Genomic DNA, 124,901 nt, shown 5'->3' with positions numbered 1-124,901 from the left:
TCGTGACTGCTGGTCGGCCCACACATTTCTTGTCCTCTGACAAAGCAGCCTCCCGCTGATAACACACCAGAAAATAATTAATCTCTCCCGAGATTAATATCCTTTTGTCCTTTGCAACTAATTGAAATCTTTCAAACGAATACATTAATACTTAATCTGTTTCTCCCGATATGAGGCTGCTTCTAGTCTTTGACCTTCGGAGCTCATTTCTTGACATTCTTATAGCTCATTACAGCCTAAGCAAAAGTTTAACGCTGCAGTGTAACTTATATTTAAAAAGAAAAGTTACATATTTGTTAAAAGTGCCACTATGTCGTGATAGTATAGTATGAGTCAGACAATCTGTGAAAAAAATCTAGCTCCCCGGCCTTACCCCCAGTTCTCCTCACTCTCTGCTATGCTACAGTGTCTTCCCAATGGCTAGCCCATCATGAATGCTAAGCTTGTTAGCGCAGCCACCCATGATTTTGATGAACGGTTTTCCTGTAACAGTAATTTTTTTTCCCCCTCCATTAGCACATTGAGCAGAGTATAAGAGAATGATTGACAGCGCTAAGACCCGCCTCCGGGCTCTGATTGGTTGTTTTTGGTCGGGAGCTGTGCGTTTCTTCAGATGGTAACAGCAGCTCAGAATAAAGGTGAAGATGACATTTTTCATCACAGATTATCTGTCACAACATAGTGGCAGTTTTAACAAATATGTGAAAAACATATTTTGCATAAAAGCTACGTGCTTCAGCTTTAAGTGTGAAGTAGAAGCGTCTAATTCAGAAGACAAAATGAGTCAGTCACCTGCAGTCATCAGCCAGTCACTCGGTTAGATAATCAGTCAGTGCAGATTTGATTTTCTTCACAGCCTGGTTGATATTCTTGGCTCCTTCTTTCTGTTTTTATCGCCTTTGTCACAGCTCGCTAGCAGAGTCACATGGGGTCTCCCTCTCCCCCTCCCCAACAATCTGCTTCCTCTGCTGCTGAATTATGGATACGGCCCACCTTCATTACCTCTCCGAGGGAGGTGATTCATGATTTTTTTTTAAAAATGCTTGTCGCCTCATCCAGCTGAAGGAGCTCAAATATTCATTTCTGCTGCAAATATTCATCACTGAGTTTTCTTTCATGTCACTTGCGGCATTTGAATGGGGCATGTGGAGTTGAAGCTTCCTTCAGATTACGAAGGTAACAGATGGATTTTAGTGCCGCTGAACACCTTACCTCACTGCTGTAAAACCTGCTGTAAAGCTGCTGTTATAACTATGGAAACAACTTCAGTGAGACACTTCTTACAGCCATATCATTAATCTCATTAATCTCAGAATTTCATTAATCTGGGCTTTGACTCACCCAGTCCTCAGCCCATCTCTGTTGGACTTCCTGGTATGTTTTGGAATATTCTTAGTGAGGGGTACCAGAGTAAAAGGGCCTGAATACCATAAAATGTTTTGTCATAAGACAATAATCACATTGTCTACCTTTGTTATTTTCATTTTCTTTTTGCTTAAAGTGATTATTGCACAAAAAAAAAAAAAAAAAACACCAAGTCTTTTTTTTTTTTTTTTTGCAAAAGACGATTTACGGAGGACGGGGGAGGGAAGGAATCACTTTTGGCAAAAAAAAAAACAAAAAAAACATAAGACTAAGTTTTAGTCCCGCTTTTGAAAGTTCGCGTTGATGGCACGCGAGCCGTAATAAGCCGTATTCTCTAAATATAAGCCATACCCTTCATAGAAGGTTTACACCAGTACTGGGGGACCTGCAAACACCTTCCAAATCGTTCAGTTTGTGCAGAAGGTGGGACGTGCGATCCGCGTCACGTTACAACAATTTTCACCACCGGGCGATAGCTGACTGCGCGCGGCGCATGCGCGCGGGGGCGAGGGCGGGGACGGCGCGTTTGGCGTCGTCCAAAAATGCTTTAGCTTAATCAGTGGCGCAAAAATTGGGTATGCAGGGTATGCAACGCATAGGGGCGCAGCACCAGAGGGGACGCCAAAACATGAGAACACAGTAAATGAGTCTGGTGGAACTGGTTTGTGAAGGAAAACTTCAAAAACTGGAATGGCCACATGTCATCCCAGAAGATCTACGGTGGTTATTGTGTGCTTGGGTTTCCGAAGTCTTTCGAGTTCCAACAATGTCCTGTTGTGATCTACAAAACTGCTTAATTACTCGCCATTACTGCTGAAAAAGATAATCAGGCAGCAAGATTTCTCCTGAGCCCAGCTCGACCCATTAGCCAGACCCTGGCTGCACCTTCACAGCAGCCTGTTTCATTAGCAACGCTGTAGAGAGGAAGTAAGAGAAATAGCATTTCCTTCTGGAGCTGAACAGACAAAAAAATTGAGTAAGTCTAAATATATTTAATTGAATTTGCATTAACTGTCAGGGTTCTGGTATGTCACATTGCCACACCAGGGTTTGTTTTTTGTTTTTGTTTTGTGTTACTCCAGAGTTGATCAGTGATAGAAAACGTCTTGCCGCATTTAGTTATTGTTGGGTTTTGCTGTGTTGCTTCACTCTGTTGTGTTTAGTTTCTTAGTTTATTCCGGCATTCAGTTCTGGGTACGTTTGGATTTATTTTTCTTAAATCGGTGTTAATTTCCTCCACTTGGTGTCAGGATGGGTGCATTGATCTAAATATTGATGCTACCGATACCACGTTGAGTATTGGTATTGGATTAATACTAGAGTGATAAGATCGATACTTTTTTAAAAAAAGCGTTTCTCTTGAAGAAAATCCAGGTAATCTCCGTCAAGAAATCAGCAAGTTACAATGACCAAGGTGTGAGGTAGCAAATAGACGATCTTTTCAAAATCCTGCCTGGACAAAACGGTTTTGATTTTGGTCATTTGTAGACTGAATTATGTATCAAATTATGTATTGAATTAAATTGATTTTCATCCTCAGACCGTAAGCACTGAGTTAAAGAGTCACGATTCATATGGTGGGTGTCACAAGAGCCACTTGAGTAGAAAAATATTTCCTCCTTTTTTAATTATTATTATTGAACCTCAAGAAATTCAGGACCTTCCACACTTTTATTCCACTTAGGCATTTCAACAAAGGATAAACATAGTGGGCATTGTGTTTATTGAAAGCATAGCAGTGAAATTAAATACCAAATGTCCTGAAAATGAAATCAAAGGACAGGAGATATAGAGAAAAGAAAGGGTCTTAGTATTCCGCCCTGAGGCTCCCAACAGCCACAAGACACTGCAGACTACAAAAACTCGCTCATGTGGACGTAAAAATTGTCAGTCAGGTGAAACCGAGTCCAATCCAAGGCTGTACCTTTAACACCATCGCAACTCTCACAACAAGGAACTGAAATGTTGTGATTCACTGAGCTAAAGGTTTAAAAGCAACATAATTACCAGTATCAGTTGGTAGTTATATATCATTAAAAGAGCAGATTCCCATTTGTGAAGCTTTTTACAACCAGAGTAACACCTCAGAATACCAGAGGTTTTTTCCTCTATAAATTAATTTAATCGTAAAAAATTACCTTTTCCCCTGTATTACTGAATGGATGTAAAGTTTAGAGATTGTTATAAAATAGTAATAATAATAATAAAAATTGGATCAAGGATTGTTTCTTAATCAAAGGCAGCACAACAACATGCTTTAAAGCTCCAGGGACTAAACCTGTGGTGATACTGCTTTTAAGAACAATCAGGAGGTCCTTTAGTTTTAAAAATATCTTTAAAAAGGGGAATAGTGGGGCGGGGGAATCGTATCGCCTGGCAAATTTAAAGGTTTTGTTTGATCGATAAGCTCCTTCAGAACTGTGATAGACACAGCAGGCTGAAAGCGGTTCAAAGCAGCAGAGCAAGAGGCTCAAACAGAGCGTTTGTATGAAGCAGGTGAAATGAGTGATGTGCTAAAGGAAACTTGTTCATCAAAGAAAATTCTTACAGATTTCAGATGAAGGTTCAATCTGACAAGCTTTGGGCCATTAATGACGGAGTTTATAGTGTTGAGGACAGCACATGGCTTTTTACAAATAATATTTGAAAAACATTATTGTTGTTGATGAATTATAATATCTGTCTTTCAACAAGTCAAACCACACCTGAGGCTTGTCCCTCTTTCACCTGGGCTCAGTTCTCCTGCAGGCCCGTCTGGCAGAACAAGTGATGTTGATCAATCATGGCCGATGTGTAAGTTTGGGATAATTGGGGTTTTAATGGTGACAAGGCACAAAGGCATAAACGCTCACCTCAACTCTTCGGTATCTCTTGAGAAAGCGAAAGAGATACTGAAAACGAAACAGAATACAACACACTTACTTTGTCTCATCCTTTTGTATTACTTCCGTAATATTCCCCCCCACAAAAATTTAAATAATAATAATAATAACAAATCTGTGGTCATAATAAGCCACAAAATTCAGACCAGTGCATTCTAAATTTCGGGAAGGATACTAGTATTAAATATTTTTGTGAAATCTTGTGCGGAAAATTTTTATTACATTGCTATATTTTTATTGCCGACTAGTAGAAAATAGAACACTGGCTAGTAGGATTCACTAAAAGCTGCATGTCATTGCCTGGCGAAAAATAAAGAACTGGTGCATTTAAAACACCTTTTCCTCGTTCCTTCTTAAATACATGTAAGAAGGATTTTTTTCTTTATAACAACAATATATTCTACTTATCTCAAAGAACTACATTTTTAAAAATATCTTATTACAAGTTTGGGGACGACGGAAAAAGAGAAACACCGCACGAGAGCTTCGCTTGTAAAGGGGGGCGGGGTTTGATTACGTTGACCTTTACGTTGAGTGACAGGGTTTTAACCAATCAGAACTACGCCTGGCTGTAACGGGCGGGGTTTCCTTCTTGCTCCTGTACCATGTTTGAGATGTCTCCTTAACAACCGATGCGAGAGTCAAACAGGAGAAGTTTTCTTCGGAAAAACGTTTGGTACGTAAACCTTTTCAGTCACACATTACGTTAACACCCTATGTAAAACATGAGCTAAGTCCTTATGCTGCAGCCCGTTTGTTTAAACTTGACGAGTTAGAGGCAGAAAATACCCCCCTCCATCAGCTGTTTGCTCTAAATACAAGCTAAGCTAATTAGCTAGCTAGTGAAACCTTCTTCAGTTACTGTTATTGACATGTTACGGTCAGTCCAGATTTACAAATGATCAGTTGTATTGGCATTGTTAAAGCCAGAGACCGTAAACAAATGCGTAATGTTTATTGTTACTGGCTTGTTGAGGCTCAGTATTACAAGCTAACCTGTCGGCTCATGTTTTAGCATCGTTAGCTTCTAAATTCTCTCTGACTTCTGTGTTGCCCAGTGAGTCCATATTCCTTATTTTATTAGGATTTCTGTAATAAGACAGAACACCTGTTATTTCAGGAGTCGGAATGGCTGGGACTGGTGAGGGAAAGAAGGAAGAGGCCGACTACAAGAGACTGCACAGCTTCCCTCTCATCAGAGTAAGACAGCACTACAAACTTCTGCTCATTTTTGCCTAAACACGGTCAGAAATAACATTCGATGCATGTTTACTTATCTTAATAAGGTATTGCAAAGCTGTATGAACGAGCTCCAAAAGAGCCACGTCTTTTGGTTTAAAACTGACTTTATTTAGGAGCAATAATAATAATAAAAAAAACATCTCCCTATTCTTTGTTTATATATACATTTTAGAAAAAGAAACAAAAATATTATTGAGTTTGATCAAACCCTTTGGGCCAACACCAGCAGATGACACTAACTGTGAAGACCTCAATCTGGGCTGCGAAGCAACCTGGACACAGATCCATTCAATAAATTAGACATTAGAATTTATTATAATATAAATGTATATCAGGAACATTACATATAGGTTAATTACACACATATGAATGTTTGAAAGCCTTTATTTCTGTAAATTATGGCAATTATTCCACTTAAAGGTAATGAAAACATGACTTTAAACATTAGAATATTACATCAGACCAATAAAAAATTAAACATTAATACAGAAATGCATTATCTTTGACATGGTTGTACATAATTGCGAAACAGCAAATTGAAACATATTTAAGTGCAAAACGTCACTTTATTTTGGAAAAAGGAAGGGTTTTATTTTGAAGAACACTCAACAGGATCTGGTTTAGCCTCTGGTCGCCATCTTCCCACCTGTTGTTTTCAATTGCTTGGATACGAACAGCTGTCGCCGTTGTTTCTTCAATAAAAACTGACCATGAAATGTTCAGCAAAGACATCTGAGCCTCCGTTACGATCGCAGAAGCTTTCACTATCTAATATTTCCCGTTTTATGTGAACCTTTTTTTTTTTTGCCACACTTTTTCCTTCCACCAAACTATCAGTGAAGATGCTAAAGTATGCACATGGTGAAAAAATGTTTCAATAATAAAAAAAGAAAAAAAAAAGAATTACCCCCTTTTTTATGTTGTTGGTGTCATTCAACATTTTAATTGACATTGAAACTAAATGAGGGTTTGCCATCTTTCCTGCACCAGCCTGTAAAACTCTGTAACGTTGTGTTTCTCTCCAGCACACAGACATGCCAGAGGAAATGAGGGTTGAGACCATGGAGTTGTGTGTAACAGCCTGTGAGAAATTTGCTACCAATAACGAAGTGAGTGCATTCTCCTGTTGTTCTTTGATCTTCCAATGTTGACCAGCAGTTACAGTTTTTATGTTTTTGATATTGGTATTAGCCATTCAAATCACACAAACCCAATACTTACACAGTTAAGATTAATGAAACTTCATGAATTGATGGAGCACAATATTATAATATTTATGTACAAATGGGCGTGTCACAATAACAGAATTTTCTGGATGGCAAATTGTCCCAGAAGTTATTGCAATAAACGATAATATTGTTATTTTGAGACCCTTGTCAATGATGATGGCGTATTAATGCAAGAACACATCCTCAAAGATTAATAAACTATAAATTCTAACGAACATCTGGAAGACATTTTAAATATCCTAAAATAAATAAACAAAACGACAAATAAAATGAATTATTAAGTCTCTGTGGACACAATTATTCTTTAAAAAAAAGGGCTAGTTGAGACAAAAGCACCAGAGCTCAGTTTATGGTAGAAAGAGGGAAAGGAGAAAAACAATAACTAATTCAAATAGAAACGACTGAGTTCATTTTAATTCCTCATGCAATTTACTGATTTGTTGCTTGAAGCGACGGGCCTACATATGAAGCACATAAATTTTTTTTTTTAGCAAAACAATATTCAAAACGGATCTGTACTAAGGCAGAAAATTCAACTTAAAGCAAAATGAGATTTTCAAAAAACAACTAGATACAGAACGGCGATGACGGAAAGATGCATTTCAATTAAAGGTGTTTATGGAGCAATCTGAATCTTTTTCTGCACTCAAAAGAAATTTGAAAAGCATTACAATGAAGCAATTATGACATTGAATAAGCTGCTTCGTTGGGGGTATTTTTTGTGTAATTATCTTCTGAGCCAAATAGCTAATTTTTTGTGAAAAGGGAGAACATATTGTAAAGTTTATGCTTCTTTCTGCTCCCTTTAATTTACGATTTATTTTTTGTTACACAAGCTATTCATATTTGTTATTGAGTGAATGAAATAAAGAAAACTGTAACAAAACAGAAAACATGTAATTATTTTTTTTCCCTTCTAGAGCGCAGCTAAGATGATAAAGGAGTCCATGGATAAGAAGTTTGGAAGCTCGTGGCACGTGGTGATTGGCGAGGGCTTCGGCTTCGAGGTCACACACGAAGTGAAGAACCTGCTTTACATGTTTTTCGGTGGGAGCCTGGCTGTCTGCGTGTGGAAGTGCTCTTAGCGCCTCTCCCCTCCGTGCCCTCTGCCCCGCCGGCGTGCTCACCACGCTGGGAATCGACGCCGGCTCCGTTTCACCCGCGGCAGATCAGTTCGTCCGAGCTACCAGCCACTGTGGCAGAGAAAGGAAGTACTTGTTCATAAATAAAATACCGTTATTTCACCTTTCAGACTTTGCCTGCCACTTTGGTCTGGTAGAGGTAAAAAAAAAAAAAGCTTCATTCCTTTTTTCTTTTTGCTACTGATCATTTTTAATTTTTTTTACCCTTCATTTAAGCCATCTTCTGTTCTTGAACGTCACTTTGAATGCTTGCAAGCTTGCATGTTCAAGTAATTAAAAAAAAAAAACAACACACAGCCAGCCAGGGTCTCCAAAGTCCTTTTTCCTTCTTTTTTCTTCAGGGGAGTGCATGTGTGTGTCAATGACTGATTTCCATGATGGTGTGTGCTGGACACACATTTTTTCCGCCCCTTAAGGACCTTATATTGCCACTTTCCTCCTTAGTTTCGTGCGGCATTTATTTGAACGTTTTTCCCGTCCACGTCGTCCAAAATGTTTCACACGTGTCTTTCTCTCTACAACAGCACTACTTTCAATAAATTTTGTAAGATTTTTTTATGTGTACATATTTTAATGCAACTTGAGAGGCATCTTTTTAAAGACCGCTGTTGGTTTTCTTACGACTAAGGGCTCAGAGTCTCCTGAGCCAAACACTAAACCTGATTCACTTTTTCTCCTTGCTGAGGTGTGTGTATGCGTGTGTGTGTGTGTGTGTATGTGTGTGTGTGAATAGCCTGATTAATATCACCCGTCTGAGTGACAATAGCATTGTGATTGTCTCATGTTGATGCCAGTTATGATGATCCAGTGCAATGGACCATTATTTGTGAACCTACTTGATTGTACAATAAACTGAAACTTATAGAAATTAGAAGTCAGAGTATTTTTTTTTCCTTGGAGTGTTTATTTTAAAGGTATAATTGTATGGTTTTTTTGGTGCACCGATCTGACCTGACGATTCCACTCTTTGCCGATACCGATTCTTTTTTTGTCGTCTCTGAAAAGTTGCTAAATACAACTTTAGCAACTTTAGTTGTTTGTCCTCCTTGGTGGGTAATTTCACAGTTTTAAATGGGGATACACGATATATCATCACTGACATCGGTATCGCCCGATGTAAGTGACGATATATCGGTATTGTCTGATAAATAAAACCAGGTAGATATTAATAACATTTATTTCCATCTTGTTGCTATTTGTTTCTGGAGGCGTGACGGTGGTCATGTGGTTTTTGTTTGGTCACTTGACAGTAACAGCAATGCAGCACAGGATTGTGGGAAGTTTGAATGAATTATAAATGCAGTGGTAAAGTCAACAGAATAGTTAGGTTTTTTTCCCTTCGAAGGTGTCGAAAGGCAGGTTTAAAAGAAATTTATAAAAATGTCAGCCACAACAGCAACATAAAATATCGGCTATTGATATCTGCCCAAATTCTCACATCGGTGCGTTCCTAGTTTTAAAGCGATCCTCATTTGGTTTTATAGTGCTTTATGTGCAATTTGCCGCACCCACTAAACTTTTTCACATTTTGTTTGGCCGCAGCCACAACGTTCAGTGTATTTTATTAGCATTTTCTCCTGTAATTATGAATTATTTGGAAAAAAGACAGGAAATGTTAGAGCGTAACCTTCAGATATTACCCAAGTATTACACAGAATCCACCTGAGTGTTGTTCAGAATCAGTTTAGCTAAATCTGTTCTGTGAAGCAGCCATGTTGACTTTGGAGGAGCTGCATAGATAGGCCTAGAAAAGTGGGTGGGGTTTACAGCAGGTCAGCAAACCGCCAACAGAAAGCAGAGTCACAGATTAGAACGGTCAAGTTAAAGTCCAGACCGTAATCCAAATGAGAATCTGGGGAATGACCGGATCACAAATGTTTTTGATTTAATCTGACAGAAGTATTTAAGTTGCACACCCTTCAGAAATCGAACCACACCAGTATGTGAAATGGCTTTTTAAAAAAAAGAAGCAAACACAAATGACTATTTAAAAAATTAATTATAAATGTTTACAGTACAAGCAGGAAAACTGCGTGAAAGACGTGCCAGTGAATGAAGCGAGATTGATTTTAAACTTGTTTCAAGAAGCTGCTGAATTTCAGAACATATCATTTCAGTTCAGCTTTTATTGACCTTGTAAATAGAGAGAGAGAAAAATAAGCACAAACACCTGCAGTTTAGATGAGGACGGCTTGAGTTCAGCAAATCTATGTTTCTTTATTCCTGCTTGTGAAAAACGTGCATTCCTACACAAAACCAACCCACCTGCAGCACAATCGAAAAAATAGCGTCCCTTAACCCCCGGCAACCCATAAATGATGAAATGTGATTTTATTTGATTGTGGGGTTTTTATTCTTCTCAAAGACAGGAGGGCTTTGCGACCCAGCAGTAAAGCTGCCGAGGCCATCAGTGTTGACATATCAGCAGAATTTGCCAACGTCTGTGTCATCACCATAAACTCAGGTCAGGTCAGGTTAGGTCAGGTCAGGTCATCCTGCTCTCTGCGCTCACTATCTCTTACCCTTTTTTCTGCAAGTCGCATAAAATGTGATCACAAATATCCTGAACACGTCGGGTGGTTTTATTGCCACCTATGAGGCCAATAACATGCCATATTATCCGGATTTCTTCTTCTCTTCTTAATTTAGAACATTTAAAAGTCCTCATTGTTTCTCTGTTTCTAGCAGCTTTATACATTTAGAGCATTTTGTAGTTTTTGTTTTCTGTTTGTTGTTGCAAAATTCAGTCAGACTGAATGACAGGTGACTTTAGACATTAGTTTTCATGTTTATACAATCAGATCCAGGTCTGACTTTGAATAGGCCATTCTAAAGCATGAATATGCTGCGGTCTAAATAAGTCTGTTGTAACTCTGTCTGTATTTTTGTAGGTAATCGTCAACTGAAAGGTGAACCTTTAGTTCAATCTCAGCTGTTTTGAAGCTTAAATAGTTTTTTTTTTCTCCCAGAGCGTTTAATAGGACGACAGAAAAAGTTGATCCACTGGCTTTTTTGTAATGTTTTGGATCGGTTAATCCAGTCAGTTTGAATTACAATCGATCAAAAACAGATCCTTACTTCTCCATATTGCTTCCGATAAAATGTATGTCTATGGCTCACAGCGTTACCGTAAATGGAGGACAAACATATTATCAGTCTTGGTGATATTTGAAGAATGCCGTCTCCTGCTTCAGCTTTCTGTGCTGTGGGATTGACATTTGATCTGTACGTGCTGATGGAAGTAGTTAAAATGGAAATCATAAGCTTCTTGTCCTTTTGACCTGCAAAATGCGCCTGTAGCTCTGGGAGACCGAACAACCACAGCTGACACCCACACAAGGCACGAAGAGGCAGAAATGGTCAGCAGTTTGTTCTTGTGATTTACTTGCTCTACAAAGTTTATTGTGAGCTTATTTGCATCGACAAAACTTTGTGGGGAAACTTAGACTATTTTTATTTGTTAATTGTGAACAAATAAAGATTACTCTGCAGTAGTGATAAACAATGAGTGTCAGAAAGAGCAGGAGCTCCTTAAAGAGACAGACGCCAATTTCGAGACGTCAAATTGTTAAGTCAAGTTTCTTTTAAGTTATGTTTCATATGTGCAGCATTTCTATAGCAGCTGAAGGCAACATAGTTTCTTGATTGATTAAACATGTAGGGTGAATATCCAAGGCTGTTGAACTCCACTGTTCGGTACAGTTCCGCTCAAAACAAGTTCGTTCACCAGATTTTGGATGTTGACAAACAGCCCCAGTTTTCCAATCGCTGACCCAGTTCTGCATACAAACACCCGAGCGTAATGACTGAGCGTGTTTGACAGGGATACCGTGGGATTGATGGGATTGATGCCAGCATAATACACTGATAGCTTTCACCTGGATTTACCTAGTTGACCTATTTCATGGGGAGAGGCCATTACATTCTGCAATTACTGTAACAGCGCCGAGACTAATCCGGCGAACAGTGTGTCAGTGAACATGCCTCCATCACAGGCGCGGCCTCATCCATTATTAACCTCGGAGACTTTTTACGTAAAGCCCCACCTCTTCCTTGTGTCTCCTCCACGCGCTTAAATATTTATGCAGAGAGCCACAAAGTCGCACAAAACACTCTAGTTTGTTTGGTCTGAAAATCTCCCCAGTGTGAGTGCAGAGAACGACAAATCTTTCTGAAAGATGCTCTTTGGGGCTTTCATTGAAGTAATAGTCACATTTCTGTGTAGGGGAGATGCTGAAAGGTGTCCACACTGCTCTGCATGGTTCTATTTCTGCTGCTGATCTTATCTTCCTCTTTGCTGTTTTTTCCCCAAGTTCTGTTTCACAAATATTAATTTTTCTGATTTGACTAAAATATGCTAAGCAAACCTTTGTCTCTCAATAGGTAGTCAGATAAATAGAAAGATGGAGCACTACAACAATAGCTAGCTTAATATTTAGGTAAGTTGCTACATAGATGATAAGCTAGGTGTTCAGTGGGATAATTAAAGATATTACCTCATTGAAAAATCCATCATGTACCATTATCTACATTCCCTGGATGTTTCACCTGTTGTTTGAAAGTGTATTTGCCACTATGTTCTGTGGGTGAGTAACTTTGCGCTATTGGCGTGAGAAATAGCAGCCCTGTTTCCTTTGTGCTACCTGAAGTTAGCATAACTGTAATTTAAGCTGACAGGCAGAAAAAAATATCTATTATTTTCTTAGTAGAGATGCTGACAAACATGTTAGCTATATAACTGCTGTAGAGGAGGACAGATGTCAAAAATAACATGTAGTTAACCCAGGTGTTGCTTATTGTTCCAGCTTACAAGCTACCGCCAACACTACAGGAAGTTAGAATGGGTGAGTACAGGCTTAACCAGAGGAGCCTAAAAAAGACTCAGTTTGGAATCATAACTTGCTTCAAGACATGTTCATTATTTATTTGCAGAGTATATTGTTATTGTTTAAAACTGTCGATTTAGCCACCACAATTAATGTGCCTGGGTAATTGGTTACATGATATTTCTTATTCTCCATCCTTATTAGATGACCTTGATTCCCAGTTTCCAGTGGGCAATCTCAATGAATGTCAGATGTTATTTTTAGCATATTGGATTTCCATGCAAAGTTTTATATCAGTATATTTGAGGGAGTTTGGGATGCAATGTATGGAAGATTACGGATGGAAGGCAAGCTTCGTGAGATGCTGCTGAATCAGAAAACACAGCAAGCTGACCGAGCAAGAAGATACAGAATGAGGTGTGCAGTGAGGCCGTTAGCCAGACAAATGTTTGGATTGATCTGCACGTCTTAACTGCACCAACGTCTTTCCTAATTTGTCCTCTGTAAAACTGGTTGGAACATACAGAGACAAGTACACCTGCAAGAAAGGGGCTTCCGTGTTTGTGTTTTGATCCGCTCTATTGCTGGATTCAGATAATTACCTGGATTATCTGAATCCAGATAAATGTGCACTGGCACTATCAGCTCACCAAAGTGACTGAAAGCAAGTTGGTAGACAGACATTGCTGACTAAGGAGTTTCACTGTTTGTTGTTTTTTGGGCAAGACCTCCTGCTGCTCACGTTTGAAAAGATGAGGCAGCCTCTCCCCTCCCAAATGCAGTCTGATCTGGCACACCTGAAGGAGGTTAAGATTTCATCAACAACATCAAGACAGCCATTGTTTTATACAGTTTTAATATAAAACCATAGACATGAGAAATGAATGTTTCTCATCGATTATTCAAATTTTGGGTTGAGACTAATCCCAGGCGTGGTTGTTTTGAAGAGTTGTGATTGGCTGACATTGGTTTTAGCTTTGCCTCACATTGCCCCCTGTAGGTTTGACAATGTTTAAAGCAATACTCGGTAGTGTGGATGAACACTTTAGTTGGGCCGATTGGGTGAGAACGAACATCTCCGCTACGTTGCCGTAAAAAGATCACGTGTGGACAAGGCCTCGAAAAGCAAAATGCAGATTCAAATATCCGCAGTGGTATCAAAGTTAGTCTTCTACTCGTTGGTAGTTTTGCTTCGGTGTCCTTATTGAAAGCATGCCTTCGAGCAAGAAAAGCCTAGTGTTGTATCTTAGCAACCGCCTGACCACCTGTGATGACAAGTGGAGGTGTGGAGCTTTCAAGAGTGTGAGTGCAAGTGTGTTGTTGCAGCACAAATGGGGGAATGAAAGAAGATGAATGCATCAAGGCAGACCAACTCCTACAAGTCAGCGGAGCGATTAAAGGGGTGGTGATTTCCAGAATATTCTGATTTTAGGGGTTGTTGGAAGATGAAGAGATTTTGAGGGTAGATGGCTAAGAGAAGATTGTTTGAAGGCAGCCAAGAAATTGGAGACTCGAGGCATCAGAGGGGCAGAAATGAGAGGAAGGGATGAATCTTTCATCTGGATCCACCACTGGGATTCTTTTTTTAAACCGAGAAATACAAAACACAATCCATTATTAATGTGCATGTTTCTTTCTCTGCGAGGGTGCATAAGGCAATTGCTATTTTTAATTTGAGTAGCTGTACCTGTGGAAATTGTTGGCTACAATGACTACTGAGAAAAAAGGGGGCACAGAAAGCTTTGGGGAAATTGAGGGGGAAAAAAAGAACAAGAAAAGGCAGATGGAAGGAATAAAAGATGAATAATTTCTATGGATCAAACTTAGCATAGCTTGTTTATAATACATCAGTGGTGTACAGAGACAGAGAGTGCAGCAGACAAAATCTAGTTATCAGTAAGTAGACTCCAGAGAGACTCATGGGTTTTTTCATGTAAGAATTATAAAATATTGGAAAGAAAGACATTGAGTTGGCAGCTTTGATTCTGCCTGAATCTTATAATTGATCCCGCCCCCCCCCACCCTCATGTCTGTGATAACTTTTTTTCTCTAAACATATCAAATTGAAAAAAGTAAAGTTAAAAAAAGTATAGAACAGTCTATTGCACTTGAAATGTGCTTTGGGCTATGATGAAACATGGTGCGCTTTTAACATTATGCTGCTGCTTTAACCTTGAAAATTATGTAAAACATAAATCATTCGGGAATTTACTGAAACACAAACAAAAAAATAAAACTCTTACTTCACCAGCAATCATAAGAATGACACAACTCATAGCCCCACTGTCAGATCGAGAAATTAACAAAAAGCTTACAGCTCTAGTGAATGTTTGATCAGTGTAGTCAAATTATTTTAAGAATCATGTATAAATATGAGGGGCTAAAAAATAAGCTTTGGTGTCAGAAGGCGGCCATTCCTCTTGCCATACAAAGGCTCTTAGGTTCAGATGTCAACCCAGGCCTTGAAGCTGCATGTTTTCCTCTCACAGTCAATAAAATACCTGTTATGATTACTGTCAGAACCACATTGGCTGTATGAGGATTTGAGCTACGTCTCAAAATAAACCTCAAACCATAATACAACCAGTATGCATACTGCTATTGCCTGTCGATGCATATTCAACACATACCAAGGATCTCAATGGAATGATGTGTAATCTTGTTAAATTATATGTGCTACATGTACATGACTGATCAGTCTTTAATAATTATTTGACAGCAAAAACATTAAAAATAAAAATTAAATAACTGTAGGCAGTAATTGGTTACCGTCAAATAGATGCTTAGAACAGATAAATGAGTGGATGTGCCGTAACGTTCTTCAGCTGAACAGAAACAAAATGTTAGTTTTTATCTTTTGACCCAAAGAGAAACGATCTGGAGTCGGTGTACGCCTTTGGTTATTACAAATCAGGCCCGAAATCTAGGAGTAGTGATGAACTCTGACCTGAACCTTCAGTCACGTAAAGGCAGTTACAAAGTCGGCCTTCAGTCACCTGAAGAACATTTCTTGGATTAAAGGTCTAATGTTGCTGCAAGACCTAGAGAAACTCATTCAGGTGTTCCTCTTTAGTCGCATTGATTACTGCAACAGTGACTTCACAGGTGAGCCTAGAACAGGGGTGTCAAACTCCAGTCCTCCAGGACCACTGTCCTGCAGTTTTTAGGTAGAAAACACTGGAGTCAAATGGCTTAATTGCCTCCTTATTGTGTAGAGACGTTCTCCAGAGTTCTGCTAATGACCTAATTATTCTATCCAGGTGTGCTGCAGCAGAGGCACATCTAAAAGTTGCAGTGGCCCTCCAGGACTGGAGTTTGACGCCTCTGGCCTAGAAGAAAAGTCAGACACTGCAGCTGATTCAAAACGCTGCTGCTGGTGTTCTCACTAAAACTAGGAAAGTAGAGCAGATCACCTCAGTTCTAAAGTCCTTAAACTTTCTCAGACAACAGACATTGTATTATTATTTTACCCTACTAATCTAGAACAAACTTCCAGAAAACTGCATAACAGACAAAACACTGAATCCCTTTAAATAAAAAGCTAAAATTTCACCTGTTTTGTGTTAATTAATGACAACTGGAACAATGATCAATATTTGATGTATATTAGCTTGATAATTTTGATGATGGCATTGGACTAAATGCAATGTTTATTGCTTGTTTCATAACTCTTATGTTTTTATGGTGTAAAGCACTTTGAACTGCTTTTGTTTGTTTGTTTGTTTGCTGAAATGTGCAATACAAGTAAACTCCACTTGATTTAATACCTAAGGCATCCTTCACTTTATCAGCTTGCATAGTTGCTGCTGGCCACCCACAGGCGTCTCCTTTGCTGCCATGGCAATGACCATCAGGTCACATGTCCTAAACATGAGCAAGCCATATGGTATTACAGAATAAAGAGTTTTCAATGGCTGCTTTTTCATTTGTACTAACTCAAATAAAGGCACTTCTAGAAGCTCAAGAAGTGCCTGTGTAAATTGCAATGCTCATATTTGGTTATCCTACACAGAAACCCAGTGCAGAACTCTTAAGCCCATAGATTTCTCTTCTTGATATCGACTTGTTTTTCTTTTTTTTTTTTTGCAAACACTGAGATAATTACCAACCGAGTTCTCACTGTTTTCACAGTCCCACGAGGTGAGGAGGTGTTTGTGAGTCCTTCAATTTTGTTGGTTTTATGTTTTTTTTTTTTAATGGAATATTTATTCAAATCTCCTGTGGTTTCTATTAGTTTGCATTCATAACATGTTGTTACCCAACATCATTTATGATGTTTCTTTACAAATGTTGGTGACTAATGAATGAATGTGACCAACTGTGAGGAAAAAAACCAAGTCCAGTGCTTTGAGCTGATATTAAATGAGTCACACGCTGTGATTTTTCATCAATTTATTCTCAAGAGTGTCACATGGCTACGACACACAGCACGTGGAGCGGGCTGAGCGAGCACGCGTGCAGTTATAAAAAACACACGCACACACACACGCACACACACGCACACACACACTTTAAAGAGCCCGACTTCACAGGAGCGCCGAATCTTTAGGGATCCTCGATGAGGCCTGGCGAGCCTGATGAAGTCTCAGCACAGAACATGAAACCTCTGTCTCCCAGCTCTTCTGGTTGACAGCTGCTTTGCGTACATGCTATTTCTTAAGTATATAATAATAATATAATTTTTTTAACTGTTTCCTTTCTTTTGCTGGTTTTATGGTTTTCTCTGCAGCTGCTTTGAGAGCTGCAGGTTCATTGTAGTTGCTCAGCAAAGAGGAAAAACCAAAGTTTTTGTTTGCGCGTGGTTCGTGAATGGAGTCGATTTAAATCCCTGTACGCATGCGAGACTGACCATGAGTGGTAAAATATTCCTCGTTTTGTCAATGGTTGCTGCGGAAGCCTAAATAGATTAAATCGACTAGATTTGTATTCAAATGTAAATAATGTCTCTTTTAAGAAGGAAAAAATCTTCTTCTGGCATTACATGTTGGGTTTAAAACATGAAATAAGTTGTGTGTTCAATAATTCATATGTGTCAGGCATTAAAAAACAAACAAAACAGAGAAAAGTTACATTACATAAGACAAACAGTTTTAAAGAGTAATGAGCAAACACATTGATCTGTGCCCAGATCACTCTAACCTGGCAGCCCTCCCAACATGCAGTTCTGTGAAGTTAGAGAAACAAATAGAGAAAAACGTGATGAATGGAACCCGGGTACAACACAGCGTCTGGTCGTACCTCTGGAAAAGACGCCGACACGAGCAGACAAGTTGCAAAACAAAGAAACATGTGAGTATGTCTCCTGCAGCATGCCTTGCCCTTTTACTCTAAAAGATTATTTAGAAGGATAAAAAAAAATCTTAAAGACCTTGTTAAAATTCTGATTACAATTTTGGTTTAGAAGTTTGTTTTTCAAAGTGTTTACACCATGTTTGCTCTTTCTCTCTTTGTCCAAACATTAGGCGGTTTGCTAACACATCCAGAGAACATGAACATTTACAAAACTTTCCAAATCGCAACCACAATGCAGCGTATGGGTATTTTACATGATAAATCAACACAAAACAGTGCATGTTTCTTACATTGATGGAACATATAATGTGTGAAAAAGGAGGCATTCATTTTGGAGAACTTACTGCAAATATTAATGAAGTGTTTTTGGTTACTGTGTGCCTACAGCTTTGCTTTTTTCTGCCTATTTTATTATTATTTTTGCATAATAAATTAAAGTCAGTCAGATTATCTAGGTCATATGTGAGAACAACTTTCAAGTGTTTCCACGGAATTTCAATCTAATTTAGATGTGGACTTTGACTGGACCGTTCTAAGATGTGAATACATTTTAACAAAATCATTCTATCGAAGCTCCGGTTGCATGTTTATGATTGTTTTTCTGTTTTGTTTTAACTGCTGCTGAACTCTATTTACTTGTGTCTGTTGAAGAAATGGACATCCACAGCATGACGCTGCCACCACCATGTGTCTGACCAGAGTAACTCCTAGCATTCATTGCTATTTGTTTGCTAATTTTCTCCAACAAATCTCTGAGGTCTTGACAGAACAACTTTATTTGTTTTCTGAGGTAAATTGCATACAGACGACTTCTTAAGGCAGTTGGTTGCAGTCAGTTTTATTTAGGACAGGGGTGTCCAAACTTTGTTACGCGGGGAAAAATCGGCAAATCAAAACGTTCTCGCAGGCAACGAAAAAATTAAAAGAAAAAAAGAAAAATCAAGCAAATGTAGTTGATTTTTTCCCCCTTTTTTTGTAGGTAAAGGATGTTATTCATCGTAAATCCGAAACCTGAAAGGATTTGGCACATTTGCTGTTTTAGCAGAAAGACATCTGGTTTTCCAAGTAGTTTTTGACTCAATTGAGCAAATTATAAAAACAGGATTTGTTTCACTTTCTTTCAAAATGCTTGTCGTTCTCATTGTTAAAAAGAAAATAGGTTTTCAGTAAAAGTCTCTGGATAGACTTGGTTCAACTCCTTATCAAAGCTTGGTTATAAAACCGGGGATACTTTGTGTTGTACTTAACATTCTCTATTTTCTGTTTAACCCCCAGTGTTTCCCCCAGAAAACTTGCTAAGTCCGTTGCTTGGGGCTCTAGGGCATTCATGCAGCGGATCGATGCGTTTTTGGGTTAATTTAAAAAAAAAAAGTTGACAGGAAATTTGAAAATATCACTTCATAATTATGTGTTATTGGAAGATTGGAAGATTAATACCTAAATTCCAACTATAAAGTCTTAAAAAAGGCAATTGTAAAAAAAAAAATAAAATAAAATAAATAAACAATACTAAGCCTGGTGGGGGCACAAGTAAAGCCTGGTGGCCTGCCAGTTTTAGACTGCCTGAAACCCTGACCCCGATTAAAAATAAAAAGTCTCCATTTGCATTAATCACCTGTGCCTGTACATGGATGAGCCAAACTGCAGCTGGAAGCCACAAAAAGTAATCTGAGGGGCCACAGATGGCCCCTGGGCTGCACTTTGGACACCCCAGATTTAGGGTAATTGGAACATAAAGTAATGTTAACACACTTTGAAAACCACATATTGTTTTCTTCCCCTCCACAAGTATTCCAACGTCTTTGTGTTGTTCTGCCACATAAAATCCAATAAGGTTTTGTAATTCCGAAATGTGAGAGGTTAAAGAGGTATGACTGCTTTTGCTGTTTATTTTTACTCATTCAGACATTATTGTTTGTGTATCTTTTAGTGTCTGAGCTATTTCTCATCCTTTTGACCCTCTTGTCTGTCTTTTCAGGAGGATGACCTGGTGCATGTGGCGTCGCTCCAGGACAATCTGTCTTTCCTTGGCTTTCGTGACCGTTTTCCTCCACCTCCTCCTGGCGCTCGTCACATTTTCCATCCCTCACCTGCCTTGTGACGCCCCGCTGCCACCCGAGATGCACTTCAGGGTTTTGGCGCGCAACGCCAACGCCTCGGCGAGGGTCGGAGGTCACGCGGAGCCACCAACAGACATCCTTCAGAGGGATTCTTCCAATCAAGACGGGAGAAGGGAAGTAAAAGTAAACGTTCAAAGGCTTCCTTACAAACGCTTGACATGGAAAGGAGACAAACAAGCGACGGAGAACAACACAGAGAGAAATGCCAACCAAACGGAACGCTGGGAGTCTGACATGTTGAAGCTGAAGGCGCTGTTCGACCATCCGCTCTACAACACGCCCAGGCCGGCTGTTCCCGAGGACGACTGGCTTATGAAAGTGAAACCAAAGATCAAACCGAGTCAGAGGAGCTCCCAGATGTGGTCAGTATTATAGTGTTAAAAGAGAGAAAATAACCTGAGAATTTCAAGAGAGAGAGAAAGATGAGGCAAATGAAACCTCAAACACATCTACTATGTTCCTACACAATATGTAATTTTGCTAACACTTTTCTTAGTTTCCTAGCTTATTCATAGCATGTACAGTGGGAGAATCTACCAGATGGGTCAGACTGCAGGGAGCAGACACAGTTCTCTGCTCCATGATGGAGCAGTACACATTGCACTGTGAAGTAGCTTATACAGCCAAAGCTCAAAAAAGCCAATATTATACGACACTGTTCCTTTAAACAAACCATAATCCTACGCTGTATCACTATCACTGTCACATGACCAAACAAATACCAAATGGTCACATTTCTCTCCCCCATCTGAAACACAAATGGCAACAAGATGGAAGCCAACATCGGTTTTTAATATCGGTCCAGTTTTACTCATCTGAATGATACTGATACTTTAAAAATTGGAAGCATAGGAGAATACCGACGTTGATACCGATATATTGTGTAATCCTAGTTCAGATATGTAGTAAATATATATATGTATATAAAACACTACAGAAGGAGTTGCATGTGTTTTTTTTGTTATTGGTTTGTTGCAAAAAAAGAACAAAAATCCTATCTGTTTACATATTTTAAGTAAACATTTCCAAATGACTAACTAGTCATATAAATATACAGGGAGGGATCCTAAAATCAGGTCACCGAGCAGGAAAGAGAGGAGTTTCTCAGCAAAATCCTATATAAACTATTTATGTGTGCTTCTGGCAATTTGTATCTCATTCAATCTTTCCCACTCATATGTGCAACCTCCATTTGAACATGTTGTTTTAGTGTTGAAAGCCTAAAATGTAGAGTTTGTCTGCTATTAGCATGTTTTGCTAACATCCTGGTCATTGAGTTAAACATTTGCTAAATCCAGCTGGCAAGCAGAACAAATCTTGGTTGGGTGTGATGTTAGTCCTTCATCTAAGCCAATGTGTCAAAGATAAATAGTCGACAGCATAAGTATCCACCAGCAGATGTTTTCACTTCACATTCTGGAAGATTCTTGGAGTATTTTCCTCTAAAGCTAAAGCTAGCCAAGTTTCACCAGTGGTAGCCATATCACAATTTGACAAACACAGGCCTAAAGTATTGTAGAAGTCTGCACAGCATGACAGCTCTGAAACTGTTTGCTAGGGGTATGTCTTTTTATTTTTGTAGGGAAAGCGAAACTCAGGACATATATGACAACGTCCAGTGGAACAGCAGCGTTAGCAGCCAGCCTCCATGGTTACGCTTTCATCTGGGCATCACACGCTGGGAGCTCTACCCACACCATGACCCCAACATGGAGCCTTTAACCCAGCAGCTCGCCACGCATCGCATCGTCAGCGCAGGTAGGGGCATGTGCAGTGCTGGCTTTCCATATTTATGCAGTGTTCTTTTTCTCTCTTGCTGAATAATTAAAGCAGAGGGGCTGAAGCTGTTTTATACACCCAATCAGGCGTCTTGGCTGAATTTTTAAGTGAAGAACAAAAATGTACTGATTTTAATTCAGATGGATAGACCTTTGAATCAGACCCCGTTGTGATTTTAAACGGAAACATCATTGGTATTCTTAGCCAAATGTGTGGTGGCAAACTAGGGGCCACAGAGAGTGAAGAGTCAGGATGGAAAGGAGGGTTCTGGTATTCCTGCAACACCTGAGGTTTGGGGCTAGACTTTCAAACAGAGGACGACTTTGAAGTTCTTCTCAAATGAGAGAGACTGAAGCTTTGGGGAGACCTTTGAGGTTCAACGCAGATGGAAGAGTGTTCAGCAGATGATCGCCAGGGATACATGAGCTGCTGGCTTTGCAGCAAACTTCTCCATGTCAATCATGTGAGTTTCTTCACTGCTTAAGTTTTTTATTGTTATTATTTGGCTGAACCCTTTCGAGGTTAACCACGAAATCCACATCTGGACTAGAGTGTTTCTTAAAAAGATAGCTGAAACTATCCTCTGCATAAGCACTGCTATAGTAGAAAAAAGCTTTGACAATCTTAATGGAATGGCTTTTGCAAAACCAAAATTCTTTGAACACCATGCAAAATGTGTGGATAGAAAAAAAAAAAGACCTGCATGATGCATCATGCTGTGTGGATGCGAGTGATGGGAAGACAGGTGGAAATGAATACAGTCAGAACCATAGAATGGTTTACATAAAGATACATTCATGTGTTGAAGGCAACGTGTATGAAATGGTGTCCTTAGTGCACATGTTGAATTGCTAGACTAGAACAGACTGCTACTTCTGTAAAGTTTTACTTAAACACATTTATCCGCTTATGAGAAATGGCGTAGTGTGTCATGAAAAACATAAAAATAAATTATTTACACAACTACATTGCATTTAATATTTCCGATGTAAATATTTTAACCCCCGACAATCTTAAGAGACTTTGCCTTGTGCGCAGCCTGGCGGGGTCACACTCTTTTATGAGGTTTTCTTTATGTGTGGTTTCTGGAACTGACGGTCTGATGGGACATTCGCCCTCCCTCCTCACTTCCCTGCTGTCTGACCGTGACATCTGCCACGTTCCTCCTGAGCGTCATGCTAAGTCTGTGGGAAGGTTCCGAACATTAGCTTAGTATCATCCTAAGCTTGATTTCACACCACAGTATCCAGTCTGGAGAGAAAACAAGTCCGAAGGCAATATGTTTTGTTTGTTTTTGTTTTTTTCCTATGTCCTTAAATAACAAAATAATAGGTCATATATCTGTTGTTATTTCTCTTTCTCAAAAATGTATCTTACTTTGTACATTTTTGAAGTATTTTCCCACCAGAGATGGTGTTTCAATGCACCCATAGAGGAGGAATTACCAAAGCAGCACGGAAAAGCCACTACAGGAGCTGAAATGCTGATGTGTATTGCTCATTTCATAATATATAACAAACATGTGACGTAAAGATGTGTGTATATTTTGACAGGCATCTTTACATCCCCAGTCTGCCTTGCCCTTTAAAATGGCCCAGTCAAAGTCCCGACTTGAGTTGAATTTGGAACGTCAGTCAAACCTTGAACATTGCTGCTCACAGACATTTTCTCTTTTCTATCAAATCCGACTGAACTTCAACTGTTTCTCAAAGATGAATGAACAAAAACACGTTGGTCTGTCACAGTACAAAGCCTGTAGTGTCACTCTTCAAAATATTCCAGAACATTATTATTAATATTAAAAAATAATAATGTCCCGATTATGGATAGACACTGCACTGCAAACCTGCGGATACCTAAAGACGTTCCTGTTTAAGTTTATGTAGAAACATGGGAACATCCTAAGCCTTCAAACTGAGACCAAAAGCAAACCATCTGTAACAATTATATAACGATCGTGAATTAATGTGTTTGGGAAACTCAGGAGGAATCTGGCAAGAAAGACTCAATGAAAGCAGCAGAAAACCTGTGTGTGTGTGCATATGTGTGTGCGTATGTGTGTGTGTGTTGCGATGGTAACGCTCTCTGTGCTTGTTTTTCAGTGCAGAAGTCTGGGGGGACGCAACTGAAGCTGGTAATGTCGTTTCCCAACTACGGACAAGCTCTGTTCAAACCCAAGAAGTGAGTTGGAGAATAAAAAAACAAAACAAACACAATGACCGTTTAGCAAAGCCTGCACTAAATGGAATCTTCTTGAAATGGCTCCAGTAAATAAACACCAGATTTAAGAAAGAGCATTGTTGGAAGGAAATCCAATTTCATGTATTATTCATTCCCTAAAGGGAGACTATAGCTGCAGCATGCTGCATTACAAAGACAGAATAAGCAAAGAAAGAATAAAAAAAAACTGAATGGTAATAATAATAATAATAACACAAAAAGCAGTTGGAAAACTGCTGGACAGAGGAAGTATCATGGAAAATGCCCCCTTCACACATATTGGCACTCCTAGAAAGTAAATGTACCTATACAAGTATTTCTAGTGACATTTCAGGAAAAAAAAATAAAATCGGTATTGGCAGGTAGGAAAACTGCAATGGTGCACCCCTAAAATATATGGCAATAAAATATATTTCAAAATGTAAGCTCTCCTGGCACAAACTCAACAGAAAATCTTTAAAGATACAAAGCGAGACAAAAATTGTGCTGCAGTCTAAGGCCACCGACTGTGACTGCACAGGCCCCGCTTTTATCAAATGGCATAGTGTTACCTGTTTTAAGGGGTTGTATACAAATTGTTGGATTAGACACATTCTGTCAAACAGAACCAGAAGAACCGAGTCGAACTTACTAGAACCTGCATGACTGAGTTCTTCTTTTCCCGAACAGACAGGAGAGAGACGAAGAGACCAACTACAACCTTTACTACTTCTCCGACTTTGAGCGACACAACGCGGAAATTGCCGCCTTTCATCTGGACAGGTAGAGAATCGCTTTATTAAAGCCCATAAATCCGCCCCGCTGCCACAGTGAGCGTCGTCAATTAAACAGCGACGTGATGTATTGACTTAATGAACGCGTGTTGCGTAACGCGCTGTGTCTCAGATCTTTCTCCTCTTTTCTTCACCCCCTTTCCTTCCCCGCTTTCCTTTCTGTACTCGTCTTTCTTCCCGTCTCCCCCTTCATCTCTCTGCAGGATCCTGGACTACCGGAGAGTCCCTCCTGCAGTCGGGAGGCTGGTGGACGTGGTGAAGGAGATCAAAGATGTCACAACTGACCGCAAATTGGCTAAAACCTTCTTTAATTCCCCCGGTACACACACTCCTAAATTATTCATGCAGCCCGCTTGCAAGGCCTTTGAAATTCTGAATATAAACAAGTGGATTTTAACCATGCGAGTCCTCTCTTTCTTTTTTTTTTTTTCTCGCTTTGACATTGGTGTCTCTTTTTCATCACCGACCTCTATTTATTTATTTTTTGTCTGTGCGCCTCTTTCTCCCTCTAGTGGGCAATGTGTGCTTCTATGGCCAGTGTTCCTACTACTGCTCCACGGAGCACGCGGTGTGTGGAACCCCACAGGACCTGGAGGCCTCGCTGGCCGTGATGCTGCCAGACCTGTCCCTGGCCAAACGCAGGAGCTGGAGGTCTCCATGGAGACGCTCATACAGCCGCAGCAAGCTGGCGCAGTAAGTAGACCCGGAAACGTCGAGCCGTGTACAATGAGGAACTTCAAATCATGCCAAATGTATTGCGATTTCAGTCAGCGAGGATTTGTTTTTGAAGATGATCAATTTACAAGGAGTACATTTCCGACAAAAATCTCAGAAATTTTGAGATTATTGTCAGAAATGTTCTTGGAAAAAATAAGGACATTTCTGAGTTTTAAATAATAAAAAAAAATCCATCGAACACAAGAAAACGTTCTGCTTGTGAAAAGTCGAAGATTTGCTAGAAAAAAACCCGAAGATTTGAGATTAATCTCAGAAATTTTCTAGAAAAAACTTGGTTGTATAGAGTAAAAAATGTTTCGACATTTTGGAAATTTTCCAAGATTCAAAAGTCTGACATTTTTCAGAAATGTCCCAAGTTTTTCTACAACATTTTTTAAAGATTTATCTAAAAATTTCATTTGGGATTAAACTCACAGTTTTTTTACATTTTATTTATTTAGTTTTTTGCAGAATTGTCCTACAATTGCAATAATGCTAAGGAAGTATTGGTTTTTGGAAAATATGACTTTCCGTCTGTTTCAGATGGGAAACAGATCCTAATTACTGCGTGAACGTGAAGAAGACCCCTCCGTATGACAAAGGCACAAGACTGGTGGACTTCATAGATTTGGTCGTGTTGGATTTCTTGATGAGTATGTTTGTTCAAGACGGAGCTGCTTTACACTACAGTTTAATTCGGTTTGTTCATATCACATCCAGTCACAACCAAACTCATCAGAACATATCAGAAAACTTTAATTCAATTACTTGCTTTCTAGTTCTAGATACCTAGTATTTTTACTATAGATAGAAAGCAGTTAAATCACGTTTTAATGTCAGTTGGAAAATGTTATATGCCCAGTCTGCGGCATTGGGTCATTGGCTTTGCAGCAACCCTCAACAAGTATGAGGAGAGTGTGGAGAGGAATAACACAACCCGAACTCAACTCAGGATAAGCCAACGTGGAGATTCTGGGATTTAGCATCATCGCCTCATAGCTTAAAAAAGAGCTGGAAGTTTTATGGGTCGTTTTTCTCCAGGTATTCTTTAAATAGTCCAACAACATTCATTGTAGGTGGGTGACTCTTAAGTACCCTTGATATTAGTCAGCTTTTTAAGCAAAATGTAATCAAGAGGTAAAATTTGTGTATTCTATTTTAAAAACACAGCAATAACTTTCAATAATGTTATTAATAATAAGTATACTTTATTAGCATACTTCATTAACGTAACAGCAAAACATTACACTTTTCTCTTATTTACCCAAAGCAAATTAGATTGTGTTAAACATTTTTTTTTTGTTTTACTTTTTGCTAGCACCACGACACAGAATAACTGCTGCATTTTTACTAAATGTGGAAGGTCAGCCTGACTAATGCCTGATTCCCTGATACCCTCAGACTGAAAACGACTTTTTACTGTCACTGTAATAAAAAAGAAAGACTCAAGGTGACAAACAGACTTGATCTGAATGCTGTCTAGACGGATGACATCAAAACATTTAAAGCTTTTTATACGAATCCATTTGGTTTTCGTGAACTTCATGGAGTGGTGGAGCAGTAATGAAAAGCTGTGTGTACATTTCAACTTTATAAGCAACAGTGCAGAACTAAATGAATATAACAATATGGGAAAAAAAGCATTCAATTTCTGAAGAGTTTAGATAGAGTCTGTTCTTAGCAACTTTTCATTATATTAATTAATAGAGTAGGATATACTTTACTGATCCCCGAGGGGAAATTACTCACTTGTTGACTACTCCATCGAAGGTGTTAAATATTAATAATACAAATGTAACCATAAGAAATAAAATATACCTATATACAAAAATATAATATAGAAAATAAATATATGACATGTCCTAATCTGAAAAAAAACCCAACCCTCATCCTTTATGTATTTTTTTAAACGTAAAATATCATGTAAAATCAACTTTTTATTTTCTTCTCACACTTTTCTTCTAATAAAAGGATTAGAATAATGAGTGGGACTTGTTTTCAAAAGATTGTCTAATTTTTTTTCTTAAAACTTTATTGATTAGCGTCTTCCAAACATTGGCTGGATGAAGTAAAACGTAAATCACTATACATAGAAAACGGTTTCTGAAAACAAATATACTCCAACTGTATGAGCAAATGTATTAAAATTTCAACAAGAGCATAAGGAACTTCTCGAACAAGGGATGAAATTAGGTTTTGTTTAAAAAAAAAAAAAAGAAGGCTACAGGTCTGTTTTCACTCAATCTACCACGCCTGACAACCTCCCGTCAACAGAATTCACTGCACGTTACCATAACAACGAGCTTGTCCCCATGGTTCCCTCACAACTTTTTCCTGCGCAGGTAAGAAAGAAAGTTGCTAAAGTGTTTTCTTCATTTATTCATTTGTAATTTGTTAGTGAGAGTGCGTTATGTTTTAAGTAGCCGTTCAAGTTTATAATTGACACTTTATTTTATTTTTATTTGTAAACACTGATAATTTAGGAAGCTTTTTTGTTATTATTTTTCTCTGCGAGTTGTCGTCTGTCGTCGAAATGCTAGCATAGTTAGCAAACAAAAGCGGAGTGAAAACTCATATTTAGCTTATCATGGTAAATTTTGTCACGCAGTAGTGATGGCTAACAGACAAAACTACTGTGAACTACTGAAAGAAACAGTTCTATTTAGTGGAAGAAACTTAATATAGTGGTAATACAGGTGTTGTGCGGTGAGGTAGGTAAGGCTTGTCAATAATTTAACTCCGTCATCCGTTGTATTACATTCATTGTTATCTTGCTTAGTTGACTGTATATTTAATTTAAATCTTTAAAGTTACAGTGCCAACAAAATTCTCACAATCTGAACTTTTTCAGACTTGGCCACAAACTTTCATGTATTTTTCTGTGATATTATGTGGTGCACTAACATGAAGTGGAGAAAGGCAAAGCATACGTGCTTTTTACCTTTTCTTCCAAACAACAATCTGGAAAGTGTGGTGTGGAAATGGTTCAGTATCTTTTAAGATTTTTGGGATATATACCTTACTACCTCTGAAGGTAGTATTATCAACTGCCTTCAGAGGTCAACTAATGAATAAACAGAGTCCATTTGTTGTAGAACAAAACTTTATATTGGATGAAAAAATATCCCAAGCTTTTAAAAACACACAGGTGTATGAGGGTGTAGGTTCACCTCCTGACAGAATAGACATCTTAAACATAAAGCTAGAGCATTAAAGGTGTGTTAGAATGACGCAAGACTTTCCATTCAATCTGATTAAGCTTGGGTTTTTTTGAAGCATAAATTGACAGGGATTTTTAGTGTAAAATAATACCCCAAAACACCTGCAGCTGAAAATGGCAATAATACAAAGTATTGATTCAGGGCAACCAAGTATAAACTTTTCAGATTTGTATTTGCTAAAACCATTGAAAATCATGTGTGCTTTTCTTTCAACTTCATCTGCGACTCTGTGTGTGACTACTGCATGATAAAGCATGGCTGTAACCTTATCTCATTTCTTTATTTCCCTACAGAAACTCACTGTTGCAATGCAAGGTCAATTTTGCTATTCTTACACCAGCTAGTGGTGTACACAAACAAATCAGCAGCATGTTTGCTGGCTCTTCTTCGATGTGTCATAGAGACAAATCAAAGTCTGGACCCATAATTAGGAAAAAGGCCCACTCCCCTGAAAGAACTTTACTGCCTCTGTTCTCTGAGAAATGCTTCCCGACATCCTCCGGGTCAAAGGACCTTTTCAATTTCACGTCTTTCACCGAAAACCTTCCATCTAACAAACCCGAGTCGTTGTGGAAACCACCTCATTTCGTCGGTGATGCTGGTTCACAGAGAGCCTTAGCTGAGGCAAAATGGGCTGAAGGACTTCGACCAGTGACCCCTGCCTTAAGAGCTGACACCCCCACTGCAATGGCTCAGCTGAAAGCAGAGAGGTAATATTGTTTGGTAGTTAAAAAAAACTGAAAAAAATGAAATAACGTTTTTGTGTCTAAATGCTGAACTTCAATGGAGTAATGCTGAACAGAAGGTTATATTTCTAACTGAAATCCTTTCATGAAAAACTGACCAATCTCAAAGGGTCAAGAATTTCCCCTTCGAGTCCTGAAGAAGTTTCTCTTTTGCTGATTCTTCTTTGTTGCTTCAGTCTTGCAGCGGATGATGAATCGATATATGTGTCAGTGGGCAAGGGCAGAAGAAAAATGAAAACTGCAAAAGGAAGTAAACAAAATCCATATCCTCTGACCGGCATAGAGGTTTTTCAGTTGTTTGCAGAGAAGAAATACCTGGAGGAACTGTTTTACCTGAAGGAAGTGCATAAGGATACATACAGGTAGAACTGACACCCGACTCCTTTTGTTGCTTGATTGCTGAATGTTAAAATGTAAATGAGTGTGTAAGTGTAATTTTGATTTGTAGGCCTTATGATCTGCAAGTGGTCCATTCCACAGATGCTGGAACGGACCATTACGTCTTCTGCCCTAATTCTGTGGTTCACGTGACGACGACAGGATTTGGTGGAGCTGTCAGTCTTGCAGAGTGGTACAGAGAGTACGTGCTATGGACGCTTTTGCAGAGAATCAGTTTTTTCAGAAACTTCAGAATGAGCAAAATCTTTTTCAGGTAAAGTGCTTCAACTATAATTTGCCTGTCTTACTGGGGGCGCATCGTAGCTTTCTGGCCAATCACCGACTGCCGATCTTTAAAAACCCCCATTTCTCACTGCTGGGCTATCATATGCAACGTTATTTATATGTATTTTTTTTCATCTTCTCTTGGCTGCGCGTGGCAGCTGGCGTAAGACGGTACGCAGGATACATTTTCGACGCAAGTGCGAAGAGCTTCAGGATCTGCTACTTTTAGCTGTACCTCAGTTCAGAACTGCTCTACATCTGTTATCTGGGTAAGTTAGGAGGAACTTCAGTTTGAATAGTGATAAATAATACTGGAACATTTGTGTTGAAGGCAAACAGTCTTAAACGCTTAGGTGAAGCAAACAAAATTGGACTTTTAAGCCACTTTTGTACTCCCTGTGCCTACAGAGTAATTGAGGAGCTACAAGGAATAAACTGGATGCCTTTGGATGACTCTAAAAGCCTTTCATTGCTAGAATTCAACAAAGTACTGATGACGAAAAACAATGAGTGTTTTCTGACTCTACAGAAGTTATCCAAATATCAAGCCGCGCTTCTGAATTCGGTATGTCTTTGTTTCACAAAGACATCTAAAAAGAAAATGTAATTTTTGGCTCAGCATGACTATTGTTTTTGCTTTATTAATTGAAAAACGTCTAATTCTCTTTGATGAAACTTTTTTTTTATCTTCAGGTAAAAGAAGAGACTTATGAAAATAACAAGCAGCTCCAGATGCAACTAAAACTTTCCAGAGAGAACAGGAATTCTTTTGAACCCATTCATCGGCTCTTGGCCTGCCGAGAAAGCATAAAGAAACAGCTGGCCGAGTCAGAAAGCATTTTGAAGAAACTGGGAAACTTTGCGTTGCTGGTCCATCACATCATTATACAGAATCTTGTTACTGTCTTTCAGCAAGATGCCAGTTCTTTTCTCAAATTCTTTAAGGTATTAAGAGAATGTAATACAAAGTGCACTGCAAAAGTATTCATGTAGCGCAAATGTTTTGTGAAGTTAAAAGCACAAACTTTAACGTAAAAAGAGTATGCAAATTTATTCAGTCAGCAATTTGAGAAAGTTAATTAACTAACAGCATTATGATATGAATGCCAATGAACAGCAATGGTAAAGTTGTGGAGCAGTTTAAAGTTAGGTCAGGCTATGAAATGGTATTCCTTTTGAATATCTCAAAGAATACTGTTTAATCCATCAAATTATCAGGTGTTTGTTCTCTAAAAAGTCTTAAAAGTCTTAAGTTCATGTACATAAAAATAAGGTCTTAAAATATCTTAGATTCATTTAAAAAATATATGTGTGCCTTAAATACATTAATACAGGTTCTAAATTTTAAAGTCAAGATAGTTTAAACTAATGGTTACTACCTGCTAATATGTGTTTGCTAGATAGCTTTTTTTTTTTTTTTTTTTAAATGGCTAAGTGCAGACCTATTGCCGTTTGGCCGGATGACAATTTTTCCTCCATTAGCTCACTTTTGCCTACCATTATGATACTTGGTGTGCTCTGGGGAAAAAATAGCTTGGCGCTGTCTGTGTTAAGGTTATAGAGAGCCATGTGTAGTGTGAGAAGCACAAAGCCACTGCCAAGAGCTTCAAACAGAGCCCAGAAATTTCATAGCTTTTCTATGGATGATGGTAATAGAGAGGGATCCCTCTAATATTCCATATATTTATGTTTTTTTTTCAGTCTTAAATTTCATTCGTGGTGGCATAAAAATGGTTTTAAGTTTGACTTTCTGAAACCTGCAGATACTCTTGTTTATAGAGTTTGGCACAAACAGTTGCAGAGATCCACTGCGTAGGTGGGATAACATGTTAGTAGGACAGGTTTTTGCAGTGCACTACCCAAATCTGGCCTTTGTGGAAAGCAGAATTACACATCAGTTTCATTTGGAATTAACACTTGGCAAAAACCAGTCACCAGTCACTTTCACGTTGTCTCCTCTAAATGTTACTTTCAGAACTAAGACGCACTTTTCTCCCGTTAACATAAACGGAGAAAAGATGAGTTATTATGAAGCTCATCTTTTAGGAGTTGGTACGCTGATGTTTATTGTGTTATGTGTTTCTCAGAGAGTTTCATCTAAGCGTCGCAGTGTCTTCCACACTGAATTGCGTTTCACTACCAATAGTCAGTTAAGCACTGACCCACCAATCTCTGAGTTTCACAAAGCACTGGCCAATTCCTTCCTGAGGGCTGACACCATTGTTCAGGTAGCTAAGCATTTATTTTAATACAAATTTTATGATATTTAAATTAGAATATGTACTGTATGAACATCAACTCTTTTCATCCCTGACAGATATGTGACGATTTAGGATTCTTCTTGGAGACCAGCAGCAAACCTTGTGACTCGGATCAGGATTTAACCTCTGCTGAATGTTCTACTGTGACAGGTATGGTCATTTTTTTTTGTTTCTATTAATGTTGTGTTGTAGTAACATCGTGTTGCTTTGTACGGAAGCCAGCAGCAGACATGCTCTACATATACTTATTTTCCCTTGGTTTTCTTGAGATGACTTAATTTCCCGATGGTTTTCTCAAGTAAAGCTATCACCATTGGCATGGATTTAAAGGATGGATTCAGGTTTAACACACACCTTGATTAACTCGTTAATTCGAGAAAACCATCGTGAAATTATCTCACTACCTCAATAAAAACATTGTGAAATTAACCAGTTATCTCAATAAAAACATTGTGGAATTAACTAGTTACCTTGAGAGAACCATTGTGAAAAATACTCATCTCAAGAAAACCATCGGGATAACTTGTTATCCAAAAAACATTAATCGGAAAAATTAACTCATCTTGAAAAACACTTTTGTGAAATTAACTTATTTCAATAAAAACATTGTGAAATTAACTCGTTATCTTGAGAAAACCATTGACAAATTAATTTATCTCCAGAAAACTATCTGCAAAAAGTATGTGCAAAAGATGTCCGCTCTCAGCTTCCGTAGCTTTGAGTTGCAATTTTGTAAAAAAGACAAGTTTTTATTGTTCTCCAGAAGCAAACGCAGTTGCAGTGATTGATTGATCAACCTCTCTCATTCAGCTTCTTTGACAGTGGAAGGTAAAATGGTGGATGGCTGCTACTATCCTCTTTCCAAAGCCCAGCTAGAGTGGTACGTCAACATCAATGATGTTACAAAGCAAGTTGACACTGAGCATGCCGAGATCATCAAGGTAAAAGTATCTGTTTTTATGACCACTAGAAGCTGATCTTAAATATTAGTAGTCTGCTCATATCTTCTCGTGTCTCTTTGGACAGGTCTCCGGACTAGAAATAGAGCAGTTCTATACGTATTACTCATGGCTGAAGAACATCCATTTGTTTGTCAGTCAGTGGAGCTCAGCCTTACTGGAAACCATTAAGGATCAGCCTGCGTCTGTGTATGAGGAGCTCATTAAGCAGCTGCGCTGCTGGGCTCAGAGAGTCCAGACAGTGACCCCATCAAGCCGCACATCCAACAAGCTGATCATCATCCATGCTACCAGCACAAAGCAAACTCTAAGTACGTGTTCACTGTGCGAAAACAAAAGCTTCCTTTTCATGAAACCTCAAAGTGCAACTTTTGGTTTCATAAACTGAAAGTCAGATATTAATATTCTGGGGTTTTGGAAACCTTTAAAATGTTAAATAATGTAAAGCACTGAAAACTGTAAAAAAAAAAAAAAAAAAAAAAAAAAGAACAGGGAATACATTTAAACACCTTTCTAAATTGAGTTGATTTTGCAAATTTGTGTGCGGTATCTGTGTCAAATAATACATTAAACTAGATTTGTCGCAAAAATTGCACAATTTTAACGTACAAACCACCAAGCTGCTCTTTAAGCCTCATGAAAGGTCTGCTAATGTCTATATGGTTTGAGAAATGTACTTTGTGTCTCATGATAAATCCTCTTCCTCTCTTTCCTGTTGTTTCATCAGTGGAGGTGCTTAGCATCATTAAGGAGGAAGTGCAAAGCCTACTTGTCGACCAGATGAAGAGGCAGTCAGAAACCCTCATGGAGGAGCTAGAGAGGATGACTGCTGAACTCAAAACAGAACCGGACGATGTGAATGACTTCTCTCAATTCGTCTTTACGGTAAAGAAACTTTTTCAAAATAAGATGCTTACACAAAAGAGGACAACATTTGAAAGTAAGGGTTGTATGCCTTATAACAACTTGAAATACAGTTAAAATCTGATACTTGCGTACACTGAATACAGATTTTTTTTCTCTCACTGTCGGACGTTAAATCAGACCAAACTTCTTTTGTTCTGGGTGACTTAGAATGACCAAAAATATTTATATTTGCTAAATGCCACAGTCGTTATCTTATTACCTCTTTTTTCATCCACATTACTGTGTGTTCTGGCAAGATAAAATAATTACATATCCTTGTACAATCCTGCTGGTTGTTGCTATGGAAATAGAAAGGTGTGGGCTATTAATTAGACATTTTTGATAATCTTAAAAAGTAAAAAAAAAAGTGCTACTTTTATATTGACTTGATTGTTAGAAGTACCAACAGCAACTCTGGTAATTTGATTAAAAACAATAATTTCTTCACCATGAATAAGCGTATTCAAATTAGGTTGGATCTTTGCCAGGATGGCCTACAAATCTGCTTATGTCTCTAAATTAAAGACAATTTTGTTTGTTTTACACTTAAAAGAAAGGTTTATGAATAATAATGTCATTTTAGGCCTTCTTTTTTACACTTTCAACCCAAGTGAATAATTTATTCAAAATGTGTCTTTATCTTACTGTGGCAGATGCTCCTTTATGCACTGCTTTTTCATATTGAAAAACAAAGCAATGTGTCTATACAGTACATCTTTGTTCTCTTTTTAAAAGTTCTCCATTTCAAGGATTTGATGTTTGTGCCACATTTATTTCAACATCCTTCTGTCAACCGACATCTCAACTATAGGGAAGTGGTAGAGGGAGGAGGGTATTTTAATCACAGTTAATGAAGTTGTGATCATTTAAAATCTGTTTGATAAACAGGTTGTTTGTTGCCCCTGTGCAGGTCAGGGAGTTGGAGAAAATACTGGCTGACATGCAGAGGCGTTTGGAATACATTCTCTCTCTCCGTGACACAATTTGCATGATCTATAGGAAGATGACTGAGGAGGAGCTGGCTTTAGAAGAGAAGGTTAGCTGACAGAGATGTGAAAATTATGCCATAAATAAGGCACTTCTTAGACGTGCTCTCTGTTTATGTGCATAAACTTGAAAACTTGCAACTTTTTTGGTCAGATCTCGAAATATGACTTTTTCATTTGCATCCGTTTGTGTTCTTATATTTAGATGATGAGGATGTGGGATAATTTTATTGCCCACCTGAAACAGGCTCATGCTCTTGTGTCCCAAGACCTTCCCACTGTGATCAATGCACTGGGCACAATGTTTTCATATTTGTCATATGACCTTAGACATATAGTCCTTAAGGCCACCTCTGGGCCTTTCCTTGACCCGAACCAGAATGCCAACGAGATGGTGTGTAAACTAAAATACATGGGGACACGTGTGCAAACACTCAGGACCAAACTGGAGGAGCTTAGTAATTGCAGTCAAACTATGCAAGGTGAGTCCAGATAAAAATATTTTATATGAGAAAAAAAAAAGAATAGGCATCTTTAATAGTTATGCAACTAATTGAGAAATACCGTATTTTCCGCACTGTAAGGCGCACCTAAAAACCTTCAATTTCCTCAAAAGCCGACAGGGCGCCTTATAATTCGGTGCGCCTTATTTATGGACCAATATTGAGCCACAACAGGTCTAGCAGCCGCCGACTTCATTTTCGCCCGTAGAAAAAGCACGTGGTGCATGCTGGGATAGTTGTCAGAATGCTGGTTTGTTAATAAAGTTGGACTGACCTATCTGCCTGCCGACAGTCTAGAACAGTGGTGTCGAACTCATTTTCATTTTGGGCCGTATCGAAAATCTGAATGTTCTCAAAGGGCCGGTTGTTCTAGAATATATTGATAAAAACCATTAAACTGTTAAAATATTAATTAATAGATGTTTCAGCATCCAATAAGTGTTTCTTAAAGTGAAATTTCACACTGATCAGCCGAACTTTGTGATTGTTTTTGTGTTTTTTTGCAATCAAAATCATAGATTTTGTAGTGATAATATAGGAATATTTGTCAGAAATGTTTACGATATTTGCGCTAATATATGATGTTAAATGTGACTTTTTATTAATTGCTGTATCAGTCACATATATAACTTGACATCAAGTGAGGTTAAATTAATGTTTTTGGCCAGTTTTGAGAAAAAATGTCAGTAAAATCAGAATAAATGTGGGGATCTGTTGATTTTGTGTGAATTTTGTGTATTTGTGAAAAACTGGAAGGACTTATTGATGTAATCTGGAGTCTGGAGGGCCACATAAATAGCTACAGCGGGCCAGATTTGGCCCCCGGGCCTTGAGTTTGACACATGTGGTCTAGAATCAGGTCGTCTGCAGGTCATTTAGCACCACGTTCTCCACAAACATGCTGTGCGCGAATGGAGAAGGGTGACCATCGTCCGGCCACACCCCAGGCCAGTCAGAAGGCTCTCCTCGCCGACCGGAGTCAGACTGTTTTGTTGACATTCACTTTAGTGCAGCTCCATCTAGTAGATGCATAACGTAACTCCAGCCTCTACTGTAGAGTCTATTCTATGCGCCTTATAATGCGGTGCGCCATATATATGAAAAAAGTTTTAAAATAGACCGTTCATTGAAGGTGCGCCTTATAATCCGGTGCGCCTTATAGTGCGGAAAATACGGTAGATGTTATCAAGTTACTAAACCTCTGACTCTTTGTGCGTCCCATTAGAGCAGCAACTGGATCTAGCTAGTCTGGCAGTAGATGTCAAGAAAATTCTCGCCCGTGGAGAGTTGTGGCAACTTAAAGCTGAGTGCACTGCATGGATGGAAGAGTGGAATCTACTGCAACTCAGTGATGTAACCTGTGAAGTCATTCATTTTTATCTTACCAGAGAAAATGAAATAGCTACAATATAATTTTTTTTTATTTGAGCTACTCCTTAAGTCAATTTTAATGTCCTTCAGCCTTAAGTGAATTTGTGATACTTTTCTGGCATCTGTTCATTTCTTTGGAGCTTAAATAACTTGTATAAACCTACGCCATATAACATTTGTGAATGCAATTTATGCCTGTTGTAAATGATTATTTTAGTAATTGAGAAATTTTTCCTATGAGAGTATCAATAGGTACTGAGAAATTAGAAAATGTGATTAAATGCAGCTACCATGCGCAGTTTAATGATACAAATCAAAGTTCTATACGTGCCTGGTATCCTAAAGAAGTGTATTATAAATGGGTATGTTTCTTAAGAGCAGCATTTGTTGTTGTGGGGCTGTGACTGCTGTGCCATGTAGTCACAGCCTTACAGTTACCTAAAAAAAAGTAATAAATAGTTCTTATGGCCAGTTTTATTATTATCACTATAGTACTACAAAATATTAAACTTGTAAGTCTAGAAATCCTTATTATTCTATGATGCTTCATTTATCTCCTGATTTGTTTTCATTGTTAGGTTTCAGTGCCACAAGCTATGGAGAAAATTATCCTTTGGAAAAACCAAGCACTGTCTTTGACCAGTATCATCCCTGCTGATGACGCAGTGCTGGAAGAAACTTCAAGAATCCTGAAAAAGCTAAGCTACCAGGCTGAGGTCTTGGCAAATCTGAAGAAGTCCATGCTTAAGGAGAAACACTGGAAAATTATTCTCCACGGTTAGTGACTTTATGTATGTATGTTTTACCACATGAACCACATCTTATACAGTGCTTTGCAAAAATAATCATTTCATGTGAATTTTTTCACTGCTCACTGTTGTTTTTTCCTACTAAGATAATTTATTTGTTTATTTTTATTTTTTTTTTGGGGGGGAGGGGGATTTAATATAACAGAATAACACCAAGTTGTGCATAATTGTGAAGTGGAACAACAAGGATATGTAGTTTTCAGCATTCTTTGCTTATTGAAATTGAGAAAAATGTTCCATGGATTCATATTAAACACCCTTAGTCAATACTTTGTAGAACCACCAGCATTTGCCCTTCTGACTTTTCAAGCTAGCTATATTAAATGAACAGCCTCTCTAGGGCAAGTTTGAAGAATTGTCTCACATCCTCTGGATTTACATAAAATCTTTGACTTTTCCATTCCAACACAAAATATGCTTTGATCTATACTACTCCATTGTATTTTGAATGTGTGTTTAGATTCATTTTCCTGCTGAAAGAATTGTTCTACATTGAGTCTATTTTGACTTCTGCAAGGCTTGTGTCAATCCATCAGTAGGACTCTTTTGTTTCTTTATTTTAACAACACTTTCTTTTTGCTGTTTGTTTTCGAATATTATTGTTTACTAATTTCTATGATTTTATTTTAAGGTTGCATTGACTTTTACGCAAGGTTATTTGAGTCATGGTAATAAACACCTTATCTCCAAGGTTTTTATTTGTAAATTTAGAAAACTCTATATAATTTTTCCCCACTTTACAGTTAAGTGCTACTTTGTGTTGATCTGTATCACATAACCACTGTAAAATACACAAGAATTTGTATTTGGCAAAATGTGGAATTGTTTAAGGGATGTAAATACTTTTACAAGGTATATATGATTCCAAGAGTCATATGAAACATTAATAAAAATGTTGTGTCACACAGACATGGGCCTCCTTGATGTTCAAGAGAACAACCTGACTGTTGGTACATTCATGTCTTTCTTTGTCTCTGAAACCCACCATACACTTTTGGAAAAGGCGAGTAAACATTTCAGATTATATACAGTCTGGTACAGTAGTGAATGAATGGCAACAAAAGGCAAGATAACATGTTTTGGAAATCAGGCTTAATAATTACTTAATGTAAAAACCACCCTTTTTTCAATTTTTACTATTTTCAGACATGCAGGGACGCACAAATAGAGAGGGACTTGGAGAAGGATCTCCATATACTTTCTTCAGAATGGAAACAGAGACTCTTTCAGCTACATGAGTTGGTTCTCCCTGCTTGCTGTCATTGTACGACTACAAGTAGCTTCTACAGAGAAGAGATTTTCATAGGATCCATCCGGTTAACTGCTAAAACCACCAGCCAATGCTTCTGTAATGGTACCAGATACACCATTGTTGGTATGGCCAAATAAATTTGACCATTTCGGTATTTCACTTGAAGACTTTGATTTCACTGCTTCTATACCTCAGGAGTTTATGCTATAGCAATATTCTCCTACTTTCTCTCTCAGGTCTAGAAACACACTTTGTTGAGATCCAGAAGGACTTGATAACACTTTCCACTATGATGAAGTCCCCACACAGTGTTGAGATCAGGCTAAAGCTGAGAAAATTGGCTGAGTCTCTAAAAGTTCTTGGTGAAGTAGTGATTAAGAAAGTATGTTAAAAGATTTTCTCTTTGTCTTCTGCTCTTTAAAATAAACTGCCTTTTTCCTCTTCATTTATAGATAAGCTGCTTGATTTATTTGATAGATTTCAGCAAATTTGGGTCTTCCTGACAAAAGCATTCATAGAAACATCAAATTGTGACCAAGAAAATCTGGTAAGTTCTAATGTGTACACAAGTTGAACATGTCTCATTTTAAAAGCTTTGAAACTAAGTATTTTCATATGGATGTTTTTTCAGCTGAAGCATTTTCAACCAGTTGATGATGCTTTTAAAAAAATTATGCAATCAATCTCAACGGACCCTCACATGTGGACCTTCGTGTGCTCTGAACTAAATCGCAAACATGACAGTGAAAGCCTTTGCAAGACTCTCATTGACGGTTTGTTCACAATGGAAGATATTTCCAACCAGATGGAGAATCTTTTTCAGAACTTTTGTGAGCAGTTTCCAAGATTGTCCTTTTTGAGCGAGAGTGAGATAATACAGCTACTCTCTTTTCACCCATTGGTACTGAAACAGCAATTCTTTTTGCGCAAATGCTTCAAAGGTGTACATTTGCTTGAAGTGGATCTTAAAAGATTATCACATACAAGCACTTTAGAGAGCTCTGGGCCTTCATCTGAAAATCCCAAACAGATAGAAGTTCTGGGTGTTTTTGGCAGCCTTCGGGAACACATTGCTTTTCAGCCTCCTCTGAAGTCGAACCCTGACATCTTGATTTGGCTATGTGAATTTGAAAAACACTTGAAATTGTCAATGATAAAACTCATAAAACAGTGCACAGTGCTGAGAAGACAGCTTGAGCCGGTTGGTCAAGAGCTAATGTACATCTGTAATGTGGATGACTCTGAGTCGGGCAATGCAGACGAGACGAAAGATGCACACCCATTATTAGATTTGTTTCTGGATTTTCCACTTCAATGTCTGCTTGTGGTAGAGGAGGCATTCTGCTGCAGATGTGTTCTCAAGGCTTTCCGGGAAGGAAGTCCACAAGCGTTGAACGAGCTCAAAACAAACAACAATTTAAAACTGACAATCCTTTGCAATGTTATCAGGAATAGAGTCCTGGGCTCTGAAAATAAATGTTTGATTTCCAAATATGCAATGATGTGTTTGCGGGCCTTGGTGCAACTTGCAATGAATCATGGACAGCAGCTGTCTCGACTCATGGACCTACCAGGGGTACCCGAGTCATCTTTTGAGTGGCTAAGCATGATGAAGTATCATATCAACACAGAAGATGAGATTCTGGATTGCAGCGATAATCCGTCATGTTATGTGGATATTTTGGATCACCATTTCCAGTACGGCTTTGAGTATTATGGACCACATGACTGGTTGTTGGTGCATACTCCCACCACAGACAAGGCAACACTGGGACTTGTTCTTGCTTTGATAAGGTACAGGTCTGGGTTCATGGGTGGACTTTCCATGTCTGGGAGAACAAACACTGTAATCCAGCTAGGAAAAGCACTTGGACAGCTGGTTGTGGTTAAAGAGTGCTCTCCAAGCATGGCATCTGCTGTTGTTAAACGAATGTTGGTGGGTGCCATTCAGGCAGGAGTGTGGCTTCTATTGGAATCTGTGGACTTACTATCACAAGGTGTCCTGACAGTGCTACAACAACTTCTCAGTGACATTCCCCACTACTATGTGAATGTACAGAAAAAAAGGAATCAAAAGCTGATAGAGGAGTCAGAGTGTGAAATTGCACCCGGAGACACAGGTTTCATTGAGATTTTAGATCCAGAACGCCATTCTGAGCTTTTAGGGAAAATAACATTTTTCAACACAAGCTTTGGATGTGTTCTTACCTCATCTAATCAATATGCAGCAGAGATTCCAGATTGCCTGCGATTTGCTGCCAGACCTGTTTCATTAGCACACCCTGATTACAGAATTGTTGCTGAAGTGACGCTGGCTTCCATGGGATTCTTAGATGCATTGTCTTTGAGCCATCGTCTGTTGTGCCTGATCACCCTGATTAAAGATACTGAATGCCTCCCTGATTTATTCAATGACAATCAAAGCTGTTTTCTTGTTGTCTTGCAAAAGCTCATCTCTGCCTCAGAAATATACTTACACCATGCTATAAGTCAGCGAGAAATTTCCATTCGGGATCAAGTAAGTGCTGCTAAAGAGAGTGATCCTTTGTCAGTGGAAATACCGCCTGACAAACATTTTGTGAAAGACAAAAAAGAAACTACAAAGTTTCCAAAGTTACGCAAAGCTCTGCTGTGCACTCTACAGGCTTTGATGGAGGAAACAGCGATTGTCAAAGCTATTCTTTCTGTTTTGACACCGGAGCACAGGAAAGCCTCCCAGTTCTACACTATTCTCAAGGACACATTCCCTTTAGCAGTTCAGTTTCCAGATTTTCAAAAATTTGTTCAAGAAAGCGAGAAAAGACAACTTCAGAATGCTATTGTTGAAGAACTGCAAGAAGTACATCTCTGTTGTCACAAGGAAATAATAAAGCAAACCTTTACTGTGTACCAGACCATGAAGTTCTCTCAAACGGTCATTCTTATTGGCCCATCAGGTAGTGGAAAAACTACTTGTTACAGCATTCTGGCTGGGGCACTAAGTAGACTGGCAAGCACAAGTATAAACAACAAAGGTACCTCACATGGAGAAGCAGAGATCATTTCATTGAAATGGTGCTATGTTGACACTGTGGTCCTGTTTCCTAATGCCATGTCCCACAGTGAGCTATTTGGATGTTTCTGCAAAAAAAGAGGATGGAAAGATGGAGCTGTCGCAAAAGTTCTTAAAGATTCAGAACGATACGATCGAGCATGCCTTGAAATCTTTACAGATGACGTAGACAGTGAAGAGACATCACTTGCAAAGTGGTTGGTGTTGGACGGAGAGCCTGTAGGTCAGCCTTGCTGGTTAGATTACTTAACCACACTGTGCAGTTCCCAGGATCCACATCTGTGTATGTCAACAGGTGAAACAATCTTATGTCCATCACAATTCAGTTTGCTGCTGGAGATGACCGACCTATGTGATGCAAGTCCCTCTGTTGTGACCCGGTGTGGCCTTGTTTATTTCACACACACTGATCTATGGAAGTCCATATGGAGCAGTGAAATGGATGCTATCTCGAAAGAGTACAAACTGGATGAAGGAGTACAGAAAATGTGGAAACGACTGGCTCAAGATCTTTTCTCCAAAACGTTGAGTTTACTTGGACAACATGGTTTAACTTCTGTCAATAATTTTGAAAGTGGATCATGTGAAAATTATGGCCTTCAAGAAATCACATCTTGTGTTAGGATCCTGCGAGCTCTTGTGCAACATTTTGTAAGGCACCCCCCAAAAGACAAAGAAGGTGTGTTAATCACAAAAGATGTGCTGATACACTTGTGATAGTCATGCTAGTTTCCATTGTCCATTTTGTGTGACTTACCTGTCTATCTCATGTGACTTTAGATGAAACCGATGACCCAAAAAGTGAGCAAGAACTGCTCTTCAGAAACTTTTTCTTGGTGGCTTATGTTTGGGCATTTGGTGGACATCTGCACTTTAGGTACACAGATCTTAATGGAGCCTTTCAAATGTAGTTCTTTGTGTGTTGACCAGTTTTACATTGCTGAGTATCTCTTCTAATATTTGTAACTACTTTTTTTAACCTGTATTTTTTTTTTTTAAGGCATTGGCCAAAATTCGACTTGCTAACCCGCAAAGTGCTGTTTGCTTCTCGGTACAAAATTCAAGTTCCAGAGCGAGAAAGTTTATTTGAACACTTTTTCAGTAAAGACAGTAAAATGGATCCCAGTGATATGCTGTCTACAAATAGCATTACTCCAAAGGTTTGTTCGTTTGTTCATTATATTGAACCAACAATTGTGAAAATTAATAGAACATCCAGGTTATCATCTTCTGGTCTTTGAATCTGTCTATTCTTATTTCCAATTTATTACAACAGTTTTGGACATACTGGCATCTGGTGGACACATTGTTGGAGGCAAACCAGCCAGTGTTGATTGCAGGAGAGCCGGGTTCTGGGAGAACTACTCTGAGTCACAGCTTGTCAAGTTTTGACCTGCCACACATTAACATTGCAGCAAGTCCACTCTTGACCTACAAAGACCTGCGCCTCATACTTAGAAATATCTGCAGGCAGAAATATGGAAAAGATAATGTGTATTCAACCGCAAAACCTCCAAGTCTCCTTTTGTTTGTGGAGGATTTGCATGAAGCCCCATGTGGTAAGTAAAAATAATGACTGTTACATTTCATAGATAAAAAGCTTTTGAAATTAATATATTTTATTTTTGTTGAAAGATGTCTTTGGGAGAGTATCAACGGCCTTGGAGGCACTACGTCAATGTATGTCAAAAGGAGAGATTGTGACACTTGACTCCTACTTTCTTGAGTGTCTGAACTCTGAAACTGTCAGCTTTTTGACTACGTCCAATATCTCCAGACTGGCTGATCATGATCGTGAGAGTGGTGGAATATCTTTGCGACTCTCAAGACTCTTCTCCATTGTTGTGCTGCCTAGCCTTTCTGAAGATGCTATTTTGTCTTTCCATTCTGCATTTCTAAAAAGGTGGCTTAGAGAAATGCCACTAGATTGCTGTGTCGAGAAAATGTCAACCTGTATAGTCACTGCAACTATAAGTCTTTACAATGCCGTATGTGATCATTTTCATCCCACTGGACAGAGGCCCTTCTTTATATTCTCTTACCATGACATTCAGAAGGTGTTTTCAGGGATGTACTTGTGGCAGCATAACATTTTAAACACAGAAAACCAGAAAGAAGGAAAAAAACATTCAGGTTTCCTGCCATTCGCACCAACTACTTCAGTACCTATTCTTAGCATAGTACATCTCTGGATACACGAGTGCATACGCACCTTCGGTGACAGGTTCTGCTCAGAGAAGGAAATGAATACTTTTCTGACACTTGTTGCCAAGACAACATTAATTCACTATGGACGTGAGTTTATGGAAGGAACCCATATAGACAATTTGGAAGCTGACGATATCCAACAATTACTTGCAGTAGGTCAGAATGTTGATTCGACACAATTTCATCAGAGGAGGAGTACAGTTTTACAGTCAGCTCTTCAGAATGTCCTGGCAGAATCTAGAGCTTTTTCCACAGAGGAGACGAGCCTTGAAAGTTACACTGTTGAACCAGAGTTGTTGAAGCTCATTGTGGAAGAAACAACCAGGCTTGTGTGTGCTCCTGAGTTCTATCCTGCAGAGGAAGCTGTGAAGCATCACTCAAAGATTAAACCCAGCTCGTATCAGCAGCATGACTTTGATGTACTACAGCAAAAGGTGCATGCGCTCATTGATAGAGAAGTCGATGACATCTATAGCATAACAAACAGATACATTTTGCACACACAGGGAATGATGCAGCTACTACACATCCTCAGGGCTTTGCTTCTACCTGGAGGCCATGGAGTGCTGATCGGCTCAGACAGGCAAACAGGACGTAAAACTGCTGTACGTCTAGCTGCGTACATTACAGGTTATGAGTTAATAGAGTTAGATTCTAGCAATGAGACCCAGTTCCATGACATTCTAAAAGAAGCAAGGCACAGAACCAATCAGAATGACATTAATTCCATCATACTGGTCCATGAAAACATCAGTCCGGCTGTGAGAGAAGAAATACTGATGCTTATGGCACAGAAGGCCTCCCCTGTGGATTACAAAGATGAAAAACTGAGTGCTCATGTTTTCAGAGTGACTTCTCTGAAATACTTAAGTCGATACCGCATGGAAAGTTGGATAAATGAAAAGTAAGTGGAAGATAAAGTTTATCACTTAGTCACTGTACAAAACGTAGTACTTGTTCAAAGAATAAAGTCCAGCAACACACCAAACCTACCCATCTTTGACTAAAATAGATTGTGATGCACTGTTTCCTGAGACTTTTTTGTCACCGCCAGCCCAAATTCTTTTAGCAATTTAAGCTAAAGTAACTCTTTTTTGGCATGAAGGACAGCTTTTCCAAAGCTTTCCAGGGATGCTTTGTATCAGTTGTCTAGTCCTCACAAATGAACCCCTTTTAAACTTGAGGGAAACTTGCTAGCATGCTTTTTTTCCTGCTCCAATTGAAGCTGCAGTATGTAACTTTTACACAAATGTCCTTTTCTATATTCATTTAAACTGTTGCATGTGACAGCAAGGTATGAGACAGATAATCTTTGAAAAAAAATCAAGGTCCTCCACCTCTTCCCAGTGCTGCTATTGCCGTCTAAAGAAATGCTCCGCTCCCGGTCAAAAAGAACCAATCAGATTCTGGAGGAGCGTCTTAGCGCTGTCAGTCACCATCGTGTACCATCAAAAAATGTGCTATTGGTGGAGAAACAACTTCCCGTTAAAGTAAAACCATTTATCCACCATTTGTGGCCATGCCTTAGGACTTGTGGCAGGTTATGTTTTGGCTGTAGCGTAGCAGGAAGCAAGAGGGAATGGGTGAGGACAAGAGTGGATGACTCACTCAAACCCTCATCCTGGCTCTGGTTGTTTCTTACTTGATTTTTTTTCATAGATTATCTGTCTCATACTGTTAGGGGATAATGAAAATTTTAAGAACTAAGTAATTTTTAAATAAAAGCTAGATACTGTAACTTTAAGAGGAAAAATATTCACTTTCTGCCTAGGATTTTGTAACATTTAACATATAGAATGATGTACAAATATTTAGTTGGATGTAATGTCATAGTGCCTGATAAACGTACCTCTTGAACTGAGTTTCTATTTTGTTTTAATTTAATTTAAAAAAAAAATCTTATAGCATTGTGAATATATATAAGTATATACATATACGTGGCATGGAATTGTTCAAAGCTCACTGGTTTTTGTGTGTGAACTCTCAACTTTGTGTTATGTCTTTCTCTGTGATCCAAAGGTCTTTTGGTAAAGATTACAAAAATATCCACGTGTTCCTGTTGATGTCTTTCACGAAAGTCAATGATTTACCTGAAAACAAAGAAACACAACGCTGGAGTGTAAGTGCTGAAATATTGAGTGTGTCAAGTAAACTTTGTATTGACTGTAATAATTTTTTTTTTAACGTATATTCACTTTTATAGATAAACAATCCAAAATACATACCTTATTTTAAAACATTGTAACAGTAACTTTATTGTCCAGGTTAAATATGTCAGATCTATTGTATTTACTGTGCATGCAATCATTAGGAAGATAAAACCAACATCCCAGGTAAAAATATGGAATGTTCTGTTTAACAATATTTTGCTTCATGCATATTTTTACATTCTAGGCACAATTGACCAAGGCCCTGAAGCTCAGCTGCTGTGTGGAAGTCTACCAGGCATGGTCCTCTCAGTCTTTGACAGAACTAGCTATCCAGAGCCTCAAAATGTGTCCTTTTAATAGTGAGTCCTGTCAATAGAACTCATCTAAACCTAACCGTGTTTTTTTTTTTTTTTTTGTCCTTTTTTTTGCTCCCTCTGAAAAATTAACTCTTTGGTTTTATGTGGTTGTGTTTTTTCCTTTTTTCTTTTTTAAAGCACCCATAGAGTTCTCAGTGGATAGCTTGTCTGTGGCCATGGCAGGAATCCACCAGTCTTCATTTAAGCATTCTTCTATCTTTGTTAAATCTTTTCCGTTGACCCCTACGATTTATCTGGAGTTCGTCACCTGCTTTGCCCACGTTTACAACAAACTGTACAGCAAATGGCAAAGCAAACATGACAGGTAGCTGTTCTGCAGTATCGTTGCAGCTTTTTGTCATTTTAAGGTCAAACCTGAATTGACAAAAATATGACATTAACACACTCAGCTACATAAAACATAGTAATGTGTATAGCTTTTCCAGAAAAAAAGATGTGCTATAAAAACATTCAAACATACTGACAATTCTGATAGCTCTGACTGCAAATATGCTTAAGTCTTTTAAAATGTAGTAACTTAAAGTACAGTACATTTGTTTTTCACTTGAGTAAAGCAGAGTCAAAATATTTTGGACAGTTTTAGATATTGTGATAATTAATTGTAAACAATAATATTACACTTTGCTTTCCTTTTTTGCTTATTGAGAACAAAAAATAATATCAAACAAAATACATTGTTATGCATCAAACCAGACATATGGTAGCTGTAATGAGGGTAAAATATTTAAAATCAAACATTTCTCTCTAATTTTTATGCCATTTCCTTAGTTGCCATAACATTTGTAATTATGTGTATGTTGAGAATTCTAACATTCAAGTCAGGTTCTGCTTTTTCCTTAATGGAGATAAATACAATATATCACACGTGGTTTTTCTGGACTGAAATATGATTCAGTTCTATATATTTCTTCCAGATTTGCTAATGCTCTGACACGCTTGGATGCTGTGAATAAAACATCTGAAGTGTGTAAGCAACTTTTTGTGCGACTGCAAGAACACATGACTAACTCACGGAAGGTAATTCAAAGCAATTTACTGCACTTCTAATATGCTAATGCTATTAGAATATTTTTGAAAGTTTCTTTTAAACAGTTGTTTACCTTTGGAGTTTTTCTAGCAATGAGTAGAACAAAACATTTGCAGAATTCGCTAGAAGTTTCTTTTTTTATTCTGTTTCTCTATTCAAAAGCTTGAGTTGGAGCTCTTGGATCATCAACAACAGTTGAAGTATGACTATGAAGAAGCTGTGGAGAGACGCATTGATGGAGAGGAAAAACTGGGTCACTTAGAGAAGATGATTTTACAGTTTGAAGATCTGGTAATGTTTTTTTTTTTTGTTTTATATCATGACAGCATTTTCATAAATATAGATTTGAATAGTCTTGTGTGTATTCAGCCCACCTGAGTCAATACTCTGTTGAACCTCCTTTTGCTGTGTTCGTTTTCCCTCACACATACATGTAGGCCAGAAAATTCAGTTTCAAACATGGAGAACCACACATAGTGTTATACCTCACTAATCGATAAACTCCAGTTAGAGTATGCATTTTGGAGTACTTATTACTTTAGACCAACATTTCGCTTCATACTTTTAATATTGGAACAAGACCCTAGAGAAACTCTCGTTGGTTTACAAATTGTGGAGTACTTAGTAACCCAGAACAAGAATCAAATATGTAGAACCAACATTTAGCTTTTTTTTTGCTACTCTTACCTTTCTGTCCGTCTTTTGGTTTTCTTGTTTGTTTTTTTTGTTGTTTTTTTTCTAATTCATGTAAAGCACGTTGAACTGCCTTGTTGCTGAAAATGTGCAATACAAATAAAATTACCTTTGCCTATAACTTCAAACCACCTTAAACATCTCCACAACTTTCTTTCTGAACTGTCTGCTGTTTCTTCTTCATAGCTCTGTTGTTCACGACTTTTCTCTGATAAACCTTTCAGGCCTTCACTGAACATCTGAATTGGTACCGATTTTAGATACTCTTTACAACTTAAGTAATTCTAAAGCAGAGATTGTTGGAATTCATTCTGCTATTTTTCTCCACCGTTCAACGAAAGGTGTATCAACAAATATCCTAAAATTTAAAATATGTTTAAATACAGTTACAAATCAATTCTTTATGTGACTTGTGTCCTAAAGAAGCATATTACAAATGGAAATGTTTTTCAAGATCAGTGTTTGTGCTTGTAGGGCGATGATTGCTGTCATGCAGTCACAGCCATACAGTTACATAAAAAAAAAAAAGTAAAAAGTAGTACTTTTCGTCAATTTAATCGTTATCACAATAGTACCACATATCATATTGCCCACCCATATTCTGATGGGTGGGCAACGCTGAATACATATCCACCTCTTTCCATTTTCGTTGCTATGCATTTCGGTGCAACAAAATTCACTTTCTATATACATGAAAATGTTTTGTTTAAAATGTAAGAAAATACCATTTCAGGACACTGTATAACATTTGTCCAAAACTACATTAATGCCTTTTGTTTTGTAATGGACGCTTTGTGTTGAACATGTAGAAGTTTACGGTTGTTCTTTTTTGCTTCGTCTTCTTCAAGATACAATTAGCTTTCCTGGCAGGCCTTGATATTCTGAATTGCTTGAATCAAGCTGACCTGGAGGAGGTGCGTCACTACAGGGATCCACCAGAGGGGGTGGTGAAGATTATGGACGCTATGTGTTTGATGTTTAACCGTCCGGCAGGCTGGGAGAATGCCAAGCATCTCCTTGGACAGCCCAACTTTTTTCAGGTGTGTGAAGGGAAAGTCTCTCGGAGTAAAACCTTCTTAATATCACACAGAATGCAATGCAAATCAAAGCACTGCTCATTCATAATCTTCAGTTCATACACCAATGAAACAATTGTTTTTTTTTGCACCTTTGTTGAATGCTTTTGACAGTCATTTTTTTTCACCCAGGAGCTGCAGTTCTTTGACCGCTCCAGTATGACCGGTGAGCAGCTGGAAAAGCTTAAAGAGATAATCATGAGTCCTCTGTTTGAACCAGAGGCTGTGCGAGAAGTCAGCAGGGCCTGTGAGTCCCTGTGCCGATGGATCCAGGCCATGTATGAGTGCTGCCTTTTGCAACATAACCTGTTGCTCAAGCAACGATGCGAAGGTAAATCCGGATTTGCACGGCGTCTGCTGCACTCGTTGAGGTGTCAAGAGAGGGAGTCCAACGACCGCTTGGAGAACTACGAGAAACAGCTTAGAAACATTCGAAATGATCTGCAGGACGTCCAACGGCAGCTGTACAAAGCTGAGGACGAAGAAGAAGCCGCCAGCACATGTGCTACGAGTGTGGCGATGCTGTTCCAAAACTGGAGTGCTGAATTCCAGGTGATACAAACATGCTTTCTAAACCCACAATTTCTACAAATCATTTCCCCAGATTTTTTTGCCATGTGGTGGAAAAGTATTTGCCCCCTTACATATTTTTTGCCTGCTTCATGTTGTAAGGCAGATTTAGTTTAAGTGACAACTTGATTGTGGGAGTAACAGTGTCATGATGTGGTTGTGGAGGTGGTGAGGAAGACGCAGGTAGGCCCAGGTAGTCATGATGAAATGATGTATAATGGTGAAAACAGGTAACAAACTCAAGGCACAGGCAGCACTGGGAGCGGACAGACGACGAGGACCCGACAAAGAACACAGACAACAGGTGGAGCTAAATACACAGGGAGGGTAATCACAGGAACAAGACACAGCTGGGATCAATCAGGACAGGACGGCACAGAGACTCACAGGGGAACAGAATCAAACACAGAAAAACCTCAAAATAAATACGCAGAAAACACAGATCCTCACAAACGGGGTGTCCCCACATTCTTAAAAAGTCTAAAATTAAGTCCTTAAAATCTCTTAAATCAATAAAAACATTTGTATGTTGGCCTTAAATACACTACCTACACGATTTTAAATTTGCTGCAACTATATCAGTTTTTTTTTTGTTTTTTTTTACGGCGCTTTTGTGTCAGGCCATCATTTGAGTCTCATGCTGATATCACTCACTGCACTCTCTGTCTCAATGCCATTGAAGCTACTGGTAACCAGATGCTAATACTTGCTAGTAAGTAACCAGCTTTTTTGCTCTTTTCATGGGTAAGTGTAAATTTATCAGCTGTTGGCTGGACAACGTTTGTCTTCAACACTGGCTTATTTCTATTGCCAACCAATGCAAGGCTACATCCAAAGATCACAGAAATTTATAGTTTTGGTCCTCTGGGAAATAAAGCATATCTTTAGTACATTTCTGTCGTGACATCGATCTTAAATTTTATTCATAATTGTCTTAAAAAGTCTTAAATTTCAGCCGGCGAGACCTTTTGAAACCCTGAATTAGGTGTCTTGGTGGCTGATAAAACTGAACTGAAAAATGTGGTCAGTCATTGTTAATTCACTGTTTAGCTTTGGGTCAGATATAACATTTAGCAAATAAATAAAATAAAAACTTTTCTCCTTTTTTCTAGGTCACCTTCCACTAATCTTAAAACTAGTTTGATTATCTGAAATATCCATGAAATCTGCAAGGAGGCAAAACATGTTTCATAGCACTGTAATGAGCAGTAACAAATTTCTCTTTTATTTTACCTCAGAAATTGGAGTCGCGTCGTCAGAAGATAGCTGGTGACGCCCTTATTCTTTCGGCCACCATCTCATACTTAGGACCGTTTGGGGCTGCTAATCGGTCAGATCTAAAGGACAAGTGGATGGAACTTTGCCGGACTCGACGTATTGACATAAACCCCAAAGACATCAGAAGCTCCCTGTTTACCGACAGAGGCACAGAAACCATTACTCCCCCTCCTGGGTTTCCCATCCCCGTGACTGAGAGTCTGTCGCTGCCTTTGGGTTGGCTTTTAGAAATAAATGACTTTCAGCTTGAGGACACGTTCTCGACCAGACTCAGAGTGAAGCTGTTGCTATGGGGCTACAATGAGACTTGCATTTTCCACTGGCCTCTTCTGGCAGACTCTTACCAACACCTCCAACTGAGCTCTCAGAAGTGGTTTACAAGAGGTAGGCCCTCTCAGTGTTGAACTTATTTCTGTTTAACCTGAACTGATCTAATGCAAGGAGTCACAGTCGTTAGGCACAAAGTTATTTTAATTTAATGGCATTTACATATTTATGATTGGACAAAGCACCATAAAGATTTTGCCACTTTATGTTTTCTGATTAAAATAATCTAACTATATTTATGTTTTGATCATCTTATTTGCTCTTTCTTATGGAGGTAATGTAGTGCTTTTCAAAAGTATTCATACCATTTGAACATCCTAACACTTTCTCAATTTACAACAACAAACATCAATATTTTTGCTATTTGCGAACATTGACTTTCAAGTCGTGCCACACACTCTTAATTGGACTGAACGATATGCTTTGATATAACTTCAAAGTTAATAACGGCTCTGTGTTTGTCTGTTGGGTTAATATTCACATAACATCTTGTGCAATTCACTGAGTCTCATTTCTAAGTTGTTTTGAAACATCTTCAAGTCTGTGCCAGGAGTCAATACATCTCACTTGCCTCCTGTCCAGGAAAGATTGCAACTCTTGAGAGGGAGTTAGAGTGTGATTTGGTGCTCTGTGCTGATGATCCGGAGCTCAATGAGAAGCTGGATCTTGCTGCTGAGAAAGGTGATTTGAATAACCAAATAAAGCACCTGTTGTTCAAATAATGAAGTGTTTTTTATAAGTCAAATACTGATGCAAACCTTTCTCTTTTTTTTCAGGATTGAATGTACTTATAACTCATGTGGAACGTGCCAAACCTAGTCCTGAGTTTCTGGCAAAGCTGGTGCCTCCAAGTCGAATTTGGTTTTATAGACGAGAGCAGCCTCCTCAACCTGTTCATCCAAATTTCCGCCTCTTCCTCAGCACACCTCTGCCTGTCAGACTGCTTAACAGGGGTAAGAACATCTGCTGCAGGTGTCTCAGCCGATATCATCTGCACCAGCATTTTTTCTTGCATTTAGGCCTATCACGGCGACAAATTTTGCTTGATGATTAATTGTCCCAAAAATTATTGCGATAAATGGTAATATTGGTTTTTTGAGGCCGTAACATATTGATAATAGAATAATGATGCAAGTCCATCCTCTCACAGACTAACAAAGTTTGATTATGTAAAAGCAGCTGGGAGATATTTTAAAAATCCAAAATAAAACAAGACAACCAAAAACAATAAATAGAAATTAGAACCACAAACAGCTGAAACCTTAATTAAAATGGATTATAAATTTTCTGTTTATAGAAACTGTAAACAGAAACAAATTATAATCTGTTTACAATGTTGAGTTAAAAAATTACAAAATATTAATCCTCATAATAGAAATTATCTAGCTCATCTTATGTATCATAAAATTAATTGATTAATTGATTATTGTGAATACCTTCCTTACATTAATATTAGACTAAGCATGCAGACATTTGTTTTGATGGCTGGCTTAGTAATGCTAACAAGAATCTTGTTTATTCATGTCCTAACATGGATTAAATTCCACCTCTTGAGCTGTTTCACATTTTATCAGGTAAGATCGAAACATGAAAACGCTCAAGGCATGCGAGTACTTTTACATAGCGCTATTTTTATAAACATAGCTGAATCTTGAAGGGATGATAAGGTTATAAGGACAGCTACAATCCAACATGGATGCTGAGCAGGAAACAGGTTGACTTTGTGGTGATGACCTCTTCCTGCGCATTTGAAAGTAATAACTCAAGGTTTCATTTACTCCTGTTCCCCAGGGATCGATCCGTCCATCTTGGCTGAAGTGCTTGTGGTTGACCTTTCTCTGAGCTCAGAAGAGATCCGGGAGCTGCTGCTGACACAGCTGCTGCAGTCTGATTGCAAAGTGCTGCTGATGCAACACTCGCGATTCCAGAATTACAATCAGTTCCTGCAGGAGAAACTGGACTCAGTCGAGGTGACTTAGGCAGACTTTTTGTTTCTGGGTGTTTCTGTTGTGTTGGATTATTGAAAATTGTACAAATTTAAACTTGGAAGTTATTTATTTAGAGGTCAAGCTTTAATAAAGGTTAAAATAGAGATGCACCGATCTGACACTAATCTCTGTATCAGTCCCAAAATTGAAAAATGTATCTATGTTTTGTCAGGGTTTCCCCCAGAAAACTTGCTAAGCCCGTTGGTCGGGGTGCCGAGACGGTCCACCAGCGAGGCAACACATAAAGGCACCGGCTGTGTGATTGGTCCGCTCTGCCAGATTTAAATGCATCAAGTATAAACCTATCTTTTAGGAATACATCTACTCCGCCAGTGAAACGCTCAGAGCAATAGAGACGCTTGCAATCTGGCTTTAAAAAAAAAAAAAAAAACATACATACATACATACACACACACACACACACACATTTACATATATATATATATATATATATATATATATATATATATATATATATATATATATATATATATATATATATATATATATATATATATATATATATATATAAAAACAAAACCGAGCAACGCTTAGTCTGACGGGGGGCCTAGTAAAGCATGGCGGGCCGCCAGGCTTATAATACACTGGGGGAATCCCTGGTTTGTGCTCTGAGTGACATCATGATTTTTTTATTTATTTTATATTATATTTAGAATTCCTAATTGTTTTGAGTTTATTTTTTACATATTTAACCAAGATAGTTAACCTATTGGTTTTGTCAGTTTCACTTTGTCATTTATTTCACATTTGCTGTTCTACTCCTAAGTCCATTGACTGAACAAATTAAAGTTGTGACGCGTTTACATGTTTGACCAAGTTTTGAAGGTATTGGTGTGTTTAGGTATGCTGAACTGGTGCATAGTTAGCAAATGTGTAATTCAGTACATCTCTGTTTAAAGTATTTTGTTTTAAACAAATTCAGTACTGATTTTCTGTATCGGCCGATATTAAACCTCAGATATCTGGGTCGAAAGTGAAAACTGTGGATCAGTGCATCCCTAGTATCATTGTGCAAAACAATCATGTTAAATACTGATGACTTGTTATTATGTTACTTTGTATTTGCACTGAATGTTCTAATTCTTCTCCTAGGAAGGACTGATAGACTACATTTTACAGAGTAATTGTGCGCTGTTCAAAGATAAAAATTTTCTGCCTCGTCTGGATGTCTATGAAGAAGAAATGGAGTCTTTGCACGATGAGAAGAATAAGTTAAGAGAAGAGCTGGACTACCAGGAGTCCCTGTTGGCCGACCCTCGTCTGTTAATGAATCTGGGCGCCGCCCTCTACCAGACCGTCCAGTCTGTGTCCCGTCTTTCTCCTGCATATTACTTTTCCCTGCAAAAATTCCGGAAAGTGATGCAAGAGGCTTTCAACGAAAAGATCAGGGCAGTAACATCGTTTCCAACTGGGAAAGTGGGAACGATCATGCTACCAGAGATTATGAACACGATGGCGCACAACCTACTGCACAACTACAGACCACGTCTGTTCAGGAGACACTTTACCGTTTTGAAACTGTTGGTGTCTCTGGAAATACTCCAGCACAACCAGCTATGCACTGAGGTAGAGAAGGTGATCTTCCTCAGGGGTCTCAAAGACATTGCAGACAGAGATGCTGAAGTAAAATCCTTAGACCTACCCAGCTGGATACCTTCAAATGTTCACTCAGAGCTAATCTTGTTGGAGAAGATTCCCTGTTTCAACAAGCTAATCGATTCGCTCCGCATTGCTCCCACGCAGTGGCAGGAATATCTGTGCTTCACTTCTTCTACTATAGTAGGGAACGTTCCGCGTTGCTCTCATTCTCACCTTTCGCTGCTGCAGAGGGCTATCCTGTGGAAAGCCATCAGCACCAACTGCCTAAAGAAACTAGGGGACGCTATGAACGCCTGCTTGCTTTTACTGTCTTCAAAAACGGCAGCAGCTCCAACCTCTGGTGACCCAGATGTTCTATTAGAATATGTGTCAAAATTCAACGTACCCATCATCTTTACAGTGCCAAGCACAGAAGGAGATATGAAGATAAGCATCGATCCTCTTGATTTCATACGTCGGTTGGCCTACAAAGATGGAAAAAAAGAGGTGAGCTGTGTATTTAATTAGTTAACTATTTTATCAATTAATTATTTCAGTTTATTATTTGCATAAATTCAATTCCTTTGGATAAAAAATATTCCCCTTGAACAAAGGCTAGGCAATGAATCAATGACAATTCAAATGGCAATAGATACATGATCGGTATCAGTTGGTATAATTGTCAATAATTTCATCGAACTCCGATCCAGAACCGCACAGTATTCTGGGAGATGTAGGCAAGGAGGATAAATGCTTGGAAAGTGTGGAAAAAAATAGAAAAGGTTGCATCACTAGTTTGGCAGCATTTTAGAGTTTTAAAACAAAAAAACTTATCAATAATTGTCTATATCGACTGATCTAGAGCCCTTACATTATGGTATGTTTTCCAGCCATGTTGTCCTGCCTGATGTTGAACTTTTTCACATTATTTACCCTAAAACAACACTGTTATATGCTTAATTATGAGAGACCAACATAAAGCAGCACATAACTATGAAGTAGAAGCAAAATTCTACATGTACATCTTTTGTTGCAGTTGCATTATCTGATCTATTGGTTTTTGTCACTATCAGCATTTCACAACTAGAGGCTAGTATTTTTTTGTCAATTGTTCTTTGCAAACATGATCACTGAACTAAGAACAGCTGGAGTCAACAACTGACCGGGTCTTCTAAGAACAAGTGGATATGTTTTGATTTAAGATATTCCATTGTAGTTCTGGCTTAAAACTTTAGTGTGTAACTTTAAAAAAAAATACATATTTCTACGTATTTGTTAAAACTGTCACTTTACGGTATGAGACAGATAATCTGAGAAAAAAGTGAGCTCCTCTCCTTTCTCCCAGTGCTAACAACCAGTCGGAAGCAGGAGGCAGGTTTTAGGACTGTTAGTCTTGTACGTGCACAACATCTTTCTGCTATGTTATAGCTTCTTCCTGGTTGCACAGTTTGTCATGAACGCTAAGGCTAGTTAGCACAGCCACTGATGATGGCGGATAACCAGTTTTCCTGGGGCTGTAATTGATCCTCTGTCACTAGCACAATGAGCAGTGCATACACAAAATGATTGACAGTGCTAAAACCCTCCTCCTGGTTCTTATTGGTTATTTGCGACCGGGAGTGGTGCATTTCTTCAGAGGGCAATAGCAGCACTGGGAGGAGGTGGAGGAGCTCGATCATTTCACAGATTACCCGTCTCATATAATACTGTCACAACATGGGGACAGTGTTGACAAACATGTAAAAATGTTACATCCTGCAGCATGTGTCCTGTCTTCCTTCATGAGTTGCTCTGTGTTGGCGTATCATTTCAAATCCCAATATGTTGGATCAAAATGTATGGCTTAACGTGACAAAAATGTGAAAAAAGTTGAAGGGCTGTGTGAATACTTTTGCGAGGCACTGTGAGTGCTTCATTAAAAAGTTCTAATTTCTTTCATTAATTTCTTTCACATCTGTTTTCTCCCAGGTGAGAGTAATTGCGTTTGGGGGACTGTGTGATAAAGAAGAGATCCTTTTAATGTTGGACAAAGCCAGCAGTGAGGGCCACTGGCTGGTCTTCAACAACTGTCACCTGTTGGACAAGTGGGACAGCGAGGTGGTGGTGCGCCTCAGACAGCTGATCCCTTCCCTCAGAGGTAAAGTCGTTCAGCCGTTTCAGCAGTAGTCCATTTTATCCCCCACTGATTACAATAATCGCTCTCCCTTTCTTTCTTTTTTCACTTTTTGTTTTCAGATAGTGACATTTCCATTTCTTATGGCAATGAAATAAATACAGACTTGTAGGAATGACTTCAGTAAAAAAAAAAAGCCTTCATTAATTAGCGCATGACATTCTTTTTCTTCTCTTTTTTGTTTGTAAGAATATAAATGATACAAAAGCCAGAGATATGAACCAAAACTGGTGTCGCATTATGTGGAACTATAGATCAACCGTACAGTAGATTGAGTCCATGAATCTTGGTAATAAAGTGGAAACTAGAATCAAGTGTCGTCCTTAATGTTTTATTATTGTTCATTTCACACAAACCTTCTAAATTATTGATGGCAAAAAACTAAATAAATTTTCTCGGTATGTTTTACGACATTTAGCAAACAGAAATAACTTAGGTAATTTAAACCAATAAATTTGGTCTGATTTAACTTCAGACAGTGAGGAAAACGTGTATGTGTGTTTTTATTCGGTATTTGTAAATATATGCTTTCAACTGTATTGTTTGATACATTTTTTCAATTTATTGAAAAAATGTTTGAAAAATTATTTAATCTTAAAATTGACTGTGAAGGTTATTTCTTCCATTGTGTGAATATCTGCCATCTTAGCCTATTTCCATTTATTTCTGTTCTGTTGTAAATTCAGAACATATTTAATTGATATTGTGGCCAATTCCTCTGTTAATCCATCTGTTTTTCTATCTGACTTCCAGAGGACACTCCCGTGGTTCATCCGTGCTTTCGGTTGTGGTTTGTAAATCGAGAAGATGCATCCAAATTTCTACCAGGTATAGTTCATATATGTTTAATGATGGTCTGTTTATTTATGAATATATTACAGTAGCTGCCATTCAAAGCAATTCTTCTCTATAACCATCCATGGCACTTGGCCACAGATATTTTTTTATTGTATCATCACATTATGCACTCCAACTCCGTAAAAGCTGTTGTTGACTAGCGATCACCATTTCTTACTGTTTTATTTAAAACACAGCTTTGTTGTCACAAGGAGTACAGTTTTATTCACATTTTGTTTTGTTCACAGTCACAGTGAGAGTGGGGGCCCTACCGCTGTGCTTTGACTCCCCCTCGAATCTGAAAGAGGAGCTGAGTGTTTCCTACAGGCAGGTTTTCTCAGTCAGTCAGCATCAGTCGTGGTCACATGACGCAGATGACAACATGAAGGTGCTTCTCCGCTGTGCCATCTTTCACTCAGTTCTAATGCAGAGGCAGACCTATAAATATTTTAGCTTTGGAAGAATGTATCACTGGTAAGTAACATCGTAATGAAAATGGCAAATGTTCTAAATGTGCTTTTTTTTTCTTTCTTTTTTGTAAGCAAATTTCAAATTTATGAAAAATTTTTTAATACCTTTCATAAAGGTGTCAAGATGACCTCATTGCTTTATTAGATGCATATATTTACTTCACCCGTCGGTGCCATGACAAATGGAATGTTTTACGCTACATAGCAGGTAAGGCGTGGAAGAATACAGCTGTCTTTCTAGTTCAGAACCCGCTTTAACCACGTGTTGATTGTATTTGCAGCTGCTGTTGTTCACGGCGGCCACATAATAGACTCTGCAGATTCAGAGCTGGTGGAGAGTATCGCCAAATGTTGCTTCACTATAGAGCCGTCCCTTTCAGGCAACGGACCGTGCATCCTTTCAGAAATGATCAAGGGCTGCTCCCATTATGGTAACTATGCAACCTTATTGAGATGCCGTTAATAGACTTTAAAGATTGAATATTCTTTCGCCGTTGAGCAAAAGTATTTTCAGTCTTTTGAAATTGTGCACATTTTGTCTTGCTACAAAGTTAAGAGTATCGATACTTCATCATGCAATTACTCAAGTAAAAGTAAGCAGTGCAGCATTGTAAAAATAGTCCTAAGATTCTTTCCAAAACTTTACTGAAGGAAATGTAACTAGTTACTACCCAATTCTGTGAACACTAACTGGATTTCTGGCATTTAAGAGCAGCCCTACTCCATGATACTGCCTCTGCCGTGTTTCGCTATGGTAGTGGTGGATTCATTGTAATTGTTTAATGTTAGTTTTCTGCCACACATAATGTGTTGCATTTACTACTTTGTCACATAAAATCTCCCTAAAGACATGAAGGTTTGTGGCTGTAAAGTGACAAAACAATTTCAAGCGTCTGTATTGCTTTTGCAAAGCCCTCTCTGTATAAAGTATTATAAATAAGCACAACTCAAATGTTAGAAGAGTCTTCTTAAATAACTTAGACAAGAAGTAAACATGTCAAAACTATTGTACTTCTGGAAATATGCTCAGCATTAACACAATGTTATTGTCTTCCTTTCTTAGATCTACCAAGCCTGCTTCATGTTTTGGATCGACGTTTTCTGGATTTAGCCATCAGCAACCTGGTGATGCTCGGCTTCAGTGCCGATGTGGCCCCCGAAGTTGACAAAATCAATAGCCACAATCTAAACGTATTCCTTCAGGACTCCCAATCACCGTTGGGGACAGGGAGGAGCCTCAGCCCTACTCAGGATCTGACTGCCAACCTGCCAACAGACATAGCAGAAAAGAGACTCCAAGATCTGAAGAATTACCTCACATGCAAGAAAGACAGCAGAATTAAAGAAGAGGCCACCGCTTTCCGAAATCCCGTCCGTGACTTCCTCCAGGCCGAATGGGATGATCTCATTAATTTGGTGTCCGTGCACCTCTTACAGCTCCAGCAGTCTCACCAGTACACTGCGTTCTCTGCCTCCCTGTTGAAGTTCACCGACTTGTCTCGGTTGGAGGGGAGGGCAAAGCTGCTCAGTGCTTACCTTGGCTACGACGGCGCCTCACATCCACCAGATGCTTATCGACTGGCAGCTTTTAGAAAGCCCAGAGGCTTTCTGCTGGCGTTGATGCGACAGGCTGCTCTGGAAAATTACAAATACGTCAGCGATATAATACTACATTTTCAGGTTGCAGATAAAGGTTTCAGATGTAGTGCAGGATTTTTAAAGTGAGTTTCTTGTCTTTAAAGTATTGACACATGTTCGGGTTGTTAATTCTGAACACTTCAACGTAGGATGATGTCCACACTTTATTCATTACTTATTTAAAAAAACATTTCCTAAGTTTTTAACTGTAAAAGATACAGTTAGGTGTCACAGGTTATATGTCACATTAAAGCTGCAGTGTGTAATTTCTATTAAAAAAAGTGTTTTCCATATTTGTTAAAACTGTCACTAGAAACTCTGACCTCTCAACAGAACCTCACTTCAAAAATTCTGAACTCCTGCTTCAATAAATACAATGGATTTACACCCAGGTGACTCATCGCCGTAACGTTTGTTGTTTTTGCCTCCCCAGGTTCTGCCTGAGGGCACGTTCCCCGTCTTGCTTCGTGCGGACGCCGTGCGTCTGTCTGGCTTGCAGCTGATAGGGGCATCGTGGGACCCAGAGACGGGAGGCCTGCAGGAAGCCGTCTCCCCTCTGCCGTGCGCGATGCCGTTTCTCAGTGTCAAGGCTCAAGTCAGGAGCAGAAGAACTGCAATAGATACCTTGTCTTGTAAAAGTTCATTTTTAACAGATGTAGGCAATCTTCAAGCCATGCCGACTGCCTCGCATTTGCCAGTCTACTACTGTCCCATCTATGTGAGCGAGGAGGGAGAGAGCGGGACCTGGGAACTGAGTGATGTTAACATAATCACTAAAGTTCCTCTTTGTTCCAAGCTCAATCCTGCTTTGTGTAGCTTGAGAAGGGTGAGATTAGTGAGCACACTCTGACTCTTCTGAGCCGCTGTGACTTATGTCCCAGAGTGAGGTCGCCTATCTGCTTTAACGTGATGGGATTCGTCCTTTTAGCTTAATGTGAAGTGTCAAAATCTATGGCTATGTATTTTCCTTCAACTTTGTAACGTTTTAAAAGGAGGGTTTAATAAAAAAATTTTTGGTTAAAACTGGGAGTTTCTTGTTGTTTTGTCAAGTTTTCTTTAATTTCTCAACAGCAAATGATTGAAAGGTGCATGAGTAAATAAGTAGATAATTAAAATAATCACCAATTAGCTGTTTTTTTCTTAAACAGGAGAACATTATATGAAAAACAATGTATATGAATTTTGTAAAATGAGAAAGATGGAACCCATCTTTTTTCTTTTCTAGGTAACCTGGACAGACATCATTATGAAACCTTCGAGAAGTTTGGCAACAATACTTTCCTGCTGCATCTCGACAATGGGAGAGCGTGAGTATTTTACAGGTTTTTAATGCAGTTTTTTTTTTTTTTTGCCAGAAACATTTTTATTCACATTTGCTACTTTTATTTTCTTGTGGATTCAGATTTGGGCGTCACTCAAAAGATGAACCTTCCATTCTAGCCCCACTACGACAGTGCTGCAGGTATAACAAGTATACCAAGTTTGTCCAAATGGGGGTGGGGGTTTATTATGTAAACTCAACTTTTTCCAGCAATCTCCAAGCCGAGCTTCCGCCTCACTCCCCCACTCAGCTCCATCAGACTAGTGGCAGCAGCAATTAGCAAACACCTGGTGGGACTGCACAACTGCTGAGCTCCATAGGAGCTACTTTTCAGTGCAGGGCTCCTAAAAACATTGTAAAAAGCTTTATGGAGGACATCTGTGGTGACGACTTCCAGGAGGCAGAGTGTCGGAAAGAGCAGGAGCTTCTTAAAGAGAAAGAAGCCCAATTTTGGGGCGTTAAATTGCAACGTCAGATTAATTTGATATATATACAGCATTTTCATAACAATTCATGGTAACATAGTTACTTGATTGTGCTACTAAATGGCTCTATGTGCTTGCAAAATACATAATACAGCCCTTTGAATAAAATGTTCTTGTCAAAATCCAATTAAAAATTTGTGGCAAGACTCGGAAAGTGTCGTTTACACATCTCCATCTCACCTACTTGAGCCTAGGCTGTTTATTTTATGGAAGAAGAATAGGCAACAATGTCAGTCTCTAGATGTGTAAAAATGCTAGTTGCAGAGAGAGCATGCCACACTTTTCAGATTTTTTAAATATCTGATCAGTCTTAAAAGCCATGTATTTTCCTGCAACTCTACAATTATGCATCCAATCACATCTAAGCTCATTAAAGTCTTTGTTACACAATAAAATTGAAAGGGCGTAAAAACTGTAGAACATTAACTATCTGGTTAGTATCTCTCCTCTCATTTGTCCCTTTTGTTGTGCCGTCCTCAGAATCCGCCGCTCCACTTGGCTGCGCCTCCGTCTCCTGTCTCTGCCTCAGTACCACATTAGTGACGTCATGAGGGCGTCGCTGTCACAGGACCCGCTTCACAAGGTGGCCCCGCTGCTGTCCGAGCCTCACCTCGCCGCTCTGAGTCGACGTTTGAAAACCGTGCTGGAGACTGTAAGTCGTTGCCAAGAGCAACATAAAGACGACCCGGGGGCCGAAGATGTCATCTACAACGACCTCGCAGATGTGAAATAAGAGAATGAAAAGATTATAAGGACACAACCCATATAATTTCCAAACATAATGTCAGGATTAGATTTTGCAATTCCCACAGTTGCAGTAACATTTATACATAATCCATGGACAGAACACAGTGTTGACCATGAGGTGCTTTAATGATCAGTATTTGCCACACCTTTTGCCATAAAGCCACTATAATACGGTAGAACTGGAAGTAATAGTCTGGTTTGTAGGTTGCAAAATACTGCCACATACTGAAGTCACACAACACCCCTGAGATTTGATCACTCTGTCAGCGGCGCCTCTGTTATTGTTTGGAAACTCTGACAAGTGCAATGTGCAATCTGACAAGTCTGGACCTCCAGCGCCAATGTGCCAACTCATCAAACTTTCATATTGTGGATAGCACTCTGCTGTCTGCTTCTTCTGTCCACCGATTGTTTTTTTATTACTATATTGTGGTTCAGTATTAAAAATATAGCTTTCTCAACAAGTTAATGGGTTTTGTTCTTACGAATCTTTGTCTCGTACATTTTGCGTCACTAAGATGAGATTTATGTTTTAAAATAATGACTATTTAAACTGGGGCTGATATTCCTTCCAGGACTTGTACGTTTTCAGTAAATTTCATTTAGGTTTTATTATGTTAATTTGTGTGCTGTCCTCATAGCATCCTTCAGAAAAAAAAAACAACTAAATATTTTGATGTTTGCCTGCCTGATGTATTTTGTCAGTATTTATTACCATTAGATTTATTTAGGATTATGATATTTTCTTAATGCCTGAAGAAAATCTTCTGATATGTGTTAAGTAATTGAAACACATTAAAAGGGAATGTCAAATTGTTCTTTTTGCTCTCTAGGTTGTGTTATTTACATAAAACACCAAATATATAAACAGGAGAAAATAAAGACATTATGAAAGATGTTATTTTTATAGCACATGGTGAGCATTTTTAAAAGTTCCACTTTGTCTGAAATGATTGCAAGAATGTTACCATTACAACAGTATCCACGGCAACATCACATCTGATGTTTCTTTTTTCACCTAAGTCTGATTTGATTGTCATTTTAATTATTACAAAGGACTGCTATGGTGCAAGATTTGCTGACTAATCATATTTTTAAAATCACTTGTGAGCAACAAATTTGCCCGTCTGGAAGAACTTTTTTTCTGCTTTTTATGAACCCCAAGAAGACGAATTTCAAGGATATCGGTTGATATTGTGAAGAGAAATTAAAGGCGTTGTCATGACGATACTGCTTAATCACTGTCAAAATCTTTAGCACAATTTTGCAATTTAATTTCTGCTTGTATGTCATTGAATGATTATGTTTTTCATAATCATACAGTAGTGAAGACAGAAAACATAAGTTGCTTAAATAAAATTTTCTTAAATTTTACAAACCACTGATCTGTTTTTGGTGAATTCAAGCTAATTTCAGGTTACAATTGAGGACAAATCTTAGCAAGGAACTGTTTGAGTGACTCGTCTTCTGCCTCCTCGTCGTGTCGGCGGCTGGTTCCGCTCCACTGCAGGTCGTCCCTCAGGTGAGTGGATTCATATGTCATAGAGCGCTCTCCTCTCCTCTCAGGTCTCAGTTTAATATTTTATCCAGTCAAATGGGTGCCACCTCCTCCCTTTTCTCTTCTCCACACATGCTCGCTCTCTCTTTCCATGAAAACAGGCGATGACAGGCCAGTTAAGAAGCTCACCGCTGAATGACTAAAGAAGGGACAGAAAAAAGTGCTGCCAGCTTTTAGCCAGCAGAGGAAAGAGGTGGAACTCCAGTGACTTTCTCTGTAGACATCTAGAAAGGGCTTTCAGATACTTTTTTTTTAGATACTTGAATGGGAGTGCAGACTTTTTACAGCTGACAGTATTTTTGGTGTTTTTCTGTTCTTCCATACCTAAAGAATCGGTCACTATGTCGGGAGTCAGCAGTGATCAATTGCACAAATCAACTTTGAGTGTCTATTTGGTAAGTTTATGATTTTATTTTCCCCCTTGTGAAATAACGGCTAAGTATTGTTTTGACTTTCTGGTTCATAACTATATTTCTTTGTTCTAGAACCTGATGGAGCATTTCAACCCTGGTCTTCAGACGCTTGTTGCTCTTGGAAACAGCTATGTTAAAGCTTTTCAAGGTCAACGAGTTGATCAGTGCTGGCATGGAAATAAATATGTGTCTATGTTTTGGTGACGCTTTACTCTAAATTTCCAGTTTTGTGAAAGCAAAACATTTTTTAAAATAATAGTAGAAATTCATGATAAAATACAGAGTTAATCGCATTTTACACAAACTAGTCACATATAAGTTAGAGAACTAAACAGGGAGAAAATTGTGGAACCTGGCTGGCCTTTGTTTCTAATATTATCCAAAAGCAGAAGGCTGCTGATAGTTATTATTTTATTTATTTATTTTTTCATATCAGGGCCCATCCTCTCATGTTTCATTGAAATTAGCTGATCAGAATAAAGATCTGAGCTACAATGAACGTAAAACAGGCTTAATTTGAATTAATTTAGAAATATTAAAGAATAAAATCAAATTATGCGCAAAATTTTAGCATTTTATTTTAAAGATTTCTCCTAATACTTCAAAGAAACTCAAGAAACAATATATGTAGCGCTTAAGTCTATGGATAAGAATGAGTTTGTTTTGGGGTACAAAATGGAAGAAAGTTGGGATCAAATGAAACCAAAAGAGCCTCAGACAAATTCAACAAATGAATTCTCTATAGATTAGATCTAATCTGCATTAAAAAAAAATTTTTTTAAAATGTTAACTTGTGCTTGATGCAGGGTTTTAACCTAATTCTGCACCAGAATTATTCAAACATGCTAGTTTAGATTTAATTTCGTGGCCTTCCTTTAATCTGGATCGTAAGTGAAACACAGGTAACTGGGAGAGCGGCATGCATTGTTAATGGACCTCTCTTCCTCCTCTTGAAACAAGAACAGGCCTTCAGCCGCGGCGGAGTGTTGTAATACAAAACCCTCTGGCACGAGTCTATTCCTAGACCAGGAGCACGGATCAGGTGTCAGCACTTCAGGGTGTATTTTAATAATGAGTAAGAGCAGGGCTGCCAGGTGACCCAATTAAAAAAAGAATGTGTGAAGTTACGGAAGAGCCAATACGTCTCTCTGTAATGTTTCATGTGTGAAATGTTTGCTTCACTGTGTGTTTTTTTTGCAGCCTTGGCCGGTTGCAGTGAGGCCTACTTCAGCGCTCTGGCTAAGATGGGGGACCAGGCACTGCACACGCTTTCCTCTCATTCTCTTGGTGAGACGGTTGTCTGTTTTAATTTGTAATGAATGAATTGATGTATTTTAACGTAATGCATCACATTTATCCCCCTGAAGAAACACTCTGGTAACGACACCGTGCACCTTTACAGTAGTTTTATTAGTGACAGTTGTTTTTTTGCTGCTTTGTTTGTATTGATTGCTTAAAGGTTAGCGCAGCATGACAAATGTTGTTCGGCTTTCTAAGGTCAGTTAGAGGACCACAGTCACCACACACCCTATGGCGTCCTTTGAATTATAGATAAAGACAGTTGTTCAGTTACACTCAGTTTAGTTACTTAAGCACAATCTATAAAAGCAGAGATTCCTTGACTATAAATGCTTTGGGAACTTGGGATTGTGTCGACATCATATATTGAGTCTTTACATACAGACAAAATGAAAACCACAACCTTCAGTTTGTTTTATCTTAACTAACGAACAAAAATTACTCCTGTGTATCCAACATTACAAAGGTGTATTTGTACTCAGCTTCCTTGAATAAATAATTTGTAGAACCACCAAATTTATTTATTTATTTATTTATTTATTTATTTATTTATTTATTTATTTATTTATTTATTTATTTATTTCAATTATAGCTTCAAGTTTTTGAGGTTTGTATTCTTGAACATTTTGCACATGTGGATACTAACGTTTTTGTGCCTTCCTGTTTGCTAGATTTGTCAGGCTCAGTCAGATTGGGTTGGTCAGAGTGTCACCAAAAAGCAGTTTAGAGTAAAGCAAGTGTCCTTCAATCACACAGTCATCATTTCTAATTTGTTGTCCTGCATCTAGTATTATAAAAAAACAAATTACATATACAGATCAGATTTTTTTATTTGTCAAACCTACATGCCCATTCAGTAAATTAGGATATTATTTAGAAGTCCATTTATTGCAGGAACTTTATCACTAAGTGAACCACGTTATATAGATTTTATTGAGATTTAATGACACGAAGGTGAAATCTGTCTATCAACTAGAAGAAAGTGATTTGTTGTTATATTTATAGGTGTCACAGTAAATGTTGCTGACTACAAATCCAGCAACTTTTTAGATTTTTAAGAGAAAAAAAAAGACATTTGATATTGAGTGACAAAATAAGTGCAAAGCATATAAATACATCAATAGGGCACAGTTAGAGTATTGAGATTCCCATGAAGAAACGTTTTTGCTGATAATAATTCACACAAAATGACGTGTCAATGGATGTTCTGTTGGAAATATGAATTCAACATTTATATTTTTTCTAACTTGAATAAAAAAAGTCTTACAAATCTAAGCAGACCTTAAGAAGGGCCATAGCAATAAAATAATCAATCTTTCACACACATATTTAGGATATTTTCTGTTATTCTTTTAAACAGGCGACGTCCTGGTCCAGATATCAGAAACACAGCGAAGGCTCACTGCAGAGATGGAAGGGTTGGTGAGTACATTTCCCATCAAAATAATATAAAAAAAACATCTTGAAAGTGTCTGCAGAATTAGGTAATTCAACACATTTTTGAAAATACTGGAAAATAAATGCCTGAAGGTTTACAAACCTTTGTAAGCATGGCTGACGTAGATTGAGAAGAGCCGCTTTTCTTCCTGCTTTAGTTTCAGTGGTTCCAGATAGAGGTGCTGCAAGCCATGGAGAAGAATGTCAAACTGGACGAGGAGTACATGGAGGTGAATCCGCTAGGCCGTACTGGACGGGACAACATTTTAAAATGAGGAACTGTCATTAGAAATGTTTTTGAAAGAGTTGGTGTTTAAATTTACATTAAATGAATAGTTTGGACAAGACCAAGTTTATCTAGACGGTGTGTAAGGGACCACCAGATTCCTCTGTGTGATAAATGTTATATCTAGCACAAATCCCTGGAGTTGAACTAACCCAAAAAAAGTATCAGAACCACCATCAAACTTTTGTTTATGATCAAGTTACAAAAACACGTTAAAAAATGGCAGAACTAGCTCTCCGCTGTTGGTTTGTCATTCACTGCATTCTGCCAGCCTCTTAATGAGGGAAAGGTTTTTACAGAAATGTTGATTGCATTTGGAAAACTTGCGACATGCTGCCTCACTAGGATTAATGACAGCCAAGAGCAGCTAATCAACACGAGTATGAACATCACTCATTGACCGCCATCAGGCAGATTCAGGAGAGTTTAACTGTTCAACTTGCTGCAGGGCAGCCGCAGAGTCTATGAGATGGAGGTGAGAAACCAGGCCGAAGCTCTGGAAAAACAGCTTAGAAGAGGAACCTTCAGAGACTCTCTGGTACGTCTATGATGCACAGAGACGGTGCCGAAGCGAAACCTCTGTGCCACTTTTTGTGTCAAAATATTTTTCTTCAAGTCTTTTTTTTTTTTTTTTAGGAGAACAGTGAATACATGGTTTACCTGAGGCAGAGCCACCAGGAGATCCTGAAGGAGGAGGAACGAAGGTATCGCTTTCTGGCAGAGAAGCACTGTGGCCTCACTCAGTCCCTGCTGTTTCTCATAAACAAGGTATATATGCTCTTTCAAGTCCCGCTCAGTATGCTGCGGGTTTATTTCAAGTGTGCAGTAAATACATTTCAGGTGTTTTTATTCATAGTTTATTGTTTTCATTTGTTTAGATTTATGTGTCATTTATATTGCTGCAAACATAACCATGCTTCAGAATTTAAGACCTCGACTTTACACCCCACATTTCACGCATATTTGAGACACTGAGGACTTTGAAAAACACAATTTATCTTGTAAAGCACTTTGAACGGCCTTGTTTCTGAAATGTGCTGTACAAATAAGCTTGACCTGATAAAGCAAATCATTTTATTCCAGGTGTGTATTTCCTCACACCCACTATTTAACATTCATGTGGTGAAATCTGATACACACAAGCATTTAGATGTTTAGAGATACTCTTTATCTTGGGCTGCAGTTTCCACTAAATACATGCTGTATTAGTTAGTATGCTACTTTTCAGTGACGTTGTTGTTATAAATGTATATGTTGTTTGTTGCTGTGGTTTCTTGGTTCACTGTTTTCTTTCTCTCTTTCTGCTGGTGTAGATAGAAGCAGAGTCCTAGGGTGCTTTCATGTATTCTCTTTATCCTTCTTCCTCTTCTCTAGTCCTGTCTCCCTCTCTTCCTTTTAACATTTTGCCCCACCTGTGTTCCTTTCTTTTTTCTCCTCTCCCCTTTCTTTTCCATCACTGTATCCTTTGCTTTTGGATTAAACCTGAACCAATTTCTAGTTAAGTTTTATAATGAAAAGCGTCACTTAAATCACCTGCAAGACTAAGACCAGACTAAGACAAGACATTGAGCGTTGACCATTGGCGTTGATCCTCTGGAAAAAGGAGGAGTTCCTTGGGATTGAATGTCAGTTGTTACCGGGTGTGACGGTGGAGGTAGTGATGTGAGTTGTGGTGGTTGTGGCTCTGCTGTAGTGACTTGCTGTGCTGAGGCTGTCAGTGCAGTACAGTGTACTGGACTTGGGGCGATGGTTCATGTCTGCATAGAGTCTAATTTTTGCCTTTGCTATCTGGTCTGATTGTGTGGTCACTATTGTTCCCCCAGGCATGGGACAGGGTCAGTGTCTTTGTGTGTATCTCATATTATCTGCTGGTGATCCCTCTGTAGTCCTGTGTGGAGCAGAGCGATACCCGTGGAGAAATGTGTTCAGCATGGATACTTTGACTGATACACAAACTGCTTTTCCCAGAGTACGCATAAAAGGCTCGGCTGTTGAAGTTGATTGAGGCCATAAAGGCGCTGTGTTTCTGTGTTTGCAGCTCATGTGTGTTAGGAATTTAGAGACCACTGCTGAAAGGAGGTGCGTTGTATGTGTTGAGGACTCTGAGAATCCCAAGCATTGAGAATATCTTGTTCAGGACATGGATATCGGTATTAGCTGAAGCAGATCTGACAACCTTCACTACGGGACAATGGGTTTACTCCTCTATGATCTCTGGTAGACACTGGCCAGTCGGGAGTGGGCCGTAGAAGCCTGCTCTGACCATGTGAGTTTCATCTCTCTACGAATGGGCATGCCTACTGTTTCTCTCACCATTCTTTCCGAGTTAATAAAGGATGAATCCTAGGCCAACTGGGGATTGGTGTGGTTATTTGCCTGGATCAAAATACGACATGATCTTCTCGCTGGTCAAACTGTCCTTCTACGCCTGCAGTTCTCTTGCATGAGCCCCTGTGCCATGGTGTGTCTTTATTAGTCAGGTCATGGAGCGGTGAAAAGTCTTTGATAAAACATGAGCAAAATATCGCCATACCAAGCAGACTTCTCACCTCTGTGGGAATGATCGGGGGGCACTCGCTTCCTTTATGGGGTTTGCAGATATGTGCTCAGCCTGAAAAATGAATCCAAAGAATTCCCGGCTGAACTTGTGTTCGTCAGCTTACAGCCTTTCTCTTTGAGTCTAAGAAGAACTGCTGCTTTGGCATTATGTTCTATTTGGGTTCATCAGGGCCCATGAGGCTTCTGGCACCGTATCTATTTTACCCTTTCTGTGTTCATTCAATGGCATGACAGAAAATGTTTTATTGAGACAGAAACCCAGTTGGTAATGTGTACGTTTTTTAATTTATTGATCCTGATGCCTATTTTGCCAGTCAGGCGTGTTTGAGATAGATTTTGCTGCAGCCTCAGTACTGCTGCTTTCATCCTGCCTTCCTGCAATTTCTTAATCCAGCCAACACATTGATTTTTCTTTTTTTTCTGTTCCAGCCGTGTAATATCATATTAATTGCTTGCTTATCTAATAAAACCCAACTCTCAATGTGCAAATTTCAAATTTACTGATGCTTACTCGCTAATCTTGTTTCACCCTGATTATTTTTGTGATTTAATGAGGCGCTCGATTCCCCCGTCTGCTTTCAGACCGGCGGATCCCTCCAGCAAAAGGCAGATGGATGGAAAGAGAAAGTGAACGAGACCAAGGGGTCCAGATCACGCACTCCAACTCAAGTAGATCAAGAGGCGCAGGTGCTAACACTGTTATTGTTTTTTAATGTCAGTTATTTTTTTATTGACCACAGTTATTACTGCTTTGATAAATATGTCTCCTAAGATAGATAGATAAAACAATTGCTATCTTAATACTTAGCAAAGTTGCTCGTTAGATAATAGGTTAGTAGCATGTTTAGCAGGATTATTAAGCCTATTAACTCATTGAACAATAAATCATGTATCATTATTTGCATTCATTGGACATTTCACTTGTTTAAAAATACATTTTTCACTGTGTACATATGTAACCACGGCAACTTAACCGTAACATTAAGCTAGCAGCAGGAATGGCATTAATGTTTTTTTCTAAGCAGAGCTGCTGACAAACATGTCGGCTGGACGTGATATATCCATCTATTGACGGATGGATGTTTCACATTTATAGAAGTGGAAACATGAAGGACTGGAATTAAAAATTCTTGATAATCAAATAAATGTCACAGCTGCCTTTGATTTTGTTAACAAATGTTTCTTACTGTGAAAGTATTTCAGGGAATTCAGCAGGTACTCTCGCAGATGAAGAGACCATGGTATGGACTAAATTATATCATCACTTTGTAAAATAGTTCAGTATTAAAGTGAACACAATCTCCAAAGGTCACTTCCCCTAACATCATGGATCAAATTCAGCTCATGTAATTTACATAAAAGGCTTTTAACTGAATCTAAAGGCCCTGAAAAGAGAGGGTTGAAAAAAGTAAAGCAGTTTTTCAAAGTTAGCCTAGATTTATTTTTTTTATTTTTTGCTTGGTACATGTTCCCTAACTAAATCCTGCACCCGCACTACATCATTTAACTTCTATGAACTTATCTCTAAAACACAATCTGATTTTTTCCTGATTACCTATAAACCCCCTGCATGGACACAGAGTTCGTCTCATTTATAATCTTTTTGTTTTATGTGCAAAGCTGCGAGGCTCGGTCAGCTCTCTGCTGCAGACAGTGGCCCGGGATGAGGATATGTCCTGGGCCAGGCGGGAGCAGTTGGCACTGGGTAGAGTGCCATCTAGAGGTAACAGAGGGAAATACGAACTGCTACTGTTGCATCTTAATGTGCATTATTAATGGATGACATTTCAACCCAGAAAAGTAGCAAAAATCCTTCAAGGCTTTTTGTTTTCTAACTTTATGATTTCATCCATGTGTTCACTTTCTCCAGCACCGTCTCCCCTTCCCAGTCGCTCTCGCTCCAGTTCAGTGGGGGAGTCTCTGGGTTTGGGAGGAGGAAGGCCCATGAGAGCCCTGGTGTCTCACCCCTCCTCATCCAACCCGAAGCTTTTGCCTTTTAACAGAGGAGAAACTGTCATCGTGCTGGTCCAGGAGCCCCGAAACGGCTGGCTGTACGGACGCGCAGACAGCAGCCTGCGGTGAGCTGAGTCATTATTGATCCGTGTGCCAACAGACGCATCCAGAAGTGACAGACTGATTATAGTTCATCCTCATGTTCATTGAATTAAACTGTTTTGTACAAGGATATAGAGACAAGGTGGCTGTTCACCTTTGGACTCATTCTTGTGTTTGACAGTAAAACAATGTTTCTTCAAACCTCAATGCACAATGTAGAGGCATAATTTCTATTGAATATATCCTGACTTACCATTGTTATGCACACAATTCATTTTCCACAATAGCTTAATTAAATATCTTAACAGGGCCTTGATAGTATTCACATCAGTGATGCGCGGTGAGGTTCATAGCTGGTGAGGTACCGACTTAATTATAATCGGATTTACAAATCTAGACCCCCTACATGTTATTGTTTACTTAAGGAAATTTCGTGCATGCGTACAATCCTGGAGGGCAAAAAGACTATTCTTTAACATGTGATGTTTAGCCGTGGCGCCGCTGCAGAATAATTCCGTTATGTCAAACTTTGACATGTAGATATTATTAATTTCGTGCTGTGCTTAACAGCACAGGGAGAAACCGTTAAAGTACAACTTAAAGCCACGTCTTTCTCGCTCTCTGTATCAGCGCAGCTTCTGTATGGCTAGATCGCTGTTACTGTCTCTTACTCTGCAGTTGTGGAGTCACAATGTCTGGGTTCATGAGCGCCCCCAGCGGTGAGGCACGAGAACTGCCTGCCTCACCTGGAATCTGTTCTCTGCAGTTTCTGATCGCTCCTTAGCACACAAAACACGTTACACACACAGTTGGTGACAATAAAAACACAGTACATTAAATACATAAGCTAAATTATGGAAAATCAGTTCATACATTAAATGTTTTTAACCATTTTATTGGCGACGTACAGACAGGAGGAGCATGCGCTCATAGAATGGCAGCTAGTGCAGTTAGCTAGAGGTTGAGGCTCAGCTCACTGCTGCCTCACCAGCATTTGAATGGGAAAATGGGAAAATTCAGCAATTTTGAAGAAAAATAACATCAGATTTGGTTAAATTAAATGAAAAATAGGTACTTTATAGTACAAACCACAGGGTGAAAATATCTTTAGAAATTATTTTATTATTATATATTATTTTTCCATGATGACAGGTGAGGCTCTGCCTCATCTGCCTCCCCTAACTGCACGTCACTGATTCACATGTATGCATATTAACCCTGTTTAAGAAGCACAAAACTAGTATATAAATATCCCAAAACACGTGGAGCTGTAATTACAGCAGAGCATGATTATGCAAATAAGGGAGCTGAGTGGAAATGTGCCCGACATGCGTCAGATTTAGGACTGTAAAAAAAAAACTGAAAAAAAAGTAAAAAAATTAAAATAAAGGAATAAACTGCATTAAATTTATAACAAATAAAATAAGAAAAAAGTAAAACAAAAACAACAAAAGCTACATAAAATGTATAACAGTAAAAAAAAAAGAATTTGTTTTTAAAAAGTCTGAAAGTCTTGGATTAGAACTTTGAAGATTATAAAAAAAACTTTTGAAAAAAAGAAGAAAAAGTCCAATGGGTTTGAATACTCTTGCAAGGTTCTGTACATTTCGCTCCCCTTTTGCTTGATCTGTTTTGTTTGGTGTCTCATCAGTCAGGGCTGGTTTCCTGCTGCTTATGTGGCTCCAGCTGAAGATTTCTCCAACACGTTATCAACCAGGTGGGAACTCCCGTCTCTCAACAATCCTCATCTTTATGCATTTTTTTTTACTCCACTGTCAAATACTTTCTCATTCTCCTCATCTTTATTCAGTTATATGTGTAAATATGTATAATGTGGGACATGATTAGATAAGACAATTGTGCGTACGATTTAATGAGCTTTGCCTTCGTCCTACTCCTTGATATAAAAAGTTTGTTGTTTTATGTTTGATTATTGTTATTGCATACTTTTTTGTTTTCCTAATAATTTTATATTTACTCTGACATTTTACTTGTTCGAAATAAATAAAAATGTAATTTCCTTCCATTCTCACCTTTCTCATATTCCTTCTCTCCAAGGAAAAAGTTCAACTATATATAATATTTCTTTTTCCACACATGCTTCCTTTACTGCAGCAGCGTTTCTCTCAGGAGCCACAGCATGAACAATCTTCTGGACACCGACGCTCACACCGAACAGCCAGAGGTCAAGGGTTACAACGACATCCCGCCCCCAGCGACACCCAGCCGCAGGGCGTCGATGGACGTCCGGCCGGTTTCCCCGGCGCCTGACAGGCGGACAGAACCGGCGATGGAGACGAAACCTCCACCTCCGCCTCCGCAGCAGAGTTTGAACCTCAGAAGAAGCTCTGTGGACGTTCGATCCGTCTCCCCCGTCCAAGACAGGAAGGGGGACGTGGCAGCTGATGTTCAGGTACTGTGGTTTTAGTTACATTGTCTGTTTTCTACAAATGAACTGTTCTATTCTTACTCTGTTTTTTTGTTTGTTTTTTTTTACTAGACATTGTCTCCACATGGGCAGCCTGATAACCCTTTGTTTCCAAGGTAAATTTATATCTGAAAGCAAAATCTGTACCAGAAAACATTTGGTATTGGGGGTTTTTTCTGGGTTAATTTGTCATGTTGGAAACAAAAGTAGTGAAAATATGAATGTAGTTCAATATTCCCTCCTCTGGTCAGAGTAAAAGCTTTTTTGTGTCCCCAACAAACTTGTGGCAAACTGCAAGTGGAGTTTCTTATTCCAAACAAACTAGTTCCTTTATTTCTCTTCACAGTTGCAGCAGTGACCTGTGATTTTAGTAGTAACTTAACATAATCTGAATATTTACAACCCTCCACTTCATACACGAATATAACTTACCTACTGTCTCTCAACCACTTTGAAAACAAATTTTTCATCCCTTTGACATCATTATCTTTCTCCCTCTTTTGTTTTCTGCTCTCTCTATCTTTTTTTTCTGCCTCCCCGTCTTTCGTTCCGTCGTCAAATGACAACATGATTAAAACATAACGAATGTGAACCGGCGTTATGTGGGGGAGCGATAGTTACAGAGGTGAATGAGCTGATGGTTGCCAACCAGTGCTGTGCCTCTGTTATTGATCACATCATTTACACATACAAACACAGAAAATGAAGAGTAGAAGTAATTATCCATTAATTGCTATTGCGCCCGCTTTAGCTCAGCACCCATGTGTGTCATATACTACAGACTCACTTTTTGTGCCACTGTTTGCAAGGCACTTTACTAGCCGTTTAATTAGCTCTGTACTTAGGCAAAATCGTTGTTTACAGCACTTAGAATTAGAGTTACTAGATGTACAAAGTTCATTTGCTGAGTACTATTGACACTAATAGTATGTTCTGTAAAACACTTTGATTTTGTGGTATTTCCAGCTACTGTAAGCCCAAATTAGTAATCATCACTAAAGCAGCACACAGCGAGTGATTGCACTGGGATGTCTTGTTTGTAAAAAAAAATCCAAAACCAAAACAATCTAACTCTGTTTCCATAAATTCTTGTGTCCAAACTAAACCATTACGAACTTAAGGTTTAAAAACTAGAGGTTACAAGTAATTAACTCAACCATCAGTAGTTGTTACTCATGTTGATCAGTGTTCAGTTCTCATGTTTTAACAGAATTACTAATTAAAGCAAATACTCGTTTTGAGTAGTATACAGTTGGTCTCCACCTTTCGCAAAACAACGAAAATATTGGCATCGATAGCTCAAGTCATTATGCAAAAGAAAGTTTGTGTTTACAGTGCGTTCTCAGCCCTAATCCTGACGGATCATTTCAGACTTTGGGTTGCAGCAGGTCGAATGGCGCGGCCTCCTGAATCAGAGTCCGCCTGCTACCTCGTGTTCGGATCGTCGTGGTGTAGATTTCCTTACCTGGATCGTGTGGACGTGTTTGAATACCTCGCCGAGCGCCAGCAGGAGCCAGCTGAGCGCGTGCGGTGTTGTGTAACATTTTCCATCACGCTCTCGTTTCAGGGGCACAAACCCGTTCGCCACCGTGAAGCTTCGTCCAACGACGACCAACGACAGATCCGCTCCTCGGATCCACTGACCGGCTGTCACTAGCGCGAGCGGAGGTCTGTTTCTCAAACTCTGACGTCGGGTCATGAAGGCAGCGATGTGAAAGCCCTGAACTCTGATGGACAGAGAAATGCTTTGCACGGTGTGGAAAATGCAAAGCGATGCCGCGTTATCTGAATTATTTAAACCACAATCCAGAGAAGCTGCTCTGGCAGGTCTCTGTGTAGTAATTAAGAGTTTATGTTGTTTTGTTTTTGTCTCCTGTAGTACAGATGTAAGGGGAACATTTAGACTTACTGTTGTCTAAAAGTACAGTTTTTTTCTCATTAAATGGGAGAATATTGCTTGCTGTTTTTTTATTCCTTCTGCCTCACAGTCAGTCAACATACTGCATCTAAAATTTGTATTAGTTTGTTAAATCACGTACAACCAAAACAAAATAAACTGAATTCCCCGTCTTCAAAAGTTTTTAGCTGCTTGCCTTTTTTTTTTTTTTTGACAGTTACCTTTTATGAGCACCAACAAGTGAAGACACAGTATCTCAAATGTTTTTTTATTATCATTTCATTCTGGTGTCTTCTTTCTTCACAGTTCTCCTTACATACGATTCTTTTTTCTTTTTTTTTTAACCACATCTTCTGATCAGAGTTTGGAAGTGAGGAGGAGGAGGTGGAGGAAGGGACAGAGGAGAGAAGAGGAAGGTCAGGGAGGGTGGAGGAGGAAGAGCAGTGGGAAGAAAGTGATCTGATGCACAAACAGCCAGAAATAAAACCAGCGAAGAAGACAGAATGCACAAAAAGTTGAGCTTAAAGGATGTCTTGAACATCTACACCACCTACAACACTATCACCACCCATTTTCATACCACAAACTATCCTCATTTGTCGTAAGTAATGATTCCTAAATCTGTACAGCATGTTTAGTTAGACCAAAAAAAAAAAAAATATATATATATATATATATATATATATATATATATATGTTAAAAAAAGTGATGAAGGAGACACTGATGCGTGGTGTGATTCTCTTCGGTGTGACTCCCAGGAAGCCCGTCACTGTTAGCGTTTCGAAGAGAACGGGCCTGGCCCGACTCCGTAAGAGGGGTCCGGAGGGAGGCAGATAAGGTGTGGAGGAGGGGGTTTACAAATTAGGGAACGAAGAGACGGAGGAAGAAGAACAGGGGGGGGAATTTCAGATATCCCCCCTTTTACTCATGCACCAAGGCCTCAAACTCTGAAAATGCAGAGAAAGACAAGAAATGGGTCACCTGCACCGCTGCCCTAGTGCACCAACACAACACACTGCAGATCATGAATAAATGATTCCTATGCGTAGCAGCAGGACACTGAAATCGCACCTGAATGTTATAAGTGGGGTTTTCTAAAAGAGTTTTTAGACTGTATGGAGCTGAAAGATGGCGGGAGCATTTTTCCATTGCTTACAAGAAAAAACAGATTCAGATGTGGAAATGTTTTATAAAATAGCAATGAGGCGGAAGCTAGACACCATTTACCAATCGTTTTTATTACGTTATTGCTGTTTCCTAAGCATAACAGGTTATAATTTAACAGTAGCATGGATATTTGTTGATTTTCTTTGTTGAATAAAAGCAGTTGGATCAACTTGTGCAATTCATCTCACATATCTGCCTTAATATCTCCATTAAGTGGAACTGTGGCATTTACTCAATGATATCATATTGTAAGAACATCATGCCAGTCCATGTTTTGTTCAACTGTATTTAAAACCACCACACAGCTTTGCAGCTTTAATTTTAATCAATCTAAATGCTTCATAGCCCTTTTTAAACTGAAGTGCCAAATAAGGGAAAACCAAAGAATCATAGAAAAATACTTTGTAGTGGGAGAAAAGGAATTCAGTGAAAGGTTCTTGACATAAACAATTTTGAAACAATTTGATTAACAATGAATTGCTTTTGATTTTCATACTCCTGTCATGCAGTTTTGTGTTTAGCACTTCACTAATGTGCAAACATGAGTGTCTTTAAATAAACAAGACTCCAGCATAAACTTTGTGTTTCACACAGTAGCCTCTGTAACTGGATCACTGGGCTTCTGCAGAGATGTCAAAACAATCAAAACGTTTAGCATGTATGTAGACTTCCTATATATATATATATATATATATATCGCGGATAGCCATCACTGCTACTAAATTCTCATCCTTAATGTCTTACTAATGACCTGCAGTAACATTATCTAATCTCATGCTGCACTATGCAGATGCTCTGTCTGCGCTGACGACTTGCCTGAGCATGCTGAATGTTTGGAGCGACTGACATGGCAGTCACTCCAATGTTTTCAGTTTGATTCATCTAAGAACCATTTGACCGCATGGAGGCCCGAACAAGCTGCACACTGAGTAGTGAGCATTTAGCCCAACATGGTGGAACAACCATTAAGCTTTACGTGTATGATAGGATTTTATATTTTACAAAATATACTTTATGAACCTAAAACACAGTTTTAGTTGGACCAACATACATGCCAAAATATGAAACAATGTGATCACAGCTTGAAACTGGTCCTTGTTGTATTTTTATTGGGTTTTTTTCATATAGTGCTATGTTTAATTACATTCTCTTTTAATGTAAAAACCATTTTGTGGCTTCCTTTGAAGCCGTTTGTTGTCATAATGTCGGATTTCTAAACATTTCATCAAGAATGATTTAAGAAGCTGCCTTAAAGCTTAGAACATTATAATTCATTGCATCTGAATTACAAATCTGAATCCATTAGCCACTTCAAATCTAAGAAAAAAATCTCTTGTGCTTTGAAGAACCCCACTTTGTTGTATCACTCTATTCCTTTCCCAGTAATAAAATGTGTGACGTCTTTCTCTTCTCACCATCAATGCCAATTTTTCCATCTCCATCTTTGTCTGCGGCTGTGATGAACGCTTTCGTCTCAGCATCCGTCAGGTCCCTGCCGTCCTTTGAAAATCCCTTCAGCACAAACCTGAGGCAAAAAGACGTTATTCCAAACAACAATCGCACACAAAGTGCGTAATACATGTTAATATCTTGTGTGCGTCTCATTTCAAAACAGCCTTCGTGTTTGGATCTCACTTGAGCTCCTCTTCCTCTATGAATCCGCTACCGTCCACATCCAGAACCTGGAAGACCTTTTTGACGTTTTCAGCTGACATGGCCTTCATTCCCACCATCTCAAAGAACTTCTTTGGGTCAAAGGTTTCCGCTAGGAAAGTTGAAGGAAAAGACACATTGAGTTTTTAGAGTGTCTGGATTGGCTGCATCCTTTGGAAGAGGCTTTTCAACCCTCTCGCGATCTTAGAGCGACGCTCAGGAAAAGCGTGGCAGATGTCACTGTCGGACAGCAGGAAAGCGGGGTTGATCGTCAGACCATCAGTTCCCAAAACCACACACAAAAATACTTGTAAAAGCGCATGCGGGCTCAGTGCGACGCCCGCCAGACCGCACCACAGGATGAAAAGCTTGTAGGGTCCAAACGACCCCATTTCTTAAGATCGTGGGAGGGTTAAAACAGTATTCTGATCAACACTTTTATCTGGAGAGAATAAAACGGTAACAAACCTGAAAAGGCATCAAGGGCTTTCTTGATCTCTTCAGGTTTTAAAAGATCTGTCATTACCATTCTGCCGGCTGGAGAGAGGAGAGGAGAGGACGTTTAGGGTATAATTCAGGCTGAATTTTTGAAAACTTTCCTAAACTGCATGTTTTTAGCATAAGTGACACAGAAAGAAAGGAACACTCCAGCTCTTCACAACAAAAATGAGACATGTTGGTTAGAACGCTGTCCTTTCCACATGTTTTGAAAATAAAAATAAAAAGACAAGTTTTTCCATTCCGCTGCAGTAACCTTCAGCTGCCAATAGGTGTCACAAGCCATTAGAGGGAGTTCTTGCTTCTTGATCGGGGTAATGTTGATGAATTTATCTGGTCTGTCTCAAACAACTGAGTCTTTACGTCCTCAGAGACCAGAAACACGCGTCTCTGTGCTTTCTCACTCACTATGGAGTCTTGGGAAACATATTTAGGCCTGACACACACAAGTGTCTCTGTTGGGGACATGTCAACAGTCCCTCTGCAAGCTGGACTATCTGGAGTCCAACAAACTGTCTCCCCTTCCTGACCAAATGACAGAGTGACAGAATAAGCACAGCCTTCCTCTTTCTCTCCCTCCTGTTTTCTTGTTCTCAACTTTCTTGACACCTATCATGTTTCTGACTTTTGGCACCAAAAGCCAATTAGTGGGGATCCATTTGTGCATTCGGACACATCTAGAAATGTAATGCTTTTTAAAAAGAAAATTGTAATAATTATTATTTGCAAATGTCTTGTAAATAGAACGTCATTGTAGGCCAGACAGTTCAGACCAAAAACTTCAGCTAATTTCACCTGGAGGGAACTTTTACCAAAACAGTGTGAGGTTGCGCTGGATCTTCATGTGCTGTCAGGGTGTGTGAAGGTAAACACACTGGAAAAAATACCAAGCTGGGCTGGACACGTTCTGTGGTCAGCAACTCAAAAAAGTTAGAAAACTGTGGAAAAAAATTATTAAAAACAACACGTTTAATTCTTATGTTTGAAATTGTCCGCAGGGAAACTGGCTGAAATAAAAACGTAATCATGTTTCTTAGGAATTTTGTTTATTTTTTACATTCTGGAGCGTTAACATGAAATGTTTATGTTGAGTCAATGGAGGAAATCTAAAAGAACAACTCTTCAGGTTTACAAGCTAAACTGGTTGTATTGAGCGTCTGAAAACACTGACCACTTTTACATTTCTTTTTCACTTATGGGTGAATGAAGATCAATTTACATCTTTAAATTGATCTTTAAGATGTAAATTTGTTCAAGTGTTCATGCAACATTTGTTCATGTAACATGAACAAACTTCTGAAATCAAACGTTAAGATCAAAATATACACTATTTGGCATTGCTAAAACCATTTGTGTTCCACACACAAAATACACAAAACTACAAAAAAGAGAAGAAAAACTAAAATTTTTAAATTAATCTCAGAAATTTTCCAGAAAAAATAATCTTAAAGTTTCAGAGTTCTTATTTTCAGAAATGTACTTGTTCTGTCTACAATGGTTAAAACAACAACAACAAAAAAACGACATGACAGTGTATTAGAATAAACAAAACAGACCTGAATAAGATACACAATTTCTGCTGATTACTCTTAGGAAGAAAACAGAATTTTGTTCTCTCTGGGCTAAAGAGGAAAACACCAGCTGACCTAAAGCATTTAAAGGAATTCCAGTCCACATTATACTTGCATAGCAAAATCATTACTTCATACTTAAATGGTTCAATTGGCCTGCCTGGTGTTCGGTCCTGCCAGCCATCTAAAGCATTTAGCAGTGAAGACCCTGAACCTTCAAGCAGCTGAAATCCAATATTAGGCAAGAAATAGAAAGCAGCTCACTGCTAACCTACAGCCTTTGTCTTAAAGAAGATATACGTCAGCTCCTTTTGAGATGCAAAAATTACAAAGTATTGACAAAGCATATTTATTAGGATGTATTTTAAATGAGTTCCAACAGAAACTACAGTTTATCAAAAGAAGAGAGTGTCCACGTCTGGGGACCACTAAAGAAATTGTTCTTTCTCCTTTTGTTTTCGGCTTTCAGGTTGTTTTTAAGTTTAACAAAATGAGACAATTGCTGTGATAAAATAGCCGGAAGCCGAGATCCAAGTGTGATGGCTCTGCGAGGAAACACCTTCCACTGGTGACCTTTGAACCAAAGTAAAACCCACTGGAGAAAAACGTCCACCTGACATCACCATAGCAACAGGTGGTTCTTGTTTTCAGGAAAAGATCAAACCGACATAACAGCGTGTATGAGATGTTGACGGGACAATTTTACAAATCCAGTCTCAACAAAGATTTTAAAGTAGCTGATTTAAAAAAGACTTATTTGTCCTTTTCCACAGAAGAATGGCGTGATGCCGCCATTGTGGATACCTGACTCCATTTGTGTCTCATTCAAGACTAGTAATCAATGCGTTGCTCCACTTGTATCACTTGTAAGGTTCGATTAAGCTGTGCTGCCTTACAGTTGTTAAATAAGCCGTGCTAACAGACTTTGTAGCACCTGAATCAGCTGCAGTATCTCACATTGCTTTTGTTGATCATTATTGTTTCATGCCTTGTTTTCGACGGCCTTCATCCCGGCTCGGTACTTTACTGATTTCTGACTTTCTTTTTCATTTTTTGGCCTTCAAACAGTTGTGTTACTGCATTTAATATATGGCGAGTCTTACCTGAATGAATAGATGGCTAGCTGCAGAGGAAAAGAATACAAGAGGACAGGTGATGGATGGATGGAAGAATGGATGAATGGATGGACAGAGGGAGACGGGAGAAGACAGAATGCCTGGAGATGGAGGATAAGATGAACAAGTGGAGGGACGGAGGACACAATAAGACTTTTATAGCTGCCTCTGAACACATACACAGTGGTCGCGGGCACCAGGCTCATCCCCACCTCTCTATTTTCAGAAGAGGGGTTTGTCAAGACATGACGCAAACACTGGTGGCCTATTAATAATACCTCTTTATCTTACTTCAGCTGGACCTCATCTCCACCAAGGAGACAGACGTTTTTGCTATTTACCTGCTGCGATATATTCGGATTGAGTCATTTTGAGGCAACCTTGAACAGACTAAGCGTTCCTCATAAATGGGATGTTACCTAGGTTACAACGATATTAATAGCCTTGGTAGTAATAACAACAACAAAAAAACAATGTTTTTTTAATGCCGTGATTTAAGATCAAGATCAAGTGCAAACGTTACCTTGAATTCATCCTGACAAACTTACAGTCACTGTAAATAGAAAGCTCAGCCTGTGTGGCTCTGATGTACCGGGCTGTGAATAAGCAGCTTCTGTTTTTCTCTTTGTCGTTTAAAGGGGCAGTATTAAGTAAAATCAACTTTTTTTGAGCTTTACATCATGTTACAATGTTATTCCATCATCAAAAACATATCTTGAGTGTTTTCTTGATTTTTTCATGCATGTTTGAGAAATCATTTAATCTCCATGGTAACCATTCAGCTGTGCAAAATGCCTGGGTGGGCCTAGCCCCGCCTTCGAGGTCAAAGATCCTCCTTGGAGCTGCATTTTACAAGCTTCAGAGGTTCCACCTCACAGAGCAGCTCCTCCCCAAGAACCCCCAATTCAGCTCCTTCAGACCAGCCAGCAGCAATTAGCAAACACCTGATGGAACTGAGCATCTAATAAACTCATTATACAAGTTACTTCTCAGTGCAACGCTGGTAAAAACGTTGTCAAAGGGTTAGTAGAGGAGCCGTATTCTGACGACTTCCTGAAGGTGGACTTTCAGAAAGACCAAGAGTTTTTAAAGAGACAGAGACCCAATTTCAAAGCGTTACATTACGAAGTCATTTTTCTTTTAAGTCATATTTGATATATATATATATCACATTTTTATGACATTTGAAGGTAACAGGTTATTATGATTATGCTATGAAATGGCACTATGTGGCTGGAAAATACATAATACTGCCCTTTGAAATGTAGATAATAAGATTAATTAGAATATGAGATAAATATATGCAGAGTTAATACAAAAAGTAGTTTCCAAATGTTTTCAAGAACTATTCAAATCAACCTACTCTATGTCTAAACATAATTGCCCCCTAATTCTAATAGATTTGGGATGTGGCCATGTGCTGCCTCTGCTATTCTTGGTGGCAACAACAGCCATCAATCATTTGCAAAAATTGGCAAAACAGATAAAATAAAGTCTCTTTTTTTTTGGGCCAATCTAATTTTTGAATGAGTTTGATGACGTACTGTTTGAATACTTCGGGCCTGGAACGTTTGAGACGGATCACCAGGATTCCATATTTGCTCCATTTGTTGATAATATGTCGCACTGCGGTTCACTGAAGTCCCAATGCCTTAGAAGTTACATTTTAATCCTTAGATGCCTTTGTGTCTTTTGTGTTCCTGAATGCCTTTAGATCAGCATATGACATCTTGTTTTTTGAGACCTTCAACCTGCTTCATGTTGTCAGAAGACGGTAAGAAATAAACATAAATGTGACTCGACAGTAAAAACCAGAAGACAAATACTTTGCCACATCACTGTATTTTTTAACCATGTAGATTTAAAACCAACTTCAAGTATGCAGTCTCAAACGCTACTGACTCTAAGACACTGTGCTGTTAGTAAGGATGAAGCCAAAATGGACTCAATAAACATACAACTATATACGTACACGACAAGAAGCCCAGATAGATAAAATCATGGACCAAAGGTGTGTTTTTTAATCATGACTGTAAATGTGCTAAACTTGTGTTTCACAAACGTACAAGCTAGTTATCAGAGACGTCTACTGTCACAAAATGTCAGGAAATTACAGAAGCTTCCAGGTTTGAATGACTTTATTTCAAAACTGGTCGCTTAGTTTGAGCAACAGCTTGCATTTCTCAAGTCTGTCTCAACATTTGCAAGAAACTAGGACAGCATTGCTTTAGTTCCACATCAGAGCCGGTCAGTAGCTTTTCTACTGGTTTAAAATGTTAAAGGTTCATCCAAAATTCACTTATTTATTGTTAAAGTCACTTTCTTCACTCTTTTGAGCAGAACATGTTTTACAAACTCATTAGAAACTTAAATCAGGTTTGATTTTATTCTTACTTGATAAAATGTTTGAATTACTCAAAAAGGTACCTATAAGCTTTGTCCATCATATATTTTGTATATTTTGAAGTATGACATCAAGATTTAAATAATAAAAAAAAACACAACTATACAAATTTTGTATACAAATATTTCCAAATAACATGCAGTACAACCAGTTATCCCCAGATGTCACCTGAGCAGAAAATGGATTACCAGTGTGTGAAATTTAATCTCGGCATTAACACAACTAGTAATTATTCACTTCACAGATCTGACTTTTATGAAAGAGAAACAAAATAAAAACCCACCATTAGTGAAATAAATCCTGTTTCAATAAAAAAATGTGGATAAAGACGCTTTGGAAAGCCCATCATGACAAATCGTTGTGGCAGTATCATACTGTGGGGTCTATCAACCAAAATCCCCCCCAAAAATTATTAGCTTTGTTTTCTGAAAGGTGAATGTTCAAGGAATAAAAAATATATATTTTCCATCTGCTCTTTATGTTTAGCAGAGTCCTTTGTGAAAAAATACCCTCGTTTCTATATAGAAAACCAAAAAGTAAAAATGAGCTTTGTCTAAACTTTACATATAACAATAAATGTCCATGTCTATTTATGTCCCGGACTAACCCCCGGTTCTGCCAGGCTCTTGTCCCAGGACTCTCTTAGGTTTCCTGTCTATTGAATTACTGCTCTTCAGCACTTTCCAGCATTGTAAGAAAATGTGAATGGGAGGGGCGAGGCGGCGAGGACGACATGCTGGGAGGATTTGTAGCGGGGGAGAAAGGATCAAGGCGAGAAGGCAGCGCGGGGTCAAAGGACCCCAACAGATAGGTCAGGGTAAACCTGACGAGAAGGACGCAGCCAAGAAGCTACGATAAAAGTGGTGATCATCGTGAAAACTTAAAGGGGAAAAAGTAAGAAAATAACCCTGAAGGTTGAAGCGACAATGAGAAATGATTATGAGCTGTGGGAGTGCACTGCTGGGGGATAAAAGATAGAAAGTGTGACCGGCAGATCAAACTAAAATTAGAGAGAAAGTGAGAGGAACAGTGACAGACGGACGAGAGAGCGGCTGAAAGGAATTGAATGTGTTTTTAATGACCAATGTGCTGCTCAGCAACAGGTGGCGCATTAGGTCAGCCATGACAGGAGCAGCCCTGAGCCAAGGCTCTGTGAAGGCATGTGTGTTTGTGTGTGTGTGTGTGTGTATTTGTGTGTGTGTGTGTGTGTGTGTGTGTGTGTGCGTGCGTGTGTGCGTGCGTGCGTGCGTGTGTTGTGTTAGCGACATTAGAGGGGTATCCCTTGTCCGCTTATAGTCAAAGATTAGCAGATATTAGCCCTAAAAATAAATGCAGGGGGAACCCGCTGGCGTCTGGCTCACAGATGAGAGGAGCATTTAGACTGTGAGATCTGCGCTCCAACAGAGGAAACCAAACTTTTACAGATATAAACAGCAACTTTTACCTGTGACAAATTACTGCCATGTTTGTGCATGAAGCTAAAATTATATACACTTAAACAGAAACACATGTAACAATGTTTTCCAGTGTCTAAAACTGGATGGTATTGAATTTTTGGTCAGTCCAGACGTCACATCAACATTCCTCTATAAAACCATTCAGACACATTCTTAAAAGCCCTGAGAAGCAGCTCCTATGATGAGCTCAGCAGACTCACAGCTCCACCAGGTATTTGCTAATTGCTGCTGGCTAGTCTGAAGGAGCTGAGTGGGGGAGTCGTAGGAGAGCACCGCTTTCAGCCAGAAGCTCGCCGTGCAGACCGCGGCCCTGACTGCGGCGCTTAGTGGGAGAAAGCGTTCAGGCGACCCCTGAATGGTCGCCATGGAGATTCAAGTATGAAAGAAACAAAGCAACACTCCAGGTACGTTTTTGATGAGGGAATAACTTTATGACGTGATGGAAAGCTGATAAACGTTGATTTTACATCACACTGCCCCTTTAAAGAGTTTTTAAAAATTGTGAAAGAAGTTTTTCACTTCTACTTTTAACATGGTCTCCATTTGTCTGATGTTTAACATTTCAAACTGTTTTGGAAATATTTTGAGAATGTTTTTGATTCAGCCATCATGTTTACCCCACGTCTCCCCCAGCGTCCGTCAGAGAACAGAGAAGTTCTCATCTCCAGCTCTTCCTCTTCCTGCCGCTCTTCTAGTGTTCCCATGGAAACCAGCTGTCAACATGGCCAACACAACCCAGGCGCTTGTTGAGGCTTTCTGTCAGTCTTGCTTCTTCTATTTCCGTTTACGTGTTTGGTGTGTGTGTGTGTGTGTGTGTGTGTGTGTGTGTGTGTGCGTGTGTGTGTGTGTGTGTGTGTGTGTGTGTGTGTGTGTGTGTGTGTGTGTGTGTGTGCGTGTGTGTGCGTGCGTGTGCGTGTGTGTGTGTGTGTGTGTGTGCGTGTGTGTGTGTCATCTTAATTACTTATTAGATTTCACCAGCAGACATTTTTTGAAAACACACACACTCACCACAATGTCCATTCACAATCCCCAAATTCTCTCTCACACACACACGCACACACGAACACACACACACAGCAAATCACAGAAGCACAACAGACTTCAGCAGCTGGCCTGACCTTGAAGATAAATACAACCTCAAAAAATGTTTCTGCAATTTATGGCTGGCGATGGCCTGACATGCGATCAGCCTTTCAGCCCATCCATCTCAGGCAACGTGAAAATAGATACGGAGTCAACAAGCGCTTCATTCACACTCACACACACTTTTATGCACAGTCACAGTCACTCACAGCCAGTTTCAGTCAAGCAAATTTTTATATTTATTTATTTATTTTTTTCTCTCACAAGCACTTTTTTCATGTAGGATAAATGATTGGACACTCACTCTGACATCAGCCTCTTAAACAAATATGAAGACTTTAAAGTGAGTGGAAATAAGTCTCAGTCGGGTAGAAAGAAGAAGTGAAAACGAGCCGGTTAGCACGCCCAGAACACGTCTGTTTAGACAAGCTGGTAGTGATGAAGTTCTGCTGCTCTGCAGCTTTAAAAAAGCAAAAAAAAAAACACTGATAGTTCAATTTTTAGGTCTTAGCAGAGCTGATGTCACTGAATGAGATCAAGCAACCAAAATCAGCAACCGTTTCACCTCAGATGCCAAATCACCGGTTCTACTGAACATCTGCCTTCGGCATTTCAGCAGCTCTGCTGACATCTAGTGTCAGGAGCGTCTGCTTGTCCGACTGTCACCACATTTCAGTTGTTTCACTTTTAAATCTCTGTTTTTTCTGGTGTCAACAGGGGACAAACAGAGGTCAGAGGTCAACACTGGATCAATTCAGATTGAAATAGTGGATTCAGGAAGTGTGTGTGTGTGCGTTCGTGCGTGCGCGCGTATGCGTGCGTGTGTGTGTGTTTCCCTTCAGATGAGGAGAAAAAAAAAGTGGAAATATGAGGTTTCAAAGAAAACACTGACGTTGGATAGAGAAGTTCCAAAAAGTGACTCCTGTGTTTTTAGCTTTTCAATCTGCAGAACTAAGTTAGAGCTTGGGTTCTGGGTTAGATACCAACTTATCACCTTTAGTTTTGAAATCTGTAGTTATAACAACACTACATCTACTTCTACTTCTTTGTTTGCCTCTCCACTCGTCTTCAACACTCTGGAACCTTGATTTCAAAACAAAATGTAAAATCGACTCTCATCTCAAAACATCTACAACGGTCAGATTTTTTTTTTGTCCTCAGTCCAGGTCAGACAGACCCGGTTGATGCTGTCTCAGGTTCAGCAGTGGCAGGATGTGCATCAGTTGCAGCCCGTATTTGTGCAGTGGCTCCTGCACCAGTAGCTGTGTTTCCGTTACAAATGTGCACAAAACTTTGTCGATAATCCACTAAAACACAGTTTCGCAATTTGGGTCTTTGTATTACATAAGAGACGCAATTAAAATCACAATTGTGTACATTTGTTCGTTAAGTCACCTTAATCCACGACCCTCCAACCACTTCCTGTCGTCTTCTTCGTGGTTTTCACCAGTAGTAACCATCCGGTTGTTGTTTTCATTCTTGTTTTGCAAAATAAACCAATTTCGAGGCCAAAAGCAAATAAAGCAAAAGCACATCATCCTAGCATCAAAACTTTTTCTTTTTAATCAAAAAACTTTTTTTGACTAATTTGGCGAGTTTCTCTTATGCGAATTTATTTTCGAAATGTCCAATTACACAATTATATAGTCAATGTACGCAGCTACTCACTCCAGCGGTGATCTGTCAATTGTGGATCTCCTCTAAACTCTTGAACAATTTTTCTACTGCACATTTTCCTTCCAGTTAACTTTAAATATTCTGTAAACAGCCAAATTCTTAAGAAATATTTTCAGTGGCTTATCGGTTACTGACTGCTGGAAAACTTTCAACGCAGGACTCCTTCTTGCGGTTGTTTAAGCCACGACAAGACAATAATATGCCATTTCTAAATTTAAAAAAGCATTTTCATTTGTCTTATGCAAAGTCCAGGTTATCGGGTTATCGGGATTTTGTTCGTTTTCGTTCGCTGTTCATTTTCAATCCAAAATGAACAGAAATAAACCTCCGGCAGGCCACAATGAAGGTGTCAGCTGATACTGAGTAATAAATGAAATGTTTGATATTCTTCACATGCGCCAGTATTTACATCCTCGCTATGAATGACTGTTTGGTGACTTTTCCCCGCCCTCGCAGCCAGGCGGAACTGCAGAACACCGGATCCTCTCATGAATCTTTTTTTTTTAGGGAACTTTCGCTTCCTGACTCTTGCCCGTTTCCGCACTGTTGCGCCTCTTAAGCCACCAGATGCCCGAAGCGTCTCTCAGCCCTTTGACGTGTGAGCGATTTATTCATTTCTAGCTCTCCTAACAGGCGCTTCTCCTCCGGATCGGAGTCCCAGATTGTTTCCTCTTGTGTCCGGAACCGCCAACTGTGATCAAAACATGTCTCAGCCGCAGCAGCTACGGGACGAGAGGTGAGTGTGCGCAAAAACTGGTGGTGAGAGCAGACAGTTCAGTTCACCTGAAGTCTGAAGAGGTAATGAAAGTTTGTGACAAAAGTTTTTTTCTTTGCAATGTTTGCATTGTTTTGTGCTGGAAACGATTAAGAATTTAATTCAAATTCAGCCTTTTTTTTTGGGATGCAAATAAAACTGGTTTTTAATAAGAACAACAACAACAAAAAAAAAAGCGGAGAAGTGAACATTGTAGCTGATCACGTCTTTCCATTTTATCAGTGACTTTGACCAGCTGCCAGACAACATCCCCATCAGCGCCACCATCGCTGACATCGAGGAGAAAAAAGGTTTTATTGATTACTTTGTAAGTTTTAACGGATTTATTGTCATAAATCATTCACGAAAACAAACCTGGGTGGTTTAAACGTGACACTTGACACATCCTTGACACTTGTAAAAGTTGCATGCTACTATTGGTTGTAATCATTATAAACAGTTACTATAACTTATTTTAATAACCAGAAACAATAAGATTAAGTAAAATATAAATTAATGAATCAACTTGTATTTTGAAGAACTTTTCACATGACTTCAGAGTTTGAGATTAGCTTGCATAAACAGCAGTAATAATATATTATTTTCATGCATAAACAGCAGTAATAATATATTATTTTCATGCAGCATTAAACGCAAGACTGCCAACAGCTGGGAGAAAAAATATGACAAAACCAAAAATTGTATTTTTCAATTTGAGAAGCGAGAAGAAATAAAAGATTATCCTGACAGACTGTTTATGAATATAACTGTTTATAACACTATGTTTAATGTATTTCTTAAATGCATGTTTTTTATATGTCCATATTATCTTATTTTTATTCTCTGTGATAAAAAAAAGCCTTTACTGTCCTTGAATTGGAGAAAATACCCAACGATTCCAGTGTTCTTTCACTACCATGTATTTGTGTTACAAAGTCTATTTGTTTCTATGATTAGTATAATTCTCAAACAAATTAGGTAATACATTAAAAATGTAATTTAAATGTAGGTCTCTAGTAAACTGTACAAAAACAAAAATAGAAAAAGTTGGGTTAACTGAAGAATGAGAAAACTCCTCCTTCATTCTGGGGCCTACTCTGCATGCAGCGTTTAAAATGCTTTTAGTGCCAAAGTGATGTGTTTTTCTGTTTCTGTTTCCCACCTAGAGGTTTGTGGTGGAGGTGAAGACAAAGGGAGGCAGTAAATATCTGATCTATCGGCGCTACAGAGAGTTTTTCAGCCTCCACCAAAGCCTGGAGAGCAAATACTCCCCTGACGACCCGGACCGGCCCGGGCCCAACAGCTGCGTCCTGCCTCCTCTTCCAGGTCAGCTGATAGACAGACACACAGCTCATCAGGGTGTCACATCCCACGTTGCTCAGATACGCGTCTGTCCCGGGTTATAATTAAGTCTTTATTATTGTCAAATCAGACTAATGTCCCTGAGAAATCCCTAACATGAGGGTTTTTTTTCTAGTCGTGATTCTTTCTCCCATGTCAGACAGAATCTACACAAAAAAAATGGGTGGAATTTTTTAAGCTAAAAAAACTTAAGCCTGAATTTTAGTTCAGATCAGTTACAGAACAGCAGTTCATGGTGAGCGTTTGATTTATTTTGAGAACTGATCAAATCTACCAAGGCGTCTGGTTATAAGGCAACTAAACCCATTTCCTCTGAGGTCATTCATTTTTTTCACCTTATTTGACTGTTTGTTTTAATCAAATATTTCCTTTGAATTTACGAGCTCGTGTTCTGTGTGGATGCAGAGAAACGTTTGAGCCATAAAAGTAGCTTGTACTTATTTCAGAAAAAAGAGCAACATTAAAACGTTTATCAATATGACCAACAGGGACTGGAATGGACAGATTTCATAGTTGAAGAAATGCAGCGATTCATTTTAGCTAATTGTGCTGTAAAAAAAACAACAAAAAAAAAACATCTTTATTCAAACATTGTATTTGAACCAGCTGCAACTCAAAATCACCTAGAGTTCTTCAAGTTAAGCTAAGTTAAGTTGAGCTGAGCTGAGCTAAACTAAGCTAAGCTAAGCTAAGCTAAGCTATGTTAAGCTAAGCTATGTTAATGTTATCTGTGTATCACATCTCAGCAGCATGGCTGTTCAAAGTTCTTCACATGATAAAAACGACATACAGTCACCAGCTAACAACCAAACATTGCATTTCTCATCTACCATAATGTAATAAAGCATCTTGTGATGTCATCGATGTAAATACACACAGAGCGGTATTTTATTGTGGGGTTTTAAACGTGTTTAGCTTTCTAGCAGTCCAGCAGTGCAACACGGCCGACATGTCATTCATATTTCCTTTGGATATTTTTGCACTTAGTGTGCGTAACGAAGCAGACTCTCTCAGATATGATAATTATTGGAGCACCGATTGCAGTTTTCTGGCCGATCACCAATCTTTAAAACACCTTTGTTGTTCAGTCTGATTTTTTTTGCAATACTGATGTTTTTTTGGTAACACTTTATTTGAAGGGGGGTGAATAAGACTGACATGACACTGTCATAAACTGATATAAATTTGTTATAAAAGTATTACTGATTGCACTTTAAAAATCTGGTAACTTTATGTTATTAAAGGTAAAGTTTAAACAGTAATGATTTCTTGGTTAATGTCAAGTTGTCATGACAAAGACATTTTGAATAATGTCAACTTTGTATTAAAAGTGTCATAATTTACCAAATTACGCTTTATGACAGCAGTCATAAATATTCATGAAGGCTTATTCATTTTCATGACATGTGTTATGTCATGTTTATGAAAGTGTCATGACAGTCTTATTCACCCCCCTTCAAATAAAGTGTTACCGATTTTTTCTTTTTAGTCTGAAAAGTGACTAAACATGATGACTAAGGTGACCTGATTCCTGTCACTCAGTCCTCTCTCCTGGCAGAGCAAAAGGCAACAGTGGCTGAATTTTAGACCTTTGTGATCAGTTTTAGATGTAAGTATCGACCAATCAGATCACCAGTTACATTTCCTAGAAATGTACTGTCTGTTCACTTTAATGTAACAGCTATGCTATGAAGGATTGAATATATTACACAAGAACAGATAAATATGATTATGTTTTACTGCCAGTGGCAAGATGCAGAATAAAGTTCTCTGCGGTGAGGATAATCCATCCTCAAAGTCCAGAACACCAGGGAAGTTTTCATCGATCCTCCCACTGCAGATTTCTCAGAAAACGCTATAAAAGAAACATTTTCCCAGAATATGAGTCAAGAACACACATCAACAACTCCCAAAACACACACACACACGCACGCACACGCACGCACGCACGCACGCACACTCGCCTCATGATTGACCTTGTAAGTTAACAACTAGCATCATTATTTATCATGGTTTTTTTTCTTTACAGCAGGATTCATTTATTTTGATTTGTTTGAAAACTTTCCATATTTTACTTCATTATTCATTGAATCCGTTTGACTGTATGGACACGTTTTTGGAAAAAAAAGCAGCAAAAATTCCTAACAATTTAATGAAAACATTTTCTTCCATTAGCAGTGGCTAATGGAACAAAAAAATTTACTACTGTTTGTGTGGAGAAGAAAAGAAGAAGTGTAATCAGTGCGGTGGCTCTAATTTCTGGTTTCACCGTCGCCGTGGTGATTTTCTGCCGCTGGCCAAACAAAGAGGAAACGCTTCACCGCGCTACTAAAGCCCCGCCGCTCTCTAACCTTTACATTAAAATGTTTATCCATTACGCTTTCTGTGTACAGAGACAAATAGATTTTATAAAAAGTCTTTCTCACCGCAGCATCAAAACATCATGAACGCAAATTTAAAAGCAGATGAAGCCATTAGTTGTGTTTAACGCTTTGTGTCACTATTTGTAAATCAAATATATCCATTTAAATCCTCACCTGAAACATAAACTGGGATTTAGAAGTTTAGTTTTTCAACCAGGACAAACTTAAAGCTCTCACATTTTACCATCTTGGGAGGCTGTTTGCAGTAGAAAGAAGCTACAATAGCAAAAAATAAAAAGAAGAATTGTGGCTAAATTTGTCAGAAAAGCATCACCCACCTCTGCTGCTCCAACCTAAAACTTTCTCCTGCAAATTCTGCATGAAGTTTCTTCACTGGAAAACAGAGAAGTGTGTGTTACACTGACAAATATTTTATTTTTATTGTTTACCACAAAGTAAGTAAGTTTTTTTTTTCCCTAAATATTTTAAGCTGTCAATACATACGAGGAGAACAACAACGAAAATCACTTTTAGCAACTTTTCACAAAATGTAAAAATTGATCAAGGTTGCCAGGTTTCGATAACATCCACCTTAAAAATGACTGGATATGCGTGATATTCAAAAGTATATATGGAGTCCGGTTTGTTTGTTGAGGTGTGGATGTGCAATCGGGAACCAAAAACCTTTAAAAAGATGCATCACTAACTCTAATTTTCAGAGGCATCAAATACGGTGTGTCCTCGTTACGTTGCCTTCGTCTTTTCTTTGCCTTTGTTCAGCTCGTTGTTTTTCCGGAAGTCTGTCTTTCTGGGATTTGTCATCAGCGTCTACATTGATTATGATTGGAAGCCACTATTTGAACCAATAAGAAGCCAGCGCCTTCAAGTTGGCGGCATTGATCTGGAGGGTGGAGGTCGGTGTGCGTATGGACTACATAAACCCATAAACATCGTTGACATGCGGTGAACAACAACGTCTACGTGGCATCCGTCTTGGTTTAAGGCTTCATTTAACAAAAACAACTCAGTTTACTTAAACAACTTGACGTCGTGTTTTCTGGACAAAGCTGTCTGATTTTCGCATAGACGTTCTCATTTCAAGAAATCCCAGTATCGCTCTCAGTCCCTCCTGGTTTGACCCAATGTATTTCTGGGTCAGAAGCGATATCTACTCCCTCCGTCAGGTTCTGGATCCGGCCCCGGTTCTCCTCCCATCGGGACGCGACCCGTAAAACATCCACAAGACGAGCGCTGAAATGGAGCTCTTTAACCCAATTTGTTCTTTGAAAGTCCATAGTCAAAACGTCTTTATTGGGAACAATGTAGCACATAAAAAAAAAAAAAAAACCTTAAGGCTATGATGTGTTTCACTATATTAAGAAAGTTCTACTTTCCCACAAACTCAGATATAGCAGCTGCCACTATGGAGTCTGCTGGTTTAATTGGACTGCCAGATCTCATCAGGATGGAAAGGGAATAAGGAAGACAGTGGGGAGAAGGGGCTGATGGGAAGACGGGCTAAAAGAAAAACAATGCAGACTGTGACTCGTCGGTTTAGGCTTCTCTGATTAAAGGGGGGAAGCGCATTAAGACGTTCATGTCAGAATTTGCGTTGGCTTGTTTCCTCTTTCCCCACTTCCCAGTTGGTGAGGAAAGAGGATGACCGACATTACAACACATCCAAAAACCAGGGGGGTGGAGGAGGACTGTTGGGTCTAAATTTAATTAAACAGCATCGATACATGGATGAATGTCTGGAGAACAATCTAGAATCATAGCCAATCTCAGACTAATCTGAAATGTCATGTTCTTAGTTTGAGTAAAACACATCTCAGTACTTCCTGTTAGATGTTTGGTACAGAGACAAAAAGTCAACCTGATGGATGGTTTGACCATTATTACGGCTCAGTATTAAAGTGTAAACCTCATAGGATGGTGCTCAGATCTTCCAAATAAACACAATTTTGAATTTTTGCTTGGAGCGTGTTGGCATGCTAATACTTTCATTGCCCTAATCACTGTTTAACTTTAAAAACAATATTATTTCTGTAAAACGACAGTTTTCAAATTGCTAAAAGTGCTTCTGGGTAGTGAAAAACAAGTATTCATCACCCTTCAGATTTCTTCTGTTTGTTTTTTGTCTCAGATCATGATGGATTTAACATTGGATAAATGTGACATCAGTAATTACAAAAAGCAGTTTTTAAAATAGTGATTCCATAGATTAATGGTAAAAGATAAATAAATACAAAACTACCCAAACCAACCTGGCCCTATGTAAATAATGCAATGTCACTAGCCACATGAAGTGCATTTACCACCAAAACGTCTGAAATAAATGAAGTCATAGAAATGGCTCCTGTTCAACAGCAAGACGTAGGGATAACATAATAAAAAGCAACACTGTGCTGCAAAATACTATTTAACTTTGTCAAACTCAAAACGTCAAACATCGTGTTGGTAGTTTGATTGTCTCATCCTGATGTGATAAAATCCTGACTTGGACTTTAGGACATAAACTATTTGCTCTATTTGTTGGAATCAGAAATTCTACAAAAAAAAAAAGAAGAAGAAAAACCTCTTACAGAATAATGTGCAGCCATCAGTTTGTGATCTTTAGCTCAGGAGAACTCAGGTCACGCAGCAGAACAATACAATCTAAAAACTAGCTGCAGGTTCCTACTCCGATAGTGGAATCGCTCTACTTTGATACCAGATGCAGAATTGATTTAATAAAGTCAACCAACTGATTAGGATACTATCTTAATATATTGATCTTATAGAGCAAATCTACGCTAGCATATGAAGCCAACCAGCGCTCCTGTACGGTACGTCAAGACAAGACACATCAAAATAAATCACTGCCCATTCTGTAAGCGGGCGAAAACTTTTTTAAGCTGCCGTAAAATAACCTCTGCTCACTATCTTTACAGTAACATGTTGACAATAATCCACAGTTTATTCGACCTTAGCACATCAGATGATACATGTGGTAAATTGAGTCATGTGAAATCTTGAACATAAAGGAAAACACCTGAAGTGCAACAATTTCTGCTCCCCTATAGGCAATGTCTGCACGGAAAAAATCCTTTTAATTCCTCTCATGTCTTTGTGAACCTTTAACTTTGACTGCAGGAAAAATCTACATCGGCAACAAAAAGGAGATTGCAGAAAACCGGATCCCTGAACTCAACACGTACATGAAGGTAATCACATTTGATTTTCATGTAAAGCGCTTCTTTTTGGATTTTTTTTACATTTAGTTCAAAGGAGAAGGAATTGCTGGCGCGCTCGCAGTCTTCTGTGCCGTGCGATGCAGAAACCTACATCTTAGTGGGCAGAACGATGCAGTAGGTGGATAAGCACCGACTCAGATATTTCAGCAGTAGTTTGGAGATGGAGCTGAACGTGTAGGCGTTTCTGCTCTCTTCTCTTTGCTCTGCCCTGTGCCCACATCACGTCTGACTGACTTCAGTTGTGGGACTTTTGACATGTTTCGCTGCTGCTCCATTGCTAAAAACACGATCAGGTTCTGTTTCTCCCACTCACTCACTTCTCTTCTCTCCTTTACTCTTGTTCTACTACAACCTACGTTGCTCTCACTTCTCACACTCTTATCACCTTTGCTTGCCTTGCACTTGTAATTCTCGTCATCTCCTCCGTTTTCATCCACCTCACCGCTACACTTTGCCTTGTCCTTGCCCTTTACCATCACTGCAGTTGTCGTTAAGCCTTTCAAATATTTGCTGGCATCTCCAGACGTTAATTGACAGAAGATGGTTCAGGTGTGCCAAACCATGTGAGTTTTACTGAACCCAGGGCGGAAAAAAGATGATTTTAAAAATATGTTTTTCTTTCCGTAAAAGATTAAGAGTATAGTTATGCGTCAGTTAACTTTTACGGCAAACAACCAGAGCATAACATGGTGCAGTACGGTTCAGTGTTGTACTGTTTCCGGTTTCCCTTCATCAAGACACCTGGATTCACTACAAATTCATACATCCAGCCATCTGCTGCCTGTTTGCCTAGCCAAAGTTGGCGTGCAGAGTTAACAAGAACAGTAAAGAAACCCAGATATGCTTCTTCACAGTGACACTCTACAGCTCTCACCGGGGAATAAATACTCCCTCCACTGGGTTTTGCTCCTGCATTGGGGTATCCTCCAAGCACGATATGGTGGAAAACCTCCAAAGAAACTTTCCTAGGAAGGAAGCTCCCCTTTCTGACCTCAGCTGTAGAGCAACAGCAGTTGTACTTTGAGTTGTCTCCAAATGACTGAACCCTGTAAGGTTGAGTCCAGCCATCTAAGTCTGCTGCTTGTATCTGTGTTGATGATCAGAATGTAGCTAAACTGGTAATTCATCACCTTTACATACCAGGGAAGCACCTACATTACTGCTGACAAACCTGTCAGTCGATCCTCCAATCTCTCATGAACAGAACACCAAGAGACTTGACCTGATGAATAAAACTGACCCTTGACCCTGAGAGAGCAGTCCACCACCACGGAGTGGAGCATGGGATGAAGGTGGCAACAGTGGTAGGAGCATGTCCTGGAACCGGTGGGTTGCCAGTTCACTTCCGCCTCACACAGCACTGCTGCCCCGCAACGACCCCACTCTGCTCCTTCAGACTAGCCAGCAGCAATTAGCGAACACCTGGTGGAGCTGAACATTTGCTGGGCTCATTATAGGAGCTACTTCTCAGCTCAACGCTGGTAAAAAATTATGTTAAAGGGTTAATAGAGGAGCCATGTTGTGATGACTTCCGGAAGGCGGAGTTTCAGAAAGAGCAGGAGTTTCTTAAAGAGACAGAGGCCCAATTTCAAGCATTAAGTTGCAAAGTCAATTTTTTTAAGTCACATATTTGATATACAATATATAGCATTTTCCTAACAACTGAAGTTAACATAGTTAATTGCTTGTGCTATAAAATGGCACTTTGTGCCTGGAAAACACATAACACTTTAACCCTTGTGTCTAGAAATGGGGTCCAACCGACCCCACACACGTAAAACTTGTATCATTTGCCACAGTTCTCTACGTTTGCCTCAGTCTTCGCACGCACAAGGATTAAGTCACAAACATAACAAAAAGGGTTTAACAGAAAAATGTTATTAATATAGAGATAATATAATGATTATTTTACATGGCAAAAGAAAAAAAATATTGGGGATTTTTTCACTTTGGTGAAAACCCTCGTCCCTGTACTCTATTCTAGAGGTGTGCAGATTCGTTCTTTCTTAAATCCAGTTTGCGTCCCAAAAAGCCGCTAATATGATTGTTGTTTGTTACATTGTTCATGCATCTGTTCCCTCATCCTTATTCTTTATCCTTGTCATATCATTGGGAGGCACTGCATCCTTCCAGTACCCCCCCTTCTGCCTCCCAACTCATCCTTACTTCTCTCTCCTCAGAGGCTGCTTGGTCTTCCAACATGGCTGCTGCTTGATGATGCTCTCAGGATGTTCTTCTACCAGACAGAGCAGGACAGTCAGCACGCTCCTCGGGCCCTGAGGCGTCTTCGTCCACCCACCCGCAAAGTGTAAGCCCGGCCGCTTCAAAATAAAAGCACTACTGAAGCAGACTTACAGTGTTGCCTAAAACAAAGGGCAGTGAACCTTTCCCAGTGTTTAAAGCAACCTGACAATAATACAGTCAACACACCAGTGCCTGGATTCTGGTTGGGAATCTGGGAACCATGTTACAGTCTCTACTCTGATGACATTCATCTGTTTATCTTATTATTTTAACCAGATCATATGAGTCGGTAGCAGTCACAGTTATTTGGCAATTGGTTTGCTGGAGCTGAGATTTTATTTTAGATCTGATCAAATGTTTCACCCTTAGTATTTGTGAGCAAATTCAGTTGAGACTTGACAACAAAGTTTGTCTTTGCCACAACTTTCTACTACCAGTTTTTGAAAAAGTATCTTCTGCTAAGTATTTGTAGACGCTTAATCCCTTGGGGTTAGCAACCTGTTTTTGCTTTAAGGATATGTAGGTCAGAGTTATGTACATTACAGAACATGTTTCTGTGAAACATGGTCAGGATTTAGATTTACAGTGTTTGAAAAAACAGCCAATTTTTAAACGTGAACAAAGGACAAAGCGTGACCCCAGACCTTTGACCACTTATGTCACTGTCTTGACTAACATTAATTGAATCAAAATATGTTTATGTTTATTTCTGACAAATTAGGCTACCGTAACTTCTTTAATGTGTCCTGCTTTTTTAAGAGCTCTCTAGGAATCTCATCAGCTTTCTGTCGTGTAACAAAGGAACAAATATTCAAACTATGAGGAAGCTCCTGTGATCATTTCCAAAGGAATTATGAAATACTAAAACAGCTTTCAGGGTTGAAGAGGCTGTGGGGAGTGTTAGTTCACGACAAATGGTGTAAATGTTGCTGGATGTCATCAGCTGTTAGCCAAACGTCTGATGTTGAACGAAGTCACAGGGATGTTGGAATGATGTTGACTCCAGTCAGTTCAGTGGAAGTGAAACTTCTCTGCCTTTAATAGTCTCATTAATCATATGTCTGACTGGAATGATTGACACACTGTAAAAAATTTTTTTTTAAAGTCTCTAATTTATGGTAAAATACTGGCAGCTGTGGTTTTTATACCATATAAATACGTTTAAAAAAAATTTAAAATCCAAAAATCCACAGCTAACACCGTATTTTACGGTAAAATTCTGCTGCTGGTATTTTACCGTAAATTATAGACAGGTTATGTTTTTTTTAAACATAAGATTCTTTATGTTACGTTTATATTAAATTTTATATCTTTATATATTTGTGCTCTTGTTTAGGGTCTGAAGTCTTTTCTTTTTCTTTGTTAGTTTTTCTGAATTTGGGCCCCAATTCCAGAGACTGGAGCTAACATATGGCATCTCAGTGTTTCTAGATAGCCACAAATTTGAACATCTCTATTTTATCATAAAATTTACCTTGACACTAATCCACTAAATACTTGCTAAATAGATTATTACACCACAATCAATAATACCATGATGAGAATGTTTTGCACTCAGCATCCTGGTTTCTTTTGGTCAACCAGCCAATGCACAATCTGGAGGTGTGGGTGCTTTCCCAACTCAACAACAATAATTCCCAGCGTATGCGATGTGGCAACAGTGACCTTTCTAGTCATGAACTTCCTGTCTAAACATAATACAGTTCCAGGTCTTCAGATCCGTGTTTCGGTTACGTTGCTGATTTCTGTCTCATAGACGTTAATGACCTGAAAATTAAAGTATCCTGGGACTGAAGATAACATGAGAGCACTAAAAAATACAGATTGTGTTAAATACTAATAAACCATTGTTGATTTAAACCCCTTAAATTTCTCTTTCACAAACTGAAGATTTTAGTAAGATTTTATTTGATAGACTAACGTGACGTTGTGTCAAATTGTAAAGTGGATGAAAAAGGATGAATAAAAAGTCTCCAATTTACCCACATGTAGCCTTAAAATGTGGTTTTGCCTTTTATTTTTTATCCTTCTAATTAATACTTTGTGGAATAGCCTTTATCTGAACAACACTCTCCAACATGTTAATTATTATTATTTATTTATTTATTTTATTTCAGAATTGCTCAGGCTAAGTCAGATTGGATAAAGTGCATCATAAAACCCTTTTTTGGGGGGTAAACATACTGAGAATCATGTCTCTATATCTTTCCACTTCACAGGTATACAACAGGTTTGTGTTGATCTCAGAAAATCCTAATAAAATACATTAGAATTGTAATTTGACCAAAATGTGAATGTTCAATTGTATGAACAGGCCTGCAAAGGCTGCATGTTCTCATATTCCTCTCAATTTCTGGCTGCGTTGAGCGAAGAAGCAGAGAAACAACGCAACACAACGTTACACAAAAATCTCCTTCCTCTTACCTCACAGCTCTCAGAGCCTCTCATTGGCTCGTTTTCTTGTGGTCCAGTCAGAGTTAAGTGAAGGCTCTCTCAACAGGAAATTATGCAAAGCTTTGACTTCTTCCCCTGCCCTGTTCCTACCTTAAACCAGTTCAAAGAAAAATCCACCTTTTTTGTTGGAAACGTTCAAGAAACCGACGTTTCCTCTTTTGAGTGTCTTACTCTGAGACACTTAATATGTTTGAAACCATTTCTCACGTTCGGCGTTCCCGTCAACTCTTCAGAGCAGAGATACTTCTTGAGGTAAATAGGACATTTATTTTTAAACCCTTGTGCTGTTTTTTTTTTTTTTTTGACAACCTGATGCATTTGTTTTCTTTTTAGTCATAGCGCATGGTGTTTTTGTTGGAGCATGAAGTGCCTGTGATTTCTACAAATTTAGTTTTTGAACAAGAAAGATAATTTTGTTATCTGTATAATACAGGCAAACCAGTTTTATGGGAGGATTTCGATTCAATTATTGAAGTATTATGAGTTTTGATTTTCTTAAACTCATTTAGATGTTAAGAAAAAATGTAATTCTGCACATACCTTGTTAATTATGAAATTTCAGTACACTATTTGCATTTTTTTTCATATAAAGGACGAGAAAGAATAAAAACATCAGATTATATTTATGCTTGTAGTAAACTATTAATACTTAAGTGATTTGTTAAAAATTTATTTGAGGTTAAATTCATATTTTTTTGTATGATGAATAAATTTCGGTGCCAAATTTGAATCTATCCATCCATCCATTTTCTTTACACCCTTGTCCCTTGGTGGGGTCAGGAGGGTTGCTGGTGCTGATCTCCAGCTAATGCTCGCCAGTCTGTTGCAGGGCAGCACAGAGACAAACAACCATGCACACACACACACACACACACACACACATTTTATATATATAAAAAAAAGCCTTATAAGGTATTTTTGGAAAATTAAATAAAGAAATCTCATGACAGCACATCTAATTTCTCAGGACAGATTTCAGGCAAACCAATAGCACATAAACGTCTAATCCACTCCGGTGTCCCGACCGAAAATACACACATTAAGTCGTCCTCTTGCTGTGAGCCGTGGATTATTTTGGGAAAAGCTTGCTCTATCAGTTTGCATGTTTTTCACCTCTGTCTTCTGCAGACGACGTTCGGTTGCATGACTCTTTCTACGTTTTTCTTTGTGTTCTAGGAAAACGGTAAAAGAACCAAAGATGGACCTCTTCTCCTCCCCCAGGGCAGAGGTACATGAAGCTGCATTTTTTTTGTCTTTTTCTTGTTGCTTTGGCTACGATCACTTCCCACAGAGCTGCAACCTCGTAGTTAAAGCAACCACGCAGAATGCACTAAATCACCCAGAAACATGCTGTGTTATCCTGTTAGCAGCACCTAGTTGGCTTCAGTGCAACTCATGATACACGCACGCACACACACACGCACACGCACACACACACACACGCACATGCACGCACACACACACACCAGTAGAGTCCTAACACTACCTGAATTAAACCCTGAGCCTCTAAAGAAGTTTTAAAGGGCATAGAAATCATTTTAAAAAGTCGATTAGGCTAATTCTATACAATTCTTGCAAATTAATAAGAAATACATCAAAATTTGAAACGGCACATAAAATGCTACACAATCTGAAAATGAAAAAAGTGAAAAGAGTTAAATAACTAGAAGTAACCATACAGTAACACTGACATCTTTCATACGATGCCACTTTATTTAAACTGGAAAAAAAAGAGAAAATGAGATCCAACTTATAACAATTGAGTTAATTTTTTACATGTAATCAAATTAAGTTTGCCAGCCTTAATTTATTTACGTTGGTTCGACATGAAAACTTAACAAACCAAATATTTTACCTGGATGAACTCAGTTTGACTACTTGTAATAAATTAACTCAATTCTTTCTAAGTTGGATGACTTGTTTTCTTCTTTAAATCTTTTCTCGGGTTTTCTTCCAATTCCTAAGAATAATTTAACGTCCAATCATAGTTTAGGTTTGAAGAGCCACTTCACTGGGAGCTAATATCTCCCCGATCCTGGGGAAATAATAATAATAATAATCCTGCTTGTGTGAAACACAAATTTACAGGCCTGTTGAACTCTATTTCTTTCACGAAACAATGTCTGCATTCTTATGAAAGGTTGACAGGAACAAAGCTCTTTAAAAGTCAATCTGGTTTGCTGAACTGTCATCCATGTGTAAACATAAACATGGTTAACATCAGACGCATTTGCAGTGAAAATGGTTACACACACAAACAGACTGGACTAAAAATAAGTGAATTCAATGAGACACTGGCTCATTTTCTTGAGACAGAGTCTCTAGAAAATGTTTTATCACTTTAGGAAAAGCCTGTTTAACTATTATTGCTAATCATTGTTGGTCCTTTTAAAGCATAGCATATACATGTGATGTATTCCAAAAGTTCTGCAGTAGATTTAACACTAACTATCTCAAAATAACAGGCGGAAAAGATAAGTGGAAATTTAGACTCCTGTGTCAAACAGGCGTTATGATTTTGAAGTGTTTCAATGCATTTCTCTTCATCCACTTCACTGTGACCTTGTTGACCTCATCAAAAGTTTCTGTCTCGCATCACTTCCTGTTTTAATTTAATTACCTCTACATTATTCTCCCTTCAAAGCTCTATGACACCTTAAACTCCTCCTAGATTTGTCCTTCTGTTTTCCCCTCACACAGGTGAACTCTACACAACTTTGTAACCTTCTTAGCCTGAATCCTCTCTGCTGCCTCCTCGTCGCATTCTGTCATTATTGTTCTGTTCTTTGCTAAAACTGTTTCAATGCATCAGTCGTTCACCTTACAGCTGAACAAGTTTGGTTGGGAGGCTATTGCAGCAAAGGTAAGGTAAACATGCTGCAGAGGATCTGTAGGCTAGAGGACATGATGATGATGCTTGTTAATATACCTACCTATCTAGTCACTAAGCTATCTAGCTAATGAGCTATGTAGCTAATGAGAAATCTAGCTAATGAGCTGGCTATCTGGTTAGCTAGTTAGCTGCCTAATGAGCTATGTAGCTAATGAGAAATCTAGCTAATGAGCTGGCTATCTGGTTAGCTAGTTAGCTGCCTAATGAGCTATGTAGCTAATGAGAGATCTAGCTAATGAGAGATCTAGCTAATGAGCTAGCTATCTAGCTAATAAACTATCTGTTTGTCTTTCTTGGTAGTGGGACTCAGTTAAACTTTTTGAATTAATTCCAGGGTCTGTAATCAACAAATTGAAATTAATCACATTTTTATTGAAAACTATGTACTGAAAATTTTTTTTTTCAAACCAATACAATCATTTGCTGCTAAATTATTGAATAAATTCACATATAAGCTCAACAACAAAGTTATTTAATTGGTTTTAACTTTTAATTTCAAGGTCCCCGCTGAGAACTTTTGAATGTAAAAAAAAAAAAGTGATTAATTATATACTTTTTTTTTTGCGTGTTTAAATCTGTAATTACTTTATCAAGGTTAAGGTGTTCAAGTATTTATTTTCCTTTTGAGAGCGCGTCCTTACTGTGTGGGCTTTTCAAAAGGCTGCAGCTGAACGGAGCTGTACAGACTTTATAAAGTCCAATGGTTGAGCGACCATGTCTTCTGCAAACTGAACATTGAACCACAAAATGTTATTAAAAAGACAAATGTTTTTTATTTAAAAACATGTTAACTTGATTAAAAAGTAAAAATTGAGGAACTGTCCTCATGAAGACATGAAGGTCTTAATTTGTTGGGAATAATCAAATGGATTAAGCCAGTCTGGTTTTCAACATATTTGCTGTAATTCAATTTGAAATGGACATTTGAGCCAAAAATGTTTTCAAAGTGTTTTTTTTCTTTTAACTAAATAATGACTGAAAATCCAGAGATACTCTACTTATGTCTTACGTTTAGAAGAAACATAATGCTGTTAACTGCAAGAACACAAAATGTCAACATGAACTTTTGAATTAAAACAAAACCACATTGCTGAAAAGTTACTTTGAAGTTAGTTTTGTATTAATTCAAGTGTACTGAAATATTTGCATTAGAAACTAGATCAAGTGGCTACATTAGCATCAGCACGTTGCTAACATTCAGGATTTCAACAACCAGGACAACGTCTGGCTCTGAAGCCAAAAGTGGTGTCGTCCAATCAGAGATGTCTGAGGTTTCCCAGCGTGACCTAGCTCTACCGTTTTGCTAATGTCGTCGTGTCTTCTTAATTTGTAGCTGTGCTTGGTTAACTTGAAGAATTTCAGGGCCACCGTAGAAAACCTGTCAGTAGTTCACTTTCCCTCAATCACGACTATAAACATTTGCTTAAAACTGGAAGAGACAAACTTTGCACATTTTGCCTTCCCCTTACTGTAGCGCTGTCAGTGAGCTCTCAGTGTACATTTTCCCTCTTGGGTAAGTGGCTCGGTCTGCTAGGCTAATAGCCTGCATGCTGAGTGCGTGTCTGCAGGTGAAGTGAAGCTCTTGAACTATCCATGCTTTATCCCCTCGCTAAAGCATTTAGCTTTCCTGACCTTGTGCTGCACCAAAACCGTGGGACTCTAATATGCACACACACACACACACACACAGTAAATTTTCTTTACTGCATACTGAAATAGTCTTTAATCGCCAAACTTCATTTCACTGCCTCCTCTCTGTCTTCTTACCCTCTCTCCCACACAGAAGTAAAACACCGATGTACTCCACTCATGAAGCTGCCAGCCTACTCAACATTTATTTTAGCTCTGTCTTTTTTCTCTCTGGAAAAGTGAGTGATCCTCTGTGCATTTTTTGGCTATGTTGTGTGTGTTCCCAGTGCTGCTGGAAAGAAGCTATTAAGCTCTATCTGAGCAATGATCAATGGCTGGTGTGAGCCTTATGGATAACAGGAGAACACGGGCATTTGTCACTGCAGAGCACTACCGTCTTCTCTGCAACACTTCCCACTCCGTAAGGATTTATTCCAGGCTTTGCCCCAAACAGCGTGATGAGTAATTGTTGTGTGCTACTATGAGCTTTAAACGAGGTCAATGAGACAAGCTGCTCTCGGTTGGCGGGAGTTTCGTACGGATAAGCCAGAGGCACGGTTTGTCCAGTGAGGAAAATGAGCACAATTCAACAGAAAAGCAGAATTAGAGAAGGAAACACATTTTAAATTGCTGCCAGAAACGGGATAGATAAACACCTTGATGCAGCGCATGCTAGTAAATATGGCATTGCAGATTTTCTAATGAGTATTAATTGGAAAATAGGTGGTTTAATATGTATGTACAAATATGCAGAACTATCTTTAAGAATAATCCGCCTCAAAAACATGGAGATCGTTTCCCAAGATAAATAATGAATATTGAGGAGGAGCTCAACTTCACAGGGACTTTAAACTAGGGATGCAAACAATTAATCAACTTACAGTTACTTGTTGATTAATTGTTTATTTGATTAAAATTAGTTCCAATTTATTAACTGATAACGTCCACTTAGGCCTTCAACATATTATGAAACATGTTGCCCTTTAGAAGCATGTTGTCCTTTAACCCTGTGACAGACTGGCGACCTGTCCAGGGTGACCCCGCCTCTCGCCCGGAACGTTGACTGGAGATCGGCACCAGCAACCCTCCTGACCCCACACAAGGGTGTACAGAAAATGGATGGATGGATGGATGGATGGATGGATGGATGGATGGATGGATGGATGGATGGATGGATGGATGGATGGATGGATGGATGGATGGATGGATGGATGGATGGATGGATGGATGGATGGATGTTGCCCTTTATGTTATGGAAAGACAGTCTGCCCTCTTGATGCAAGAGAAAACAAAAGTGTTCTTGCCTTTAAAATGGCCGCTTACCAATTGATCATTGGTCGATGGATAAGATCAATTAACTTTAGATTTACTTTAATCGATAACTTGCGTCGAAACTAATGGCAAATAGTGAAAATTAGCTGCTTAATTTGAGTTTTATGTCTTTGGACATACAACTGAACATTTTTGTCTCAACTGATTATTCAATTGGGACTCCAAGTGAAAATGTACACGTTAAAGGAAAATATTGTTACATTGTTTCCACCTTTTTACAATTACTCTTTCTTGTTGCTCTTTAGTTTTATTATATAAATTAATTTTCTGTAAGACCATCAATTGCTATGGATGGAGACAACAACAGAGACGACAGAAAAACAATCTTAAAAGGATAACAGGATGGAACAAAGATGATAAGGTCATAGAGCGACAGAAGGTATATGGAGACGGTAAATTGCTTTGTCACAGCGTATTTGGTGTTTAAGTTGGAAATGGTGGCCTCAAACACATTTTCACATCATCTGCAAATTACTGCAACCTGAAGGTCCACACTGTAATAAAACAGTGTGAAGAGCCATTTATTAAAAATAGCGGCCCTGGATTCATGCGGCGAGAACAAGTGTGTGTGTGTCGTCCTCTGGGTGAGTGTAATCTCAGCGGATTGTTAATCCAAGCTGCTCCCTCTTTCCCCAGCTTCATTAATCTGCCACCAGTATGTGTCTCATTTTCTCTTGACACACATCCCACACACACTTCCTCTCCTGTGTAGCCAGTGAATGAGACACACAAGAGAACATGTGGAGTATTCCGAAGAAATGTTTCTTAAATTGTCGACATGTCGGACTCAATTTCAGATGCAATCTCTCTTTTTGGATTTAGCTATTCATTTTCAAAGCTTGTGCATTCACGCCACTCTACGTGCGTACATGTTTTACAGCTGAACATATGGAAAGAAACATAACCTCTTGTCTCAGTGTCTGGCATCAGATTGAACCGTTTCTGGTTTGGATCAGTTCGGATTGCCTCAATGATCATTTATATCGTTTATCGAATACCAAAGTTTATCACATCACAGCAAAAATAGAAAATCTTACAAAGTATTTTTGGCCTAGTTTCTAGTTCAAATATCTTAGCAGACTAGAAATGAGAGAAAACTAACTTACAAGTAACTTTTCAACAAAACATAAGAGCTTGTTTTAGGTCAGTTTTGTTTTAATATTGATGAAAAAGTTCTTGTTCCATTGGCAGATCATTTCACTTTAACATGGGAAAAATGTCTTGTTCTAAGTGAAATTATTTGCCAGTTGAACTAATACTTTTATATTAATATTAAATAATTATTTACTTAAAGCAAGTAACTACGTCTTGCATTAAAGGTACTGGTAAGTAATCTTTGTCTTATTTCAAGTGTGTACGGAGATATTTGCTCTAGAAACGAGACCGAAAACACTTGGTAAGATTTTGTGTTATTTCAGTGATACTTTTATTTATTTATTTTTTACCTTCTTCAAATTCAGAAGTTTACTTTTGTGTTACGAGTATGGTTGCAATTTCAGTCGGTGTCGTTGTAGAGTAACTTGTCCTTTAAGCAACGCAATATTTTTGGGATTTTGTCCCATTCCTTGTGACAGACCTGGTGTTACTGTTTCAAGTTTTTGGGCCACGTTGCTCATAATTTTCAACTTTCTTTGGAACTTTGAGGTAGCCACTCTAAAATATTGACATTTTGTCAATATTTTTGACAATGTATATTTGACAATATATCAATATTTTGTCAAATATTTGGCTCTAGCATGTACTTCCTGGCTTTTGTTACCACCAAATTAACCAGATTAGTTATATTGTACCTATTCTGGCTGAATATGTCGAGTGGCTGTCCATTTGGAAGACCCATTTGTGTTAATGATTGTACTTTCTGTCTCTTATTTTAAAATGTTTCTTTAACATTTCCACATATTTCCTCTTGATGCTAACTGCTTTGTGAAGTGCATCCGTCCCTTCTGCAGCAAAACTCTCACACAGCATGACACCAACACACTCCGGTGTTTGGGATGGTGGCATTGGAGTGTCTCCAACAACGTTTGGAGACATTGGAGTGTGTCTCCAAACATTAAGACTTTTGTCCTCGAGTTCATTTACAAATTTCAACCTGCTTTTAATTTAGTGTTTGGAATAATGGCTTCTTCCTTTCCGAGTGGCTTTTCAACCCAAGTCAGGACAGGATTTGTTTCATCTAATGATACAAACTAGTCAGTGGGGGTCAGAGACAAAGTGTCACTTGCTGCGTTTCCATTACGAATGTGAACGAAACTTTGTCAATATTCTGCTGACGCCCAAAAAACACAATTTCACAATTGCTGTGGTTCCATTAAATAAGAGACGTAATTAAAATCACACCTGGATACGTTTGTTCATGAGATAAGTCCCTAAAGATCATGCCACGCCGTCGTCCTCACACCACTTCCTGTTGTCTTTTTCTTTGTGACAACATCTGGTTGTTGATCATGTGACGTGTGTGATGCAAATAAAGTGTTTCCTTTGAAATTTTGCACAATAAGCCAATTTCAATACGGCCAAAAAAAAAAAAATCTACCTCTTACTGGTGCTAAAGCAAGTCAACATGTCACTACACAGGGAGGTTATTGGTCACACTCCACCTCTTACATCCATTTCCTGCGTAAAAACCATTGACTTCTCTGTAAATAACATTCTAATGCAAACACAAATATGGACCTAATTGTAATAAATTAGCATAAACTGATCTGACATTCTTGAGGTTGAAAAACTGCAGAGGAGAAAACAAATGTCTTAAATGTTTTTAAGTTTAGTAAAATTACAAAATCTGTGCAGAAAAACCAGCATAAAGACAAAACACGTGTTTAGGTGAGACAGACTTGTAAAAAGTGGACGCAAACTGTACATAAAGTTAAAAATTAGGTTAGTTTCCCACTGAAACTTACTTACAAAATGACTTTTGCAACACGTAAAAAGAAACTTGCAGTCAAATAAACGATTAACTGATTTCCAATTAAACAATCATAATTTCTATTGATCTGATCCGTTTACCTATTTTTGTCCTTTTCAGCCACAATAATATTGCTAATTACAAAAATAACCTAAATTCCCTTCTATTCCAGAAACATTGTTGTTACACCAATGGCACCATCATCATTTCTCTGTGGGAAACAAGCAGCAGAAAAACATGCAGCATCGATCAACTCTCTACAGCGCTGGCTGCACCTCTGCTTAACTTTTACTTTTCTCATTACCCACCATCCTCTTCCTCCTACTCTTCATCCTCCTCCTCCTCCTCTGCACCTCCCTCCCACTGCTTTTACCGCTCCTTGTTCTTTTTTTGGTCACGGTTGTAACTCTCTCTGCCTTTTCTCTCTTTATTGTTGCTGCTTGCTTTCCTTTTTTTTTTTTTTGCCTCTTAGTCTTTCAAGCTTGACTTCAGCAGATATTCAAAACAAAAATTAACATAAGGAGGGTTTATTTTGTAGGTAAATTGTGGCCAAAAAGTTGCATGGTTATTGAAGTAGTTTGTGTGAGTGGATTTGTCTAAAAGGCTTTTTCTTTTAGTCTAAAACGCGTTAATGGAGTCTGGTGAGCTCTACTTTCCATGCACATTCACTCTGACAGGCTTTTATTCCACACACTAATGACAACCTGGAAGGTTAAGAATTTATCCACCTTTACAAAATGCCTTTTATTACTTTCCAGCATTTTCATATCTGCTCTTCACCTACACAGTTTTTTACATGAAAATGTAGCAGATTGTACCTCTGATGGCCTCAGCTTCCTAACTGGATACATTTCTCTTTTTGTTTGGTAACACTGATTATTTCTTTACAGATTCCAGTTAAGAAATATCACCAGGTGACATCCAAAATGTCATCTCGCTGCTTTTTGTTTCTCTGTCAGTCTTGGGTAGAATAGTTCATATATGAACTGGTCTTCAAATCATTTGTTGAACTCCGAATGTTCAACTTATTTTACCATGCCTTCATTTTTAAATTGTAATTTTCATGGTATTTGTGTATCAGTTTCCACCTTTTGAGCAAAAACCTCAACTTTCTAAGCAGAATAATTTACATCCTTCTTTAACTCACACACAAACACTCATCCATCACTCTCCAGAAACTAAAAAGTGTGTGAAGTCTTACCCGTCATTGCTCACTCTTGGTGCTCAGTCCACCTGCTTCGCTCTGACTCTCTCTGTTCCTCTCCTCGTTCTCTCACTCACTTGATTTTTTTAAATCTTCTTTTTTTCCCCCCCCTCCGTCTTGTTCGTCTCAGGCGATGTTTGACTTTCGCGGGAACGGCAAGGCAGAGTTAAACCTGAAGAGGGGAGAAGTGATCTTCCTGCTGCGACGAGTCAATGCCGACTGGCTGGAGGTAAGAACAGAGAGCGGGGAGAGAGAGAGAGAGACGGAGAGCGGAGGAGGGAGAGAGGGAACGCGTGAGAGGTGGGGGGGAGGCGAAAAGAGTTGGAGAAGAAGAAGAGGTGGATGGAAAGGAACAGAGAAGGATAAAAAATAATTGATGAAAAAACAGTGAAGCTGGCAGCCGTTAAAAATCTAAAAAGTGCTAAAACGTATACTATCCATTTTGATCTGACGAAATAAAAGGGCAACCAAGTCCAACTTCGAGTTATTCAAGGTTTGTAGGAGGAAAGGAAAGAACCAAGATCAAGGAACAAAGCTGATAAAGTTGTAGAGAACTTTGAAGCTGAGTTAAGGCCATAAAGTAAAATGTCCAACTCTGAAAACCTCACTATTTGTTCACATTACAACAAGCGACGCACTCCAAAAAATGAATCCTTTATGTAAGAGAAAGAAACTAAATGTGGAAAGATGGAAACCGAATCAGAACTTCTGTCCAACTAATAAAACACATAATGAAGAAAACCTCACAACCTTCAGAATCTAAGGAGCCAAACTCACTAAAACTCATGTAATGTGGTACTTATAATATTTTGAAGAAAAAAACAACAACTTACATGTCTGCAAGAGACAGTTCATTGTAATTGTTGATTACAATGAATGAGAATGTGATTTTGGATTTAGAAGGGCAGTATCATGTGAAATAAACTTTTTTGAGCTTTACATCATGTTCTAATGTAAACACACCTGGAGTTTCGCTTTGATTGTTTCATGCAAAGAATCAAAGCAAAACTAAATGGTTGAATCTCCCGTATCAACCATTTAGCTATGTAAAACGCCTGGTTGGACCTAGTCCCGCCTCCAAGGACAAAGCTCCTCCTCAGAGCTGCAGCCTCTAATCTTCTGCCTCACGGAGCAGCTCCTTCAGACTAGCCAGCAGCAATTAGCAAACACCTGGTGGAGCCCCAAAGCCGACTTTGTACCACTGAGCAACTTTTGCACATTAGCTCAAGTTAGACGCCTGTGATGTTATTTCCGGTTCAAGTGTGGCTTAAAATAATAATAATAATGTATCCAAGCAGAGCTTCTTTAGCAATGATTCTGGGTTTCCTGTTTGTGGAAATAAATCTGATTTATTTAAATGTACATGGATGTACAGAAAACACAAAAGTGTTGTTCTTACCCAGGAGCAAAGAGATGTAAGAATGAATAACAGTGAAAATAGAAGACAGAAAATAGATATTAAATGAGAAATAATAATAATGATAATGATAATAAAAGATCTGATTAGAAGCTAAGCCTGCCATCCAAAATCACACATTTTAATTAGCAGCTCGACTCTGAAATACGGACGTTGGCAAGCGATATAATTGGAATAAATTCTGGTCAGTCTTAAAATAAAAATATAAAAAAGTGAGGCAACATGATATGTATAAAAAAATGTAAAGTTAAGAAACAAGAGTTAAAAGTGAGTGGGAGAAAGAAACAAAAGGTGGAAGCTGATGTGATGGAGTGAGAATAAACATGGAGGAGGAAAAGGCACTTAACCTGAACGGGAGTTCAGAACCGGGTCCAAAAAAGCTGAACATAAAAACCTTGATCTGCTCGTTCTCGCCAACGAACGCAGCACAACGTTCTGCAAAAGTGTTGAACCAGTCCGAATTTCTTCAGGTTTGCTTCCCAGGAGAAAAACTTTGATGTAATCTTTCAGCAGGGTTCAGATCAGTTTCTCTTCAAGCTGTTTCTGGATATTTTCTATCCATTTATTTTGCATCTGATTATGACGTTATATTACTCTATTCTTAAAGAAAAAGAGACATCAGGACAAGTGAAAGAAAGAATAAACAGTATTAGGTCTAAGAAACCTGCTACATTTTATGCAGTAAATAAATCTCCTGTGTTAATGAAAGTAAAGACCTAAAACAATGATTTGTGTGTCTACATGCTGGATTTGCTGCTAAAATCCTGTTTTCTGTCTCTGGCAGAGCCTTTAATTGTGTTTCTTAATGGAAACCCCACAATTGCGAGATTGTCTTTTTTTTTCTAAATTAGCAGAACACTGACAACGTTCTGCATGAATTTGTAATGGAAACTAAAAAAAGCTTCCATTAAAAAAAGAAAAAAAGAAGTCATTGTTATTTTTGAAGATTCAACAAAATAAATGAAAGAAACGTTTTTTCTTCGAGACAAGAAAGTTTGTCTAAATATCCAGGCTTTTTTAATTTTTTAAGAAATTTAAAAAAATCTTTTTATTAATCTTCAACAGAAAACCTGCAGAAACATAGATCCAGACCATTTAAAAGTTTAAAATTAAAATTGATTTGTTTCCCTTCTTGGCATGGACCAACACTAACACCATCACGGTTCCAAAACAACTCTACTTATAACTTAATGATTTTTTATTTATTTATTTTTTTTACAGACAGGCATCATTCACTTACTATGTATCTGATTTGTCCTCCTTGTGTTGTCCCATCACAGTTCTTTGAGTCAAACATTGATTTCAGGCTCATATTGTGAAAGTTTGCACATGGTTTTCATTTTTCCAGACTAACAGGCTCAGATATCACGGCGTGCTAACGGAGCTTTACGACCGCGCCGAGTGCCTCTCACATGAGCAGCACGTTATGAGCTGCCTAATTATTCCACCAAGCCTCCCGGGCTGCGGATCTGTTCGGGTTTTTTTTTTTCCCCCTCATTTCTCTCTTTGAATTACCTCCATCCTCTGAGACTCTCCTCATCACTTCGGTGTTTCTCTCTTCTCTCATTTTCTTCAGGGGACAGTGAACAATCAAACAGGTATTTTCCCAGAATCCTTTGTGAAGATTATTAAGCCCCTCCCAGATAGTGACTCTGAGGGTGAAGGCGGGGGCCACACCTACAGCTGCCTCCGCTGTTTCCTGCTCACCCCATCCGGAGTGGAAACCAGGTCGGTCTGATCGATCCACGGCGTTTCGTGTGTTTTATTGTTGCTCTCTGTATAACATGAAGTACTAGATATTCACATTTATTGCAAAAGAAGGACACATTCCTCTTTTCTCACTTCCTGACATTTAATCAGACTAAACATTTTGTGTTTTAGGTCGTTTAGATTTTCCAGCATTTCTGTTTCTGAAATACAAGAGAAGATTTTATTATTATTATTATTCTTTGAATTCAGAAGTTTACATCAATTTCTTTAGTGTAATTAAGTCCTTTCACAAGTTTCTTCCAACAGTTTGCTGGACTTCTGGACATGTGGCTCATGGCAGCGTTGCTGCGGTAGAAAACTTCTGTTAACTAAATGAAACCTGGAGTTGGAGGTGTTGTTAATCGCACTCTGCTCCACAGCAAAGGGAAAAATAATACAGAAGAACCATTAAAGAACAACTCAAAACCACTCTTTTTATTTATTTTTATATTTTTTCGCTCACTGTGTCGTCTACTCTACACTGCACACACACACACACGTGTATGTGTGTGTATATAAAGTCAGTTACCATAGCAACTGACTTACAACAGCTCCTCCATATGACAAGTCAGACATTATGTTCCAGTTTATTGGGATTCAACACCAAAAACATGTAAACGTTTCCCACACAAAGAACAGGACATTCAGTCTGTTACAGTTTTATGTTTTCAGGCTCGATGTTTATTTTGTGATAATTAATAAGTGGTGCTGGTTGATTAGCTAAACATCTGCTCTATGGATGATCAGTCAGAGAGTCGGTGTGTGTAACTGAACCGAAACACCCCAAATTACACAGCATGTCTACATGTAAAGGTTGTCAAAGTCAAGCTAGCGTAACTGAGCTACGTCCCTCTCGCTATTTTTCCTTCAAGCTTTTTCCTGACCTGTGAAATGTGATGACCCTGAAGCCTGCTACCTAAAACACCGAGTCCTTTTTTATTTTATATTTCACCTGTACATTTAAGACTCAGTGTGTTGTGTTGACAAGTTGACATCTATAACCAGGGGTAGTGATTGTTGGTGAGCAGGTTTTTCTGCCCTCCAGCAGGGAGATGGGGGCTGGCCGTCATGGTGCAACCTGTCTGTAAATGGAAATGCATGTAAATACATGGCTTCTACTGTATTTCTAAACAGTACTGCTACTGCAGACATTCTCCAGGAGCAGATGGTCAGAACAAAGGTGACAGCCTGCTCTCAACAGGGCAAATAAAGTCTGTCTGAGGTTGACAGACTTTATTTTGCACCACTTAAAATCTACTGAAATAAGACAAAAAAAAAAACATTGTCCTGACTGTGGAATTTAACTGTTTCTCCTTCTGTCTCTGGTAATTAAGGTGGGAATCTTTACAGGCTAATTTTTGGCCATCTTTGCCCATTCTTACAGAGACGTGTGTGTACAAGAGGCACTCACCATCCAGCCAACGTACAGCGAACTGGTGTCCCGCATGAGGTGAGCGCTGCGCTGCTTCTGCTTTCGTTGTGCCGGTTCAACGTTTTTGTGGGTAAAACTGAGAATTTGACGTCTGTAAGAGCTGGTTGCATTTGCATCAATGTGAGGAAACACAAATATAGGTGTCACTCTTATATGTTTCATAAGCTGTGCATAGGTAAAGGTATCGTGTGCAACTTCACACCTTTTAGAAATGTGATAATGGCTTATTTGGTAGAACTTTGGGGTGAAGATTGGGGACACGCTATGGATATTTTTCCATGTGTGAAGGAGGAGTCTGGTGTCATCTGCCTCTCACTGCAAAATGAGAGACAGAATCTGTTTCCTGCTGTTATTAAAACTGAAATTATCCAAACGTATTTATTAAATCTGCACTGATTGACAGCTGATCTAATTCATCTAGGCTTCGCCTCTAGTGTTCATTCAGATAGGTAAATAATTTCACTTCTATATGCCTCACAAAAAAAAGAAAACCTTTTGAACTTTTTGTCAGTGCAACCAGTTCTTTACTAAATTCTTCTGTGTGTGTTAATCTCAGGATAAATCCAGTTTTTCTGAAGAAAGTGGGAGCTGAATGCAAACTCCTTTTCAAGTCCTATTTAAAAAAAAACACTATCACTTTTTATAAGGTTTTGTCACATCCTTTAAAAGCTTCATGAAGTCTTAAATGTGTATGTGTGTGTATATAAAATCAAGTTCTTAAAATTTCTTAAAAATGTCACATTGGCCTTAAATACATTAATCACAGGTCTTAAATTTTGTTGTGACAGGACTATTTAACGGACATTCCTGCGTAAGTAGTAGTGGGCAGAAATCTTTGTGGCATTCTGTGACTCGAGGTAGTTGAGGCTAACGCTAACTAGCTACTAATATACCCTTACTAGCTAGTTACGTGTTTGCTTCTATCATGGGAAAATTTATTGCCAGTTGGATGGACGTCATTAATTTTCGCCTCTTGCTCACTTCTGCTGCCAACCAAAATGAGGTGAAGCGCAAAAAACTTTTTCCCTTTGAAACTTGACACAGACAGTGCGTGACGCACAAAGCTGCTGCCAAGAGCTGCAAACAGACCCAGAAGTTTCACGGTTTTTGCCAAGATTGATAATCCCCCAACCATCCTCTATTCTTAGTTTTTTTAGGGTTTTTTTTGTGTCTGAAATATTATTCAGGGTGGCATAAAAAAGGTCTTAAAAAATCGACTTGCTGAAACCTGCAGATGCACTGTTATCAACGAACACATTGTGTTACTCAATCACATCCCAATCAAAGGCATTCCAGTTTGTTTGTAATGTCATAAAAATGATAAAAAGCAAAACTGAAGTGGGTGTGAATACTTTTACAAGGCGTTTGTTTTTATTTCTTAGTTTTGCTGATGCGAGTTGATTCTCAGTCTCTGCCTATCTGGCGATGATGTTCTACATCTTAAGGCGGCTAACGGTCTGTTCACTCACCTGCCTCCCCTGAGGGACAGCCGACCTTGTTATGTGCTGCAATACTTACCACTTTCCAATCATCAGAATTAATCAAAAGAAATTCCTTTGGGACCGTTCTTGACTCCTCCTCCATCGCCTCACTTGGCTGTCTGTTCTTCTTTGTCCCTTTTTTCTTTCATCCATCCTCTCTCCCTCCATTTCTCATTATTTGCTCATTTAGATAGGTGAGTGCTACAACGACTGAACCCCCCCTCCTCTATTTATAATCAGCTCATTTCCTCTGTTTATCTGCTCATTATTGTCTCTCCGTGTTTGGGGCTATTGTGCCCCGGAGTCGGACGGATGAGACTCTGCTCTTGAGTTTTAATACGGCTCAGCGCTGATAACTAGAGGGAGAGAGGCAGATTAGAGAGTGAGGGTGTGATGCTGGATGAAATGAGCAAATGGGATTTAGGGGAAGAGGAAATATTAACACTTTATTGAAAGGGAAAGAGGCTGTGATTGAGCTGAGGTTTTTTTAGTGTAAATTAGTCAGCAATTTTAATTGATTTAAAGTCTTATTCTAGTTGAACTTTTGGCACATTCAATCCACGGTTGGTCACTAGGCAACTGGTGTCTACCTCCGGCAATAGTTCACAAAATTTGTTTTGCTGTTAATGTAAAAAAAAACAACATTTTCACAGTCACAGTTTTTCCTTTACATAAGAAATGCAACTAAAATCACACGTGAATAAATTCATCCTCCTACCACTTCCCATCGTTGTCTTCTTCATCATTTCCACCAGTAGTAACATCCGGTCGTTGATCATGTGACTCGTGAGGTGAAAAAAAAAAAAAGTGTTTTCATTGCAGTTTTGCAAAATAAGCTAATTTGGATGCAGCTGAAAAACCACCTCATCTTAGTGCAAAACTGTCTCAGAAAAACCCAAAACCACTTCAGACCACAGAGAAAAATGTGCTTTTTTGGAAAATTAAGAAAGTTATTTTGACTTTTGGCATTTCTATCAACCTTTTTAATGCAATACTTAAAAAAAAAGCAGCAGACCACTTCCTTCAGACCAAAGATGTGTCAACAGTGAACATTAATTGTGTAGCAATCTTTTATTCTTTCATTCTCAGGGTTTTTCTTTCATCATGAAGGGTTATAAATAATACTTGTTGGAACAAAATCACTTTAGACCAGTTTCAGTAAGCAGTAACATGATTGCTGTGTGAAACATTTGTTTCATCTATTTGACCCAGAACATTTTTCCCCGTTTCTTTAATTTCTCTAAACGTTTTATTTTACATTTGCCATCAGCTTAGTGAATTTTCACTGTGGGATCCAAAACCATTCTGTTTACATGAATTCTGGATTATATCACTGCTCTTCCTGTGGGAGTGTTACTGCTCCAGGTTCACCTATCTAAAGAAACGAGTGACTGCCCACTGCAGACCGGTGTCCACAGAGAAACCGCCCAAATCGGTTCTAATCTCAGATTAATTCATAGCAGCTATGGTTTAAAAGACAAATAAAGTTCCTTTTGTTTTCATTAGTACAACTATAAATTATGGATTAGAGCGGAGGTCCAGTAGGGATTATTAATCTGTAGTTTCAAACTACATTATCATTATAATTTTTAAGAGGTTACACCCTAAAACTGAATTAAAATCCCTTTTAATTTAGATAAAGGGATATTCCTGGGAATTTTTTGTTGTTGTTGTCAAAATGCAGTTAAGTGTAACAGATCTAAAATGATCAAAACCAATTCTACTTGTTGAAAATATGTTTCATCTAGATTATTACAGACTCTCTCTCTCTGTCAGGAATGTCTTCAAGGTGGACGACATCGCCCTGAACTACCGCGACCCCGAGGGCGACCTCATACGCCTTCTCGACAATGAGGACGTCCAGCTGATGATCAAGGAGGGCAGGCGTCAGCAGGGCCGGATCCAGAGGCCGGTCAACCAGTTTCCATGGGAACTGCACGTGAGCATGGCCTCTGACCTCTCAGTTTACGGCTCTGAACCCTGAGAGAAATATTTAAACGTGGAGCAAGACAGAAGGAAGTACGGGAGCTAATGATCACTGCTGTACGTTTATTCCTAACGGATCCAAACATTTCACTTAGCAGAATAAACTAATTTCAAATCATTCTTGTGCACTTGTATTTATTTAAAACGCTTTTGTGTGCAGTTTTAGGACAAGAAAAAGTTTTACTTGTCCTAAAGTAAACGAGTTTGGTGTTAAACTTGAGTCGCACTGAAACCTCTTTCAGAAAGTGAGAATGTCCAGATGTCGTCTCATTTATTTTGCTACACCGAAGGATGGGATGGATGGATGGATTTGTTGTTCGTCGGCTACTTCCTGTCCTCGTCTTCTTCGTGGTTTTCTCCAGTGGTTCTTCATAATAATCACATGCTTAATTTAAAGCATGTGAAATTCGGACATTTTTCTAAGAATGTTGTCCAAAACACATGTAAGTTAATGTTCAGTTACAGGTGGAGCTGTTACTCACATTTTAATGTAGATCAGCATATTTTAAAAAAATCTATAAAGAGGTGGTGATTTTTTTATTTTATTTTTTATTTAGCAAAAGTCACTTCTGGCAAAAAATGACCTGGGCCATTATTTCAGGAAGATGACAATATGCTAAAAAGGAAAAAGACAGTTTATCCTTATTGCACTTTAAAAAAATTAGTCTTAAATGTTGGGAGTGCTTTATAAAGTGCATCTACCTTCCAGTAAACTGAAATTACCTGCATTATCATTTCATGTCTGCATATTTCTGTCTGTCAGCCCTCTCAGGGACTCTGACATCCTGACATTTCTCTCCATCTCACACCCTGCATAACCCACCATGGAGGCACATTCACCCTCTCCCCGGAATATAATTACCGGCTCTTCCTCGGGAGTTGCTGCTATACGTCAAATTAAGGAATATAATGAATGTTATTAAGGCCAGCACTGTGTCAGAGTGCAGAAACGTACCGAGAGCTCCTGATAAAAGGTGGGAAACGTTCCACAAAACCCAGGAAACTGGAAGTTAAGGTCACATTTTATTCATGTTTTATTATTAGTATTTTTTACAGCATATTTTCAGAAGCATCATTGATTTGAGTTAAGATTATAGCCATCACAGAGGCCGAGTCTCAGCAGGTAATCTAAAACACGTTGAGCTGAAATGACGTTTCATGGCAGACTTGAGCTGCAGGCGCTGACAGAATGCGGCAGAGGAACTTGGTTCGCTCCGTGTCTTTGACAGTGAGGATCCTGACAGGAAGCCGCTCCTGGGAATTCGCCTCTGCTTGAAGAATCAACAAGGGGAGAGCCACAGGGAAGACAGGCAGCTCAGTGGCTCTGCACCGGGAGAACGGCAGCGTCTAAAAATGATCTACCGACGGATCAGGATACGTTGGATCACACCGGTACGAGCAGCAAAGTGCTAAATGTGGAGTCGTTCGGTGCGATAGGTTAATTGGGTCGGATCTTCTTTAGAAGCGCTCGCTCCTCTGAGTCCGTCCTCGGCCAGTTTCTGGTGTCAGAATCAGAGGAGGGACATGAATCCAGAGGGGCGGAGACAGGAGAGCTGAGGGAGGTTACAGAGGATGACGAGGTCGCAATTAGCGCTGCTGTCAATGGAGAAATGAGAATGTGAACTCATCCTGTGTGATGCATCAGCGGCAGCAGGATTTCACCCTAAGATATTATTCGCTGTTCTCCTTCCGTCAGGCAGACGATCCCCAATGTAGGGCCATTGATACTAAGGGTGCATCGATTTATCGATCAGCCGATTTATCTGTTCCGATTTCCTTAATTTTGGGAAATCGGTGATCCGCCAGTACTTACACGTGCAGCTGATCTTATCACCAAGGTCTAAAAATGAGCCCATGTCCTCCTCTGCTCTGCCATGAGAGGTTTGACTGACAGAACGGCCAGTCGGGCTATATTTGCACGTTTGCCCTTAGCAGTAGTGATCCCACTGTTGCCCTCTGGATTCAATTACTTTCTTGCTATATTTGACATTTCACATGAAAACAATTGGTATCGACTAAAATTTGAATCAGTAGATCAGGCTTTTTAAAGATCAATAATCGGCGATCGGTCAGAAAACAGCAATCAGTGCCTAATTGATACGGCAAAATGGTTTTAGTCAAAGTTCAGACCAATTGAGAATGTGTCAAGATTTAACATTTATAACTAGAGTTGATCTGACTGAGATTCAAATATTTAAAGGGGCAGTATTATGTAAAATCGACATTTTTTTAGCTTTACATTATGTTATGATAATGTAAAGTACACCAAGTCAAAAACAAACCTAGAGGGTATCTTCTTTCAGGCGTGATTATTGAGAAATCCTTTAATCTCCCGTGGAAACAATTCAGCTGTGCAAACGCCTGGGTGGACCAAGCCCCGCCTTCTAGGACGAAGCTCCTCCTCAGAGCTGCAGTTTCCACCTCAGAGCTCCCCTCACCTTGAGACTCCACCACTCAGCTCCTTCAGACTAGCCAGCAGTAATCAGCAAACACCTGGTGGAGCTGAACATCTGCTGAGAGATTATTGGAGCTCCGTCTCAGTGGAATGCTGGTAAAACGTTGTTAAAGGGTTCAGAGGACCCATATTGTGATGTCAGACTTTTTTATTCTTGTTTCTTTTGTTTGCCTGCTTTTTGTGTTGAATCTGTAAATGAATCTATAAATGATTTATTTAAAAACGGAGCAACATATAAAAAAATTGTAATTTAACATTTTTAGAAGTGGAAAACTTAGTGTTTAATGTTGAATATTACGTACTTGTAACATTGACTTTATTTCTTCTACTTTAAAAGCTGGGATCTGTTCACTTCTGTTACTGTTAACTTCAATGTATTACTGATTAATTTTGGACTCTGTGTAAACCTGGTAGCTTATATTTTGTGATCACTGTTTGATCATAGAGCAAAATCTAATTCTTTTTTGCATTTTAAAAAAAAAATCTTATTCATTTAGTTTATTTTTGGAAATTTTCTTCAACACAGCTGTTAGTTGCTGTTGGAATGTCTTTGTGTTTTTGTAGTAGAACACAAGGAGGCGCTGTTTACACATTAGAGATTCGTGCTCTTGGTTGCTCAAACTGACAAACACATTAAAATTACACATACAGAAAACATGTCTGAGTGTTCAGAGTTAAGTTTATCTGTTATTTTCAAAATGGCTGATGATAAAAAGTTTGAATCAAATTCCAAGGTGTCAAAAGAAAGTGTCAGAGAAACACAAGGAAAGCCAGGGAAGTGAAATGTCAAACTCTTTTTTTGTTTGTTTGTTTTGTTTTTTCATTTGAAAACAAAATAATGAAAGCTCTCTCTATATGTTCAAAATGATGTTATGATGTTTCTGACTCAGGCTGAATTTGCCCTTGCTGCCACAGAGAGGCGCTGCTGCTCTGCTTCTGCCACACATTTGGGGCAATGATCATGCTGCAGAACCAATGCACTTCTCCTTGAACTTAACCTGCTGCAGGGGTCGTCATCAAGAGCCTCCCTGTCATCATTACAGCAACTTGGGTCCTGCAGGTTAGGCAAGACGCATGATTGCCTTACACTGATTTCTGAACAGGCAGTATAATGGCCCACTGTTGTCTTGCAACAAAAAGATTTCTGCGTGGAGTTTGCGTCCCTGTGCATGGGTTCTCCGTAATCTGGCTCCAGTCCAGAAACATGACTGCTAGGTTTGTTTTCTTAGGTACGAGTGCTTTTCACCCACCAGCTGCGTTTCCATTACAAATGTACACAAGATCTTGTAAATATATAAGAAACGCAATTAAAATCAAACGCAAATAAGTTAGTCAAGTACTTAAGAAACATGCCACGCCATCATCCTCCTACCACTTCCTGTCGTCATCTTTGACGTTTCTGCCAGTAGTGACATCCTTCAGTTTTGCGAAATGCAATAATTTTGATTCGGCCGAGAAACCAATTTGTCCTTTATCAAATACCGTGTTTTTTTGGGGGGGGTTTGTTCAAAATTGTCATGTTGTGATTAAGCAAAGTTATTTTCATAACTCCAATTTGCATAACTATGTGTTCAACATAAACGCAGCTAATGTTGCCTCATGATGAACTGCTGACCTGCCGGCGTGTTTCCCACCTCTCGCCAAATGACCACCGCTGTTCGGCACCAGCCCACTGCAAAGATAAACATTATAAACAATGAGCAAACTTCAATGAACAAACTTATTTCCATCTGGTATCTTAAGCCCATTTTCAATTATTGCAGAATATTAAGATTTCAAACTTTCGCTTGACACTTTGATCCATTTAGAATCCAAAGCAAATGAAAAGAATGCCCAGTAGTTGCCGCGTCGCCGACGGCGCACAAACCGATGTACATCAAAACACGGGCTGATACGTCGGCGTCCTGCGGCAGCAGACTTTCCATTAGACCAGAGATAAGACCCAAGGAGGCAGAGTGATTGAACAGGCGGAGGAGAAACGGAGGACAAACAAAATGAGCAGAGATGGGTTGATGAAAATGTTCAAACAGGGCGACTGGAGTCACACAGATGGCCAGACACACACAGAAGGTCAATTATGAAGCTGTGGAGGAGGCAGAGACTGCGTGGAGTCGCTTGTCAAGAACTTGGCTTGTGATGTCGGTGTGAGCATACAGAGTGTGTG

General features: G+C 38.8%; 6 protein-coding genes across 12 annotated transcripts; 5 read left to right on the top strand and 1 right to left on the bottom strand.

Moving 5' to 3' along the window:
* Positions 1 to 4,799: 4,799 nt before the first annotated feature.
* Positions 4,800 to 8,160, top strand: LOC103476474 (dynein axonemal light chain 4). The gene is made up of 4 exons (XM_008428900.2): positions 4,800 to 4,923; positions 5,368 to 5,447; positions 6,515 to 6,598; positions 7,639 to 8,160. Exons 2-4 carry the CDS (start codon positions 5,376 to 5,378, stop codon positions 7,801 to 7,803), a joined length of 321 nt encoding a protein of 106 aa, XP_008427122.1. The 5' UTR covers positions 4,800 to 4,923; positions 5,368 to 5,375; the 3' UTR covers positions 7,804 to 8,160.
* Positions 8,161 to 16,527: 8,367 nt separating this feature from the next.
* On the top strand, positions 16,528 to 64,101 carry LOC103476899 (extracellular serine/threonine protein kinase FAM20C). The gene is made up of 10 exons (XM_081601431.1): positions 16,528 to 20,460; positions 21,681 to 21,856; positions 23,980 to 24,058; positions 24,767 to 24,859; positions 25,074 to 25,189; positions 25,383 to 25,563; positions 26,131 to 26,240; positions 61,953 to 62,034; positions 62,130 to 62,189; positions 63,014 to 64,101. Exons 1-10 carry the CDS (start codon positions 19,961 to 19,963, stop codon positions 63,264 to 63,266), a joined length of 1,650 nt encoding a protein of 549 aa, XP_081457557.1. The 5' UTR covers positions 16,528 to 19,960; the 3' UTR covers positions 63,267 to 64,101.
* dnhd1 (dynein heavy chain domain 1) lies at positions 26,386 to 61,756 on the top strand. Of its 4 annotated transcripts, XM_008429452.3 has the most exons (44): positions 26,386 to 27,929; positions 29,102 to 29,518; positions 29,731 to 29,916; positions 30,003 to 30,206; positions 30,376 to 30,486; positions 30,626 to 30,782; positions 30,911 to 31,162; positions 32,305 to 32,445; positions 32,535 to 32,628; positions 33,289 to 33,419; positions 33,505 to 33,748; positions 34,165 to 34,322; positions 35,254 to 35,379; positions 35,535 to 35,811; positions 37,058 to 37,185; positions 37,782 to 37,980; positions 38,921 to 39,015; positions 39,159 to 39,387; positions 39,501 to 39,626; positions 39,717 to 39,811; positions 39,896 to 42,995; positions 43,097 to 43,193; positions 43,317 to 43,476; positions 43,593 to 43,875; positions 43,952 to 45,428; positions 46,544 to 46,643; positions 46,919 to 47,033; positions 47,169 to 47,355; positions 47,966 to 48,068; positions 48,241 to 48,369; positions 49,620 to 49,811; positions 49,980 to 50,399; positions 51,656 to 52,079; positions 52,605 to 52,703; positions 52,799 to 52,975; positions 53,814 to 53,992; positions 55,124 to 56,116; positions 57,578 to 57,746; positions 58,536 to 58,610; positions 58,868 to 59,093; positions 59,206 to 59,297; positions 59,371 to 59,520; positions 60,153 to 60,769; positions 61,161 to 61,756. In XM_008429452.3, exons 2-44 carry the CDS (start codon positions 29,178 to 29,180, stop codon positions 61,575 to 61,577), a joined length of 13,275 nt encoding a protein of 4,424 aa, XP_008427674.2. In that variant the 5' UTR covers positions 26,386 to 27,929; positions 29,102 to 29,177; the 3' UTR covers positions 61,578 to 61,756. The 4 variants fall into 4 exon arrangements, with proteins under 4 accessions (XP_008427674.2, XP_081457418.1, XP_017161992.2 ...); XM_081601292.1 differs by having other exon boundaries at positions 26,386 to 29,518; XM_017306503.2 differs by lacking the exons at positions 26,386 to 27,929; positions 29,102 to 29,518 and having other exon boundaries at positions 29,826 to 29,916; positions 30,035 to 30,206.
* baiap2l2b (BAR/IMD domain containing adaptor protein 2 like 2b) lies at positions 63,277 to 77,392 on the top strand. Of its 3 annotated transcripts, none has more exons than XM_008429158.3 (15): positions 63,278 to 64,802; positions 65,169 to 65,233; positions 65,324 to 65,399; positions 66,452 to 66,538; positions 67,911 to 67,972; positions 68,146 to 68,217; positions 68,722 to 68,811; positions 68,910 to 69,041; positions 71,415 to 71,519; positions 72,453 to 72,555; positions 72,703 to 72,910; positions 74,539 to 74,604; positions 75,003 to 75,300; positions 75,388 to 75,431; positions 76,883 to 77,392. In XM_008429158.3, the coding sequence occupies exons 2-15, from the start codon at positions 65,180 to 65,182 to the stop codon at positions 76,956 to 76,958; spliced, it is 1,473 nt and encodes a 490-aa protein (XP_008427380.2). In that variant the 5' UTR covers positions 63,278 to 64,802; positions 65,169 to 65,179; the 3' UTR covers positions 76,959 to 77,392. The 3 variants fall into 3 exon arrangements, with proteins under 3 accessions (XP_008427457.2, XP_008427380.2, XP_008427311.2); XM_008429089.3 differs by having other exon boundaries at positions 63,278 to 65,031; XM_008429235.3 differs by having other exon boundaries at positions 63,277 to 65,233; positions 75,006 to 75,300.
* A 72-nt stretch (positions 77,393 to 77,464) lies between these two features.
* Positions 77,465 to 112,369, bottom strand: pvalb7 (parvalbumin 7). 2 transcript variants are annotated; one of them, XM_008429927.3, is made up of 5 exons: positions 112,215 to 112,369; positions 80,502 to 80,570; positions 80,016 to 80,145; positions 79,796 to 79,905; positions 77,465 to 78,160 (listed from the first exon to the last, which is right to left on the bottom strand). In XM_008429927.3, exons 1-5 carry the CDS (start codon positions 112,219 to 112,221, stop codon positions 78,135 to 78,137), a joined length of 342 nt encoding a protein of 113 aa, XP_008428149.1. In that variant the 5' UTR covers positions 112,222 to 112,369; the 3' UTR covers positions 77,465 to 78,134. The 2 variants fall into 2 exon arrangements, with proteins under 2 accessions (XP_008428149.1, XP_008428229.1); XM_008430007.3 differs by lacking the exon at positions 112,215 to 112,369 and adding an exon at positions 83,206 to 83,372.
* Positions 90,108 to 120,400, top strand: ncf4 (neutrophil cytosolic factor 4). The gene is made up of 10 exons (XM_008429791.3): positions 90,108 to 90,574; positions 90,836 to 90,920; positions 91,759 to 91,918; positions 97,453 to 97,523; positions 99,734 to 99,861; positions 103,428 to 103,479; positions 112,348 to 112,446; positions 115,211 to 115,362; positions 116,768 to 116,833; positions 120,073 to 120,400. The coding sequence occupies exons 1-10, from the start codon at positions 90,543 to 90,545 to the stop codon at positions 120,278 to 120,280; spliced, it is 1,053 nt and encodes a 350-aa protein (XP_008428013.2). The 5' UTR covers positions 90,108 to 90,542; the 3' UTR covers positions 120,281 to 120,400.
* The last annotated feature ends 4,501 nt before the right edge of the window (positions 120,401 to 124,901 follow it).

Source organism: Poecilia reticulata, chromosome 1 (genome assembly GCF_904066995.2).
Source record: "Poecilia reticulata chromosome 1, P_reticulata-male-v2, whole genome shotgun sequence".
NCBI classification, from domain to species: domain Eukaryota; kingdom Metazoa; phylum Chordata; class Actinopteri; order Cyprinodontiformes; family Poeciliidae; genus Poecilia; species Poecilia reticulata.
The sequence above is the reverse complement of the archived record's forward strand: the minus strand, read 5'-3'. Positions and strand labels throughout refer to the sequence as shown.

Coding starts and splice junctions, on each gene's coding strand:
- LOC103476474 (XM_008428900.2), top strand. CDS start 5,376: ATGGCTGGGACTGGTGAGGGAAAGAAGGAAGAGGCCGACTACAAGAGA. Junction 5,448..6,514: donor ACAGCTTCCCTCTCATCAGA/GTAAGACAGCAC, acceptor GTTTCTCTCCAG/CACACAGACATGCCAGAGGA. Junction 6,599..7,638: donor AATTTGCTACCAATAACGAA/GTGAGTGCATTC, acceptor TTTCCCTTCTAG/AGCGCAGCTAAGATGATAAA.
- LOC103476899 (XM_081601431.1), top strand. CDS start 19,961: ATGACCTGGTGCATGTGGCGTCGCTCCAGGACAATCTGTCTTTCCTTG. Junction 24,860..25,073: donor GCCGCCTTTCATCTGGACAG/GTAGAGAATCGC, acceptor ATCTCTCTGCAG/GATCCTGGACTACCGGAGAG. Junction 62,035..62,129: donor CATCTCGACAATGGGAGAGC/GTGAGTATTTTA, acceptor TTGTGGATTCAG/ATTTGGGCGTCACTCAAAAG.
- dnhd1 (XM_008429452.3), top strand. CDS start 29,178: ATGTTTGCTGGCTCTTCTTCGATGTGTCATAGAGACAAATCAAAGTCT. Junction 45,429..46,543: donor GAAAGTTGGATAAATGAAAA/GTAAGTGGAAGA, acceptor TGTGATCCAAAG/GTCTTTTGGTAAAGATTACA. Junction 48,370..49,619: donor TTTTACAGTTTGAAGATCTG/GTAATGTTTTTT, acceptor GTCTTCTTCAAG/ATACAATTAGCTTTCCTGGC.
- baiap2l2b (XM_008429158.3), top strand. CDS start 65,180: ATGTCGGGAGTCAGCAGTGATCAATTGCACAAATCAACTTTGAGTGTC. Junction 65,234..65,323: donor CAACTTTGAGTGTCTATTTG/GTAAGTTTATGA, acceptor TCTTTGTTCTAG/AACCTGATGGAGCATTTCAA. Junction 68,218..68,721: donor TGGACGAGGAGTACATGGAG/GTGAATCCGCTA, acceptor AACTTGCTGCAG/GGCAGCCGCAGAGTCTATGA.
- ncf4 (XM_008429791.3), top strand. CDS start 90,543: ATGTCTCAGCCGCAGCAGCTACGGGACGAGAG. Junction 97,524..99,733: donor AACTCAACACGTACATGAAG/GTAATCACATTT, acceptor CTCTCTCCTCAG/AGGCTGCTTGGTCTTCCAAC. Junction 115,363..116,767: donor CCATCCGGAGTGGAAACCAG/GTCGGTCTGATC, acceptor CCATTCTTACAG/AGACGTGTGTGTACAAGAGG.
- pvalb7 (XM_008429927.3), bottom strand. Junction 79,906..80,015: donor ATAGAGGAAGAGGAGCTCAA/GTGAGATCCAAA, acceptor TTTTTGCCTCAG/GTTTGTGCTGAAGGGATTTT. Junction 78,161..79,795: donor TGGAAAAATTGGCATTGATG/GTGAGAAGAGAA, acceptor CTGCATTTTCAG/AGTTTGAGGCCTTGGTGCAT.